The 140,939-nt window shown below is 40.3% G+C and overlaps 11 protein-coding genes and 2 long non-coding RNA genes across 20 annotated transcripts in view; 10 read left to right on the top strand and 3 right to left on the bottom strand.

Annotated features, from left to right (window-relative positions):
• Window positions 1-18,559, top strand: part of tbc1d22b (TBC1 domain family, member 22B) — a 29,426-nt gene extending 10,867 nt beyond the window's left edge. For all 3 annotated transcript variants that reach the window (XM_085144663.1, XM_085144662.1, XM_085144661.1), the window contains 10 exons: window positions 1,547-1,714; window positions 4,078-4,148; window positions 4,416-4,544; window positions 4,634-4,699; window positions 6,837-6,951; window positions 7,119-7,225; window positions 7,298-7,373; window positions 7,471-7,598; window positions 9,432-9,527; window positions 16,311-18,559. In XM_085144663.1, the coding sequence (XP_085000789.1) occupies window positions 1,547-1,714; window positions 4,078-4,148; window positions 4,416-4,544; window positions 4,634-4,699; window positions 6,837-6,951; window positions 7,119-7,225; window positions 7,298-7,373; window positions 7,471-7,598; window positions 9,432-9,527; window positions 16,311-16,439 (1,085 nt within the window). In that variant the 3' untranslated portion in view covers window positions 16,440-18,559. The remainder of the gene's footprint in view (window positions 1-1,546; window positions 1,715-4,077; window positions 4,149-4,415; window positions 4,545-4,633; window positions 4,700-6,836; window positions 6,952-7,118; window positions 7,226-7,297; window positions 7,374-7,470; window positions 7,599-9,431; window positions 9,528-16,310) is intronic.
• LOC146494835 (uncharacterized) lies at window positions 4,416-14,141 on the bottom strand. Its single transcript, XR_014871396.1, has 2 exons — window positions 13,217-14,141; window positions 4,416-13,129 (listed from the first exon to the last, which is right to left on the bottom strand). It is a non-coding gene; the product is annotated as an uncharacterized LOC146494835 (long non-coding RNA).
• A 1,857-nt stretch (window positions 18,560-20,416) lies between the features above and the next one.
• LOC146494833 (uncharacterized) lies at window positions 20,417-24,538 on the top strand. 2 transcript variants are annotated; one of them, XM_085144665.1, is made up of 2 exons: window positions 20,417-20,502; window positions 21,098-24,538. In XM_085144665.1, exon 2 carries the CDS (start codon window positions 21,123-21,125, stop codon window positions 22,677-22,679), a length of 1,557 nt encoding a protein of 518 aa, XP_085000791.1. In that variant the 5' UTR covers window positions 20,417-20,502; window positions 21,098-21,122; the 3' UTR covers window positions 22,680-24,538. The 2 variants fall into 2 exon arrangements, with proteins under 2 accessions (XP_085000791.1, XP_085000790.1); XM_085144664.1 differs by lacking the exon at window positions 20,417-20,502 and adding an exon at window positions 20,511-20,675 and having other exon boundaries at window positions 21,098-24,537.
• Window positions 24,539-25,516: 978 nt separating this feature from the next.
• snrpg (small nuclear ribonucleoprotein polypeptide G) lies at window positions 25,517-28,484 on the top strand. The gene is made up of 4 exons (XM_085144675.1): window positions 25,517-25,653; window positions 25,827-25,849; window positions 26,524-26,648; window positions 28,238-28,484. Exons 1-4 carry the CDS (start codon window positions 25,622-25,624, stop codon window positions 28,286-28,288), a joined length of 231 nt encoding a protein of 76 aa, XP_085000801.1. The 5' UTR covers window positions 25,517-25,621; the 3' UTR covers window positions 28,289-28,484.
• A 1,511-nt stretch (window positions 28,485-29,995) lies between these two features.
• On the top strand, window positions 29,996-33,716 carry plpbp (pyridoxal phosphate binding protein). Its single transcript, XM_085144670.1, has 8 exons — window positions 29,996-30,160; window positions 30,733-30,840; window positions 30,940-30,975; window positions 31,056-31,131; window positions 31,619-31,759; window positions 31,840-31,982; window positions 32,103-32,201; window positions 32,582-33,716. The coding sequence occupies exons 1-8, from the start codon at window positions 30,071-30,073 to the stop codon at window positions 32,759-32,761; spliced, it is 873 nt and encodes a 290-aa protein (XP_085000796.1). The 5' UTR covers window positions 29,996-30,070; the 3' UTR covers window positions 32,762-33,716.
• Window positions 33,717-33,784: 68 nt separating this feature from the next.
• On the bottom strand, window positions 33,785-39,811 carry tmed4 (transmembrane p24 trafficking protein 4). The gene is made up of 5 exons (XM_085144672.1): window positions 39,614-39,811; window positions 37,890-37,990; window positions 36,918-37,043; window positions 35,359-35,505; window positions 33,785-35,250 (listed from the first exon to the last, which is right to left on the bottom strand). Exons 1-5 carry the CDS (start codon window positions 39,774-39,776, stop codon window positions 35,101-35,103), a joined length of 687 nt encoding a protein of 228 aa, XP_085000798.1. The 5' UTR covers window positions 39,777-39,811; the 3' UTR covers window positions 33,785-35,100.
• Window positions 39,812-43,506: 3,695 nt separating this feature from the next.
• On the top strand, window positions 43,507-59,877 carry ikbkg (inhibitor of nuclear factor kappa B kinase regulatory subunit gamma). Of its 4 annotated transcripts, XM_085144656.1 has the most exons (17): window positions 43,507-43,626; window positions 43,834-43,880; window positions 44,428-44,568; window positions 48,700-48,974; window positions 49,428-49,502; window positions 49,619-49,720; window positions 50,155-50,340; window positions 51,207-51,268; window positions 51,497-51,544; window positions 52,133-52,235; window positions 52,351-52,466; window positions 52,579-52,731; window positions 53,290-53,362; window positions 53,478-53,612; window positions 54,790-54,926; window positions 55,099-55,175; window positions 58,630-59,877. In XM_085144656.1, the coding sequence occupies exons 3-17, from the start codon at window positions 44,430-44,432 to the stop codon at window positions 58,812-58,814; spliced, it is 1,866 nt and encodes a 621-aa protein (XP_085000782.1). In that variant the 5' UTR covers window positions 43,507-43,626; window positions 43,834-43,880; window positions 44,428-44,429; the 3' UTR covers window positions 58,815-59,877. The 4 variants fall into 4 exon arrangements, with proteins under 4 accessions (XP_085000782.1, XP_085000785.1, XP_085000784.1 ...); XM_085144659.1 differs by lacking the exon at window positions 49,619-49,720 and having other exon boundaries at window positions 43,525-43,880; XM_085144658.1 differs by lacking the exon at window positions 51,497-51,544 and having other exon boundaries at window positions 43,525-43,880.
• A 7,308-nt stretch (window positions 59,878-67,185) lies between these two features.
• On the top strand, window positions 67,186-72,058 carry sephs3 (selenophosphate synthetase 3). Its single transcript, XM_085144669.1, has 8 exons — window positions 67,186-67,590; window positions 68,276-68,379; window positions 68,838-68,945; window positions 69,115-69,269; window positions 69,739-69,829; window positions 70,396-70,495; window positions 70,668-70,880; window positions 70,972-72,058. Exons 1-8 carry the CDS (start codon window positions 67,314-67,316, stop codon window positions 71,220-71,222), a joined length of 1,299 nt encoding a protein of 432 aa, XP_085000795.1. The 5' UTR covers window positions 67,186-67,313; the 3' UTR covers window positions 71,223-72,058.
• Window positions 72,059-73,450: 1,392 nt separating this feature from the next.
• On the top strand, window positions 73,451-105,468 carry ap4b1 (adaptor related protein complex 4 subunit beta 1). The gene is given in 19 exon segments (XM_085144676.1): window positions 73,451-73,883; window positions 74,065-74,182; window positions 78,276-78,500; window positions 78,580-78,710; window positions 78,867-79,014; window positions 80,320-80,605; window positions 90,479-90,577; window positions 92,223-92,334; window positions 93,078-93,100; window positions 93,103-93,163; window positions 93,297-93,400; window positions 95,908-95,940; window positions 95,942-96,016; window positions 96,018-96,056; window positions 96,058-96,121; window positions 96,253-96,305; window positions 96,308-96,569; window positions 103,127-103,279; window positions 104,487-105,468. Coding segments are annotated over 18 exon segments (2,481 nt in total). The 5' UTR covers window positions 73,451-73,883; window positions 74,065-74,069; the 3' UTR covers window positions 104,987-105,468.
• Window positions 105,469-105,558: 90 nt separating this feature from the next.
• LOC146494826 (alpha-1,3-mannosyl-glycoprotein 4-beta-N-acetylglucosaminyltransferase C-like) lies at window positions 105,559-110,774 on the top strand. Of its 2 annotated transcripts, none has more exons than XM_085144667.1 (5): window positions 105,559-105,748; window positions 107,768-107,866; window positions 108,098-108,248; window positions 109,197-109,451; window positions 109,554-110,774. In XM_085144667.1, the coding sequence occupies exons 1-5, from the start codon at window positions 105,668-105,670 to the stop codon at window positions 110,447-110,449; spliced, it is 1,482 nt and encodes a 493-aa protein (XP_085000793.1). In that variant the 5' UTR covers window positions 105,559-105,667; the 3' UTR covers window positions 110,450-110,774. The 2 variants fall into 2 exon arrangements, with proteins under 2 accessions (XP_085000793.1, XP_085000794.1); XM_085144668.1 differs by having other exon boundaries at window positions 105,577-105,860.
• Window positions 110,775-113,248: 2,474 nt separating this feature from the next.
• Window positions 113,249-118,957, bottom strand: cfap126 (cilia and flagella associated protein 126). Its single transcript, XM_085144674.1, has 5 exons — window positions 118,659-118,957; window positions 118,510-118,572; window positions 118,320-118,394; window positions 118,020-118,220; window positions 113,249-117,916 (listed from the first exon to the last, which is right to left on the bottom strand). Exons 1-5 carry the CDS (start codon window positions 118,683-118,685, stop codon window positions 117,899-117,901), a joined length of 384 nt encoding a protein of 127 aa, XP_085000800.1. The 5' UTR covers window positions 118,686-118,957; the 3' UTR covers window positions 113,249-117,898.
• A 198-nt stretch (window positions 118,958-119,155) lies between these two features.
• ccnq (cyclin Q) lies at window positions 119,156-129,229 on the top strand. The gene is given in 7 exon segments (XM_085144671.1): window positions 119,156-119,300; window positions 119,415-119,549; window positions 121,587-121,770; window positions 122,867-123,003; window positions 123,263-123,340; window positions 123,343-123,482; window positions 126,729-129,229. Coding segments are annotated over 7 exon segments (768 nt in total). The 5' UTR covers window positions 119,156-119,296; the 3' UTR covers window positions 126,819-129,229.
• A 6,425-nt stretch (window positions 129,230-135,654) lies between these two features.
• LOC146494823 (uncharacterized) lies at window positions 135,655-137,445 on the top strand. Its single transcript, XR_014871394.1, has 2 exons — window positions 135,655-136,326; window positions 137,168-137,445. It is a non-coding gene; the product is annotated as an uncharacterized LOC146494823 (long non-coding RNA).
• The last annotated feature ends 3,494 nt before the right edge of the window (window positions 137,446-140,939 follow it).

Genomic DNA, 140,939 nt, shown 5'->3' with positions numbered 1-140,939 from the left:
AGGGGGAAGAGAACTGAAATAGCTGAAAGAACTGATGGGCTGCACCAAGGACCCGTTTTTGATAAACAAGGATTATTTTGAACTGTGAGTCTGAGCTAATAGACTAAAGACTAAAAATATGGATTGGAAAATAAGCATAAGAAATCCCCTTTCATAAGTTCATAAGTTATGAAATTGAATAAGAAAAGTTTATTTTTCTTTTTGAAGTTCTGCACATGAATAAAGAGAACTCCCGTCTGCAAATGTCTTATATGTGACAGGATGAAAGATCAATGCCAGATGTAATTGTAGGACTGTGTGAATAATGAAAAATTATACATGGAAAACAGGTTTCATTAATCCTTAATTAACTTTACCCTCAGCTTTATGAGTAGGATCACTGTTTCAAATCTAGTGGCTTTTCGTATGATGAATAGTCAGCTGAATCTTTATTCAGAAGTCACCTAGTTTCTGAATATTCACATTGTTGACTGGTCTCCCACTAGCCTTTCTTAGACTACGTCTACACTGGCCCGGATAGATTTGAAAAAGGCGTTTTGGTCTGAAAACGCTCCGCGTCCACACTAGCTTTTTCAGTCGTTTTCACAGAGTTGTGCGTCCACATTGAAACGGCCAAAAACGCTTACATTCCAGTCCTGCGCATGCGCAAAAGTGAGTGAGAATTAAAGAATTTGAAGAAAAGCTATCTGGAGCATGTACAAACTGATATTAATCTTTTTTAGGGCTGTCAAAATTGAGAGCAATCAAAACAACTGCTATATAATGCACTCCCCTATCTTTGTTAAATTGGTCACATGACTGCATCACATGACTAAAATGCGTCATTGTTTTAGAAAGCCTGCGTTTTCGAGTGTCCACACTGCGACGGGGCAGCTCCATTTTGAAATGTATGCGTTTTCAAGGGCGTTTTCAAAACGCTGCGTTTTTCCTTGGGGAAAGCCTTGTCTCAGTGTGGACGGGAGGCCAAAATGGAGAGAAAACAATGCGTTTTCAAACGAAAACCCATTAGTGTGGATGTAGCCTTAGCCAGTAGTCAACACTTCAGCTAATTTAATCCTATTAAACTGCCTTTATGTGTTTACAAAGTCACAGTCTTGGTGACTTACAACACTGACTGTCTTCCACCTACAATCCAGTTTTGAGATCCCTTCCCAGGCACCTTAGCCCCCACTCACATCAGGTGAGGTCACATAATAGGGTGAGGCAAGGTTTCCCAATGGTTTCACCCAAAACCTCTGCTGGTAATGACCTGTGCCTTTTTTGGTGAGGCACAGGATCAATAGTAGGTCAACAACTCCCACCAAGGAATAAATACCTGACCACAGAAATAAATATGGCAACAAAGTAAGAAAATAATTGCATAGCTTAAGGAGATTGTTGTAAAGTAATATGCATCTCTTTAGCTTTACTTGTTTAATTTAAGATTAATTGCATTTGGAAAATATTTGAACCTTTTTATTGTTCCTTTAATATCGTGGCTCTTGCTTGTTTTCATTCTCCATTGTAAAGTTGCCTCTTGTTTTTAATCCGTGTGCTCCTTATGCAGTTCGCTCCACACTGCAGAAGCAGCAGTCTCTCCCAGTTCGTCCCATCATCCCATTGGTGGCTCGCATCTCGGACCAGAATGCATCAGGGGCACCACCTATGACAGTGCGGGAGAAAAGCCGGCTGGACAAATTCAGGCAGCTACTGGCTAGTCCCAACACTGACCTAGGTACAGCAAGAGAAGCAGCCTTTCCCTTATATTGGGATGTGCTAAAGGACTGTGATCGTTGCAGGAAGCCCGTGCCTTTTGTTGAATCAGAAGATAGCTACCTAATAATTTACAGTACCATACATCAGCAAGGAAACCGATTATTGACATGCAAGTATAATGTGCAGGCATCCTGAAAAGAAAATATTTTTTTTATGTATAAAACTGATTCTAAGATTATTTCAATACAACAATATGAACAAAAAATGTGACGTATTACACTGTGGTTTTTTTTTTTTACAAAAACTGAGCCAAAAAGCAGACGCAGTGTGTGGAAAAACTAAGTACAGCCCATGATTTAGTAGCTTGTAGAAGTACTTTTAGCAGCAATCAATCAGTAATCAACCAGCTATATCTGACACTTCTCATATTGCTGACTGAGCAATTTTGGCCCACTCTTCTTTACAACAAGGTTGAGGTCTGGACTTTGAAAAAGGAAATGATCAGCGTGTTGCAATGGCCCGTTTAGCCATTATGTTGTAAATTAACTGGTCAGGGAAGTTTCAGTTTCAACTGAACCTTGGGGTGAATTTGCTGAGATTGGCAGTTGTCTTGAATGTTTTCCACTTGCGAGTGATCATTCTTGCTGTAGAATGATGGACTTGGATAGTTTGGAAATGGCCTTATAACCCTTCCCAGACTGATAAACAGCAGCAATTGCACCTCTAAGATCAGTGCTGATGTCTTTTCTGTGTGATATGGTGTTAACTCCAAACAAGCAAACTGCCAAAACTTCTGCTTTTATAGAGGTGCTCACACTTGCTGAAAATCAATAAATTAGGATAATTTGATTTGATTAATTTGACATTTTTGTGGTCTAATTGAGAGGTCTGTGAAGGTTCTCAGTCATCCAGGTCATCGGAGTCTAAGTATCTTGGAAAGAAGGGTGTCTGGACTTCATGGATGAGGTTCCTTCTCATCCGAGAAGCTTCTTCAGTTCTAAGCGCAATTGGTGGAGAGTTCTGGATTTTACACCCGTTTTCACACCTTGGCTCATGTGATTATGTAGAGGATCAATAGGGGGTCCATGACCCTCTCGGGGACACTCCCATAGGGCTTAAAATCTGGGACTGTCCACCGTTTGACCTTAGAACTGAAGAAGCTTCTCAAATGAGAGGTGAAATGTCTTCAAGCAACTTAAAGAAGTCCAGACGCTTTTCTTTCCAAGCTCCGTAGACTCTACTTACAAGAGTCTATGTAAGCCTTTATATATTTCTATATGTTTTTGGTAGAGCAGAGAAATTTCTTTCATTACCCATACAAGATCCAAAATTTACAAATTTACAAATTAACTATAATCCTCAATGCAGCTCAAAGGAAAGGTCAGCGATCTCTTAAATGTAATGCAAATAAACATTGCTCATGAAGACATCTATGTAACAACTTAAATGATAAGCAATTCAAATTCAGCTTTTAAAAAGTAATTGCTGGATGTTGATTTTGTAAACACTGAGGACATAGAGAGGACATTGTTCAACTTGTAATTTTGTTAACTATCACTAGATGAAAACAACCAGGCTCTGGGTATTTACACACAGTGTGAGCTCCAGTTGATTCACCCATGTGCAAATAAAATGGAAACTCTGGCTGCACAGTAAGCCTGATTTTAACTCAAATGTGTAGTGTGAATTAACATGTCATACATATTTAATAAAATTGGCACAGTATCTCACCAGCTTTTAAGAGGAACTGCTGGCGTGTTGTAACTGTTGCACTTTAGGCTGTAGCTAGGAACATTGTAAGACTGGTCCTCAAAGATTTCTGAAATGAAATATCTGTGAGCTAGATCGCACTTTGAAAGAACTGCACTTCACAATGCCTCTCGTGTGCTGAGACTTTCTTCTAAAAGACTTTGGTTGTGTTTGTGCTTTAGAAGTTAGATTTTTCTGTAGACATGTATTTTTCAGGTTGTAGCCATTTTCTTTTAATGTCTTTTCTGTCATCAGTGCTCAACATGATAATGATTTCACTTATTGTACTGGAATGTCAAGCTAAATAATAGACTGCGAAACTTTATGAGCTTGTCACCAGAAAGAAATGGATCCAGAATATGTGGTACGGGTTTGTCTGAAAGAACCCACACAGCCTTCAGTTTAATAAACCTGTTAACACAAGTAATGAAGGACTTGATGAGATTTTTTCACCAAAAGAACTCTCTTTTGTAAAGCTGAACATCACATTTTTTCTATTAAACTGATTTTACAGCTTTATTTTTCTATTGCATGGGTGACTCGTCACTAGTTGTGTAGGTTGTGCTGATCTCTGCTCTGGTTTCTATATAGCATTGACAGTGCTTGTTTCTATCTTGCTCTGTGCTGTTACAGAAGAACTCCGCAAGCACAGCTGGTCAGGCATACCAAGAGAAGTCCGGCCAATCACATGGAGACTTCTTTCTGTAAGGCTGTGACCTTCAGTTTTGCAAAAGCACATTTTTCTCAGCATTTAATAATCCAAAGCATTCTGTCTCAATAGCTCAATTTTTTTTATTATTTTTGTTTGATTCGTAAAAATTTTCAGATAATGCTAAAAGCTTTATCTTTACAGCCGAACATATCTCAAGTCTTATCTAATGGTCAGCCTGTTCTGTTCCTCTGAAATTGTTCAGCTAATCAAAAAAGGGTTGTTTTTTTCTGTATCTTAACCTTTCTAATGGCTCGTTCAGGGCTACCTGCCAGCCAACAAGGAACGCAGAGAGCTGGTGTTGAAAAGGAAGCGAGAGGAATATTTCAGGTTCATAGAGCAGTATTACCACTCCAGAACAGACGAGCACTATAAAGACACATACAGACAGGTGATGCTGCAGCTGAAATACAAAAAAGAGATGTAGTTTATGTATGTAAAAGATCCATGACCTAACATGTCAACATTTGTTCCTGTCAGATCCACATTGACATTCCAAGAACAAATCCTCTGATTCCCTTGTTTCAGCAGCCTGCAGTACAAGAGGTAAGATTACTGAAAAGCAGCTCCAATATCTCAGTTGTTTCTCCAAAGTACACGTGTCTCGTTTTCTATGTTCATGATGAGGGTCGGAATACCGACATTATTTTAATGTTTGGTTGGTTCGTTTCTCCAGTTTAAAGTGAACCAGGGACTTGTTTTTGTTTTGGAGATAGTGGCTCTAGCTAATTCTTGGTTCAGTTCAGCGTTTCCACTATTACAAAATGTTTAAGCGGTACATCACAACAGATTGTCCTATGTTGAGATTATATTAATAGCTAAGCCCCTAGTATGAGTTACTGCTTTTATAAGACATGTAATGTGAGGCTTTGCTTTGTCGCTGGCATCATTGTAAGTTCTGGATTTTTTGTTTTCTTTCAATTTTATCCTCCCACTGATTTCATTTGTGTCCCCTCAAAGTTGACATTAGTTTGTCAGAAACCCACCTACTCTCGCCAGTGGTTAACTCGCCTTTCATTGTCATGGCAGATATTGAATTTTATTGGCATTATGGTCTCTGGTCACCATATAGCTACTGATCTCTTCCTGTATGTACACCACTTAAGAATAACGATATGTTACACATTCCACTTTGAATTCCTTATGAATATGTTATTAAAAATGTTTAAAGTCTTGCTCTTATGAAGAAACAGGCAGGGTCTCCTGGCTGGCTGCACAGGGACTATGTATACTATAAAAGATTTTTTATTATTATTATTTTTTTATTCTATTAGTGCAGATCAGCAGGGAACATAGCAACTGGTCAGTCTTTTTTACAAAGCCAGATTCTGCATGGAGAAAAATGTTTTCTGGAGGAAGATAAATCCATGAAGGGAACTCACCTTTTGAGAAGTCATATTTTACTTTACTGAAAAACTAATTTGGGATAATGAAGTTTTTCATTGTCTTTATTTGTGTGTGCTGATATACAGCATATCATCTTAATTTGCTCAAAAAGTTAACATTCCAGCTTTGTTCTGTGGCTGGACTCATTGTGAAAAGCATTGACAACACTGTAAGTGATACAGGGTTGTATAGTGTGGTGAATGTGCCTGTCATTGAGGAAGAAGCTTCATCAGATTTGTACACTCCAGAGGAAGTTAGCTGTTAAAAAGGAAATGCACTGAGCCCAGCCTGTTCCTCAAAGGAAGTGATTTTCAGTGGCTTTGCAAAACAACCAAGATATTACACATGACAATAATTATTTCTGAATATTCAGCACAAACATGTATTTACATTAATGGTAAAATGTACAGCCTCTGTCAACTCTTAAGGATTTACATATGTTCGTGTTCCTTTTAAATACCTCCAAACTTGACATCCGAGAAAGAATCTAAGTCTCACCCAGCACTCAACCGTTACTGATCCCGATCTCAACATAATGTTACAGCCTACTGATATCCAGAGCCTTCATCTACACTAAATGCCATGCCACAAAGAAGCTCCTTTGGTAAGCCTTGCCAGAGTAATGGCTGATACTTTCCCCAAGGTCTTCATAATCCTCCACCAAGGATGTGTTGGTTAGGTCTCAAGTCCAAGATAGCAGAACAAATCCCGAGGGAAGCCTTCCTGTCCTTCCTTTTCCTTACTTGGTTTGCCAGAACCTGAACTCTTTGAGACCAGTTGACAACCTCCTCTGTAAACTCCCTGAGCTCTTCAGTTTTTTGTTCTTACAGCTGCTCAAATCTCATGACAACACCTGTCAAATAAAAATATTTTGCTTTTCTTTATGTTTGTGATACTGTTCATATTGTACATTGAAATGCTGTCACATAATATTGTGAAATTAGGGTTAGAAAATAAGTCTTTCTTGGGGTACTTTTGACCACCAGTGTACATGTAATTTATCAGTAGTTAATGTGCTGTAGGATAGTCTTATTACTTAACACAGTTAGTTTCAAGAATATTGCCCACACTACCCAGGTATAAGCATTAGACATACCAGTCATGTTGTGGCACCTCAGTTAATGTACACAACAGTTTCAACAGTCTGTAAAACACACTTCAAAGCATTCATGCTATTTTTTACAGACGCTTATATGTGTCTACAGACATAAGACCGAAAATGTGGACAGGAATCAAAAGAAAAAAAGACTTCCACGCTGGAGCTGAACATTAGCAGTAATTCTCCTTGTTTCCTCAGATTTTTGAGCGAATTCTCTTTATCTGGGCCATCCGTCACCCAGCCAGCGGTTACGTTCAAGGAATCAACGATCTGGTCACACCTTTTTTTGTTGTCTTCCTGTCAGAGTTTGTCAGTAAGTTACACGTTGAATCGGGGGGGAAAACATTTGGTTTGTTCTTTTTCTAGTTCGGTTATATATTGAATGTCGACAATTTTAAATTTCTTCATCAAAGCTCAGCTCACATCAGAGAAGACTTGATATGAGTCATCAGTCTCAGTCAGTGTTGTTTGTTTTTGCAGCGGAGGATATGGAGAACTTTGACGTAGCAGCACTACCTCTGGAAACTCAGAGAAATATTGAAGCTGACAGTTTCTGGTGCATGAGCAAGCTGCTGGATGGAATACAGGTCGGGACACAATCTCAATCAGTGCTAATTTAAAATTAGTAAACAACTTTATTGAAATTTATTTCTTTTCAGGACAACTACACCTTTGCTCAGCCTGGAATCCAGAACAAAGTGAAAGCTTTAGAGGAGCTGGTCAGCAGGATAGATGGTACGTGGACAAGCTTATGCTTAGGGAAACCTGTTTCCACAAGCTAACAGCAGGAGACCCAGTTTTAACAGGTGTGTGTATCTGTGTCTGTTGCCAGAGGACATTCACAATCATTTCAAGAGGTATGAAGTGGAGTACCTGCAGTTTGCTTTCCGGTGGATGAACAATCTTCTGATGAGGGAGTTGCCACTCCGCTGCACTATCCGTCTCTGGGACACCTACCAGGTAAGGCAGGGTGTCCACCATTATCTGAGCTTTTATGAGCAATGAACACAAGTCACAGCTGTCTCAGACAATTTGCTGCTGTTTCAGTCAGTGCGTCTGCATCTGTAGTGCAGCTTATTTTATGCTCTGTGGGTCAAGATGAAGAAATTTCATGAAATCTTGTGATGTGCATCTGATCTCTGATGGCCCCATTATACTTACCACACTGGTCACTTTGCGTGTCACTGGTGACATCATCACATGGCTGTATCCCTTTATGCTGACCGTTACAGCACAGGTACTCGCTGCAGTATTCTCCTGAATGATAAGTGTCACAACTCAAACAAATCCTGCACATCAGTGCTGGTGTAGAAGTTGTCAAAATGGGACACAAATAAATTGCTTTGAAAAGTTTTTTTTTTTTACACAAAGTCATATTTTCAAACTGTTGCATCATCTCCTCTGTATAATCTATAAATCTCTGAGCATCTGTGTCATTATAATCACAGTAACAATCGACACAATCCTCCTGTCTTCATTTAGCACGCCAGGTTACAAAAATCTTGAGTGCATGAACAACAGAAATGACAGATTCCAATTTGCCTGGCATGAGACAGTGGGCATAATGGGGCCCTGATAGACTGTAAAACTATTCAAGCTCATTAGTCCAACATGTGTGGCATTATACATCTTATAATTACAAAATGGGTATAGGACTGTTACAAAAGAAAATACCTGAAAGGTGATTTTACACATTCACATTTTTTACCAGATTAGATGCCACATACTAAATTGTTATAGCCACTACCAGTTTTATTAATGTACCAGTTTTGGCTTTTAATGAAAAGTTTTGATGGTGAGGTTAATTTTGCACACTGCACTCCCCTCCAGAAGTGAGCAGCAGGTCAGCATGGATCACATGAACATTAATTGAGGATGCAGAGAGTTACAAGGACTTGTGTGGTTCCAGGCACCTTTATTGTTCCATTGGTGATAAACAGTACACCGATGACAACAATGGAAATCTGTTATCCTACAAAGTAGTTAATGCACTTATGACTGGTGGAGAATAGTTCAAATAAAGTAATCCAGTGCAACAGCAGTACAAACTGCAGTGTGACATAAAGGATGGACAGGATACTCTCTTTTGGAAATCATGTTAGAAAACTGGACATGATAGCCAAGGGGTGGATGTGACTAAGAATCCAAGAGACACTGCACACTCAAAATGAATCACCAAAGTAGTCATACATCAAAGCATTCTTATATTTTACACCAAATGATGGTTTAATAAATTAACCTCATGACATCTTAAACAAGACTTGAAACAAGCGATAGAGCTTGTAAGTTTCCTTCCTCCTCCTCATCCCCAACCGGTCACAGCAGATGGATGCCCCTCCATGAGACTGGTTCTTCCTGTTAGCTGGGAGTTTTTCCTTCACACAGGAGGTTTTCTGATTGATAGGGGTTTCCCTGTATTATTGTAGGGTCTATACCTTACAATATTAAGTGAATTGAGGTGACTGTTTTGGTGATTTGAGGCTATACATATAAAACTGAATTGAATAAACCCATCAGAAAAGTGTTCATTGAGGTCGAAGATAAAGTGAAAAGTAACATTTTTTCCCTCACAGAATTCTGTACAAGGACTCTTCTTTTGGCAGTCAAAGGAGTTGCCTCTTTCTGAACATTAGAAAGAATGCCGTTTTCAATCACTCACAATAATTGAACCTTTGTGTATGTCAGTGGTTGCAATATTTGGCCTGTTACACAGTATTTGTAAGTCATTAGACAAATCTTTTCTTGATTGAAGCTGATTTGTATAATTGGCTACCATTATTCTGTTTTCCACAGGCTGAAGCAGAGGGTTTTTCCCACTTCCACTTGTACGTCTGTGCGGCTTTCCTCATTAAGTGGCGCAAAGAAATCCTGTCCATGGTTGACTTTCAGGTACATTTGTCTATGTCATCCAGTCACGGCAGAGAAACTAATATGACCCATTTAAGGCAGACTGGCGGAGAAGGGCGGAGTCTTCTGAGTTAAAATTAATCAACTTTACTTTGTAAACGTTTAAATCACATCATTTGTAGTTCTCCTTCAATTTTGATGCTGGTCTAACCTGTTTTCGATCAATCATAAGATAGCCACTTCCTGCATCATATCCTGCTTTTATGTGTATTTTACTCTTAATGGTACCATCATTTATTACTAAATAAATCTGCTGCAATTGGTAAGACTTGAAACTAGTGACTAAGATGATGAACTAGAGCACAGGTGTCAAACTCCAGGCCTCGAGTATCCTGCAGGATTTAGATGTGTCCTTGATCCAACACAGCTGATTTAAATGGCTAAATGACTTCCTCAACATGTCTTGAAGTTCTCCAGAAGCCTGGTAATGAACTAATCATTTCATTCAGGTGTGATGACCCACGGTGATATCTAAAACCTGCAGGACACCGGCCCTCGAGGCCTGGAGTTCGACACCCCTGAACTAGAGCAAGGGGGCAGTAGGTTTAAATACTGTAATTTGACTTCCTTTTCTTTCATCCTTCTAAACATCAACATGTCAGTGTAATCATTTATTTACAGAGCCCCGCAGCGGACATGGGAGAAAAAAAAAATTAAGACGGACTTTTGCGAGATCTCGCAAAACGAACTTGGGCTCGCAAAAGTTTTAGCCGCATTCTTCGGAGGCCGCCGACTCGAAGCCGACCGGGAGGTCGAGCCACGATGTGCCGGGAAAGCGGTGTTCCTCCCGGCTGTAGTAGGTCTCGACCTCCCGTTAGCTTTGAGATAGTGGGTGTCAGATCTCCGAAAACGTCGGAGCACTTTTGCAAATATATGATGTCTTGTAAACCGAGCAGGTATCTGACGTTTACACAACTACATTCACGCCTCAAAATATCTTAAAAGTGTATTTTGTGACCCAGAAAGAGTAATATTACAACTAAGTAGCTGCCGCCATTAAAATTTGAAATTGGCAAATATTTAAGGAAGGTTGGCAGCCTTAATGCAAAATCCAAGAGATTAGAGGAAGAAAATATAATCTCTCAAATCACACAGTTATCTAATAAACAAATTGACACTTTAACTGAAGAGGATAAATTGAACCTTGCTAAATTACAAGATAAATTAGATTGTTTATACACAGACAAAGCAAAAGGAGCTTTTATCAGATCAAGATCTAAATGGCTTGAAGAAGGTGAGCATAATTCCATTTATTTCTTCAGTTTAGAAAAGAAACACTCAAGCATAAATAATATTAGCAAATTAATGATAAATGGGGTTATAACAGAGGATTACAGATTAATCTCTAAACATTGTAGTCATTTCTATAAGGAACTTTATAGCTCTACATTTTCTCAGGAAGCTGCAAATCATCTCTTAGAATCGCTGAATGTTAAATCTATCAGCCAAGAAGATTCTATATTATGTGATCAACCCATCTCATTAGAAGAAGTCAAAGATGCAATTGGCCTATTAAAAAATAATAAATCTCCAGGTACGGATGGTCTTACTGCTGAATTATATAAAACTTTTTCTGAAGAGTTGTCTCCCTTTCTTCTTGAGGTATTTGCAGAAAGCATAGGAAACCAACAGCTTCCCACTACGATGAATCAAGGTTTGACTACGTTGATTCCGAAGCCTAATAAGGACCTATTAATGATTGATAATTGGAGACCAATTAGCTTGCTAAATAATGATTATAAAGTATTTGCTCTAATTATAGCTAACAGACTTAAGATGGTTCTTGACTCTGTTATTGATGAAACACAATCTGGCTTTATGCCCAAAAGACACATAACTAACAATATCAGATTGGTTTTAGATATTCTGGATTATTCTGACCTCATAAATTGCAATGGTTTCATATTATTTTTAGACTTCTACAAGGCCTTCGATACGGTGGAGCATGAATTTATATTTCAAGCTCTGGATAAGTATGGTTTTGGCTCTTACAGCGATTAAAACATTATACCATAACAGTAACAGCAGTATTAAATTAACAAACGGTACTTCACCCAGATTTAACATACAAAGAGGGATAAGACAAGGCTGTCCCATTTCTCCATACTTGTTTTTGTTAATTGCCCAACTATTGTCTAACCATATGAAATCAAGCAATGTAAAAGGTATATCGTTAATTGGCAAAGATTTACTCATAACACAGTTAGCGGATGACACTACATTATTCCTAAAAGATGAAGATCAAATCTCTATTGCTATTGAAACAATCTCCATATTTTCCAAAGCTTCTGGATTGTACTTCAATATTCCTAAATGTGAACTTATGGCAATAAAAGAATGTTCGAAAACAGCTTTGTGTAACATTCCAATAAAACAAGAAGTTCGTTATTTAGGTATCATAATAACCAAAAATCAGGAAAGTAGAATCACTCAAAATTTCTATCCTATTCTAGAGAAACTCAAACACAGATTTAATCAGTGGCTCTTAAGAGATTTGTCGTTAAAAGGCAAAGTATTAATAACTAAAGCCGAAGGCATCTCTCGTCTTACATACGCTGCATTGGCATTGCACCTTGATAAAAAACTCATAAAAGAGATTGATAAGTTACTTTTCAACTTTATCTGGAAAAATAGGACACACTACATTAAAAAAAACAGTTCTTATGAACTCCTATGTCAATGGAGGACTTAATGTGTTAGATTTTAACACTTTAAATAACACATTCAAAATAAATTGGTTAAAGAATCTAATTACTAATCCTACTTCCATTTGGAATACTATACCTGTGTTCATGTTTTCTAAGTTAGGTGGCACTGAATTTTTCCTTACTTGTAATTTTGATATTGATAAAATCCCTTTAAAAATCTCTGCTTTTCATTGTCAAGCTTTTTTAGCATGGACTCTTATTTACAAGCATAACTTTAGTCCACACAGTTATTATATCTGGAATAACAAGGATGTTTTATTTAAAAGAAAATCTCTCTTCTTAGATAGTTGGTTTAGGAATAACATTGTTTTAGTCAACCAATTATTTGATTCAAATGGTAGGCTTTTCTCCTATGAAGAATTTTGTTTAGATTTCAATTTAGCTATAAATCGTCATGATTATACAAAAGTATTTGGATCAATACCATCAGGGGTTTGTATGCTGTTTAAGAATCAACCTAATATCACTTCATTCCACAGGCCGTTGGCATCTCCCATACAAACTTTTGTTGGCAAGATTTGCTTTTCTAAGCAATCTAAAAACAACAATAAATCGATCAGAGCTTTATTTCAGAGTATCATAACCACGCTACCATATGTCATTTTTTTCTGGAACCGGCTGTCAGATAGTATTATGTGGAACGAAGTTTGGAGACTCCCTAATCATGTTAGGGGGACTTTATCCAGATGGATTTAGTGGCAGAAACACACACGAGCACAGGATAGTAGTGATGCAGATTTATATACAATGATGGGGGAATATTTACAAGGGAAGGGGCTATATACAGTGACAGGTAAAAATGTGCACAGAGAGCAGCGCTGAAAGGATGAGACGGAGCCGAGGTATGCGGGCGGACCGATGACGCACTGGAATTACCTGAAAACGAGGGACAAACAAAGTTACAGAGTACATCGATAGCCGAGAGTTAAACTAAAAGTGGATGGGGAGAGTTGGAGAGCTTACTTGCAACACAGAAATACAGCTGTAGTGGTGGTCACAGCCTGGTACGAAGTAACTCTCCGTCACGGATCCAAAGAAGCCAATACACAGAAAACTAGGCAGGTGAGCAGGCAGCGAGACAGGCTAGAACAAAGGAGAAGCAGGCAGGTGATGGATCCTAAAAACATGCAGCTCAGTCGCGTGGAATCAACAGATTCAGCTTGCACCAACACGTTACCACTTATGAAAACGACAATACTCCAAAACCAGACGTCCGAGACTCAGCTCCATAAAAGCGCTCACTGATGACGTCCGATGCGCCGGAATGCCATCAAGCCCCGCCCCGCCTACTTGTGCCAAGAAGGGAAACAAAACCCAAGAACAACAATACACCTACCCACCACCTCCTAACAAATCAGTTTTTAATTACCAACAAAATTAAAGATATTTCTTATAAATTAATACACAGAATTTATCCTTCTAAAGATTATCTTCAAAGCAAATTCAAATTAGACATTGATACAAGCTGTAGCTTTTGTAAAACTTCCAAGGAATCTACTATACATCTTTTTTGGTTTTGTAACCTTGTACAAGATTTTTGGCAGAATTTATGTGTTTTTATTTCAGAAAATATATTTAAAGGATTTGTACTGTTTTGGAAATATGTTTTGTTTGGTCTGCACAAAAACCAAAAACAATTCAACTTTGATAACAGATATATGATTAACTTGTTAATTTTAATGGCTAAATTTTATATTCATAAGTCCAAATGTTTAGGAAGACATCCCTCTTTTTATTTATTCTCCTTTGAACTTGTACAGTATCTTAACTCAATTGAGAACTCCACTATCCAAAAGCTATAAAAACTATTGGTTTTTGTGAATAAATCAAGATCTTTCAATCACGTTATTCTTTGGCTTGATCAGTTACTTTCCCCCTAGCATATTTACAGTGGGGCAAAAAAGTATTTAGTCAGCCACCGATTGTGCAAGTTCCCCCACTTAAAATGATGACAGAGGTCAGTAATTTGCACCAGAGGTACACTTCAACTGTGAGAGACAGAATGTGAAAAAAAAATCCATGAATTCACATGGTAGGATTTGTAAAGAATTTATTCGTAAATCAGGGTGGAAAATAAGTATTTGGTCACCTCAAACAAGGAAAATCCCTGGCTCTCACAGACCTGTAACGTCTTCTGTAAGAAGCTTTTCTGTCCCCCACTCGTTACCTGTATGAATGGCACCTGTTTGACCTCATCATCTGTATAAAAGACACCTGTCCACAGCCTCAACCAGTCAGACTCCAAACTCCGCCATGGCCAAGACCAAAGAGCTTTCGAAGGACACCAGGAAAAGAATTGTAGACCTGCACCAGACTGGGAAGAGTGAATCTACAATAGGCAAGCAGCTTGGTGTGAAAAAAATCAACTGTGGGAGCAATCATCAGAAAATGGAAGACATACAAGACCACTGATAATCTCCCTCGATCTGGGGCTCCACGCAAGATCTCATCCCGTGGGGTCAAAATGATCATGAGAACGGTGAGCAAAGATCCCAGAACCACACGGGGGGACCTGGTGAATGACCTGCAGAGAGCTGGGACCAAAGTAACAAAGGTCACCATCAGTAACACACTACAACGGCAGGGAATCAAATCCCGCAGTGCCAGACGTGTTCTGCTGCTGAAGCCAGTGCATGTCCAGGCCCGTCTGAAGTTTGCCAGAGAGCACATGGATGATACAGCAGAGGATTGAGAGAATGTCATGTGGTCAGATGAAACCAAAGTAGAACTTTTTGGTATAAACTCAACTCGTCGTGTTTGGAGGAAGAAGAATACTGAGTTGCATCCCAAGAACACCATACCTACTGTGAAGCATGGGGGTGGAAACATCATGCTATGGGGCTGTTTTTCTGCCAAGGGGACAGGACGACTGATCCGTGTTAAGGACAGAATGAATGGGGCCAAGTATCGTGAGATTTTGAGCCAAAACCTCCTTCCATCAGTGAGAACTTTGAAGATGAAACGAGGCTGGGTCTTCCAACATGACAATGATCCAAAACACACCGCCCGGGCAACAAAGGAGTGGCTCCGTAAGAAGCATTTGAAAGTCCTGGAGTGGCCTAGCCAGTCTCCAGACCTCAACCCCATAGAAAATCTGTGGCGGGAGTTGAAAGTCCGTGTTGCTCGGCGACAGCCCCAAAACATCACTGCTCTTGAGAAGATCTGCATGGAGGAACGGGCCAAAATACCAGCTACTGTGTGTGCAAACCTGCTAAAGACCTATAGTAAACGTTTGACCTCTGTTATTGCCAACAAAGGTTATGTTACAAAGTATTGAGTTGTATTTTTGTTATTGACCAAATACTTATTTTCCACCCTGATTTACGAATAAATTCTTTACAAATCCTACCATGTGAATTCATGGATTTTTTTTTCACATTCTGTCTCTCACAGTTGAAGTGTACCTCTGGTGCAAATTACTGACCTCTGTCATCATTTTAAGTGGGGGAACTTGCACAATCGGTGGCTGACTAAATACTTTTTTGCCCCACTGTATATTGTTGTTTCTGAATACTGTTCTTGTATTTGTTTATCTATGCATACAATTCTTTTGTAAGTACAACACCATTATTGTGGTGCTGTTTAATTCCATTTTGTATAGTACTGATGTTTAAATAAAAGTTTGAAAAAAAAAGAAAAAAAAAGTAGCTGCCGCCATTGTTGGAATTCAACTTTTGAAGTTTTGCGAGATCCTGAGTTTGTTTTGCGAGATCTCGCAAAAGTTTTGCGAGTTCCCGAGTTTGTTTTGCGAGATCTTGCAAAATTTTTGCGAGATCCCGAGTTGGTTTTGCGAGATCTCGCAAAAGTTTTGTGAGATCTCGCAAAAGTCCGTCTTAATTTTTTTTTCTCCCATGTCCCCTGCGGGGCTCCGTATTTATTTGATCACCAGAAAATAAGAGTGTTGTTTGTAGTTTTGTAGTAGGTTTACCAACCAAGTATGCATGTACATCTGCTAAGTTTTATATGCTAACCCATATGTTACGTTTGACAATGAAAGGCTTTGTATCTCCAACTTTCAAAACACTGAGTATCTTAAGGACTCTCTCTTGCTCTTTAGGGTCTCCTCATGCTACTGCAGAACCTTCCTACAATCCACTGGGGGAATGAAGAAGTCGGTCTCCTCCTGGCTGAAGCTTACAGGCTCAAATACATGTTTGCAGATGCTCCCAGCCACTACAAGAGATAAGCCCAATGCTTCCGCACCAGGGAAAATGCTGCATTTTGACTTTTAAAAATCAGTTTAAACCTTGAGTGGGCAACTTCGGTGTCTGAGATGCACATCAGGTGCTGTCTCTGAGGTAACGTAAAAGAGACTGACGGGATGTTATGTCAGTGATATCAACTGTGAAAATGAAGTCCAGTGAATATTAAGTTAATTTGGGGGCTTACATTGCACACAACTCAGTGAATATGGGACTATTTTGCAGGCAGCGTTGCACTGCAACGGTGGACTGTGACAGTATAAATAACAACTCGACTATGCCACTCTGGTTTACTTATACTGTTTTTGGTCATCTCTTATGTTCACTGTAAGCGTGAAAGAAGACACTGTAATATAGTGGGATGATGAATGTTTGTGAGATCATCCTTTTAGTGAGAAATGGTATCTAAAGATTATATTTTTTGCATTTTTTGTTTTACAAGGGACAATATTGGGTATAAAGCAGGCAACTGGAATACAAAGCTTAGTTTTACATTGTCTGGCTGGCAGTCCCCTTTCTTTGTTAAATAGAGGCTTTTTGGTTTAACCAAAATCGCTCTGTACAATCAGCATCTTTAAAGCCGCGACTGATATTCTGGGTTGTAATTAGTAAGTATTACCTAAGAGTAGCAAATAGAAGGTATTGTATTTAATTTTTTAGGTTGTGTTTGGGGTGTAAAGCAAAAAGACTGATTTGGTGTCAATATCACTTTTAATTTCTAAATCACTGTGAAGAACGGAGGTATAGTTTGGAAATAACAACAACTGTAAAGTTAGAGTTTTATTTAAAAATCTAAACTTAGCACTGTTCAGATCTTTCCTGAACCTGAACTGTGCTAAATTAATTCAGTAGCTACTTAAAATTGTTTAAAATTGTAGTGAAGTTTATACAATTGTAATCCAGCTTTTGATGAAGATTGCAGATTGACACACTGCATCAACACTCAAAAGTCAGCCAGCTGTCAGTTTTGGCCTGAGGTTTTACCCGGGCCAAAACTGGAGGTTTTACCCGAAGTGTTTCAAGAGATACCTGTCAGTGTAAAATCTGTGCATAATTACAAGTGATTAAAAACATTCAATAACATCAGTTATACAGAATATTTACAATCAGTATGTTTTAATTGGAGGAAATGCCTGTGTTGGTATTGAAAGTCATTATGCTATCTGAATGCAGCTCCACATCCCTGACAATACCCTATAGAGCATTGGTACGGTACACATGCAGTGTAATGCTTTCCTGACATGCTCCATGAAACTATTTGTGCAACAGTGTTTTTTTCTTTCTTTTTTTTTTTTTTAAATCTGATTGTGTGCGTTACAACTCATCTACCTTCATTGCCAGTGATAATAATAGTGCAACATATGTTTGAAAGGTATGACAACACTCTTATACTTTGTGCATCTAATAGAAAGAAAATCAATCTAAGTTGGGTCATCTGCTTCACTCTTTAACCTGATTCATTCTGGACCAAAGTTTCTGTTGGAAAGTTGTGACGCCCAGCTGATGGCTGCCACCGTCATCACCATAGATCACAGCAGACTGAATGGAGCAACATTGTTCATGAGTCTTAATCCATTTCAACTATAACTGGAGTTCTGAGCTACTTAATGGCATTTTATTCAGTGAAGTGCTACTGAAGACATGATGGTGAAATAGATTCTCCTTTATTTATGAAGGAACACCAGTCTTGTCCACTATTTATCAGTCATCAGATTTCCATAATCAATCTTCATCTACCACCTTGAATGTTTTTTGGAGTGTTACAGTATGCGTGTAGCCTTAAAGTCACTTTCATTCATTCAGGCGAGCCACATGATTGTCATTACTGTGACTCCATGCTGGGGTTTTTTGTTTGTTTGTTTTAATTTAAAGGTCATTCTGTTCAAAAAATGTGATGTTAATAGCTAAAGACTTAACAAAATGTTTTTTTTTCCAAGCAGCTGCAACAACAAATCCAATCTTTATTGGAACAGTACAGCTTGTTTTACAGAGTGCTTCACTAGTCAATGCTGGCTTCAGCCTTAAATGAAGACTTGTTAAATTATTACAGTCTCAGCTGTATATTCACCTTTTCTGATTATATTAAACAAACAAGATGTGTGTACATGGATTGGGTTGATATATTATTTTATAGCACCATTTAAAGCATGCAGTTCCAACATCCTTCACATTTATGATGAAATCTATGTGAGGAAAAAATTATACAAGCACATATAGTGATGTGAAAAGGTATTTGCTGTCTTTCAGGTTTGTTTGTTTGTTTGTTTGTTTGTTTGTTTGTTTGTTTGTTTTGGGGGGGGGGGCATTCAAAGTGGTTTTTGCTACAGCAGGTCATTCACCCAATCACACACACATTCATATAAACTTAACAAAAACTTTTATATGAATGTAGTAAAAACCACTTTGACATAAAAATATTACATCATTTCATAAGAAGAACATCATCCCAGCCATCATCAACTCAACTGTAATTGATGGAACTATGAATTCTGCTCTCTACACGAAAGAATGAATTTCTCACCGTCTGTTCATGCCCTGAAGCTCAAGCACACTTAATAATTCAGACAAAAATTCAAAATGCACCAGCAAGTTCACCTGTGAATGACTAAAAAATGTTTTTTGAGTGGCCTAATCAAAGTCCAGACTTAAACCTGATTGAGATGCTTTGGTGTCACTTTAAACAGGTGGCTTCTGCTCAAAAACCTTTGTGTGTGGCTGAATTGAAATGCTTATGCAAAGAAGAGTGGGACAAAATTCTTCCACAGCGATGTGAGCCACTGTTCTTGATTGTCGCTATTCCTGCCAGGGGTCGCATGTAATTACTATTTTAAATTAAGTTTGGATAGCTTTGTTCCCTTAATAAATGAAATCATCATTTAAAAACTGCATTTTATACTTACTTGGGTTGTTTCTCTAGTTTTAAATTTTTTCTTGAGTATTTCTGTGTGACAATAATTTATTTCAGCCATTCATTTTCTTCTTTTTTTCCAAGTCAGGGAAGGGGGAGGGTCACCAGGCAAAAGGTGGAGTAATCCTCCACGAGTTGCCAGTATATCACAGGACTAAAACACACAAACAGTCAGTCATAGCATTTATACAGCGCTTTTTGAGACTCTCAAAGCATTTTACAATTCCACTATTCATTCACTCTCACATTCACACACTGGTGCAGGCCAGCTACAGTTGTAGCCACAGCTGCCCTGGGGCAGACTGACAGAAGCGAGGCTGCCATATCGCGCCATCGGCCCCTCTGGCCAACACCAGTATGCAGTAGGTGAAGTGTCTTGCCCAAGGACACAACGACCAGGACAGACAGAGCTGGGGATGGAACTGGCAACCGGCAACCTTCCAAGATGAGCTTCCCAACCCCTTGAACCACGCCTATGGCCAATTAACCTAACCCATCCATATGTTTGGACTGTGGGAGAAAGCCAGAGTATACAGGGATCACCCACGCAAGCAGGGGAAAAACATGGAAACTTCACATAGAAAGGCCTCAGCCTGGTTTCAAACCCAGGACCACCACGCTACCTCAATCATTTCTACTCAACATCGCAAGGCATTGAAGATATCTCCACCAGCAACATTAAAGTGACATACACAAAAGAATCGATTTTATGATCCAATAAGAATAACTAAATAATAAGTAATTTACTTTAAGTACTCTAATTATAAACTCCTAAAAAATATTTACAACTTTTTCTTACGTTACCAGTTTCCTACATTATAATCTATTCTTTCTGATGAAATATGATTTCTTTGGGCTTTCCCTGCTTTGTTCTAGTTCCCATCTGTAACATGGTCGATATGAATCTGGAAACACCCTTGTTGAAAGGGGCAGAGAACATTTTTGATTTTATGTCTTTTTAATAGTTAATTAGGGGTCAGCAACTGCTGGAATTAATTTAAAAAATTTTAATAAATTGTTTTGGTTTGAACGTCATTTTAATTGTAACTAGCAAGGCTGTAAATGGGCTAGATAAGAGAGAGGAGAAGCATCATACCTACAGTCACTGTGCATACCTGAGAACTCAAGCTGCAAAGTGGGTAAGTGACGTGCCGGAAGTGACCCGGACCCAGTGCTAAGAAAACTTCGCTTTCAGTTTAGCAGTCATGCCAGTGTGGTTTCTGTTAAAGAATCCCATTAATAATGCAACGCACTGTCTGAATCGATTCACTCGTCAATACAGCCGCTGCACTGCTCCTGTCTGAGTGCCAAGGTAAGCTAGTTAACAAGCGCAAGTGTGCATTTCTGACGTGTTGGCGAGGCTAGCAGCGAGCTAACCTTAGCAAACACAAAGCTAGCCCGTGGTCGCAGCTGTGTTGTTGTAAGGGTACCGTTGTAGAGGCTCAGACTTATCACTAAACTGATACCTATCGTCTCAGTCTGTGTTGTCCAAATAGAATAGAAGAATAAAACTTAGCGACCAGTAATTCAGAATGTCAACAAAAAAGAGGAACAAGTTAAAAAGAAGGCACGTTTCCCCTCATCCTATCAGAGCTTGGCTTGGCTAGCTGTTGACTGTAGGCGTGGTGCCATTTAGCTTACAACCAAAACACTTCTCAGTACCTTAGCCTTTTAGATCTTGTGTCTGAGTGAATTAAAGGCTAGCTGCTCAAACCTCTTGTGTCTCCATTAAAGCCAGGAGAAAGCTTGGTGAAGGAGGATGGATGGAGTCAGCTGGAGTACTACAAGGTCCCAGGAGTCATTTGGTCGCTCCAGCTCAGCCACAGACACTCTGTCAAGGCTTGCCACCTTTATCGCTAGGGCAGAGACAAAACCGCACACACAAACCCAGAGGCAGCGTCTGCCTCAGCAGCCCACCTATCTGTGTCAAGAATGTGGTAGCGCCTTTCCTTATGCCACAGATCTGTTACAACACCAGGAGTCTGAACACACACTGCCCAAGCCTCACCGGTGTCCCTCGTGTGGCCAGGAGTTCTCCCTGAGGTCATCCTTACAGCTACATAAGTGCGAGTCCACACGCTGCGAGCTTTGTCATGGGATGTCATTGTTTGGTTCCCCCTGCTCTACGTGCGCGACTCACACTTCTGATCCTGGCAGGCCCCTGGACAAGCCACTTCACCGCCAGCCTCATCACATGGACCGCAGCCCATATGCGTGTGCCCCGTGTGGGAGAGGTTTCAGCCAGAAGCAGGCTCTGCTGCAGCACCAACAGGCCGGCTGCAATGAGCTGCCGTCCCTGTCCGATATAGCTGATGCCAGCAGACTCCCTGACGACTCTTCACCTGTTTCTGAGGGGGATTCCACTCGCTCTGATTCTTCAGATACTCCAGGGCCTAGTGGCCGAGCTATCAACACGTGCCAACTCTGCTCAAGAGTCTTCCGCTCAGAAGCTGCACTGCAACGCCATGAACAGGCCAGCCATGCAGAGGAGCAAAATGCCACTGATGGGGAGGTGAGGAAAGGAAAGAGTGCTAAGGTGAATGAAGAGCCAAGCAAGAGTTCAAAATCTCAAAAGAAGCTGCTGAGCTGTCGCTCCTGTGACATGGTTTTCAGGAGCACCTCTAAACTGTACGTGCACAGAAAAGAAAAGCACAGTAGAGAGAAGAATGTCAGGAGAGAGCCGAGGCCAGTCGTCATCAAGCGGAGGAAAGCAGGCACGTATCCCTGTCAGGTCTGCGGAAAAGTCTTTGTCCACCATTTATCACTTAGGGCACACTACAGACAGCATACAGCCTTGAGCTTGGTGGCTATCAAAAACAAAAGCAAGACTGTAGGATGTACCACCAAAGACTCCTCCAAACTATCAGAAAACAGACCAAATAAAGCCAAAACCAGCCTCGCTGAGATTAAGACAGTCAGGGCTGGCCCAGGGAGACCCAGGAAAGTCATTCGACGGTTGACCAAGAAAGGTGTTTCAGGGAGATGCACAGAAGTGCCTGAAGCTCAGGAGGAGGTGGAGAGAGATTTCCCGTGCCCCTCCTGTGCAGAGGTTTTCTCTCTGCAGCAGCAGCTGAAGGAACACATGGAGCTCCACCAAACCTCCATGAAGAGGAGACAGTGCAGTGTGTGCACCACCGAGATGGACACGTGCAAATGGCCAGGCTCCAGGAGGCAGAGGCTGTATCACTGCGTGCCCTGCCAGCAGGGGTTCTCTGCGCTTGACTCTTTCCTAGAACACTGTCAGGAGCACCTGCGAGTCAGGGTGGAGGAGGACAGCTTGACAGAGGGCTACACGCATCAAGCCAACAAAGCCTGACGTGTCAGTGTGAATGTCATCAGCAACCCGCCTTTTTGCCTTGAAGGGTTAGACAGAGGGGAGTGATGAAATCTCTGTGAAATTCTTGTTGAGTCACGAGTTCACTGATTGAGCATTCAGAATATATTGCTTTTGTACCCCAAGCTCGGGCTTTGTTATCCAAACCATATCAACAGTTAAAAAGAATGTCTTATTGAGCTTTTATTTAGCCCTTTACCATGAATTTTATTTTCTCGTGCAAGACTCATTGAAAAGCACAATGTGGATATCAGTTTGTCTAAGATCCATCACAGCAGCTTTTAAAGGGAGGTTTAATCAGTGTTTGTACATCTGAGAACATGACATCTTCTCAGATGCGTCTTGCAGAGCAACGGTGCATTAATAAGTTGCATTGTAGTGAAATACAACAAAGAAGAATTACACAGAATATGTGTTTATGTTGTTTAGCAGCAGCAGCCTTTAAGATGAGTCTCAGCTTTATTACAGCAAGACTGATGATATGAAATTGAACATAAAGCTAACATTTTCACTGTGAAGGACTGTTGTTGTCTGCAAATTTTCACTCTATAATGCATTGAAAACTGTAGAAGCCAGAACAGTTTGATTTTGATTCGTTTGATCCATTCAAAGTATCCAAACCTTTAAACCCAGGAGTCCCTCTTTCAGACCAGTTGTTGTCTGTGTATCCACTTTTATACCACAGAGTGGTATAAAAACTTCCACAAATTGTTGTATTAGGGAGGCCATAAAAAGAGCATAAACCTCTGCCAGTCAAACTTGTGGAGTCACCCACTGTGGCGATCCCTTGTGAGAAGGGAGCAGCTGAAAATGGCTGTTAATAATAACATCAGTTGTGTAAAGGTTCCTGGACCTTGGATAAACTTCCCAGCGCTTAGAGTTTGAACTGTTCATTTCTAATCAACCCCATTTTCCAAAAACAGGTTGGGATTTGCTCGGATGCTCAAAGTGGAGCTAAGCTCATCTTTGCCTCAGGGTTTTGTTTTTTGTTCTTTTGAGAAATGAGGCCATCTGCTCAACTGTGGTACATTCTGGCCAGAACACTGCCTGACACATTGTTTGCTACTTGTCTAGTTTTTGTTATGTTTTCTGCTGTATTTTCTTACAAATTTGGCAATAATTATTCATCAATTGTGGTGTCTGAACTTGTCGTGTTGTCAGTCTTGTGTCCCGAATGTGAGTGTTAGCAGCACTACTTGGAGCACTGGGTGGAGGTTCATTTCTTTGCTCGAGAGATAAAATGCAGCCCCAGGGTCTAAATGAGATTGTAGTGTGTAACACTGTTTGTTTACATGCTGTTTCCTAATATTTTATCATGGAAGAGAGATCGCAGTAATCTATATAGTGAGCAAACTTGGCTTTCATGGATAACTCTACCCGAAACAATGCCTTTCATAATGGCCCTGCTTTTTAGCTTGCATGAGCTCGGGTCGTATTTCCTAACTATGCAAACAGATGGACTGACGGCAGCCCTTCAGTGTGTCTACGATGCTCAATAAGTGCGCTTTGGTGAATAAACTTAAATCAACATGATTTTTTTTTTCTAAAGTATTTTCAACTACTGTTTTCAAAATGCGACTGTGAACATGTAGAAGATACGTTTCTAGGTTTTGAAGTTTCTACTTTTCTGAGGTCTTTTGTAAGTTGGTGTGTATGGCTCTTTGCAGATGACATAAATAAAATTTAACAGTTGTCAGATGTTTTCTTTGCATCATTTCTGCTGTTCTAATTCTGTGAATTTTCAAACTGACTGCATGCCACAGCAGACTGATAGTAATTAATGGATGACAGTTGAAATTAGCAAGGGGAAATTGCAAAAATTATACCATAATTTGATTTTATTCAAAGTGGTTTAAAGTTATTTCATTTCTACTCAAATATATACATTTATTTTTGATGATTTTAGATAGTTTCTAGGTTCAGATAATATAAATCATTATTGAAATTGCAGGTCGCAGCTAAAAGCTCTTCCATTTGTATTCTGAACATAGTCAACGGTGTAACAACTAATGGCCATGAAGCTTACACATTACTCTTAAAGCAGGAACAGTAAAACAATGTTATAAAATGCAATAATGTACATTGGAATTCATTATTAAAAAAAATAATTACACTAATATGATTTTCCTCAAATTATTAAATGTATTTGTCAACAAATAATGGTTGTCATTGGGCCCACTTGGTCTTATAGCAAAACACCCCCCAAAAAACTGAACATACACTGGATTTTCCTCACCCAACCATAAACGGGGTTTACAAAGAATTGTCTAAAAAAGAGAAAACACCCAGTAAGTGAACAAAATTTCTCTGGGTGAAAATGCTTTGGCCTAGTGCTTCGTCAGGCCAGATGGTAACAATAATTCAAGTTACCACTGGTTACAACCAAGGTATGCAGAACAGCATCTCTGAATGCACAACATGGACAATGAAGCAGATGTGCTGCAGCACCATCAGAACTCAACGGGTGGCACTTCTGTGAGCTAAGAACAGGAAACTGACACTATGAATCAACCAGGCTCACTAAAAGTGGACATTACAGGGTTAGAAAAATGTTACCTGGATTGATGAGTTTTGATCCCAGGATGGGATGGCAGGGTTAGAATTTTGCCTAAACATCAAAGTATGAATCTGTCCTGCCTTTTATCAACAGGAAAAGCTGTTTCCGGTGGTGATGTGAGGGATATACTGTGATAATTGCATTTAAATAAATGATTTGAATATTTCTTCCACTACTATATGCATTCAAAGCTGGCCGGCTCTCCCTCCTCCTGTCCTCATGGCGGCGCTGTGAGGAAAACGCAAAAGGTCCACTATGAGATTTCACCAATGAAGTTCCGGTTGTCGGCGCACGCTTTCTTTCCGCGGTTTGGTGAAACGAAAAGATTGCGAACGAGTGCTTCGGCGTTCAGAAAATACAGATAAAAATGAGTAAAGCACACCCACCCGAGCTGAAGAAGTAAGTCAATGATCTTTGATAAATAAACGCGCACTGGTTATTTTGTACGTGCTTCTTGTTTCCTGTATAGCAGATCTGTTACATTGTTTGTAATAGCCACAAGCTAACATTAGCTAACATGCCTGTGAAGAAACTGTGACCATGTAACCGATGCTGATGGGTTTCTTTTCCAGGTTCATGGACAAGAAGCTTTCATGTGAGTATGACTCCAAGCACAGATTCAAATGCAGCCGGAATGTTAAAAGTGAATCTGTTCCTGTCTTTCGTTGTTTTTGAGCAACAGCATGAATTATCAAAGCAAAGTTATTGAATAATTTCAGTAATTATGTTTTCAGCTGGTACACTTTACAAAGCCTTCTTCGATGACCTCTGCTCACTGTTTGTTCAGGATCTCATAACAAAGAGCAGACATGTAGTGCAGGCAATACACATAGGGGGAAATGTATTTTAATACGCGCAGCGTGTTGTGTTGCTGGGAAGTACTGCTAGAAATGCGATGGTTAGGACAAATGTTGATATATTGTATAACTTGCACAGGTCTTATAACCCCTACTGTCTTTCATTGACACTATACTATAATTGTGAGATGTCTTTATGGTCTTTAAAAGTTGGAAAATAAGCTTGTTGTAACCCTCGGAATAATAAGTTGATTCCTCACACTGGGTAAGTCAAGTACCTTTCATAGATGTGGACTCAAAAGTTAGGTTATGTGATAGCATAAATATGGATGTCTTACTTTGCTGTATGTAAATATTCGTGGTAGTATGTGGACAATCTAAACTTTGAGTTTAAAGATGGATCAGTCTCAGAAATAAATAAACTGAGCAGTTTGTAAAATTCCTCATAGTGATTTATTTTTTCTCCTTTCAGTGAAGCTGAATGGAGGCAGACATGTGCAAGGCATCCTGCGGGGGTTTGACCCTTTTATGAACCTGGTGGTGGATGACTGTCTGGAGATGGGCCCCGGAGGACAGCAGAACACAATTGGCATGGTGGTCAGTACCTTTGTCTTTCTTAATTTTCTGTATTGTCACCAAAGGCCATGAACCCATTCCTTCTGTTCATTCTTTAGTTTGTGCATCCAACCAAAGAAAAGTTGTGCGCTTAAGATAAGCACAGCATTGTTATCTTCAAGCAGTCTGCTCTCCTCTCAATTACAGCTTGTTTATTTACGAGAGAGTTCTGGTTATAATGGTGTCAGACTTCATATTTGCCACGGTCTGAACATGCTGCAAAGCACTCCCATTAAGACCCCGATCTTTCTTGATAGCTTTAGCTGTAGTATATTAACAAGATTGCCAATATTCATTTGCACGTGAACCCTTTGCATTTTGGCACACTCTGTTTCAGCAGCAGTACAAATTGAAATCTGCACGATATCATTACAAAATAAAATAAATATTTTGTGCCTGATTAAAGCCCTGTTTTTCCATCATGTTAGTCATTTCCATCCACCGCTTGCTCTTCCTGTCATATGGAGTGCAAAGAGACTTGGTGGAGTCATTTGTATACATTTTGGTTGCATATCATGTGCTACTAGTATTTCGTCCTTTGTAACCTGGTTGTACTTGACAGTTTGGTTTTAGCTCAGCTGGTGGAACAAGTTTTAGGGCCTTATTTCACAGACATTTAGCACGTCCCTGATAACATTAACCATGACCTGAACAACTTCAGATTGTTATGCTTGTTTTATTCTTGAGTGGGAGTAGCATGAACGCAGTTCCTGGGCAATCACAGACTGCCTACAGAGGGTGTTTGTTGTTGATGGAGTGTCACAAATATGTATTACAACCTGTGCGTGGGCCACACTTGCATGTGCTGTCGTTGTTCCATCAGCCAGCCTTGGATAAGTATAAAGTTCTCAATACAACGAGATGAAGTGAACAGTGTTTTCAAAAACAACAAAAAGTGTCCACTGCAGTCACTGTCTGTACTTTTCTTTTCATGTTTGTGTCATACCCTTTCCTGCCGAACTCCACAATCGCGCCCTCCCCGTTTCTGGCCCACTTGTCAACCTGTGAGCATTTGAACAACACATATGTCTTCCACATCCAGTGACATGCTGTTGGGACTGTTTGGTGGACTGCACGATAGCACACTTGTGGAATTGTGTTCACATACCATACATTATTAGTTATACCTGCATCTGCTGCTGTTTGCCCCAGGAAATCATTTTCATTCATTTCAAAACCATCCTAACTCGGTTTGAAGCAGGAATTATACCGTCAGCAAGTCCGCTAGGGTACACTCAGGTCCCACTGATATAAATTTCATCATGAGATGGTTAGGGCAGTTTGTGCCTGCCTGCTTTTTGTGACTGTGTGGACTCTGTGTCTGTGGATGATTTACTTTACACTAAGTACACATTCTCCCCAGGCAATGAACTACAAACAACAGGAATGAGTGCTCAGCTGTTCAGTATAATTTAGGCTTTAAAATGTCAAGAAAAGCTGTTTGCTTTACCTTCTATGAATAAGATACTAAATTCTGTTTAGATTTGGAGAGCTCAGTGCTTTATTTAAAACCTTTAGGAGATTTGCCATGATGGCAGTGTGTTTACTCTGTGTGGTGTTGTTTCTCACAGGTCATCAGGGGAAACAGCATCATCATGCTGGAGGCCTTGGAGAGAGTATGAGAGCGGAGGAGGCACCTGAAGAAAATAATCCCTACTTTTTGTTTTGTTTTGGGTTTTTTTTTACATTGTTGTCCCTTTCTGGCTCCTCAGTAAGGAGACAAAGCATTTGTATTTGAATTGTGAGATGATAGATACAGTCTTTTTGTTTGGACTTTTGAAATGTGTGATCTTGTGAATAAATCAGTTTTCTTTGTAATTGGTTTTCTGCATTCAGTTTATATCACATTACCACAATACAACAAGTTATTGTTCTGTTACTGTCAACATGTTACTATAGCAACAGGCAGAGGAAGCTGCACACTAAATATGATGATAAGAGTCCAGCTGGACCGATATAAAATACTGTGCAACCCCCTTATTTCTTCATATTTTCCCCACTAAGAGACAGATTTTCTTGGAAATTTTAAGTAATTCTCTGGGCCTTCGGAAGCTAAAAGTTTTTCTTTGGAGATTGGCTGCTGCTGAGCTCATTTATACCTGCCTATTTTCAAAAGGAGAAAACCAAATACATGTTGAATTTAGGTATGCACTTAGTCACTGACTTTTACAAAAAAGTAATTTCTTCCTGCTGCTTCAGAATCTACAAAGATAGCAGCCTGACAGATGTAAAAGAGTGTGTGTGTGTGTGTGTGTGGGGGGGGGGGGGGGGGGGGGGGGTTCACCAATGATGTGATGCCCAAAGAGCTATTAACTGAATATTTGAGCCAAGATTGTGTCAAGTGTGTGCTTTACATTTTTTGGGAAAAACAAACAAGTGAAGGATTAAAGGAGTGGCCGGCCTAAAGCACTACAGCAGCCAAACAGTATCTGAATGTCATGTCCTTAAGAAATAAAAGAAGAATCCAGCAGAGATCTGGCACAGGCCCTTTACTGACCCATCTACTGTTCACCAAAGACTCGTCAGAAATGGTCTGAGTGGAAGAGTGGCTGTCAACAAGTCATCCTTAAGGAAGACAAACAGGCAGAAAAGGCTGAGGTATGCGTGTTCACATAATTTCCTTAGGGATTATTAAAGGATTCTGATTTGACATTAGAAGTGGCTTGAAAATCAGTGGCAACAGGCCATGTGAAGTGAGTGAAATTTGATCAGTCAGTCATGGTTTGGTGTCCCCAGAGCTCAGCCAACATTAGTGAAGCAGTGTGGGATCACGTTGACAGAGAATGGGACAAAAAGCAGCCAACGTTGTCTTTAAGAGAACTACTAAAGACTACATAAATAAATGACTAAACCTGTCTTATCCTAATGCAATTCTTATATTTAGAAAAAGAACTAAGTGATCACAAATATATAAAGTGTGTGTATTGTTTTAGATATGTTTTAATGCAGGATATGATCGAAATAAAGGTTTTACTGCCAACAGGTTGTATCTACATACACAAAAACAACAATGTCATTCCTTTTCAGTAGCAAGTCTCCCAGACTGCAGCAGCCAACAAATGCCTCTGGATACTGTTGTCCTTTATATGTCAGCAGCACATAAAATCTGCATCTAGAAAAACCTGGTAAAGACAGTTTTGCTGACCTTATTCCTAAATATGACTTCAAAAAGTTTTTTTCTTCTGGCCTGAAGCCGGAGAGGAATTGTCACTCAGGTTTCAGTTCCGGTGCGTTTGAGTGCTGTGTGCATGTGTAATCATAATGCGCAAATGCTGACGGCGGGTCGACAGGGGGCGCACTCCGGACGACTGACTTCCCGTTCAGCTGGACTTTTATTTTGAAAGCCGAGTGTCGTCAGTGCGGACGCGTTTCTTTACGTTCTGTGTCATAGCTGTTTTAACGGAATGTGGAAAGTAGCGATGTCGGAGGAAGTTGCCAAGGCTTTGCAGTCGGTAGTGGAACGAGTGAACCAGGCGGCGGCCCGGCGGCCTAAGGTAACTGCAGGCCGGAATGCTCCGCTCGGTAGCGCCGCTGCCTTCGCTCCTCTCTTGGGGCCCTGAGAAAAACGTGCTGCGGCAGCACGAATCGTTATGTAAGGCTGCCAAACACTTCAACCTTTGAATGGGAGACAGTCGGGCTTGCGGCAGCACTTTCATAACACCCCATGCATGCAGCGTGACAGTGCGTGCGGGGAGCATGGTACACGCACTCTGGCTGTGTTTGCGTGTTAGTGGGTACAGATGATGTCTGTCAGTTGCTCTATGGGAAACGTCCACGAGTGTAGATGTCCTTTTCAACAAGTGCCACTCCATTCAAATAGAATCAAGGTTGATGTAGGTCACAGCTGTGGGAACATGCTGTGAGCTGGTTTATCTAAATGATGAGGAGCAGCTGAACGATCTGTAGCAGGATGTGAATGCAGCCGGAAGCATCGTTGTTTTGGATGATGCTGACAGGGCTGACTCACTCCTCTGCAAAAGACCTCTGCTTGCATGCTGCATCACACGCTCCTCTGCTGATGCTCACTGATACAGATGAAAAATGAGCTTTTGTTGTCCTTCCTCAGACACTACCAGCTGTATCACCCCGCCTTGTAGCTGTCAGCAAGACAAAACCCCCAGAGATGGTTGTGGAGGCCTACAAGCAAGGGCAGCGGAACTTTGGGGAAAATTATGTGAGTGTGGAACACTGCCAGCGTCTCTGCATGACCTGTGAGGAGAATGAAGGTGGACAGTAATACAGATGATTGACGTTGCCCTTCATTTCTCCCTAGGTTAATGAACTTGTTGACAAAGCTTCAGATCCTCTGGTAGGTTCACATATTTTAGAAGATTGGATTGCTCCTCCCCCACCGCAGACCTTGACCGTGTTTCTTTTCCCTTCATCCAGATTTTAGAATTGTGTCCAGAAATCAAGTGGCATTTTATCGGCCATCTACAGAAGAATAACGTCAACAAACTTTTGGGTGAGTGACCATCAGCTCTCTTGTAGAGGTCACAGACCTGCGAAACGCTCAGAGTGCTTTGTGGTTATTCTAAGGTTTTATGTAAACCTAAAAAGAACCCTAAAAACATCTTGTCGTTAGCAGGTCTGAAAATTGTGTAGATAGAACCTCAGATGAACAACAACACGTCATATTACACTGTGTCATTATCTGTTTTAACAAAACAGTGTTTGAAAAAAGTACACTCTTACTGCTACCATAGTAATTAAAGAGAGAACAGTCAGGTACTTCTAATCGTTACAAGAGCGACTATAAAGGCAGACATTTTGTCAGTGTGATCATTTGGACCATTCGGGTGTGTGTTAACACAGGGAAGACAATCAGCAGTGATCTTTGAGAAGCAGTGTGGGAAGGGCCATGATGCTTGTTGGGTGTACTTTCTCTTTACCATGACTGTACCAAATTAAAGCTATAGCAGCATGATACCCTTTTATCCTCATTTTTGCAGGAGTCCAGAATCTCTTCCTTGTGGAGACAATAGACTCTGCAAAACTGGCTGACAGGGTCAACAGCTCGTGGCAGCGCATCAGAGGAGCCAGCACACAGAGGTTAAAGGTCATGGTTCAGGTCAACACCAGCGGAGAACAGAGTGAGTGCTTCTTGGGTGTGACAATCTGATCACTAACACTGCTGCTGTTACGTGAACAATGCGTCAAATGTTTGTCTTAGGCAAACATGGCTTGCCACCAGAGGACACGGTCAACACGGTGAAGCACATAGTGACACAGTGTCCCGCCCTGCACTTCTTAGGACTCATGACCATTGGGCGCTACGGCTATGACCTCACTCTGGGGCCCAACCCAGACTTCCAGGTACGAAACAATTACAGAACGGCTACATTTACCTGTGGTCATTTTTGTGTGGACCAAGAAAAATGAAAAACATTATTAATATTAGTGTCAGTCTGTAATCCTAACAATACACCTGCACAGATGCTGCTGAGTCGGAGACAGGAGGTGTGTGACAGTCTGAAGCTGCCTACGGAGGATGTAGAGCTGAGTATGGGTATGTCCACCGATTTTGAACATGCGGTGAGTGTCCCTCCTGTATGGAAGCTGGTAACAGCAATTTAAAAAACTTTGAGTGTCCAAATTCTGAAATCAAATTTCTTTTGCTTCAGAGCATGCACTTTGATTAAAGTCAATGATCCTCTGTAGGTCATGAATGTCTGTGTCAAACCCCACATCAGCACATACATTGCATTTCCTAAAAGTTGAACTTTGAAAAAATGTCAACATTGTACCAGCACTGCAGAAAAGATCAGTGGAGTCTTCGTGAAAATCTGACTGTCTGCACAATCATTTGTCCTTGGAGACTCCTCAGCATTGTTGCTGATATTTGATCTGAATCTGCACATCCCATTTTCTTCCTTTTTAACTGTTGTTTTTGTTTTCTTTGCTTCCATGTAAAGATTGAGGTGGGTTCCACCAATGTGCGAGTGGGTAGCATCATATTCGGCAACAGGGAGTATCCCAACAGTGCACTGAACACTCCTAATCCCAGTCCAGTTCCCAGTCCCGAGAAAACATCTAAGATGGTGTCAGAAGATGCCGCCAAGAAGATGCAGCACCTCACCGTGTCTGAACGCTAAGAAAGAGCCTCTCTTTCTTTGAAATACCTTTAATTAAAAAAGCAAAACAAAAAACAAAAGAGCTCTGCTCTTCACATGCAGAACGAACAGAGCGGTGAAGCAGATCTTTTCCACACAGCCTTGTGGAGCTAGGATTGAGGAATCCTGCATTAATTGTAAATTGTATTTGCCTAATCCTAACTTTTTGTGTGCCCTTGTTGCAGTTTAAGCATTAAAGTGGCATTTGGCACAGAGCTAGAAAACCTTTTTAACGTTGTTTAACAAGTGTTATGAACTTTTAGTGCCCTGACTTGCTCCTCATGGAAAACCTTTTAGTCAAGATAACTGGATACAAGACAAACTACTGAAAACACAACGACTTCAGTGTTTTTGCGTGAGGTTTCTTTGGATTCTTGTGATGGTGTGTGATATTTTCTACTTTTCCACTCAAACACATGACGGTGCTGAAATGTGTCTCCCACAGATCAGGACCTCTACACAGCACAGTGTACCACTTTTGTTGAACATATGAAACAAAGACCTGATTTAACAAATAAATCATTTATCCCTTTATAATGACACATTGTATTGTGTGTTTGATATTGTTCTGTTTGGTGTGCCAAAGGTGACAAAACTCTATTCTTGATATTAATAAACCTGAGCGTAAACCGAGGAAGTGTTTCTGTGTAGCAGTCTCGTGTCCGTGCTGTGGTGCTTTGTTGGAGGTGAGTGTGAGGGTTAACCTATGCAAAGGTTTTCACACTGCAGCTCTGATGGTGTAGCAGTGGTTTATTTACCGGTATCACAAGATCTGTGTGTCTTTTTTTTTTTCTGTCAACATGGGGAGAAAAAAAGGTCAGTTTGTGATTTAATGTGTGGTTACTGTCCTACCGAGGCATTTCAGCATTGTTTGGTTTGGAATCTGGCTCACAGGGAAGCCGAAGCCAAGCAATAAATTTTATTGTTGAAACGATGATCCATTTGCTGTGTATTCCTTCTCCTTAGGACAAAGTGGCGCAAATAACAACAACAACAAAAAAAGAGTTCAGCCAAAGTTTTTTTTTAATTATTTTTTTATTAAGCATGTGAAACAGGCACCCAGACCACAGTAAAAAAAAAACAGAATATTTCCAGAGTGGCAATTTAACATTTCTGAAAAGGCTTCAGTGCATATGATGTCTATGGATCTGAAATTGGATCTAAACTCTACATTTAAGAAATGATCAGAAATCTTAAAATGCTGTCCTGCTAATGTTTGACAGTCAACTTGGCTCTAGCCCAGCAAAAAAAAAAAAAAAAAAAAGTCACAATTGTTCAATAAATAAGTTTTCTTGAAACACAATCTAGTGTCAGGAATGATAAGTGTAGAGGCTCTTGTAGTATTAAATCCTTGTAAAAGGCATTAGAAAAGGGCAGCTAGTATCTATACACACATTCCTGTTGTTAATATCATAAACTGGCTCTACAGATAGATCTGGTATACTACAAACAATACATAGTCTGTAGAAAGATGGATGGTAACACTTTAACATTTCATTTCACACAAACAAGCAGCATATAAAAGATTTATAATATAACTGTAAGCCTATCTCGACGAGTGGTTTAATATTGGTATAGCTTCTGTAAAGCACCTGAAACAATATCAAAGCTGTAGCTCTAAAATATTCAATAGGTTAAATAAATATTAATATTATATATAGCTAAATATAGCTATAGAAACTCACAATGCATTGAATAAATCAACCTAATGTATATCACAGAATCATGATGTCATTGCTATTGTGGGCAAAGTATCGTGAGTTAATCATTGAATACCTGTATGTGCATATTTAACACAGTTCTGGAATAATTATAAACTATTTATTATGCTGCTTATAAAATCTAACTGGGACTCAAGCACTGAAATGGGCGCAAAAGGAACCAAAGGCATTATAGTATATGCAGAAATGTATGTACCTGATGAGTACAGCTGAAATCCTATGGTTAAAAGTTACAAAACCTGTGTGAAACTATGTGTAACACTAACAATGACCAAAATTAAATACTTGTAACAACTTCAGCATTCTCATTTTTCTTCATATACAATCACAAAAATGCTTTTTCCTGCACTTTAAGATAGAAAGGTGACACGTCCAGTGTTGTCAGGATTACACAACAAACCGTTTTGAGTTACTGTGGAAAAACTAAAAGGAAAGGAAAAAGCCACATTACCCGGGACACAAAATTGTATCTGCAGATTTGCGCGTACCATTTATGGCTAATATTAGGACCAAGTGTCTCCTCCTACACCTTTTTATTTGGGTGAGCAAAGTCTGTCTGCTCGTGTCATTTCACACTCACTGATTCTGTTCACACTCACGTTACACCAGTTTCTTGGCCTCAAAGAAGCTCTTCAAGTGCTTCATCTGCCAAATACCAGTGACGATGAGGATAACCGTCTGAGCAATGGACCACCAGAGAACACGCTGGTTGGTGCTCTCACTCGTCATGCGAAAGCGCTCCTCACGATACTGCAGAAGACAACCAGCATATTCAAGTCACTGCAGTGGCTTCAACTCCAATACTTCTGACATGAAACAGAACTGTTTTGTTTTTTTTTGTTTTTTTTTTTAACTCACCCTCTGGTAGTTTTGCTCCTTCTGGATCTGTTCGACTTGGTCCAGCAGCTGTCGGACTCGTAGCTGCAGCTCGGTGAGTTTGTCCTTAGCTGCAATTTCAGGATAGTTGTTGGTATGTTCTCCCACTTGAATGTCCAGATGCACTCTCTGCAGTAACAGACACTTCAGATTTACATGCTTTTCAGTCAAATTCAGATCAAGAACTTCCTTAGAATAAGCTAAATTGATGTACTAACTAAAACCTTAAGTTTTATTTGGGAAATGGTGACTACAGCTGCACACTGTCCTTATGAAATAATTTTTTTTAGACCTTAAAATTTCACTCCTGTCTGGAAGCAAAAAGTAGCAGGTTCTCCTTCCACAGAAGAAGAACGATGACATCAGTGGGATTCTTTGGTGCTAATGTATCCTTGATTATGATGTTTTCACTCAAAGCATAGTTGAAATGCTAGCACCAAGGTCCCAAGAATATTGATCTGTACTGGTTTAAGAACCTCAGCTAATCTGGTGGAAAAACCTTCCAAGAGGCTCGAACAAAAGAATCAGAATGGGCTTAGGTCATTTCCAGCATAGCTCAACACACCCATATTTATTGGTATTATTTTACAGCACATACATTATGTTCTCTGGATACTGGCATATTGTTTGCTACTTCAGTCTGAGGTGAAGTGCAGACTAGTGCCAGACCAGACAAAGTTAAGAGGCTTTTTTATATATAAAGATTAAAACAAACAAACAATATCAGTGAAAACTATTTTTAAGCTCACTGATGTGCCCAAAAAATATATTAACATAAGTCTAAGATGTATGATAATAAATAGGTAATGCAAAAATACAAAAAGAGACAATACTTTTAATTTATCTAAGGTAGCACTGTGTTTCTAGTGACTTGACTCTACATTTTCGCTGCTGATCAAACAGCATTAAGGTAGGCTGCCACTGTTGTTGTTGTTTCGTTGCGTCTAGGGTTAACTCACCTTCAATCTCAGACTACTGAGAAATTTAAGTTTTTAGACACAAGTAAATGTGTTATCTAACACTGGTGTGAAGGTCAAATACTTCATAAAGGGTGACAGAGTTTTCATTTAAGAAATCTGGTCAACTTTGTATTACAAGGATTATTTATCTGTTATAAACTTACCCTTATGTAGCTAGGGTTTTATCATTACTTTAAAAACCTAATTCATCAACTATTTTTTTTAAATCACTTAATTTAATAATTTAATAATTTAAATTTAATTATCTGCAGGTATTCAGCTCCTTTTTTAACTACTTTTAGCTAGCAATTTCAAACTTACCAACTGAAATTGGTCAAATATAAACAATCTCTACCCATTATAACCATTTATACACTAAACTTGACTAACATCACACTTCTTTTTTTAATGATTTATCAACTACTTTTAGGTCGTTTATTTTTTAAACCACTCATTTAATGTACAGTTTAAACACTTATACACTGCTTAACATTACTCAGTTATTGTTAAACAAATGATAATTATTTTAAATTGAAAGCAGTCTGGCAGTTCAAAAAGTCAGAGGTGCACTTCTGTACATACCAGTTTTCCACCTGCAAACAGAGCCATCTTGGTAGAGTTTGAATGCAAACAGATCTGATGTTCTCCAGGTGTATGGGAAGTAAATGTGAACCGTCCATCCGATCCATACTGACGCGAAAGGATGATCTGTGGAATGTGTAAGCAGCAAATGCTTAGATTTAACTTATATGTTCCATGTGTATTAGAAAACTATGGAGCTAAATTGGTATCAAAAGGGTTGCAAAAGTGTATGTTATAACCAAGAAGGGTAAACTAAGATTTACAAATGTGTGTTTGTACTCACAACTGTAGGCTCCAATCCATACAGGTGTACAAAGCTTTTTGAATGAAGGTAAAACTCTTTTGCAAATGCAAATATCCAAACCTGAATAAATACTATAATAATATAATATATAATAAAAATAAATATAATAATATATGAAGGTTAATATATGGTTCAAATATGCTGCTGCTTCCTGGTGGATGCTCTTCCGCTACAAAAACAGCCAATCAGTATGCCTCTGCGGATTGGAGAACAGCACGATAAGCCATCCCTCTGGCTCATCCTCTTAAGTTAGTACAAGATAACTATTCTGCTGTATAATCGAAATATAGATATAATTCAGGTAATGTGGGATAACTACATCTGAATCACCTTACCAGTCTCAGAACACAGCACAATAGCATTCATCTTAGCTTAATGACTAACAAACATATGTAAGGTTTATGAAAGCAAAAATGATCAATTTAGATAGCTGAAATTAAAAATCTGTGTGTCAATGATTAGCGTTTATTCAAGTTTTCATATGTGTATTTTGTAAAATTGTCTTTTGTGTTTTCAAATTGCTTTGGATTTAGATTTGAGCACACATTTTTGACTACTCAAAAATACAAATTGTACCATTTTGCAAATCTCAGTTTACACTTGTGGAACATAGAGCATTCATTTGAGAATAATTTCACTTCATGGAAAATTACCTCTCATGTATTTACCTTTGTGTCTGGATCCTTGATCTCCACATGCATCCCAAGACCAGGGGTGGATGGAAGGAAGGAGCCGGTTTGTTTGTCCCACAGTTGAGTCCTGTACTTTCCTTTTAAATAAAAAAAACAAAACAAAACAAACAAACATACCATCAATGGATCATGTAATCATTCACTTCTGCACTGCTAACACAGCCAGTAAAGTGTGTTTATATTAAACATACTGTTGGAAATACTATCATAACACTGAACAAGGGTATTTACGCAAGATGTACAGGGTCAGGACATAAAAACACATTGAATGGTAAAGCATAAAAAGCAAAATGTAAGTAAGTAAACACAGTTTATTTTAATTTTTTTATTTCAAATATTTGATGCATTAAAGTGTAAATATACAACAGTTCTCAGTGGATCTGTACTTTTAACAGCCTTTAACATTTATGTATGTTTGGGTATAAAGGCAGATTTCACTTTTGGAAATGCTGGAATTCAGTTTTCTGACGTTCTAAAAAGCATTCATAAAAATAGCGGAGTCAGCTTAAGATCTTAAAAATGCAGCTCTACATCCTGACAATATGCATATTTCTGTTCATGTCAGGCAAAAAATTGTTTTTAAACACAAAATTTACAAGCTAGTAAATGTAGCTAAAGTCAAAACACCACTGCTGCAGTTAGTAAAATCACTGCTGGCAGAGCGTTGAGAGCAAGACCAAAATATTAAACTGTAAGGGCCAAAACACTCAGTAGAGTTAATGGAGTGTAGCATCATAGAGTCACCTTTTTTTCCTTTTTGTTTTTTTTTTTTTTTTACACCTAATTAAAGCAGCATTAAAAAAAAAACTCATTTCTGAGATCAATTTAAGAATGTTTTAGCATTCTGAGTGCAGCTGAACCCTTACACACATCCTAAAAATGCATAAATACATAAAATGCAAACATGTGACACATATAAAAGCCCTGTAAGGTAAGTACAATTTTGTGGATACTGTTCCTAAAATTGGTTTAAAAAAAACAAAACACTGTCATATATTAGGTGCATCACCATCATGCTCAGAAATCTGCTCAGATTTCTAGTAACATGAATATTGTTACCCAGTGTGAAAAAGAAATTGAGTTTGGACAATTTTTAAATAAAAAAGTCTTGGTGAAAGCGTGTCATTTAAATCTATTACACCATAAAACTACAGTAAAGATCCATATGCTTAAAATGTACCGAATCAAGTGTACTGTGAAGGTTACTTGCCACAAATAGATCTGCGGGGAGCAGTGCCAATGCATTCATCCGAGTGACGGTAAAGCTAAACCTTCTAGATGTGGACAAATTATGAATTCAAGGCTGGCACAAATATTTACAATACTATTTCGGCAATACTTGACACTAATATGGGTTGTTTATATATATATTTATATTATTTATACGTATGTTAACCCGTCCAGTTTTACCACGTACAACTCCAACTATGCTAGCTTCAGGTGTAAAATACTGTTTAGCTAACTAAGATTAGAAACTCACGTTAATATATTTTTTAAGTATAAAGAGACAAACCGATTGCCTCTTTAGTAGGCCAAAACTTGACAGTTTGCTGCTTAAACACTTTTAACCGGTGTGAACACCGTGAAGAAGTCTTCGTGTGGTCCCCGTTGTCATTTCCAACGCAGCATCTCTTCTGCAGCCAGCTGTTAGTGTGTACTGTTAGTTAGCTAGGTTATGCTAACAAGCGAATAGTCCTTACCAATAACCATGGTCTCATCCGGAATTTCTTCAATGAAACATTTTTTCTCCGTCTCCCCTATGTGAAAATAAAGGCTGTCACTTGGATAAATCCAAGCTAGTAATAAAATAACTCCAGCAGCCGGGAAAGACAGCATCTTGTGGCCTCTTTCACTTGGGCGCATCAGCACAGGAAGTTGTAAAGCCTCTGCGGCTACCTGACGTTTCTCTCTCGGTGAAAAAAGGAAGGGGATTTCCTAGTGTAAGGAGGTGCCCTGAGTTTAACCTCTCAGGCACGACTTTCTTCCACGCTCGTCCACGATTCACCCCGTGAATAAGTTTTATATTTTAGTGCACAGACCTTTTTAATAAATTCAATAAATAGATCTAAAAATCTAATCCTAAATCCTAACAGAAACCCACTGTATTATGAAAAAGAAAAACATATTAGTAGTGACCGAAGCCTCATCTTGGAATTGTTGGATTATTCAGATGCAGTTGAAACCAGTTTTTTAGTAAAAGGACTAGATGTTACAATGCCTGATAATGCATTGCTTTAAATGGAGAAAATCTTGAGGGATGGCTGTTATGAGGAAAGGCAGCCCAGAAATTTTACCAGCGGGACACGTCGTTGTGTGCCTCAACTTTCGGTTTTTTTAGATGAGAATACTCTTATAAAGGTGTTTGACTTTACTGAGAAGGCTCGTCTAGCTCAGCACAAGAAGTCTAAGACCAGGCAACAAAGGAAGTTTGACTTACTTGTTGTACGTCGGAAACCACCGCAAAATACGGAGAGTGTCCTCAGTGGTCAAAAGAGACAAGGATGCGACACGGAGGATGTGGACAAGTGGGTGAAGAATTTGTCTGGCAGACAGCTCACCCAAACAGAGAAAAACATCCTTGCTAAAGGGTTGAATTTTGCTGTCACACCGAGACAAATCCCGCTAGTGGAGCTGATCACAGCCACAGAAACAGCAATTCGTAACAACAATATTGCAGAAGTGGAAGCAGAGCAACTACGGACGAAAGTTTCGGCCTGTCTCAGCAATGCAAAGCCCCCAGCATCCAACATCACCATGGAGGAGAGGAAGGCACTCACATCACTTAGTGATGACAACAACATTATCATCCTTCCGGCAGACAAGGGTAGGTGCACAGTATTGCTAAACCAGAAAGACTATCATGAGAAGATTTTGTCACTACTCAGTGATGAAAATACTTATGAGCCCCTGAAACGAGACCCAGAAAGTGGCTACAGGAAGAGGGTGATAGACTGTCTGAAGCAGTTAGAACAAGACAAGGCTATTGACCGGACCTCATACCACAGGCTATACCCAGGGGAATCTACACCAAGTCTCTATGGTTTACCAAAAATACATAAACAGGGTGCACCTTTAAGACCGATTGTCTGCATGATCAATTCTGTCACCTATAACATCTCCAAGTTTCTAGCTTTGATCCTCAACCCACTGGTGGGCAGCTCTGAACACCACATCCAGAACACCCTGGATTTTGTTGAGAAGGTGAGAGATGTCATTATGGAGGCAGATGAAACCATGGTCTCGTACGACGTTACATCTCTCTTCACTTGCATCCCAGTCACGGAAGCGTTGGAGGTAGTCCGTAAGAGATTACAGGATGACACCAACCTCAGCAACAGGACCACTCTCAGCATCGACCAAGTGTGTTTGCTTTTGGAACTGTGTCTTCATTCCACCTACTTCACATACAAGGGTCAGTTCTACAGGCAGAAACATGGGTGTGTCATGGGCTCCCCAGTTTCACCCATCGTGGCCAATTTGTACATGGAAGAAGTGGAAAAGAGGGCTTTGCTATCCTACCCTGGAACACCACCAAGCCATTGGTTCAGATATGTGGATGACACCTGGGTGAAAATCAAATCTCAGGACGCACTACATTTCACGGATCACATTAATTCGGTGGACCGACACATCAAATTCACCAGGGAGGATATGAAAAGTGGCAGGTTAGCCTTCTTAGACTGTGAGATTTTCATCAGTAATGGGGGACATCTAAAAGCTGACGTGTACCGTAAACCTACACATACGGATCAGTATCTAAGGTTTGACTCTCATCATCCACTGGAGCACAAACTGGGTGTCATCAGGACGCTACAACACAGAGCGAACACCATCCCCACTGACACAGCAGCCAGGGAGGCAGAAGAACAGCACATCAAAAAGGCCCTGAGTAAATGTGGTTATCCCAGCTGGACTTTTGTCAAAGCTGGAAAGGCACCTAAAGAAAGCTCCAGCCGATCCAGGAGAGAAGGACAACCGCTGCCCAAGCGAAAACCTGTAGTGATCCCATATGTGTCAGGAGTATCTGAACAGTTGAGACGCATTTTTTCGAAACACCGGGTCTCTGTGGCTTTTAAACCCCAAAACACGCTGCGCCAAAAATTGGTCCACCCCAAGGATCGGGTCCCCCGACACAAACAGAGTAACATAGTGTATGCTGTCAAGTGCCAGGAGGATTGCCAGGATTTATACATCGGGGAAACCAAACAACCTCTGGCGAAGCGGATGGCACAACATAGAAGAGCTACCTCGTCAGGCCAGGACTCTGCAGTCTATTTACACCTACAGGCTAGTGGACACTCTTTCAAGGATGAGGATGTACACATCCTGGACAGGGAAGAACGCTGGTTTGAGCGTGGAGTCAAGGAGGCCATTTACGTGAAAAGGGAAAGACCATCTCTGAATCGAGGAGGGGGCCTAAGGGTACATCTTTCGCCATCTTACAATGCTGTGATTGCAGCCATTCCCCAACTCTCTGTGAATGGTACTCATGACCGTTGATCAGTGGTCTTTGATCAGTGGGTTTTGGTCAGTGGTTGTTGATCAATGGTCTTGAGAATTTGCATAATTATCATTAAGGAACTGACCTCACAGCCCATTGTTCCTTCAGTGGGCTGGTTTCAGTCATTATGCAAATGTACTGTTTATAAGATTGGGGAATCCTGCAGTCAGCTGAGACTGAAGAAGTCACTTGGATGAGTGACGAAACATTTCTCCCAGAATACGCTACGTCCAGATGAACAGAATCAACTTTTGGAGAGTCACTGGTTTATGTTAAATTGTTATTTCTCTTCTTCTTTCTTCTGTTTAGTATTTTGTTTTAGGCCTTTTTACTGACTTGATACAAGTGAGTTCTGTTTCCTTTTTATAGTCCCTCATGGTGACAACGTCGTATGTTTTAGAAAGATATTAATAGTTTGATTATAACAAATTTCAGTATATACCCAAAATATCTAACCAGCTAGTCACCGAAGTATTGTCCACTAGTACTAATGGTATCAATATTGAAAGTTAATATTTGTATATATGCCACTGTTATGTCACTTAGCTGTGTATCTGTGTAATTTAGGCATGAAATCAGCAAAGTCTGTAAAACTGGTCATTTAAGCTATGAGCATGTTAGCTCTTTTAAAGCTTTAAGCCAGTGAGTGATAGTGATTGCAGGCTGGTGCCACAACAGTACAGTACATTTAACACTTGAGTTGGTTGATTTTATTGGTCTGAGACTTAGGTGGTGCAGAGCAGCACCTCATTGCGAGACTGACACAGAAAACTGCGTGACTGACCTGACACATTCAATTTTAGCATGCAAGCCAATAAATCAATTATAAAAAGGATAATGAATTACTCTAAATTACTCCATGTCATGATGGTTCCTGTCAGATAAAATGCTGACATTTTGTAAAATAAACCACATTTTTGTTTTAGTTAACAGCCCAGTTTATGTTAATGTTTTAGATATAATGGGCAATCCGTTTCAGTTAAAATGGGTCACCATTTGAATTGCGTTTCAGAAGATATTCTATTAATTCTAATAAATAATGGGATGTGAAACGTTTCAAACTAGCAAGACTTAGGGGTTAGCCTGAGAGACTCAACTCAGGGTGAAATTTTCTCTCTCATTTCCTGCGCTAACAACACCCGCTTCAGCTTTAACAGATAGCTCAGCCCATGTCAAACACGTTCAGTCCGTTGGAATAATATTACAAACCAGGTACAATATCTTTCTGAAGACAGACAGCTCGTTAATGTATTTTTAGTTTAATGTCAGTCAACACGTGCCTAAGTTTACTTTGTTGTCTTTTTGGTTTGTTATCCTAGCTAGCTCATTAGCTAAGTCGCTAGCTGTTTAGCGCCAGCTCCCTGACGCTGGTTTAATTGCGTTAAATACCCTTACTAACAGTTTGTATGTGACTGACAGCTGTGTTGTCTGATACTCTACGCGACTGGAGTGAAAAAGAAGATTGGGTAAGTGAAGTTTCACATAGTAATGCTGCTACATTACCTGCCAGATGGGCTTAGAATTAGTACGGGAGTCATGTTTGACCCTGTTTGTTTAGTTGGGGAGAAAATAAGATGTTTATAACGTTACCTATAACACAGCTGGGGCGATCTGGTGGTTTTGGCTAAAATTGACGACTGGCGTTTATACTTTAATTAATCTACATTTGTGTCGAGTCCATTGCCTCGGTAATGCGGATGACGTAATGTTTTCCTCCATTCCTGTACGTGAGCTCAAAAATCACTTACATTTTATCTTTGACTCGTGAAGTCTATCATCAGGTCAGATACCCATTTCACACACAAGCTGGACTTGGATTTAGACGTTGTATTAAAGTGAAAATGAAAGTTTACAGCCTGGGCCGCCTAAAGGGCGCTGAGGCCTGGTCTGCCATGTGTCATGTGATGAAGAATGCCGGGGAGGTCATCGGCATATTGATGTTCAACATTAATAACGGTTTAGTTAAACAAGAAATGTGTGTATATGTGATGTAATGTTGATGTGTTTCTGCAGTGATGGTGCAGCCACAACCCGATGGCCCCATGCAGTGGGAGATGTCCGGAGAAGAGAGTGGAGGGACCCTCAGGGTCCCACCAGAGCTTGCAGCCAATGAAGTGGTGACCAGATTGTTGAGTGACAACCAGCAGCTTAGAGGTAAGCATGTTCAGGCGAAAAAAAGGTCTCTTAAAAGAATATCGCTGCACTGAGTGATGAGCTCAAACAGCAGAAGCAGAAGCAGAAAGAAGAAGAAAGAAAGAAAGAAAGAAAGAAAGAAAGAAAGAAAGAAAGAAGCAAATCTTGTCCTTTAAAAGCCATTTTAGAAGCATATTTGCGTGGTTCATTATTTTAAAGCATTTATCTACATTAACTCTTGAATTCAGTGGTCACTGGGATATACAAACTGTATGCAGAGATAACAAATACTTTCAAAGGTTACAGACTTTGCTCCAGGATGAAGTTTTAAAAAGCTTTTTCCCCCTAGAAGTTCTGTTTCTATCAGCATCTTTGCTCTTAAAGTGTCACATCTCATTCTTACAATGTCTCTGGTGTTAGTCACATTTATATGGTAAGGTGAAGACCCTACAGCATAATAGAGGGAAAACCCCAAAGAGCAGACAATCCCCTATGAGCAAGTATCTGATGATGTTGGTGAGGCAGAACTATCATTTAACAGGAAAAGACGTCCGATTTGTACATTTGTAAAAACCTCAATCTATTTTCAGATTTCCTAGTGTAATGAAATCTACAGATGTGTACGGAGATATTAATGGCTGAAAAATAGAAAGTTCATGAGTTATACAGATATACTTGTGCCGCTGTAGATGTAAATATCTGTGGGAACGCTTGTCTCTAACTACAGGTCATTTACACACTTGTATACTCAATTCCAGGTCTCAGTTTGCAAGCACATGTTACTTAAGATACAAATTCCTTTATTCACATTTACAAATTAGTAAGCATTTATGGAGACCTAATGATGCATGCAATGAAGTTGAACAATTCTTCACACCTGTGCAAGTGTTTTGACTACAACAGATGCCTCACAAAGCAGCAGGATCCCCCTTTACCTACACCACAAATACAGACAGAAAAACATAAGCTAGATCAGCAGAAACATGGAGGCGTTGATTCAATGAGAGCATCCTCCTGCTCTCTTGATATTTTACATGGATCTTTGTTTAAAAATGTCTTTCAGTCTATTGGTCACTGTGCTTACAATTATCAATACCTCACTGATTTCCGGTCAGGTCCCTGAAGAAGAATTGTAAGAATGCTGTTATTCACCCACTGTTTAAAAAAACCCTAAGCTTGACGCTACAGACCAATTTCAAAATTACCGTTCATTGCTAAGATTTTAGAAAAGGTTGTGGCTAAGCAGCTTATAGCTGTTTTAGATTAATAGAGCATTCTGGATAAATTCCAATCTGGCTTTCGTATATCTCACTCTACTGAAACTACACTTCTTAGTGTCTCCAAAGACATTTTGATGAGATGTGATGCAGGAGAATGCTCCGTTTTGTTGATGTTGGACCTGACCTCCGCCTTTGATACTGTGGACCATCATATTCTGCTAGATAGGCTGAGACACTGGGTGGGTATATCAGGGGCTGCTTTGGACAGGTTTGAATCTTATTTGCATGAACGATCCTTTTCTGTGGCTACCTCTAAGTACAGTTCCTCTTCTACTTTTCTTACCTATGGTGTGCCACAAGGTTCTGTTTTGGGGCCTTTATTGTTTTTGTTGTATTTACTTCCTCTTCAGCACTTATTGAGCACTTTTAAGGACATTTCGTTTCACTGCTATGCAGATGATATTGAGTTATATATCTCCTTTAAGCCCCAAGATGTTTCCAAGCTACAGATTTTGCATAGGTGCATAGACTCCATTAGAGGTTGGATGGCTGGAAACTTTTTTCAACTAAATGAGGAGAAGACTGAAGTCCTTGTTTATGCTCCTAAAAAATTTGTTCCTAGTGTTATGGAAAACTTGGGTCCACTTGCTACATTTGCCAAACCGTCTATCAGGAACCTTGGTGTTACTATTGACTCAGCTCTGACTTTGGATGCCCATGTAAAATCTGGTCCGCTCCTGTTTTTATCACTTGAGAAACATTGCTAAGCTGAGTCCCATTGTATCGCGCTCCGAATTAGAAATGGTCATTCATGCATTTGTTTCATCTCGTCTGGATTATTGTAATTCTTTGTTTACTTGTTTATGTAAAGCCTCTTTGGAGCATCTGCAAGTTGTTCAGAACGCTGCTGCAAAGCTTCTGACCAAGTCCTCCAAGTACTCCCATACCACACCCCTGCTGATTCAGCTGCACTGGCTCCCTCTTAAATTCAGAATCCACTTTAAGGTTTTGACCTTGACTTTCAGGGCTCTGCATGGACAAGCACCAACATATATATAAGTGAACTTTTACATCCATACATTCCCAGCAGGTCCCTGAGGTCATGTGATCAGGGCTTGCTGGTTGTCCAACATACGAGGCTGAAAACAAAAGGCGACAGAGCTTTTGTAACTGTGGCCCCCAGACTGTGGAACTCTCTCCCTTTGAGCCTGAGATCTGTGGACTCAGTGGTCGCTTTTAAAAAAACAGCTAAAAACTCATCTTTTTAAATCTGCTTTTGGTTGATTTTTATTTTTATGTTTTAGCTTATGTGAAGCACTTTGAGATTTTTATCTTGAAAGGTGCTATATAAGTAAAATTTTACTTTACTTTACTTTACACACCTTGTGAGTCACAGCACTTTAACTGTGTCCAGTATGTAGTATGGTATGCTCGGTATGCTTTCTCTCTCAAGATAAGTGCACAAAAAATACTTTATTAATGTAAGTAATGTGGTGTGTTTACTGAGTACACATTACTGTTTCAAAGGAACATTTAAACAAAGTATTTTCAGTCATTCACTGTTGAGTTTATAGAGTGTAAAGAGGAAGATTTCTATATTCAGTTATACAGCAAACTCTATCTGAAGTTAACTAGCATTAGTTGGCGTTAACCTTTATATGCTGCAGCTCATGTAAATTAATTCAACTGAGAAATGTTTTTACTGCTAATAAAGTTGAACATTTATTTTGTCAACATTTGTATAATGGTAAACATGACTAATAGACACAGTAGCGCAACAGGAAGGCGAAGAAAGAGTCAGCAAACTGAGTCTGTGTCATTATTTAAACTCTATGCTCATGTTGACATCAGCTACTGTTGTTAGTCAGTTAGGAAAGGTGTCACAAAAATGAAAGTCATATCTGAGTGCATTTCCAAGAACTGAGCAAGAGTTTGTAAAAGTATAATTCGATTTTATGTGTCACTGGAACAGTGTTTCAGTTAAGCAAATTATATTTATTAACATTAATTCAAGGAAACCATCAGCAAACTAATTCAGTTACTCAGTAATATCATTAACACGCAGTCGTGTGAAAAGCATAATTTTCACACACCTTTATACAGAAAGTACACCCTTACAGCAGGTGTGACCATTTCAAAAAAAAAATTAAGGTTGCTAGTTTTCAGGTGCATGTTAACACAGGAGTGGATGTCCTATCAAATTTACCCCAAGGTCAGTGCATGCAATGCAAAGGGAGATTACAAAAACCCTGAAGGCTACTTCTCAGACTCCACCGGCTTCAATTAGCATGTTTAAATTCATGGATTGACAATTAGAAAAGGACTAAAGGAGTATGGCTGTACTGGAATGGTTCCCAGGAGAAAACTTCCTCTCGCTAAAAAAAAGATGGGAGCATAGCTTAGCTTTGCAAAGTTGCCTCTGAACAAATCACAGGAACTCTGAAACAATGTCTTTGGATAGATGAGAGCAAAGTGGAGATTGTATTTGGTTATAATGCACAGTGGCACATTTGGTGAAAGTATTATAGAGTCAAAGCTGAGGCTCTCTATCTGACAGCTAAAGCTTAGCGTAAAGTGGGGTCATGCAACAATGGGACAGTGATCTCAACCACATCACCAAATCTACACTAAAAAACCCCAGAAGAAGCAAAGTGTTGCAGTGGCCCAAATTCCAGACATCAGCCTGCCTGAAATGACAAGTGTACAACTAAGTGAAGTGGAGCAAAGAGGAATCAGTGAAATATCCTCCACAATCGTGTGAGAGACTGATAGTCAGGTACAGGTATTTCTGCAAGCTACTGAATCACAGTTTCACAGATTTGTCTTTTACAGGACTTTGCAGAGCCTGTGAAATGATTATTTTTCACATGACTGTATTTAGTATATATTAGTCTCCCCCATCTCCTTTTACCACCTCATTCTGTTCCCACAGAGGCCCTGCGGCGGAGCAACCTGGCCTTGCGTCAGCGCTGTGAGGAGATGGAGGGATGGCAACGAAGGACAAAAGAGGAACGAGAGTTTCTCAGCTGTCGCTTCCAAGAAGCAAGGTCCCTGGTGGAGAGGCTGGCCCAGGAGAACCACTCCTTACAGAGCATGGTGAACGGACCTGGCTCCTCCAACACATCGTCTAATCACTGCTGCAGCTCCAGCCAGACTGAAAACCCGCAGCTACGGCCAGCCAGGAATGGACCAGTGGACGGACCACAGGTTGGCTAGCTGGAAATTGATAATTATTAGTCATGTTTCCATTTACCTACTTTCAAATTTACAAAGGCAAGCAGACATGCACCAAATCTGTGTGTCCTGTAGATGTATATAAGGCAATCCTTACTCACACGGGTCTTTGTGTGGCCCCTCAGTACAGAAACAAACTGTTTTAGCTCATCCCCCCCCCTTTAAGCTAGCTTTCTTTTGATTGGCTGTTCCTCAGTAACGAAATGCTTGGGTAATAGGTGGGTGGGTTTTTTTGTATAATAGCCAGAGATGACCATATTAGGGATATCTGCTCATATGACAACATACAGAGCAAAGATTTTAAAAAAGGTCTGAAACAGGTCTTCTTCTTTTTTTAATTTTTTAATCCTGTTTAATATGAGCCTCCATATATATCATGGGAAAGGTGAGAAATGGACTTTTAATCTTTTCCATTATGTCTCTCAGACTCTAGATCAGCGAGAAAAGAAGAGAGTCGAAGATACAGAGCAATGCACACAGACATCACCGCCTCGCAGCCTGGTAAGATGTTTGTGTGTGTGTTTGTGGCTCATGTTCATGTGCTGTCATGGTCAGTCAAACTCTGTTTTTTTTTTCTGCTCATATTTTTCAGCTAATCAGTGTGTCTGTGTGTCTAGGATAACACAAGTGTGCATAGCTCATTGAGTTACGCACAATCCTCTCCCCCCATATCATTTTCAGATGAACTGGGAGATATAATGGGCAATGACAATAGCCAGGTGAGCCCGGTCACTCCCATCCTAATTCTACCAGTCAGATCTCTAACGCTGCACCTGCAGGTCTCACACTTCCAGTTTGAGCTTTCCTCACCTAATCTACAAACAATGGCTGAGGTCAAAAATTGTAACTAATAGAAAATGTGACTAAAATGACATTGGCAGCAACTGAAGTGTGTTGGACTGTGTTTTACATTCAGCAGCATAAATTTTGAGGTCAAACGTGGTTTTTTTTTGACAAAACTCAAATAAAATTTTGAAAACACAGTTTATCCCAATCACAACCTCTCATTTTCTCCTTATCCACATGGTGTTGGATGTTTCGGTGTAGTTTCAGTGCTGAAGCCCACAACGAACACGATCCATTTTTCTCATTCTTCTCTGTATGTTCATATATTTAATCCATCTCTATGCCACTTCCATGTTTTTCTCTGGAGCCTGTGGAAGGTGCAAACGAGTTCCTGCAGCTGCTGAAGAGCCACAAAGAGAAACTGGAGGAAGGGATGCGAGAGCTGAGAAGGAAAAATGAGGAGCTAGAGAAGCAGAGGGACGAGGGAGAGAAAGAGAAGGAGCGAATGCTTCACTGCATAGACCAGCTCCGGGGTAAACTGGCCCAGGCACAGGTAACGTTGATATCCAGGCACATAAAAGTCTTTCAGATGAGTCACTATGGTAAGGTAGCAATGTAGATGATCCTGGAAGGTGTAAAGGGAACATTTACTAGCAAAACAATGTGTGAATGTTCTGTTTTTGTCGCATAACTTTCCAGATTTGTATAGCATGAACTGCCACTTGGCCTTGAACGTAACACCCAGATGCTACTGTAGATAATATAGCAGTTAGCTGGCATGTTAAGGTAAAAGTTAATATGAAATCACAAATACAATAATAAGTAAAATCGGTAAAAATATTAATTAATAATATAAATATCAAATATTAGCAATGATTTATCGGTAATGTTACTATACCGTGTAGCTAAATGTGCTGAACTCTAACATTTCGCTCACGGATGCTGCTGCATGTAATCATATTTGAAATATGATTGAGGTGTTTCAGGTTTTGGATTGGTAGTCAGACAAATCAGATTCATGGTAAATAAAAACTAATCACATCAAAAATAATAAAATAATTTTGAGTAGCCTTCCTAAACAACACTGTTTAGGTTACGTTGAAGATTCTGGTCTCAGTTCCACCTGGTGGCTTTCAGCCTCCTTGTGTGTTGTTCTTTGCATAAATGTTAAATAGCAATTAGCACTACAGTTAATAATAACATTTGAAAACATGAATAAAGAAGATTTAAAAAATGATAAATTGTTATCAGAAGAAATCTCCTCACAAAGTAATGGCTTGTTTTCCTCTGTTGCATTTTGCGTGTCACTGGTAGATGTGACCTTTCACTGCTTGCAAATGACAAAAGAGATGACGTGATGATAAACACAATCTGTTTTGTCATCTGTGATGTGGAAAAACTTGTATGACTGTTTTACAGACGAACAATGTTACTGAGGAGGTTGTCCAGCAGCGCTCTGAGGCACAGCACTCGTCCGACTGGTATGAAGCATTTTCACTTAAGCGCACTGTTGGAAACTAACAGCACTAACTTTACTTTCTGCTAAACCTTTAACACAGTTCTGTTTAATGATACAGAATATCTGCAGAGAATTGCTCTCTTTTGGAAAATGACACCAGCATGCTTTTTGATTGCTTAAAACAACAAAAGCCTCACGTTTGAGATGCTGTCTTCCTTCTCCTTCCTCTCTTTCTGTTCCCTTTTCCCAGCTCTAGCCTGGCTAAGCTCACAGAGCAACTTCAGGCCACACAGGGCAGGTGAGCCCGCAGTTCTGTGTGGCTTTGTCTTTCTCACTGTTTGCACGTCTGCTTCCTGCTCTGCTGTCTTCTCCATCACTGCAGGAGGTCTACCTGCGTGTCTCTTATTCTGAAAAAAGCCTGTTTTCTTTGTTTGTTTGTTTTAGGAAATGTATTTGTATTTATTTCATTTATTTTATTAGAGCTGCCAAACTTCAGCTCACAGACCAATAACACAATAATGTTGTAACACAACAGCAATGATTTGTCCAGTGTCATCTAGTATTTTATCTCATTCATGATTTCCAAAAGTTATTAAAAGACATCCTATAAATGTTTAATCCAGTAATGTACAAGTACAATATTCAGATTTTCTAACTACTTTAAATTAATTTATTTTTATGTCAAATTAACTGGTCTTTCAAATTGTGCTTTTATAGAAAAGATTAGCTCTTTGAGTCTAATATATAATGATATGCAGTATATTGTATATACATGCTGTCTGTTTGTATTAGACAGTAATTTAAAAAGGGCATTCCTATATTTATTTATTTATTTTTCAATATTTGTCACGGTCACTGCCTGTTACAAGTGATTTTTATTTTGTAGGTATCGGGAGCTGGAGGAGAAGCTTGATTACCTGCAGAAGAGCTCAGCTCAGAGGGACAGAACTGAAGCTCTGCTCAAACAGAAGGACAAGGACTGTGCCCAGGTATCACATGTGACTAGCTGTCATTTTTACTCTGACAGCATAAAAAAATCTTCTACCTCCTATACTTTTAATTCTAGCAAGCGGAGTGCAAAAAAGCTTGTTTGTGTTTTTGTAGCTTGCCAAGGACTGCGAGGCCCTGAAAGCTCAGGCAACTTCCCTGCTAGGAGAACTACAGGAAAGACAGAGCTGGTTGGACAAAAGTGAGCATGAACGCGTACTCCTGGAAGACAAGTAAGTTGTTACATCACCTGCAATAGATCTATACATAGAATTATGTCTTAGTTCACCCTTTAGGTGTGCTCATGTGTTTTTTGTTGGGTTTTTTTTTTTTGCTTGTGTGCAGATTAAGCAGTAAAATAAAGGCCCTGCAGGTGGCAGAGCGGGAGCTTGAACAGCAGAAGAAACAGCATCATGTAGCCATGGACAAGCTGCTGCTGCAAACCCAGAGCCTGGAGCAGGCCTTGAAGTCAGAGAGACATGTTGTCACTGAGGAGAAGTGAGTCCAAGACGCGTACAGATAGAAGAAGCCAACATGATTCATATGTTTCTGCACTGTTGTGCTATTTAGAAAGATTTATTTGAGTGGTGGAACATGCATTAAAAAAATGTAGAAGCTTTTAACTGCTCCCTTATTTAACAAGGGGCCACCAGAGTGAACGGATATGTATGTTTGATTTGGCACAGTTCTTACATCGGATGCCCTTCCTGACACAAGCCTCCCATTTTATCCGAGCTTAGGACTTAAGGGTATACTAGCTTGTGATGACCCTGAATAATTACTTTACTATTTAATCTTTTGTGCAAAAAAGTGGTTCTATATTACATTATTGATGCATTACACTGGTAATTATACACAATGATAACCTAATGGGTTTTAACCCAAATTGTGGTCAAAGTCATATTTGTGATTGTATGGGCAATACCTGTGAACTGTGATAGATCACTAGCCAGACAAACTGATTGGTAATAGCTCTGTGTTGTTAACAGCCTCTTTGGTCATTCCTCCTTTTGGTTTATTGAACGTTTACCAATATATTGCACTTTATTTCCTCAGGAAAAAACTGACACAGCTACAGCATGCATACACATGTCTCTTTAGAGACTATGATTCTAAACTGAAGAATGAGGTAAAAATAAAAACCCAACCAAACAAACATTAAATTAAAAAAGGTTTTACACTCATTAGTTTTGGAATACCTTGGGGGTCAAGTCCAAACATGAATCTGTGTGTATGCATTCCAGGGTGGAGATCTGTGCAGCCGACTGGAGGAGGCTGAGCGAGCGCTGGCCCTGAAGCAGGACCTGATTGATAAACTGAAGGAAGAGGTGGAGCAACAGAAAGGCTCCCTGGAAACAATTCCTGTCCTTACTGCACAGGTATTCCTTCTTAGCTGTTGAGCTGATGTACTTCCTGACTTATAAAGTGGTCACTTGACAGGTCTGGTAGATGACAGTGACTATGGACACATATTGACAGTTGAAGTAAACAGCGGACTGACAGTCTACAGATGAACAGCGGCCAATGTAGCTAAGTTTATGCATAGAACTCAATTTGCAGTCTACTGACATCTAGTGGTGTGATTTTTTTTACACTGTAACTTTAAATAAATAAAAAATGATTGCATTACTTTTTGAAATTTTCTATAAATGGGGAGATATTAGAGATATGATTTCTTTAGTCCACAATAGTGGTATAGTGAATCTCATTGTCACGACCCAAGTGTGATGTAATCAATGTGGAGCAAAAATGCTCAAATGCTAATCGCAGCATCTTGAATCTGACACAAAGACTGTTTGAGAACCACCGGTGCAACTTAGCTCTTGTCTAGAAATTCCGTCCATAAAAATTATGAATATAAATGGTGTTGAGGACAGTCCTGGTGGAGACCAACTCTGCTGGGATTGTGTTCAGCTCATTGCCTGAAATGTGGATGAAACTCTCACTGCGGGTGCACAGGGACCAAATGACCTTCTTCCGTATCTTTCAATGGAAAAATGCCCTCTCCACATGCACTAAGTACATGTAGAATAAATGCACACTTGAATATCTGTGAGAGGGTAAGGGGCTCGTTCAGCATTCCACAACCAGAACTAAAACCACATTGTTCCCTCTGAATCCTAAATTCAACTAATGGATGGACTTTCCTAACCCCTACATAGACCTGGTATAGACATTTCCAGGAATGCTGTGTAGTGTAACACATAGGTTCGATAGGCCTGGCCACCAGATGCTCTCCCCTGAGTGCCCTCCACACTATCCCAGCCAAGGTGAACTGGTCCCTCAGATTCTTTCCTCTCATAGGAGTCCTTTGAATCACTCTGGAAAATCTAAAGTGCTAATAATTGTTTCAAACCACCACAAACTAAGGTGACTTCAGCAGCTGGCCTGGAAAGAGTAGCGAGAACCTCAGTATTCTTATAATGATGACAGCACATATTTGAACTTCAGTCTGTATCAGCCACGCCGACATTTTAACATGTATGTAATGCCAGTTTATTGAAATGAACCCAAATTACTGCATGAAAAATGACCTCACATGTCTCTCTCACCCAGGCTGAGATCTACAAGGCAGATTTTCTTGCTGAGCGAGAAGCCAGAGAGAAGTTAAACCAGAAAAAGGAGGAGCTGCAGGAGCAGCTGAATCAGGCCTTGGCTGAGAATGAGAGGCTTAAACAGGAAGCTACCGCACGGTAAAAACCAAAAAAAAACAAAAACCAAGACATTGCAAATTATAATAATTATTTGTGCCATCAGTTTGGGTATGTGGATGTGTTTATGCTTCATCATGTGTGTTTCATCTGCATGTACAGTTAATAAGATGAGATTTAACATAGAACTTTTCAATGCTCCCTTCTGTTTCAGTGCACGTATGGAACAAATGAAGATGAGACACCTGGATGACTTCTCTGCACGGCCCACACTCATCCCCCCCCCACAAGGTACAGAATCATGATAGTTTTATTTTCATGAAGCTCTACTTTCACTACTGAAATAGAGAAAATTTCATGCTGTGTGTTTTTTGGAATTTATTTTCTTTTTTAATTTATTCACATATAGTGCTGCAATTAAAAACTATTAATTTGTTAAAGTTTTTAACAATTATTTTATTCATTAGTAGATTCAATGTTTTGTTCATAAGATTCAAAGAAATAGTAACGCTCTTTGGAAGTGCCGGTATCTTATGACAATGTCTGTTGAATGTCTAATTGTGCTTGACCACAGTCAGTTTCCTTTTATGCAGTCACTAAAGAGCATGTGCTATTGGTTTGAAATCAGGTCACTGACTTGACCATTGAAGAATATATCCCATTTCTTTGCCTTCAGAAACGTTCAGGTTGCTTTTCCAGTATGGTTTGGGTCATTCTCCATTTGTACATTGAAACGTTATCTGATCAGTTTTGTTGCATTAGGCTGAATTAAAGCAGAGTGTAAATTATTATACACTTTAGAACTCATTTTGCTGGCCATGAAATGCTTGTCAGTCAATTGTCCAACTAATTTTGAGCCTCTTAAAATGGAGGATTATGTAAAAAAATGTTTGTAAATCCTAAACATGTATTGTAATACTTTTTTTTAGGTCTGCACTTCAATTGCATCTTGATTATTTGATTTAAATCCACTGTGGTGGTGTACAGAGGATAAATGGCTAAAAATGTGTCATTGTCCAAAACCATTTGGATCTAACAACGTATATGTTGTAAATAAATGCAACAGTGAAAAAGGAAAATACTTTTCAAATTAGCGATCCTACTTTTTTGCCTCAATATTAGCACAGGTATTTGTGGATGTTATTCTTACAGTGTACTTTTAATAGAAATTATAATAATAATAACTTTATTTATAAAGCGTTTCAAACAAAGTGCCATACATCTATTTGAAACTAAAAAGATAAATAAAAGTGATACATAGTAGGGCTGCACAATTTTGCATAAAATGAGAATCACAATTTTTTTGCTTAGAATTGAGATCACGATTCTCTCACGATTTTCTTTTCCAATATAAATATTTATTGTACTTATTAACTGCACATCAACTTCGTAGCAGTTGAGACTGAACATAAAAACAACAAATAAACATAAAAACAATAAATGTCTCACATTTTGTCGTTGCCACAAAATGTTGTACTGCTTGTAATTCCGTCTCCACCGTTGCTCGACACTGCGTGTATAGAGCAGGTAGTGCAACATTTTTAAAATAGTTGCGGGACGGCACTGTGTAGCGTTTATCTAGGATGTTGATCATTTTCCTAAGTCCCTCGTTTTGAACAGTGTTGATGGGAGCCATATCTTTGGTCAGGTGATAAGTGATAGCCTTCGTAATTTCTTTGTGCCTGCTGGAGTTCGACGGGTATGGGGAGGCACTGTATAAGGTTCCCGATATTGATGTTTGGGTGGTTGACCGGGACAGATTCTCTCCTGTCACTTTCTTGGCCTTTACAGCTTCGTCATCTCTCACGTGCTCTCCGTTGTTTTTTCCCTGCCAGCTGACTTCTGTATCACGTGGTATAAGCCTCCGCCCTTGTCATTTGTTGAGCAGGAAGAGTGAGCGCTTGTTTTCATGCAGCTTATGTCCCGGATCAAAATGCGGTACAATCGTCATCTTTTTTTTTTTTTTTTAAATCGTTGTCATTTCGAAATAAGATCGCACATAAGTATGAATTGAGATCGCGATTTTCTAACGATTAATTGTGCAGCCCTAATACATAGCAATACAAGTAAAAAACATAATACAAGTTAAAAACAGTAAGAATTTAAAAACTATTTTTGCTATTAACTGTTTTGCTTTTCTTAGGCTACGTCCACACTGGCCCGGATAGATTTGAAAACGGCGTTTTCATCTGAAAGTGCTCTGCGTCCACACTAGCGTTTTCAGTCATTTTCACAGAGTTGTGCGTCCACATTGAAGCGGCCGAAAACGCTTACAGTCCAGTACTGCGCATGCGTGAAATGCAAGAGGATTTGGCCTGCCTCATTTCTGTCTGCCGTTTATTTAGTTTCCGGCTCTTTGAAACGTCGCAGCAAAATGTCAAGGAGAAGCACCAAGTTTTTTTAAATGGACTAACAATGAGGTGGAGTTGTGCTGTGAGTAACACAAAAGTACAAAGTTGCAAAAGCGAGTGAGAATTAAAGAATTTGAAGAAAACCTATCTGGAGCATGTACAAACTGATCTTCATCTTTTTTAGGGCTGTCAAAATTGAGAGCAAACAAAACAACTGCTGTATAATGCCCTCCGCTATCTTTGTTTAATTGGTCACATGACTGCATCATATGACTAACATGTGTCATTGTTTTTAAAAGTCTCCGTTTTTGCTGTCCACACTGCGACGCGAAAGCACCATCTTTAAATGTATGCGTTTTCGAGAGCGTTTTGAAAACACTGTTTTCCTTCGGGGAAAATGCCGTCTCAGTGTGGACGGGAGGCCAAAACGGAGAGAAAACGATGCATTTTCGTTTGAAAACGATTCATGGATCCATCCATAAGTGTGGATGTAGCCTTAATTCAAAATCGTGTGAAAGTCTTTACTGCATACTGCTACTGGCTGAGTACCTGCTTGCATGTGTCAACTTGATTAATGGAGCTGATTACAACTGGCTATATTACTGTCAGTGCAAAAGCCTCTTCCCAACAAGTATTGATTTAATCAGTCAGAACATAATGAGAGAGGGAGAGAGATGACATGGAAAGCATTGTACTAACTTGACAGCTGTTTGCGGTTTACTCACAGGTATAGAAAAGGTGATGAAGCAGCAAGTGCAAAATACCGCTCAGCTCTTGTTGTTAAATTCCTTCATGTTATGGTAGCCTTCCTTCTGGACACTGGTGCACTGCTGCTGACACGTGGAGTACTTACCAGGGCGATCGTGGCTCAAGAGTTGGCAGTTCGTCTTGTAATCGGAAGGTTGCCGGTCAAGCCCTGGCTCGGACAGTCTCGGTCGTTGTGTCCTTGGGCAAGACACTTTACCCTACCGCCTACTGGTGATGGCCAGAGGGGCTGATGGCACGATATGGTAGCCTCGCTTCTGTCAGTCTGCCCCAGGGCAGCTGTGGCTACAACTGTAGCTTGCCTCCACCAGTGTGTGAATGTGAGAGTGAATGAATAGTGGAATTGTAAAGCGCTTTGAGGGCCCCGAAAAGTGCTGTATAAATGCAATCCATTATTATTATTATTATTATTATTATTATTATTATTATTATTATTATTATTATTACCAAAGAAACAACAGAACTATACTGAATTAAAATCGTCCTGTTGATAACAATAGACAGTCTAGTTTTTCAAGTCAAGATCAGTGTATACGTACTTGAGTAAATCTACCTTTTACCACCACCATATACTGAGGAAATGTAAAACGTGGTTTCTCTTTTAAAGGTTTTCTTTCTCTCGGCCTTAGGTGTGTTCCCCCCTTTCAACACGGTGCCCCCTGCTCCCTCATTCCGTACTCCGGGATTGGGACCAGTCGGTGATCAAGGTCCAGTCGGAACTGAGGAGCTGCCGGATTTATGTTGTCCTAAGTGCCAGTACCTGGCTCCAGATATGGACACACTGCAGATACATGTAATGGACTGTATACAGTAACATAAGCATTGCCCTGCACACCATGACAACAACATACATAGATATGCAGTATGTATAGTCTGTTTAGATTCAGTGTGTCTTCTCCCATTTCTGGGTGCCCGCTGGAAAAACATGTTTGAATAGTTGCACCTTACTCTCGCTTTCTCTCTCAAACAAACACACATCCACAAACCTGAACACAAATTCTGGATCTTTCTGTTGAACAGTTCAGTATGCTGGAATCGAGACAGTTCATGCCAAGGCAATCAATCAATCAAATGATGACAGTTTGAACAAGTGAAAGAAAAGCAAGAAAATCAGCATGATATTTCCCTGTAGCTCTAGTGTGGATCCAGTCTCTGCTGTAGTTTTTCCCTTTCCACAATCATTATAATCATTTCTGTTCTTATGTTTCCCCTCTTACCTTTTCCTATGCTTACTTTCCTCTGAGACAGCACTTGGATGCACATTTTCATCAGTATTTTTTAGATTCAGTGATTAGATTCACATGATCCTGTATCCCCCATTTCCTTGCTTCTTTGCTTTAATGCTGTAGTGATGACAGAGGAGCACACTACATGCTGTGAAGTAAATGTGTATACTTGTAATTGCATCAGTCCAAAAGATCAGTAATTATTAGACCTAAGGTGATGATAAGTTTAGAAGAAAAAAAAGAAGTGACAATCCAGAGAAGAAAACACACGATCATGTGAATAACATATTGAGCTTAAAAAAAAAGTCAGATATGTTATGGTTGTAAACGTAGCTGTCTGCATTACCTCAGAACATGTATTATGATGTATTAGAGATGGATTTACTCTTGTTGGAGGAAAAAAAGTAACCATTCTCTGTGTTCTGTGCCTGTGTACATGACTGACTGCACCTCATGCTAAACCCAGTCCTTAACCCAACAGCCCTTTTGTGACCCATCTTCTGTCTTAGCTTTACTTGTTGCACCTATTTATCTATCTGAATGTAAGATTTCTTCACAGTTTGTGTGGATTTTAACTAAGTATAGAAACATTTGTGGAAAAAATACATCAAACTGTTGGAGATTTACAAAATAAATCAGTTATGCATTTGACTTTATATGTTTTTATATAGATATGGAATTGATGTTTCGTTTAGAAACACTGCTCCAGAGTGGGGTTCAAACATGTATGTCATGTGACATAAGTAAGGGTTTTGGTGCGTTTCAACTCAGTTTTGACAGGTGGCTCACCTGCTGTTTCAAGGCAGGTCAGGCGCAAGGATTCCGATTTTTTTAAGGGTGTTTTCCCAGGCTGTTGGCAAGGCTAGCTAAAAATAAAGCTCACTGAGCCCCAAAACAGCTAAACACTTGTCACAATAAACATATCGGTCCATTCTCAATATATTTTATTTTATAGCTGGCTTTATTGTGTGTTTCATAACAATCACTAAGCAACTGAAACCGCTTCAAGAAGGTCAACAGAGAGAAAATGGTATTGTTGAAAATTTTCTGAAGGACACTACCGTCAGCGAACACTCAATGTGGGAACAGCCTCGGTGTTTTTTCTTCCTTGTTTGTACGGGTATTTCCCCAAAACACGTGCTGATCGAAGTTATTGATAGTCTGGTGTAATAATTGGCCTTAATTGTAATTGTGCAGAGTTTGTGTATTTATTTTTTATTTTTTTCACAAAACAGCATTATGAGATGTCACTGTGGAAACCGCTCTGATTGTTTCTTAACCTCGACACAATTTCGGCATAGTCACACCATTGCTTCACACGTTAGACTCACCTTGCCTTTGTTTTGCGTCATCGTAAATGCTTTCTCGCAACTATGAAGAAACCGTTTACAACACGTGTCAAAGTCAAGGCCCGCGGGCCACAGGCGTACATTTATATCCGGCCCGCGAGATCATTTTATTTAGATATACTATTATTGTTATGCATGGCCCGGCGATATGAGGCGCTAATAATATACAAACTACAGATCCCATAATGCAGCGCTACAGCCTCCTTGCTGAAGGCTAGGCTAACTGGGAACATTCCCCTGTCAAGTCAAACTTCTGTTATTGCGAAGCTAGCCGCTCACAATGGTGGAGAGAAAAGTTGATTCTGAAAGCAGAGCCTTTCAGCGCCAGTGGGTGACTGAATATGTGTTTACAGACATTGCTGGTAAACCCGTGTGTCTTATTAGTGGAGCTAATGTGGCTGTAGTTAAGGAATTTAATACGGTAAAAAAAAAAAAATTTCCTGGCCAAAATATATTTCAAATATATGGTAAATATATGTTGTATTTGTGATGCTAAAAGAAATATATTTTTGAAATTCAAAATATATATTTTTTCAAACTGAAATACATTTCAAAAGATATGTTAGGGTGAAGAAAATACATTTCCAACCTTACGGTAGAATGTATATCAAAGTATCTTTTATTTAAAATGTATTTAGTGCAATAATGATAATAATAATGATAATAATAAAAGTAACAATATGTCTTATGTACATCTGCAAAAAACAGTTGGATTCAAACAAAACAGTCAAAGGTTTAGCAAGAATTAGGTTGTTTGTTCATTTGCTTACAGTATTTCACATTACACAATATCTCACTATGTGCCGTTAACTTGACTTTGAAATTATCTTACAGTGATACAGTAAACAAGATACAACAACTGCTATGTTCACTTTAATTTTTGACAATATATACAATATAGTAATTAATGAACACACTCCACTTTTTTTGGAAATAGGCTCATTCTCCATCTCCCTCAGAGTTAAAAATGCAGCGTCTTCTTTCTAAATCCGTAATAGGGCTCTGGAGCGTGATCTTACCGGATGGGGCGTAGCCAGGATTTTTGGTCGAGGCGCCATATCAGCAGGCCAAACAAATGCTTGCTGTGTGGTCGGTTGTGATGTTAGATTGCACAACCGGCAAGGAAATAAGCTTGAAAATGGGCTCTCTTTTCATTTTTTCTTCACCTGGAAGCATCATGAGGGAGCTTATGTATCGGATGTTACCAAAAGAAGGCGTCTAGCCTGCATAGCAGCTGTGAGACGAGCTGATATCCAGTTCTCTACCATCCCCAGTGTGGTATCGCAAGAAATTAGTTGGTTATTTAAATATATGAGTATGCATAATAGTTATTATTCATAAATACCTACATCCTAAGTTCCTGTTATTCATCTGAAAGAAACAGAATGAGTGTGTTGTTACAATGGTAATGCCAGGAGAGGCACTATTGGTTCTGTGTTACATTAATGTTGTAAGGAAGTGGAAGAAGAGTGTGTCCTGTAGGAGGCAGTAGAAAAAGGATGCTGTTGTTCTGTACATGCCCTGAAAGAAAGGTTCAGTAAACCAGTTGCAACGATACTTCATTGTAAGTCTCAGTTATTGTATTTTTATTTTTTGAAGATGCAACACCCAGCTATCTGTTGGTGTGCTACAGTATTTTCATTCTGGTAAGTTCTAAATAAGTTCATATTACTCTTTATAGCCTATTAGTTTTATTTTCAATGCGCTCTGAGGTCATAGCAAATTAGAACAAACATCATAATGAGTGATTTTGCAGAACTACCTTCTATTTATAGAGTTGCTAATTATTTGGCATTATTGCAGGCAAACCAGCCTATGAAATGGATGAAACAAATCCTAACTGGTTTCCAACACATGGGGCACTACGAAATCTTTGCTTCAAACTACATGCTGCATACCACCATGCCAATCAGATTACATCTTCCATGTGTGGGTGAAAAGGTGACCCTCCTGGATAAGATGGCAAAGGTTTGCTGCGTTTTGGTGAACATGTGCACCTGGGTGGTAGTAAAACTAGGGAAAAATGCTCTTGTTAAATACTCTTAAAAGTCTTGTGCTGTATAGTGATACGTTTTAAAAAGAGACAGTAAATTACAGAATGCTAGTAGTGGGTGATATTATTTAAATGCTGTCATGATTTTATGTGAACATTTTGTCATTTGTAAACTATAAACGACATGGATACTACATTGTAACTGATGTGATGTTTTACAAAGTGGTTGTAATTTTTAAAAAAAGGTAAACATTTATTTGTTCCTTTATTCAACTTTTGAACAGTGTTACTTAGTAAGTACATATTCAGTAAATGCAAATTATTTATATAGCCCCCTAAATGCAACATTATGGGTTATTCAGAACAGATATGTTCTGAATAACCCATGTTCTGAATAATCTGCTATGTCCACACGTACCCGGGTATTTTTGAAAACGCAGATTTTTCTATGCGTTTGCACCTTTCGTCCACACGTAAACGGCGTTTTCGGTCACTGAAAACGGAGTTTTCTAAAAACTCCGGCCAGGGTGGATATTTTCTAAAACTCTGTTTTTGCATTTACGTGTGGACGAGAAAAACGGAGAAAACGCAGAAAACGCACCGTCAAAGGTGTGCGCCTTTTTTGACATCACAATGTGCGCCACGTTATTGTTTCGGTGAAATGAATTTCTACAATACTGTTACTGTTAATTGTACTCTCTGCAGTGTTTAAATGCTTAGATATACACACACAGTTACTGTCCCTCCACACATATGACTCGGTTCTGCTTCTATGCCCTAGCTTTGTTTACTTTTTCCCACCGAGGCTTCTAGACTTCTGATTGGCCAACATTTCTGCACGGTTAGGAATATATCGCCACCTGTTGCTTTGGCATGTTCCTAGCAGCGTTTTCCTTCATTTCTGCCTTTACGTGTGGACGGGATTATTTTTTAAAACGAAAACGGAAAATCTCCGTTTTCAAAAATACCCGTGTACGTGTGGACATAGCAGTAACAGACATGAAACTGCCCTGGGAGAAACTTGTTGGACTTACAACAGATGGAGCGCCGGTGTTGTGCGGTGAAAAAAGCAGACTAGTCAGTAGGATGCAATCAAAGATGCAGGAGGAGAACTGTACCGGTGAGTTAACAGCATATCACTGTATCATAGGAAAGGCTGTGTGGTAAAGTTCTAAAAATGGAGCATGTAATGATCACCGTAACACAAACCATAAATTTTATCTGAGCTAAAAGTTTAAATCACCGTCAATTTCAGTCTTTTATGTGGGAAATAGATTCAGAGTTTGCCGACATTACTTATCATACAGAGGTCCGTTGGCTGAGTTGGGATAAAAATTCTCAATAGAGTTTTTGAGCTCAGCAAGGAAATCTGTCAGTTCATGGACATGGCATGTATGATGTGGTGAAGGCATTTCAAGTGAAGCTGTCACAAATGCACCAGTGCAACCTGCCTCACTTTCCCTGTTGCCAAGTAATGCTGAACCAAGTCAGTGGACTTTGCTGAACTGCACCTGTGCAGATTCAGATGGAGCTGCAGTGTAATGATACACTCAAGGGAAAGTACGACACTGAATGGCCCGCACAGTTTATTAGTTCCATTCCTGAAGCAATGCCCCAGCTCCGTCTACATGTGGCTCGAACCTTGTGTATGCTTTCATTTATTTTTTCTGGGGGTTTTGGCAGCATGTTCATATTTCTAACTTGCATAATTTTGACAGGATATATTTTTATGAAGAGCAAAATATTTAAAGTTAAAGTTTATTTTTTTTAAGTTTATTTAATCTGTAATAATATTCCTGTCTGTTTTTATTCATATTTATGTTTAAAAAACATTGTTTTAGTGTGTTCAATAAATGTTTATCTTGTTTGGCCCACGACCTAAAGTGTGCCCTGTGAAATTGAGTTTGACACCCTTGGTTTACGATCATTTTGTCACTATGCCAAAACCTTGGCATAGTGACAATATATTTTTCGCAGTTACAATTTCACTGTCACCGAGCAGTTCAATTTCTAAATTAATACATCCAAATTGCACCATTTAAAAAAAGTGTACCCGGCAGCAAGAGCAGAGAATAATATTCTAATCACTCTGTGGTCCTATTGACTATGTGCACGTTAGCATATGCTACTTCCGGTGCGGAAACTCCTGTGGGCAGCTTTGTTTCCGGTGTCCTATTCGCGCCCTGTTTACGGTCCAAAACAAGTTAAGCAAATAAATAAATAAAGCGGCGATTTACATTTCTATAGATGTCTCGGGCATTTACCCAATATATCTGTAAATGATGTTCATCGACTTGTCGATATTTTTCCCCCACGCCTCAGGGGAAAAGAGAAAATGGATTCAAATGTTATATTTCTCAGCTGTCCCTCGTTTATCGCGGGTGTTATGTTCTAAAAATAACCAGCGATAGGTGAAATCAAGTAGCCAATTTTATTTTTTGACGGTGCAAAACGTTTCGTGTACATCGTGGACATACAGCACTGCACTTCAGAGTCACACTGCTAGCGATAGATGCAGCGATTCTGTACTGTACAGGAGAGACGGAGGAGATCGTCTGCAGCGATCAGGACGCACGATGTAAAAAAGCATGCAAACTTGCACTAAAAAATCTGCGAAACAGCAGGTGAAAGGTGAACCGCGTTATAGCGAAGGACCGCTGTAATTTTGAAGGTAAGTCACAACATACCCTTCGTAAATACTAATGTATAGAAACCGTTACCAGCAATCATTAATTTTTTTGTGTGGCTTTTTTTCACGGTTTGTTAACATGCTGTGTAGGTGTGTACTTGACTAGCTGATATGGACATAACAGGGAAAACATCTGGTTTGACTACTGTTCACCTGTAGTTTGAATGCTGAACATTTGCCTGTTTAAATCATAAGACCAGTCACTATACAGAGATGTGCTTCTGAATGTGGACAATGTGTCTTCTGCTGCAGTGATGCAGTTCTGCTTGTGTTTAATGATGTAAACAACTGATCGATCTAAACTCTTTAAACGTCAAAATTGATCATTAGATTTTTATGACACAACAGTGCTGAGTGTTCCCACCTTCTCCTCTTTGTAACTTAACGCGATCGTTCCGTTTTCGAGTTTTGGACATCAATTTTGGAGTATATCTTCGCAGTAGCGATTGACCGCAAAGTAAAGCTACCGGAAATGTACAACCCCACATCCGGTCTCAAACCAGGAAGTTAGCATTTTCTCGTGCACAGGGTCAATTGCTTGACTGCGGTCCTTGTAAATACGATAAAGAACAATTTTTCAAATATACCGACTCCAAATTTACATAAAATTAAACTAGATGGTCTTGACTTGGTTAATGAAAAATGCAATAATCAGTTTTTGAGGAGGTATTTGGTTAACACCTTATATCCAGGTAGGACAAAACAGTCACTCATCTTTAAAGATTATAACAAATCTGAGATCTCGTTGATCAGAACCAAATATTTAAAATTTCCAATTCCCCCCAAATTTAAAGAAGTCCATTTTAGAACTACAAAAAATGTTTACCCCTCCAATGAATTTTTGAGAGACAGGTTTAAATTTGTGTTAGACAATTGTTATATTTGTAAAACAACTTCGGAAACAACAGAGCACATGTTCTATGGGTGTGTGACAATCCAGGATTTATGGAAATCTCTCCATGTCCTAATATTGTCCCAGTATGGAAATATTGATTTTTGGTCTTTTCAAAATACTCAAATTGGAGTAATCCTTAAGGATAAAAGTAGTGAGTTTTTAGTTAACAATCTCATTATTATAACAAAGTATTATATTCATAAATGCCGATATGCTAAATCCCCCCCTTCATGGCCTGCTCTTAAAAACGAACTCTCCCTGTTCCGTAAATCTCTTAAGCTCATAAATAAGCCCCAAGCAATCAAATTGCATAGATTTTTAGAAGAGTTTGATTTTTCTTAGCCCCTTATTTAAGTTATGTGTCTTGTTTATGGAACCTCACTTTTAGAGATTTTATGATCCCCCTTGTCCCCTTTATTTCTGTTCCTTGTTTTTCATTCTTTTTTATTGTTATTTATTTATTTTTGTAGTGGTTATTCATCTTTTTATATTATTATTACTATGTAGATGTGTGCGTATGCATGTGTATATGCACATATATATATACATGTATATGTATGTATGTATGTATATATGTATGTTCACTTTCAGTTATTGTCGATTTCATTGTGGTGTACCAACTGCACTGTGGCAGTGATGTGTATTCTTCTGATTGGGAGAAAAGAAAAAGGAGGTATGATTCTGTTCTGAATTATTCAATATGTCGCTTGTCTCTTTGAGATTGTCATTGTTATTGTTATAAATAAAGTTCATGTAAAAAAAATTTTTAAAAAAATTGCTTGACTGCGAAACACAGGGAGAAGCCGGAAGTATAGTCATCACCTACAAAATAAAGCGTTTCCTCTAGATCTCATTCAATTTGTTGCTTCCCACCCCTTTTTTTCTGGTATAGTAGTAACAATAAATCAAATCCCCAAGTTATGCGACAAATGTAGTATTTGGAATTTTTAAAAACATTTTGAATGCTGTTAGACCTGCTGAATCGCAAACGATTTTATGGTGAAAATAACGCCAGGAAGTTCCATTTATGCCGTTTAACTTTTCCAATGTCTTCCGTTTCACGTACCACTCGCCAGACACACGCTCCATTCATCCGTGCGCCTGTGTTCACCGGTGTTATACTACGCAGCTGGTATTGTGTGGGAGAAGAGGGCCACGAGTATGTCAGGCTCAACTTCCCCGCCTCCCACAGTGGAGGCTGTGGGCACTGAGGGATGTTTTCCCCCAGGATACAAACCGTTCAAACCCGAGGAGCACGGACTGGAGCGCGGGTTCCGCCTCACAAGCTTTTCGGAACTGAAGGGATGAGGCTGCAAAGTCCCGCAGGAGGCTCTGCTCAAACTCCTGGCGGGACTGGAGCCGGACCGGGCCGACGGGACAGGGAGGGCCGGAGACCAAGCTTCGGAGTTCGGCCAACAGCTACCTGGCCCACGACTAGGTAAAGGACAAATTCGAAGTTAGTAGAGCTAGCCATTATACTCTAAAACCCAAGTTAACGTCAGTTAGCTAATGCAACTGTTGCTAACCTAGCTAGCTTGTGTTTATTAATGGCAGCTTATTTGACAGAAAGCAATGGGCGGAAAACACTTTAAGATTCAAATACACACACACACACACACACACACTATATTGATAGCTAAAGCTACCCATATAGTGCTTAGCTTTAGCTTGAATAGTGCTTTAGCTTAGCTAAATAATTAATAATTAATACATGTAATAGTTAACTAACCAGGCAAGTATAGGACACATGTTTTGCGAGTTATCAAATTACCACACGGTAAGTATGAGTCAGCAGAAATGTCTCGGATGCTCTGAGTGCGAAGTTCGTGTAGATAGTCCAATGTTCCTGTTGTAACTGACTTGCACACTTTCTAACTCCGTGTAACAGCAATATACGAAGTTACACTGAGTAACCCCAAAGATTAAAACAAATTCATGTAAAGTTCAGACAGTGTCAGGCAATTCCGTGTAACAGTCCCGTAATAACTAGACTACTAAATTTGTTTAACTGCAGTTAAATACGGACTACCAAAAGTAAAAAGTAGTAGTAACACAAAATAAGTCAACATTTGTTGGCTGTGCTGCGTGCTTGTCTTGTCCTCATCCTTGTGGTGTGTTTACAGGCATAGGGATGGACTCCGCTGTCATTCCTCTGAGACATGGAGGACTGTCACTTGTCCAGACCACAGATTTCTTTTACCCTCTGGTGGAAGATCCATACATGATGGTGAGTTTACTAGCATGCATTTCCCTCCACTAAGCATTACTACACAGTACATGGGCAAGGGGGGAAAGCTATGCAAACAACGTAACAGGATAACTTGCTGATAATTAGGCATCTTTGTTTAAAGTGACATCTTTTTTTTTTCTTTTTTACAGTATTATAGCAGTATAATAGCAGATTTTAGCCCATAAAACCAAAACATCAAATGCACATATTAAATTATTACTTATTTTGTCCAAAACAGTACTGCAGACTATAATATCAAGATTTTTTTTAAAAAAAAACACATCACAGGCAATTAGACTGTGATACTATGATAAAGCTTCCAGCTCCTTCTGTTCATTAGTTATGCCATTGGCAGTTTTTGGTGAAGATTTCTGTCTTTGAGTGCCACCTATCTATGGGAGCTTTGTAAAGCTAACAGTCACATGACTGTTACTCTCTCTCCGTTTGTCTTACAGGGCAGGATAGCATGCGCTAATGTCCTCAGCGACCTCTATGCCATGGGCATCACAGAGTGTGACAACATGCTGATGCTGCTGAGTGTCAGCCAGAAGATGAATGAAAAGGTAGGATTTTGTGTGCTGTGTTGAGTCAGTCTCTGATGTGATTATGAAGTGGGGGTTGTCAACAGATTTGTGTCCTTGTAATTTTCATAAACAAATGAACATTGATTAAAGCTAGCATAAGCGCTTCGTTGATAGTTTATGGTCATGTGTTTATGCATGTGTGAAACAGGACCGTGAGCGGGTGATGCCGCTGATGATTCGAGGCTTTCGTGACGCAGCAGAAGAGGGAGGAACTTCAGTGACAGGTGGACAGACTGTGATAAATCCCTGGATCATTGTGGGAGGAGTAGCATCGGTCGTCTGCCAGCCTAATGAGTTCATTATGTGAGTACCTGAAACATATATCAATATCAGACTTTTCTTGAGAGTCTTATATCTACATTTAGTTCAACTCCTGACATAGCTAAGCCAGGTCTCTACTTAGTTCTAGATAGGGTGGCCTTCAACTCAGTGGTACTTCAGTGTAAAACAAGGACTACTGTAGTCCAAGTAGTCCAACAAGAGTGAGGGTGTTCACTCAAATACTGGTTGTGTTTGAGTAGCTGTGAAACATGGGGGATTACACAAGTCAACTCTGTGTTGTGGGACGCTCTGCATTCTTATCTCTTACAGCTGCAATATTCTGGGTGTGACTAACTTTTATTGCTGATCAGCAATAAAATTCTGATGAACAATAAAAGTTCTGCCAAGACAAAGAAACAGAGGTTTTATGAATAACGCATTATGAAAAGTTGTGACTCACAAAATTCAAAGATTTGCATGTTTTACGTTTACGTTTTGTTTTATTTTCCAGGCCTGATGGGGCTGTACCAGGTGACGTTTTGGTGCTGACCAAACCTCTGGGCACTCGGGTGGCTGTAAATGCTTATCTGTGGATCGATCAGGTTAGCCATTCAACTGTGTTCACAGAAATATTAAGTGTAATGTTGCCACAGGAAACCAATTGAGAGTTTCCTTGGCTGTGTGTTTGGGATCATTGTCTTGCTGAAACATCACCCTCGTTTCATCCTCATCATCCTGGTAGATGGCAGCAGACTTTTATCATGAATGTCTCAGTACATTTTTCCATTCGTCCTTCCTTCAGTGTTATATGTAGTGTGCTAGTGCCGTATGCTGAAAACAGCCCCACACCATGATATTAACTGGCACTTGGTTGACAATATCTGGTGAGAATTGCATGCCGACACATTTGGAAAAATGTTTACAAGAAAGACAATATGTATTGGTTACTTACTGGTCACATGAGATAAAATTGCTCCAGTTCTTTGATGAAACGCCCAAGACTGCTGACAGGGTTTGTGTCCGTGTAACAAAAAAATGTTTTGTTTGCTAACAGTTCTCCTTCCTGAAAAGGTTCACAGCTGCCATGTGTGGGTTATTGTGCATGTAGAAATGTATAAAAGCACTGCTTTGAAGATTAATTTTCTTGTTGCTGTTTTTGTTTTACCAGCCTGAAAAGTGGAACAAGATCAAGCTGGTTGTCACCAAAGAGGAAGTTATAGAGGCCTATCAGGAAGCTATGTTTTCCATGGCAACCCTTAACCGCACTGGTACACTACTTTGATTAAGATCTGCAGTCATTAGTGATCATGCAAATGTATTATTAGTTAACTATTTAACTAAATTTCAGTTAGCAGACTTTATATCAGCTGTTATTGATTAATTTATTTTCCCTTTTCTTTCTTGTGGTTCTACTCTGGCTCATTCACATTTTGCCTCCAGCGGCGGGTCTAATGCACAAGTACCAGGCCCACGCTGCCACAGACGTGACTGGTTTCGGCTTGTTGGGTCACGCCAACAACCTGGCAAGACAGCAGCAAAACGAGGTGGCCTTTGTTATCCATAACCTTCCAATCATAGCCAAGATGGCTGCCATCAGTAAAGCCTGCGGAAACCTGTTTAACCTGCTTCAGGGCACTTCAGCTGAGACTTCCGGTACGACCAGTGACATTAAACGTGGTTAAATTTGAATAAATGCAGTATTTAAAGCTAGGAACTCACATCCCTTCTCCCCCCTCTTCTCCAGGTGGGCTACTGGTGTGTCTGCCCAGAGAGCAGGCAGCCAAGTTCTGCTCAGAGATGAAAAACCTCAGCTCCGGAGCAGGGGGTCAGGGGGCGGTGGGTGGAGCGTGGATTATTGGTATTGTGGAGAAAGGCGACCGCCATGCTCGCATCATTGACAAACCCCGCATTATCGAGGTTCCACCCCGAGGAAGCCAGGCAGCAAATCAGGAAAACAGCTCCACCAGCCCTGACCCAAGCCCCAATGTGTCATAGACACTGTCACCCTCTGACACTGTTCTGGTGTGTGTGTGCAAGAGAGAATGAGTGTGTCTATGTGTGTATTAATTGTTGTTCATCCCATCTACCTTTTCTGTCAAAAAGTTGACAGTGCACAGACCAAAACCCAGTGTCATGTGATCCACTGAGAGAGGAAATGGACCACAGGCTGCATACATGTCCAGCTTTAGAAGGAGCTGCTAAAACATGGTGTACTTCTCATGTTTCATGTTGTAACTTCAGGGCACAATGCTGTACTGCCTCTCTCAGCATTATTTTTCCCTGTTGCCTTTCATATAGAAAACTTGTTTTATATGATTTATCAAAATCATAAAAAGCTTCTGGAAAATGAGTTTCAGTTCTATAAAAAAGAAAAATACTGAATCATACTTGCCCAAAGTAGCAAATAATGAGAACTGTGTGTGTGTGTGTGTTATGGTTGGATTAGGGTGATTTATTTTAGGATGTATGGCTAACATTAAATGTGTTAATTTGGTGACGGTTTACTGTGGAAAAGAAATAATGTATCACTCCTACAACCTGGCTCTGCCCACGCCATCCAGAGGAAGGTTTGAGCAGCTTCCTTTGGGACCTGTTGGGCCGTGTTCAGATTGTCCACCTGGGTCAACAGTCGACTGACCGCCCAAGCACAAAGTCCGCCCTTCCTTGTTAATGAAGCTCTGCCTTTCAAACCCCAACCAGCAGGGCCGGGCAGAGTGGATGTTTGTCTCTGGATCAGGGTTTGGACTTTCAGTGCTGGAGGTCTAGTGCTGTCTGTTTGTAGATTTCTTGCTTTTCACAATCAAATAAACCCATCATCAATTTAGACCAAAGTGCTGTTTGGGTCTTATGCAACTGTAGTGTGAAGGCACATTTTTATTTTTACACCAAGAAATCTTCACTGAAAAGTGCTAAGAATAACATTGAAGGGGTTTGGAGCAGTCTGAAGCCTGATCTTTTGCCTCACAGGGATTAGTACATACAATGAGTTCATTATTTGAACCTTTGGTCATACAAGCATACACCAGTCGTGTCAGGACTGTACTGCCGTGTTGTTAGTATCAGTCATCCTGCTTGCTAGTATATTTGTAATATTAAGCTGCTCAGACAGCTCCTCCATCACTGGTGTTGACTTGGACATTCAGACAACGTCCAAGTTTACAAATGTTAATCTCACATCATATTCATTTCTAGATTAATAGCTACTCCAGCATTTTGACATTGAGACCGTTGACCCGTTTTACTTTGTGGGACTGACACACATCCATCACTACGCATGTGCCTCATTTAGCATGATCTTGTTCTGGAAGACAAAAAAAAAACATCCACTGAGACCTACCTACCTGGAGTAAATAGAGTAGTATTGATCTACTGGGTGGATGAATATATGCAAATGCACTGCTAACAGTTTTTCAGTTAAATTCTGGATTTTGTCATCTTCAAATGGCTGCATGCGCAGAAAGTTATAGCGGCATACGGCCTGATTTACACTGGGTTACCAGAGTGATCTGTGTAAAGATAGCTGATCCATGCATGTTTGCATGTAAACCTGATGCTGTCTGAGGGATTTCCATTGAAATCAGTGAGTCCCTCCCTGGACAATACAAGAATAAGTTCACAGGAGTAGGTTGAATTTTGGTTATTTTTAAATCACCTTATTTGTGCCACCATTTCCTGCATAAACATCAGTGCAGGATAAAACCAGACGTAATGTTCTGGACCGAAGAGACGCATTACAAGTTTTCTGTAATTTCAACCAAATCAATTTAAAGCAAAATGTAACAATATTGAGTCAAAATCGTATTGTTTTCCCTATTTTTTCCATAACCAACTTTGAGCATCAGCATCATGGGATATATCAGTTTCAATAGGAAAACTACAATTTAATGTTTAATGTAAAGGAACTGAACTCTTGCTGCTACTCTTCTAGCTTCTGACTTTCCACATTTGCATATGGACCAACATTCATGGTCCATATGCAAAAAAAATATTTTCTTTTGATTATAGCAGTCTTGTCATGATTATTTGAGTTTATTCTTATGTTATACAAAGTCTGATTATCAGCCAAGAGTAGAAAAGGACTGTATGGTCCCAGACTATGGAACGCCAGGACTGCCATAATGAATTAATTAAATACACCATTAAATAATTAATTAAATGTGGCAATAATTAATTAAATATGTCAATTAATTAAATGTGGCAATAATTAATTAATTACATGTGTCATAAATATTTATGTAATTAATTATTTCCGATTTTAATTAATTATTGCCACATTTAATTAATTATTTAATGGTGTATTTAATTAATTCATTATGGCAGTCCTGGCGTTCCATATACACACGACTAACAACCACTGGCAGATGGAGTAAATAGAGTAAAGTGCAACATTTTCCACCGAAATATAAACAAAGTATCACTGTCAGATGGAGTAAATGGAGTAAAGTGCAACATTTTCCACCGAAATATAAACAAAGTATCAGATAGGGTGTATTGCCTTTGTCGTGCTATACTCACGCCAGCCAGCAGAGAGCAGCGTGGGATTAAAACGAGAAAAACAACACTGAAGAAGAAATGCGGATGTGTAGAGGGAATAATTATTCTAGTCATTTTTGTTGTGTTGTTACGGATGAACTTCGTCCTTCAAAGTGCTAAACGGTAACGCTTTTAAAATGAACAAGTTCGTGTGTTACTGGGTTGCTGTGTCATATAAAAGCTTTGCGTTTTATCTCACCGGCTGAACGCTGGGTCACCGGCTGTGTTATCAAAACACCAGCCAGAGGTGCAGTTGGACCTGCTTGTTACTGACAAGCAGAATGATGTTTTTTGTGTCTCTTAGCCACCATGCCTTATCTGGGCGGGGAGGAGACGGTGAGGGAGCTGAGGAGAGCTCTGTCCAACCCCAACGTCCAGTCAGACCCGTTGCGGTACAGGAACACCATCCTCAAAGTGATCAGGTACTCATCTCATCCCTCTGCTCAGCCCCCAGGCGCTGCGGTTTGCCTGCAAGGTCGCATTCATCTGTCAAACGGGGCCGGGCACACATTTGCTTTTGGGAACCTGCTTACCACCCCAACCCATCCCCCATGCAATTTAAGTTAAATGTCACTGAAAAAGCAGGTGTTAGCTAGCAGCTAACTGGAAATATGAAAGAGTGACATCATTTTTCTGGGAAATTACAATACAGCTTTGTTGGTTCTGAAGATGACTGCTATTGTTGTAGATTTACGTGGATATGTGTGCACAAGGAAATCAGCTTCATTGTAAATGTGCTGGATTCCATGTTTATGAGAAATACGAGTTTGGCAGTCTTTTATTAGACATTGACTTCTATTCAGTATTCTATTCAGAAGTTATTTATTAAAATCAGAGGTAATGCTGTGTGCTTAGCTGATGGAGAGCAGGTTGCAATGGTTATGGTTAAGGATGATGGTTTAAGAACTTGACTGATGCAGAACAAGAACAGAAATCTGCAAAAGCAGCAAGGACTTTTTACCAAGCTGTACACAACCAGGAGCTTTGTCGATATTCTCACAAAATTGCAAAAAACACTTAGTCATTTCATGATGAGGATTTTAAGAGTGTTTGTTGTCCACAAGGCAGCCCAGTTACTCATCTTTGAAACTTTCCACACATGAGGAGAAATGCTCAGAAGAAGCTATGTGAACAAACATTCTCAGTAATGATGTTTAACAAATTGAGATACAGTCCCTGCACACTTGTCTCAGTACATTCTTCCAACTGCTGACAACGAGTCATAAGCATCTAACTGTGAATAAGAAGAAAATGAGATAATCACAGTGAAAATGGTTGCAAATTGTTGTCAGCATTGTTAACATTTTTGCTTATTTATTGTGGAAGCTCAGATTGATGAAATTCATTTTACGCCCAATTGAACAGTCCCACATGTGGCTCGATTCACTATGATTCATTTTTGTGTGTTTTTAAAGTCTCGCTCTTTGCTGTGTCTTTGAAGGAAAGAGAGCTGAAGTGTTGAAACAACATTAAAAAACAGCAAGCTACTTAATTCAACATCCCTTGTGTTAACAGATGCGTTAAAACTGTAATCACTTTGTGAAACACTGGTGTAGACTACATATCATAAACAATCTGGAAAATTAGGCAACATTAAACAAACACATAAAACTAAAAGTATGGATTCTAGTTATTCAAATACAATTTAAGGATCATGAAAAATACACGAGAAACATCAAAATGGAAGGCTGTCAGGAGATGGACCCAGGAAAACAGGGCTCTTTTGTACATTGGCTTCATTGTTAAGACCCCAAAGTTCCATTCGTCTTTTATATAAATAAAATTGGAAAGGAAAGTGAACATATAAGCATTATACAGCCCCTAGGTACCAATCGTACCCCTCAGTAGTAACACTCTGTTGTTTTGACTAATACTCCCCTTTGTTTCAATGGCTTAAGACCAACCAGGACCAGTGACATAGCACTAACATCACTGCTGACTGGGGGTTTATCATGCTGTTTTCACTACGAAGCAGTAGATCATTTCAAGGAAAGACGTAAGCTGAAGGTTTAAAGTGGACTTATTCTGTTCCAATAATGAATGTTGATATTATACACTGGGCAAAATTAAAAAGAAAATTAGGTCACTATATGAAGATATACAGTACTGTGCAAAGGCTTGAGCCACCACTCATTTCTTTATATTTTGCTTTCAGGCACCCAGACTTTCTTGTATGTTTTTTAAACAATATTTCACAAGGCTTTCTGACTTGTTTCTTTAGACCTCAACTCTTTACTCATTTCCAGTCCAGTCCGTGTACCTCACTGTTTTCAGAGGGATGTTTGTTGTTTGTTTTATATTATATATATTTCTTATCACTAACTTATGAAGGAAGCATTAAAGCATAAAAAGATGCCTAACTGAAGGGATAAATCATTGTGTCTACACATAACAGACAACTTAGTAGCAAAGACCTAGTTTGTGCTTTGTATTCTTTGTATTCTTTAGGCTCTTTTTTACTAGAAGCCTGTTGCAAAAATACATAATTTGTTCCAATTTGTTTGTTAAATTTACAGAAATGCCAACAGTAATAGAGTTTGAAAGACATGAAATAGTATTTTTGCTCTAATGAGGTTAAAACTATTAGCCCAAGCCTATTCAAATGGCGGCCCGCGGGCCAAATGCGGCCCAGAAGCAACCTGCGAGTGGCCCTGCCTGTGGTCCTGGCAGAAACACAGAGAAAATGCAAAAAAATAATTAATTAATTAATTTTTTTAAAAATTTAAAAATTCCTACAGCGTAGTGTAGACTGTGAATGCAACACTCCTAGTAGCCTAGCAATATTTAACCCACAATGCACCGTGATGTAAACATATTAAACAATCATCGTAATATATGATGCGACAACAGCATGTCTTTCTCTCTCCAAAAGCGCAAAATTGACAATGAAAACTCGGTTTAACCCTGCCTGGACTGACAAATACTTATTCATTTTACCGAGTTTAATAATATTACAACCGGAGTTGTACTACCATGGTGAGGGTCCTGTACAGCCCAAGAGACAGCTGCAGCATCTTCCCTTCGTGTTTGTTTCTTGGCGAAGAAGAAAAGGCCTTTCACAGATTCTGAAACGGTGAAATACTGCATGCTGGCCGTGGTGGATGCGGTGAAAAGTGATGAAAAAATTAAAGTAAGTGTGACATCTGCTATTAAAAACGTACCCCTGTAGGACAGTTCAAATATTAGTAGAGTTGAAGTTCTGGCGTCAGACGAGTTTGAAATGCTGTTAGATGACCTGAAGAAAACTGATGTAATGTCTATAGCAGGAGATCACAGCTCACGGCTTACTACCGTTAGAGGGACACACAGCTGGCGAAATAATGTTTGAGAAGATTTAAGCTCTTTTTGAGGAAAATGGTCTGGATATGTGTGTCTGTATACTTGTGACGGATGGGGCTCCATCCATGGCAGGAAAAGTGAGTGGTCAGCGAAATATTTATTTTAATTTGAAAGGGAATTATCAAAATGTTTTTTGTTATTATTATTATTATTTCAAATGTGCAAAAAATAGTTTAGTTATAGCTCCCTTTTTTTTAAATGGACCTTTTGGTGTGCATTTGTGAGAGGTCACCAGATTTACAGGGGAAAAGGAATAAAAAAATTACTTGTTTTTCAATACAGTTGTGTGGGTTTGAAATTGATCGTGATCTGCTGCTTACTGGCTTCAAAAAAAAAATCTGGCCCAGATAAATTCCTCGGTTTGAAAATCTGGCCCAACTAACTTCGTAGTTGAATAGCCATGTATTAGCCTAAAGCTATCTCAAAGTGGTGTGCAGGCTGTCCCTAAAGAAACCGAGGACAAAAGCAGAAGTGGCAGGCTTAAGAAATACTGTCTACCGCAGTTGAATGGTATCTGAAAACATGGTGGAGGCTCTGTCGTGGTTTGGGGTTGCATTTCAGCCAGTGTGTTGGGGAGCATGCCAGAACTGATGGAATTATGAAGACAGAAAAGTACTGTCAGATTTAATCTACTGTGCAATACCATCTGGAAAGCATCTGATTGGCAGTGGATTTGTTTGTCAGCACGGCAAAGATTCCAAACAGAGTACCAATGCAGTAAAAACAAACCTATAGAGAAAAACACACAATGGAGCACTTGCTTCCCTAGAGCCCAGACGTGAATATTATTGAAGCAGTGGGGGATCATCTTGATAGAGAGCAGAACAAAAGACAACCAGCTTCCAAAGGAGAGCTTTGGATCTCTTTCAAGAAGCCTGCAGAAATATTCTTCTCTGCACTCACATGTTTTTCAAATATCTGGGCACTGACAAAGTTCTGTTAGTAAGAAGAATATGTTAATGAAATGTTTGTTAAATGTGATGTTAAAAGGTTTTCCTGTGTCCTATCATTTCCTCTTGTTCCATGTGTCTCTTTCTTTGTTGTCTTTCCCCATTTTTCATTTTCCTTTAATCTTTCTTTCTCCATTTCAACTCTGACTGTCCCCTCCTTATTCATTCCCGCTTTTGTCTTTCTTCTTGTTTATCTGTCCCCCTTCTACTCCCCCTTCCATTTCAGGACCATGTCACAAGGGGTAGATGTGTCTGGCCTGTTCAGTGAGATGGTGAAAGCCTGTGCCACAGTAGATGTAGTCCAGAAGAAATTGGTTTATGTCTTCCTGTGTTCCTACGCCACTTTAAACCCGGAGTTGTCCCTGCTGGTCATCAACACTCTGAGGAAGGACTGCCAGGATCCAAACCCAATGGTTCGCAGTCTAGCCCTCAGGAACATGACCAACCTCAGGTGAACTGCTGTATACAGGTACCTCAGTGTAAGCTGCCACATCCACTCATGACTGGTTTTGAATGTGTCTGTGTGCCAGGTTACCCAGCCTGGTGGAGTATGTGGAGCAGCCTCTAACAGCAGGACTGAGAGACAGAGCAGCCTGCGTACGACGTGTGGCTGTACTCGGCTGGGCCAAATTGCACAACCTCCAACCTAGCTCTGAGATAGGTGGGGATTTTTTTTATCCCGTTAACACAGTTCTCTTCTTCTCTTGCAAGAAAGAAGAAAGTCAATCCCATCACTATTGATGTATCAGCAGGTGTGTTTCGCTTGCTGATACATCAGCGTCATGTACAGAAACCTCTTGTTTGTGATTCTTTCCAGATGCAGCAGTGGTGAATGAACTTTACAGCCTCCTGAGGGACCCGGACCCCGTGGTGATGGTGAATTGCCTCCGAGCTTTGGAGGAGATCCTGAAGGAGGAGGGTGGTGTCGCTATTAACAAACCCATTACCCACCACCTGCTCAACAGGTTGGTCCACAGTTAAAACATCAGATGAAATGTGGATACATGAAATCTGTCAAAATAAGGATGCTCTGGCATGCAGTCTATTTTACTGTTAGTGCTGAACTGCATTAGGTCTTTGATTAATTTCAATGTGATGTTTTTAGGGGAGTACCCTACTGTTTTACCTTTAGGCAAAGTAGGTAGCTGAAGTGGTGGATGGTGACACATCTAGAAAACTGTGAAATTTCACCAGAAGAAAAAGAATCCCATCACAGGAAGAAGTTTAAAAAAAAAAGGGGGGGGGGGGTAAAGAAAAGGAGAGGGTTGAAGAAAGCCATTAATTTGTTTCTAATGTTTTTACATTCTCCTCTTCATCTACTCAGTTAATGGAAAAAAGGCATTCTGTCTTCTTACTGGAATTGAATTCATTTTTCGTCTAACGAGAGCCTTAATCTGCAGGACTGTCTGTGTGTGTGGCTATCATCCAGCCTTCTACAGATAGCTAATCATATCAGCAGAGCCAAATAGCTTCCTGTTAGACTTCTGTCTAAACCAGCATTATAGACAGGAAGAGCAGATGTGCACATAAATATATTTCCCTGCATGTTTAACTATTGTAGCATAGCATAACGCTGGCAACGTCCAGGTGACTTTCCTCAGCCGTATGTGCTATTTTATGTTTTATTCATTTTTGTCAGTGACAGCAAATTTCCACTACTGGCACTGATGAGATGTAAGAACTTGCCCAGGAACTGACCCTAAATAATCACGCTTATAAAATCACATTTTATTCCATCACCTAACATCAAGATTATATTTTGTCCTAACATAGAAACTGTATTTGAAACTGATTTCTCAGTGGCAAAATGAGTTGGTAAACTATGATGAATGCACATCACATTATCAGTTTCAAACTGATCCTGTGTTTTGGCTGAAAGGTAATACTCATGTTTGAGCTGAGCAGCTGTGGCTCACATATTACAGTCTGTCTGTCCTTCCTGTTTTTGTTTTGTTTTTTTCCCTTTCCTTTATGGTGTTATGTGGATAAAGGCAGTATGTGTAGTTTGTAGTTTATGTAAGTTTAGCTACTTGTTTTGTTACGCTTAGTGCAGACCTTCCCAAAGTGTGGGGGGTGCAGAGCCATTGCAGGGGGGGCGCGGTGTGAAAAGGGAAAAAAACAAACAAGACTTGGCGCAAACATTTTTATATAAAACAAAGGGGGGCCCAGCAAAAAAAGTTTGGGAACCACTGGCTTAGTGGATTTGTACAGTGCTATGTTCAAAATAAATAAAGACACAGTTAGAAAAAAAAGTCTGTCTTTCCTCCTAGGCTTAAGGAGTGTGACATTTGGGGTCAGTGTGAGGTGCTGAGAGTTCTTCAGCGCTACAGGCCCCAGTCAGAAGACGAGCTCTTTGACATCCTGTCCCTGCTGGACTCGTTCCTTGTAAGCCCCCACCCCCCTGTCATGGCTGCCACCCTTAGCCTCTTCCTGAGCGTCTCCTCCAACCTGCCCGCCATCAGTCTGGCAGCCCTGGAACGAGTCAGTGGACCCCTGCTTGCAGCCTGTGGGAGTGGGTCCAGAGAGATGAGGTTTGCTGCCGTCTGCCACATACAGGTCAGTGCAACTAATTTAAACATGTGAGTGGACTGTGCAGCCAGAACTTGCTTCAATAACAGCTTCATTTTCTCCGCTAGCCTCATGAGGTTGTCATTTCAGAATGACAACCAGCCCTCACAGGAGGCTGGAGGTGTGCTTTTGGCAGTATTGGGAAGAAAATGTATTTTGTAACATATTCCGTTACATTACTCGATGAGAGTAACGTATTCTGAATACTTTGGATTACTTAATATATTATCATGCTTTTACAACTACATGAATGTACTATTGCTGTGTGATTTATTACTTTTACTGGAGGTTATTCACCATACCAATGCCAACTAGATTTTTAAATCTTAATATAAAATGAGTAACAGTAGGATGGACATTAGGTAAGGTTGCACTTTTTGCAGCGATGTTGTATAGAAAACTATTCCACGTGAATATAAAACAGATCCGAACCGTAAAGGCATAAAACTGTAAAGAGACCTCTGGCTAATACGTTGAGTTCTGTGTCGGGCTCGTAGCCGAAAACTAGCTTTGCCGTCTGTGTCAACTTTGTGTGTGTGTGTGTATATATATGTGTATATATATATATATATATATATATATATATATATATATACACAGTGGGGCAAAAAAGTATTTAGTCAGCCACCGATTGTGCAAGTTCCCCCACTTGAAATGATGACAGAGGTCAGTAATTTGCACCAGAGGTACACTTCAACTGTGAGAGACAGAATGTGAAAAAAAAATCCATGAATTCACATGGTAGGATTTGTAAAGAATTTATTCGTAAATCAGGGTGGAAAATAAGTATTTGGTCAATAACAAAAATACAACTCAATACTTTGTAACATAACCTTTGTTGGCAATAACAGAGGTCAAACGTTTACTATAGGTCTTTACCAGGTTTGCACACACAGTAGCTGGTATTTTGGCCCATTCCTCCATGCAGATCTTCTCAAGAGCAGTGATGTTTTGGGGCTGTCGCCGAGCAACACGGACTTTCAACTCCCGCCACAGATTTTCTATGGGGTTGAGGTCTGGAGACTGGCTAGGCCACTCCAGGACTTTCAAATGCTTCTTACGGAGCCACTCCTTTGTTGCCCGGGCGGTGTGTTTTGGATCATTGTCATGTTGGAAGACCCAGCCTCGTTTCATCTTCAATTGTTCTCACTGATGGAAGGAGGTTTTGGCTCAAAATCTCACGATACTTGGCCCCATTCATTCTGTCCTTAACACGGATCAGTCGTCCTGTCCCCTTGGCAGAAAAACAGCCCCATAGCATGATGTTTCCACCCCCATGCTTCACAGTAGGTATGGTGTTCTTGGGATGCAACTCAGTATTCTTCTTCCTCCAAACACGACGAGTTGAGTTTATACCAAAAAGTTCTACTTTGGTTTCATCTGACCACATGACATTCTCCCAATCCTCTGCTGTATCATCCATGTGCTCTCTGGCAAACTTCAGACGGGCCTGGACATGCACTGGCTTCAGCAGCGGAACACGTCTGGCACTGCGGGATTTGATTCCCTGCCGTTGTAGTGTGTTACTGATGGTGACCTTTGTTACTTTGGTCCCAGCTCTCTGCAGGTCATTCACCAGGTCCCCCCGTGTGGTTCTGGGATCTTTGCTCACCGTTCTCATGATCATTTTGACCCCACGGGATGAGATCTTGTGTGGAGCCCCAGATCGAGGGAGATTATCAGTGGTCTTGTATGTCTTCCATTTTCTGATGATTGCTCCCACAGTTGATTTTTTCACACCAAGCTGCTTGCCTATTGTAGATTCACTCTTCCCAGTCTGGTGCAGGTCTACAATTCTTTTCCTGGTGTCCTTCGAAAGCTCTTTGGTCTTGGCCATGGCGGAGTTTGAAGTCTGACTGGTTGAGGCTGTGGACAGGTGTCTTTTATACAGATGATGAGGTCAAACAGGTGCCATTCATACAGGTAACGAGTGGGGGACAGAAAAGCTTCTTACAGAAGACGTTACAGGTCTGTGAGAGCCAGGGATTTTCCTTGTTTGAGGTGACCAAATACTTATTTTCCACCCTGATTTACGAATAAATTCTTTACAAATCCTACCATGTGAATTCATGGATTTTTTTTTTCACATTCTGTCTCTCACAGTTGAAGTGTACCTCTGGTGCAAATTACTGACCTCTGTCATCATTTTAAGTGGGGGAACTTGCACAATCGGTGGCTGACTAAATACTTTTTTGCCCCACTGTATATATATATATAAAAACACCCAGCACGCCCCTGCGGGCGGTTTATCCTTCAAGCTCGGATCCTCTACCAGAGGCCTGGGAGCTTGAGGGTCCTGCGCAGTATCTTAGCTGTTCCCAGGACTGCGCTCTTCTGGACAGAGATCTCCGATGTTATTCCCGGGATCTGCTGGAGCCACTCGCCTAGCTTGGGAGTCACCGCACCTAGTGCTCCGATTACCACGGGGACCACCGATACCTTCACCCTCCACATCCTCTCGAGCTCTTCTCTGAGCCCTTGGTATTTCTCCAGCTTCTCGTGTTCCTTCTTCCTGATATTGCTGTCATTCGGAACCGCTACATCGATCACTACGGCCGTCTTCTTCTGTTTGTCTACTACCACTATGTCCGGTTGATTAGCCACCACCATTTTGTCCGTCTGTATCTGGAAGTCCCACAGGATCTTAGCTCGGTCATTCTCCACCACCCTTGGGGGCATATCCCATTTTGACCTCGGGACTTCCAGGTTATACTCGGCACAGATGTTCCTGTACACTATGCCGGCCACTTGGTTATGGCGTTCCATGTATGCCTTGCCTGCTAGCATCTTGCACCCTGCTGTTATGTGCTGGATTGTCTCTGGGGCATCTTTACACAGCCTGCACCTGGGGTCTTGCCTGGTGTGATAGACCCCAGCCTCTATGGATCTTGTACTCAGAGCTTGTTCTTGTGCTGCCATGAGTAGTGCCTCTGTGCTATCTTTCAGTCCAGCTTTGTCCAGCCACTGGTAGGATTTCTGGATATCAGCCACCTCCTCTATCTGCCGGTGGTACATACCGTGCAGGGGCCTGTCCTTCCATGATGGTTCCTCGTCTCCCTCCTCTTTCTTGGGTTTCTGCTGCCTGAGGTATTCACTGAGCACGCTGTCAGTTGGGGCCATCTTCGTTATGTATTCTTGGATGTTCGTTGTCTCATCCTGGACTGTGGTGCTGACACTCACCAGTCCCCGGCCCCCTTCCTTCCGCTTAGCGTACAGCCTCAGGGTGCTGGACTTGGGGTGAAACCCTCCATGCATGGTAAGGAGCTTTCTTGTCTTTATGTCAGTGGCTTCTATCTCCTCCTTTGGCCAGCCTATTACCCCAGCATGGTACCTGATCACGGGCAGGGCGTACGTGTTGATGGCCCGGATCTTGTTCTTACCGTTCAACTGACTCCTCAGGACTTGCCTGACCCTCTGCAGGTACTTGGTGGTTGCAGCTTTCCTAGCGGCCTCTTCATGGTTCCCATTCGCCTGCGGGATCCCCAGGTACTTGTAACTGTCCTCTATGTCTGCAATGTTGCCTTCTGGTAGTTCAATCCCCTCAGTTCTGACTACCTTCCCTCTCTTTGTTACCATCCGACTACACTTCTCCAGCCCGAACGACATTCCAATGTCATTGCTGTATAGCCTGGTAGTGTGGATCAGTGAATCGATGTCTCGTTCACTCTTGGCATACAGCTTGATGTCATCCATGTACAGGAGGTGGCTGACAACTGCTCCGTTCCGTAGCCGGTATCCGTAGCCGGTATCCGTAGCCGGTATCCGTAGCCGGTATCCGTAGCCGGTATCCGTAGCCGGTATCCGTAGCCGGTATCCGTAGCCGGTCTTGTTAATGATCTCACTGAGGGGGTTCAGGCCTATGCAGAACAGCAGTGGGGACAGAGCATCTCCTTGGTAGATCCCGCACTTGATGGTGACTTGTGCTATGGGCTTGGAGTTGGCCTCTAGTGTTGTACGCCACATCCCCATTGAGTTCCTGATGAAGGCTCTTAGGGTCCCATTGATCTTGTACAATTCTAGGCATTCTAGTATCCAGCTGTGGGGCATTGAGTCATAGGCCTTCTTGTAATCAATCTAGGCAGTGCACAGGTTGGTTAGTCTGGTCTTGCAGTCTCGGCTGACTGTTCTGTCTACCAGTAGCTGGTGTTTTGCACCTCTGGTATTCTTGCCAATTCCTTTCTGTGCCCCGCTCATGTATTGACCCATGTGCCTGTTCATCTTAGCCGATATGATGCCTGACAGGAGCTTCCATGTAGTACTGAGGCAGGTTATTGGTCGGTAGTTGGAGGGGACTGGTCCCTTCTTGGGGTCCTTGGGGATCAGGACCGTCCGACCTTCGGTTAGCCATTCCGGGTGTCCCTCGTTAACTAGCAGCTGGTTCATTTGTGCTGCCAGACGCTCGTGGAGTGCAGTCAGCTTCTTTAGCCAGTAGGCGTGAACCATGTCGGGCCCTGGTGCTGTCCAACTCTTCATACTGGAGACCCTTTCTTGGATATGCCCTCAGATTCACTAGCCACTGAGCATTGCCGTTATGGGTTGCGTCCTTCTCCCATATGCTCTTCCAGTATTGCTCCGTCTCCAGCCTTGGTGGTGCTGTTCTCTTATTATTGTTCCCTTGCCACTGAGAGTACACCTTTGCTGGTTCTGTGGAGAGGTTTATTCTCCTGCCTTCTATTTCTCTGGTGTACCTCCTCAAGCGGCTGGCCGAGGCTGTGAGTCTTTGCTTGGCAGTTTCCAAGGCCTCAGGTATGGACAGCTTGCTGTATTTCTTATGCACCTTCTTTGTCGCACCTTTCTGCAACTCCATTAGTTGGCTAACCTCCCTCCGTGCTACTTTGATCTTGCCCTCTAGCCTCCTTCTCCATGGACGGTACTGCCCCTTGTGGCTGTTCAACTTGTAGCCAAGCATCTCACTGATCACTGCTGCCGTATTGTAGATCAGCTTGTTAGTGTCGGTAATCGTGGCTGTAGGTATCGTCCGTAGTGCTGCATTAACATCATCTAGCAGACCTTCTGAGGGTACTTCACCTAATCTTGGTAACCGGCAACGGGGGGTCCAGGTTTCAAGCTTGGCCATGATCCTATCTTTCAGGTCAGTTCCTCTCGCACTCAACGATCCTTCTCCTGTCACACTTGGGGCTATGTACCCAATCTCGGGTGGGGGTGATGATATCTCCCCCCGACCTGGCGTCCTGACTCCTCCTTGCCGTAGCATTTATGTTGTACCTCGTCAATCTCTAGCTGTGAGAGCAGTCTCTTCTTTCGAATGTTGGAACACTGAGCTACTAGTTGTTTCGCCGTCATTGTGGATGTTGGGTATCGAAGAATCCATAGGTCCCTCATCCTATTCATGTAGCCCCTTCCGCCGGGGTTACTTGCGTAGTAGCATTCCAACAACGCCCTGTTTTCGTCTCTTGCCCACCGATGCCTTCTTGTTCCAGTAGCCCACTTCTCGTCAGGGTGCCCTGGTTCCTCAACACCTGACGCGGACCTTGTTGATCCGGGCGACGTCCGAGCCGGCATGCCTTCATATTTATCTGTCTCGCTCATGTCTGCGGTAGGCTCGCTTAGCATAGGGGGTCTAGCCTTAGGACCCTTACTGGATACAGACGCCCCAGGCAGGAATCGAACTTGCGATCCTCTGCTCCAAAGGCAGGACGCCAGGTCAGGGGGGAGATATCATCACCCCCACCCGAGATTGGGTACATAGCCCCAAGTGCGACAGGAGAAGGATCGTTGAGTGCGAGAGGAACTGACCTGAAAGATAGGATCATGGCCAAGCTTGAAACCTGGACCCCCTGTAGCCGGTTACCAAGATTACGTGAAGTACTCTCAGAAGGTCTGCTAGATGATGTTAATGCAGCACTACGGACGATACCTACAGCCACGATTACCGACACTAACAAGCTGATCTACAATATGGCAGCAGTGATCAGTGAGATGCTTGGCTACAAGTTGAACAGCCACAAGGGGCAGTACCCTCCATGGAGAAGGAGGCTAGAGGGCAAGATCAAAGTAGCACGGAGGGAGGTTAGCCAACTAACGGAGTTGCAGAAAGGTGCGACAAAGAAGGTGCATAAGAAATACAGCAAGCTGTCCATACCTGAGGCCTTGGAAACTGCCAAGCAAAGACTCACAGCCTTGGACAGCCGCTTGAGGAGGTACACCAGAGAGATAGAAGGCAGGAGAATAAACCAACTGTTCTCCACAGAACCAGCAAAGGTTTACTCTCAGTGGCAAGGGAACAATAATAAGAGAACAGCACCACCAAGGCTGGAGACGGAGCAATACTGGAAGAGCATATGGGAGAAGGACACAACCCATAACGGCAATGCTCAGTGGCTAGTGGATCTGAGGGCAGACCATAGCGACCTCCCTGAACAGGGTCCAGTAACCATCACAGTGGCAGATATCCAAGAAAGGGTCTCCAGTATGAAGAGTTGGACAGCACCAGGGCCCGACATGGTTCACGCCTACTGGCTGAAGAAGCTGACTGCACTCCACGAGCGTCTGGCAGCACAAATGAACCAGCTGCTAGTTAACGAGGGACACCCGGAATGGCTAACCCAAGGTCGGACGGTCCTGATCCCCAAGGACCCCAAGAAGGGACCAGTCCCCTCCAACTACCGACCAATAACCTGCCTCAGTACTACATGGAAGCTCCTGTCAGGCATCATATCGGCTAAGATGAACAGGCACATGGGTCAATACATGAGCGGGACACAGAAAGGAATTGGCAAGAATACCAGAGGCGCAAAACACCAGCTACTGGTAGACAGAACAGTCAGCCGAGACTGCAAGACCAGACTAACCAACCTGTGCACTGCCTGGATTGATTACAAGAAGGCCTATGACTCAATGCCCCACAGCTGGATACTAGAATGCCTAGAATTGTACAAGATCAATGGGACCCTAAGAGCCTTCATCAGGAACTCAATGGGGATGTGGCGTACAACACTAGAGGCCAACTCCAAGCCCATAGCACAAGTCACCATCAAGTGCGGGATCTACCAGGGAGATGCTCTGTCCCCACTGCTGTTCTGCATAGGCCTGAACCCCCTCAGTGAGATCATTAACAAGACTGGCTACGGATACCGACTACGGAACGGAGCAGTTGTCAGCCACCTCCTGTACATGGATGACATCAAGCTGTATGCCAAGAGTGAACGAGACATCGATTCACTGATCCACACTACCAGGCTATACAGCAATGACATTGGAATGTCGTTCGGGCTGGAGAAAGTGTAGTCGGATGGTACAAAGAGAGGGAAGGTAGTCAGAACTGAGGGGATTGAACTACCAGAAGGCAACATTGCAGACATAGAGGACAGTTACAAGTACCTGGGGATCCCGCAGGCGAATGGGAACCATGAAGAGGCCGCTAGGAAAGCTGCAACCACCAAGTACCTGCAGAGGGTCAGGCAAGTCCTGAGGAGTCAGTTGAACGGTAAGAACAAGATCCGGGCCATCAACACGTACGCCCTGCCCGTGATCAGGTACCCTGCTGGGGTAATAGGCTGGCCAAAGGAGGAGATAGAAGCCACTGACATAAAGACAAGAAAGCTCCTTACCATGCATGGAGGGTTTCACCCCAAGTCCAGCACCCTGAGGCTGTACGCTAAGCGGAAGGAAGGGGGTCGGGGACTGGTGAGTGTCAGCACCACAGTCCAGGATGAGACAACGAACATCCAAGAATACATCACGAAGATGGCCCCAACTGACAGCGTGCTCAGTGAATACCTCAGGCAGCAGAAACCTAAGAAAGAGGAGGGAGACGAGGAACCATCATGGAAGGACAGGCCCCTGCACGGTATGTACCACCGGCAGATAGAGGAGGTGGCTGATATCCAGAAATCCTACCAGTGGCTGGACAAAGCTGGACTGAAAGATAGCACAGAGGCACTAATCATGGCAGCACAAGAACAAGCTCTGAGTACAAGATCCATAGAGGCTGGGGTCTATCACACCAGGCAAGACCCCAGGTGCAGGCTGTGTAAAGATGCCCCAGAGACAATCCAGCACATAACAGCAGGGTGCAAGATGCTAGCAGGCAAGGCATACATGGAACGCCATAACCAAGTGGCCGGCATAGTGTACAGGAACATCTGTGCCGAGTATAACCTGGAAGTCCCGAGGTCAAAATGGGATATGCCCCCAAGGGTGGTGGAGAATGACCGAGCTAAGATCCTGTGGGACTTCCAGATACAGACGGACAAAATGGTGGTGGCTAATCAACCGGACATAGTGGTAGTAGACAAACAGAAGAAGACGGCCGTAGTGATCGATGTAGCGGTTCCGAATGACAGCAATATCAGGAAGAAAGGAACACGAGAAGCTGGAGAAATACCAAGGGCTCAGAGAAGAGCTCGAGAGGATGTGGGAGGGTGAAGGTATCGGTGGTCCCCGTGGTAATCGGAGCACTAGGTGCGGTGACTCCCAAGCTAGGCGAGTGGCTCCAGCAGATCCCGGGAATAACATCGGAGATCTCTGTCCAGAAGAGTGCAGTCCTGGGAACAGCTAAGATACTGCGCAGGACCCTCAAGCTCCCAGGCCTCTGGTAGAGGACCCGAGCTTGAAGGATAAACTGCCCGCAGGGGCGTGCTGGGTGTTATATACACACACACACACACACACACACACACACACACACACACACACACACACACACACACACACACATACATGCATGCTTCCATCTCCCGTTTCTGGTCGGTGACATCTCTTACTTTTCAACTCTCCTTTTTCTCCCTCCCTGGCACTCACAGACACATAACAGGTATGACAGTCAATTCTCCCTGCAGCACGGACTACACTGCCCATGAGGCTACATTCTTTAGGGCTATGCCTGTAACACTCTACCTCTTGCCTTCTTATTAAATCATTTTTGTGAATATTTTTTTTAAATATTTCTTCACGCCATTATGCGGGCCGCAAATAGAGGTGACATGGGCTGCGAGATTGAGACAGAGACATGACAGCCTCTTAATGCATGTTTTGTTTGGGTTTCCACCGGCATGGACACCAAAAATATAGAGTTCATAGCCTTATGAAACAGGAAAATACCGCCGTGCAATCCATTATTTTCAACAAAGTAACTGTATTCTGAATACCACCTTTTAAAATGGTAACTGTAAAGGAATACAGTTACTCATATTTTGTATTTTAAATACGTAATGGCGGTACATGTATTCGTTACTCCCCAACACTGGCTTTTGGTCATGCTGGAAAACAAACAGTGCCCTGCTGGTTAAAGTGTTTCCCTCAACATTGTCACTAGAAACCCTGCTAGCTCCATAGTGGGAACCACACATTCAAATAAGTTCACCTTATCACAAAGAGACTTGTCATCAGACCAGAGACCAGAATGACCCTATTCACATTGGTACAAATATGTTGTAAATTGGCACTGCATAAATATAACAGAATTAAATTCAATAATGTAAGATATTATTCCTTATTCCAGAAGGCAGTCAGAAGCTGCTTGGAAAATTATTAAAAATTATTAGGTAAATTGCAAGTAGTGGCTACTTTGAGGAAACCTCCTAGGACCTGGTGTCCACATATGTGGACATCACATTTTGGGTTGTCTAGACCAAAATACTAAACTTTCGGTATTAAGTTAAAGTGTAAGAAATTGTACAAATTAATATGACATCTGACTGGATAACTCTGTCTTTGTGGAAAAGCTTAATCACTTACTGAATCATTGGCATGTGGACGTGTGTCTTTTTTAGTCCCCAGAGGGAGCAGCAACAGTTCAGATTCACTGCATCTGATTCATTTTTTCATTACTTTTACGTTCAGATGGATTCATGTGTACATGTCATGCTGAGAAAAAAAGATATGTCTGTCTGCTTGCAGTTGTTGCTGCGCTCTGTCCCTGGCCTGCTGGGGCCGCACTACAAGCGTTTCTTCTGTGGCTATGCTGAGCCTGCCTACATCAAAGAAAGGAAGATGCAGGTGATGCCAGTTTTGCTTATCCTTTGAATTTTTCATCTTCAGTTTTTGTGTTTATATGATGATATGCTTTTTGAAACAAGAAAACTTTAGCTATAATAATCCAAAGTCCTAATACTTATTTTGTAAAACTAACCATAAACATAGAACATACTTTTGTGTTGGTGGACCAACTTCTTGCTTTTTACAAAGGAAAGGAAACTTTATGTCTTAGAAAACATGAGATTAAATTAAATGCAGACTCCAGACATTACAGATGCTGCAGAACACTGAAAGTTAACCCTGAGGTTGCCTCAGTAAGTCCTGCTTTGAATAGATTCTCTCAGTTTCACTTAGTGGTCAACTCATCTTGCAGCATGATGGCAGACGTTCACTCCACTCCACTATTTCCATTATCCATTCATTCCATCCAATTTGTTGTGCACAGAGTCAGATTGCAGCTGGCTCTAAACAGGGTAGTTAGAATTTCCTTTACACAGGATCATTTTCCATCCTGGGTGGCTGTAGCTCAGGAGGTAAAGTGGGGCATCTATTAATCAGAAAGATGGGAGGTTTGATCCCTGGCAGCTCCAGCTCTTACCCAAACGTCCCTGGGTGAGATCCTAAACCCCAAGTTTTGATGCATCCATCGGTAAAATGCACTTTTGATAGCAAACAGTGTTTGTGTGAATGAGGCAAGTTACATAAATTGGCTATATAAGAGCCACTTACCATCTCTTCCTGGGAGATCCTGACAAGTGAGATGCTGAGTCTCTACATGTTCTGCATCTTATCCCAGTTGGTTAGCCTGAAAAAACTCCAATTGAAGGCAACCCAGGATGCTCAAAAGCCTCAACGGACTCTTTCAGAGCACCCCCATCTACAAGCTCCCCTCTAGTTTTCTGCTTATCTCAGTTCCTCAGGCAGCTACAAACCTAATGAGGAACAACTGTATTTGAAGTTTCCTATTCAACTCAACATTTTTATCACTAATTAGTGCTCATATTCATAGGTGAGATTTTCAATGTAGACGTGGTTGAGAGGTTTACCTTCTGGGTCATTTGCCTCCTCAGTACCGTTATACAATGCTCACCTTGGTCGACGGTACAATGCTTAATCTGTCCATCTCCATTTTACCCAAACTGTGAGCTAACTCCAACCCCGACAAAGTAATTAAACCTTTTGTAACAGATAGCTGGAGGGGTGGAGTTTGATCCCAACTGGTTCCACGCTGCCAAGTTTAACAAGCACCTGAAACCCCCTTAGCATGAATTCTTTGTACAGATGTGGAAACATCTTTCAGGTGCTTTGATAAGTTTGTATTTCCTCCTTTTGGTCAGGATGCTCCATGACACTGCTTTCATGTATATACTTTGGCATAGACAGTAAATAAAAGATGGCCATAGCCACTTTGATGTTAGCCTTTAGTTTTTGGGACTGCATTTTGAAGCTTCATAGTGACCCCATTAATGGAGGTAAAACCTAACAGGACAGTCCATGCCATACTCCTAACTTTGGACATGTTAATATCCAAAGGATTAGCTTAATCTTGGAGCAAGCCCCAAGAGTTGGATTTTTAGCTTTTCACAAGTCCACAGTTAGTACCGAGTGTTAGCAGCTGGAGGCGATCCTTTGACAGTACTATAGCTTCAGCTGCTGTGTGTTGCAGGTGCTGGTAGAGCTGGTGAATGACGAGAACGTAGCAATGATACTGGATGAGCTGAAAGGATACTGCACTGATGTCAACACTGACACTGCCCAGGCTGCAATCTCAGCAATAGGTAAACATGTTCACACATGCTGCTGGTGTGCCAGTATTATGTAATTTGACACTCAGGCTCTGTTGTGTGTACTGTTGTAGTTTTTTTTTTCTTCAGGTAGAGACTGCTGTATTAATGAGGGTGTAGTGATTAGGAGCACTAGATTGTAAATAATGTGGATTTAGTAACACATCCTGATATTCAAATGTTTTGTCTTACTCTGTTCATACTGTATTAAATGAAGGCTGGTTTATATTTATTCATGTTCATTCATGTACTTCATGTTTTTGCTGTGTTCCCGAACCTGTGTGTGTGAAGTATATGTTGAAATTGAAACAATTGAATAGAAAACATTTTATCTCGCTATAAGCACCAAAGTTTGGGACCAAGGACCATTCCAGCTCTGTGGTTCCATCTACCCAGACCCTATTGTGTTATGAACTACAAATTAAAGGATTTTTTTCTCTAAATGTAACTGCTTTTCATTTCAAATTTAAATTGCTGATGTTAATGTTAATCTTACACACCAGTAGGACACACTCTTTTCCAAATGGAAGTTTCTACATTCATTTGTTTTCAGCCTTCCTGAAATGCAAAATGTTAACCCATTTGTCTGACAATAAGTAAATAATGATAAGCAAAAAAACAACACATCCTTTTATTAAGGATAAGAATACATAGCGTGCTGCATTTTCTGTGTAGAACATGCTCAATGTGTTTGATCAGTCACTCTAACGCCCTGTGTTTGCCTTTATTGTATGCAGGTCGTATTGGACGCAGCTACAGCTGACAGATGTCTACCAAATCCTCACTGGGCTGCTTGGACTCAAACAGGATCATATCACTTCTGGTAAAAACATCAGTTCCACAACCTCCCACATACAGTACAGTATACACACAACACAGCTTCATGCTGTCAGAGCTGGTTTTTTTACTCTTTCACCACACTTTTTGTCTCTCTACTCTCCTGCTGCCCTTCTCAGCGGTGGTGCAGACAATGCGTGACCTGGTCTGGGTGTGTCCCCAGTGTAGCGACACTGTGTGCCTTGCACTGGAAGGCTGCGAGGAAACACTGCAGGATATCCAGGTTAGATCCTGCCATACCTATATACTGAGTGCAAGAAAAAACAATATCATGCCATAAATGAGTATGTGCTGTAGATGTCCTGTTTTGAAAATAAAAATTGGCAAAAGTATTATCAGAAATATACTTAACAGAAACTTTTTTTATTCTATACAGGGCATTATCATGGTATTTTATTTTATATGCTGAAATTTAATTTACTTCATAATTTGCAAGGTTATTTCCGTCTGTTGTAACGATATATTTCAGTTATGGTCAAGTTGGTGAACATAATTCCAAGCATCCATTAATAATTTATTTCATTTTCTGTTTCCTCTTATATAGGGTATAGAGCACTGTGCAAAGTTCATGAGCCACTCTTAGTCCCTTCATATTTTGGTAGAAAACAGCGAACTAGCTTCAGCGCTTTATTGAAACGTGCAAACAAACACAGAAATATAGTAAATAAGGTAAAAACGGGGTTTGTACAATTCTAAGGAGCCTGAAAGTCAATATTTCGTGTAATCAGCTTTATTCTTCAACATGAGTCTTCAGGAATAGTTCTCCAGGCTTCTTTAAGAACATTTAAAGCTCTTCTTTGATGTTGGCTGTTCTCTACTTCAGTAATGTTAAGGTCTGGGCTCTGGGGAGACCCAGACGTGTTTTTCTATTCAGGTATGTTTTTTGCTGCACTGGCATTGTGTTTGGGATCACTGTCGTGCCGAAAAATGAATCTGTTGCCAATCAGATGCTATTACACGATGGCTCTAAATCTGACGGTAATGTTCTGTCTTCATAAGTCCATCGGTTCTGACAAGATTTCCAACATCATTGGCTCAAATGTAGTCACAAACCTCCATTGTGCTTTACAGCTGTAGATCTCTCACTGTTGTATCTCTCTCCTAATCTCTCTGCGCATTTGAAAATGATTTCAATCATATATTTCAATTTCAACTTGTTGCCGTGTGTGAGTTTTTCCTTTTGGGGTCACAAGTGCGTTGGTTTAGAATGCGAAAGCACGTGTTTTGGTGCACAGTTGTGGGGCGTGACTCATGGGGTGCGTATTAGGCAACAATGGTGTTGCACCCACTGTTCACCTCACATATTGTTTGATTAGCAGGAAAGGTAGGGTGAGCATAAGGTGAAACTTTCAGTTGACGGCAGTTTGATACCCAATTTGTTGCTGCAAGTTTGGTGCTAATAATTGGTGCAACAGTTTGTATTTGTTTGTGGAGTCCTGTGCATTTGGGTCTTTTGGATCCCATGTACTGACTTGTGGTTTGGACAGTGTAATGGTTAAATAAGTAGAACAAACAGCTCAGAAGTGCATTTTATTTGTTCTTTTATACTGATGCGCGTGCTTCAGTACCCCCGTTTAGGCCGGCCCACAGCCCGTGGTTATGGAGCATACCACATAAGACCTATTCGCCACTGATTGTCAGTCTCGTTATTGTGCAGTTTGTTCTTCAGCCTTTCTTCCTCTTTACTTCCTTATAAAGGACTTTCTGAATGACGTCAAACAATTAATGGATCAATCAAAAGCCCAGATGCATCTCTCAGGTCCTATGTCTGGTCAGATCTGCTGCACTTCTACATATGTCTTGACATTCAGATACTGTTCATCTGTCGTAGCTAGTTTTTAGGCCAACAACTTCTTTGTTTCATATAATTTTATGCTAATCAAGCTATCTTATCTTTAACACCAATTTATGAGCATAGTTTAAAGTGAAGAAATGGGAACAAATTACGTGATTTTCTGGTCAGTGATGCCTCCAAAGTATTGAATTGAATGCCAGGTTTCTTTTCATGATAAGTTCCCCCATAAAGTAGATATACTCCTAATGACTTATCCTATTGTTATTCTGCAACCTATGGTTTCTCTGGTAGTTGTATATGATTCACAGTTAAAACTAATCCTTGTTAGCAGGGCACTAAGTTCATTTGTCTTGAAACACAAGCTAATTTTACCTCTCCTTCCCCTGAAAACCTGCTTTTCTTTCAATTACTGTCCATGTGCTTAATGCCAGAACCATGGTAGCTGAGATAATCAGATTGAAAATATATGCTCTCACTGCGCTCGCTTTCGGCTGCTCTCTTATGTCACACTGATGTATAGAAAAAAATCCTTTGAAACTTTGTTTTAGACCGCTGAAATACAAGGGGTGGCAAATGAAGTGAGATAGTCGCCATAGGTTGACTTAGCATAAACTGCCAAGTTTATAATGGCAAACTTGGCATTATTCTACAGCAGCCCAGTACAATAACTTTTTCTGTTAGTTTCCCCCCATTATAATGACCCTTTGTACGCATTCGTTTGGAGTTGGGGGTGTAATACATGCATGAAGTAGAAATTGCAGATATATTTCAAAACTGTACTTTGGAGTAGAACTGACTTTTGAGAGATTAAAAACAAGCTTGGCACTGGGTCAATTATACTACCATAGCATTTCTTGGTAAGTATATTGGACGACAGTGAACCCACTTCTGTTGACTAGATTTAGATCTAAATATTCCACTGCCTCCTTCACTAGGGCAGGCAGGCTTTGCTCTGGTTGCTCTGGGTGTGTATGGGGAGCGAAGATTTCCAGTGCACCTACACTTTGGAAGTGCTCATCGAGCAGAGTGAGAAGCGAGGCTTCTGCTGGGAATCAAGATGGAGCTGCTGACAGCCACCATGAGGACTTTTCCTGTGTCGGCCTGCTGAGACACAAGACATGCTGGGAAGACTGCTGCACTACTGCATAGGTTTTGTGGTTTATGTGTGTGCACATATGTTTATACAGACATGTGTATACAGACATCAAAAATGATCTATGTTATATGATCTCATAATAAAATAGATAATTTTGATGCCCTTGTGTTTTCCAGAATGAGAGGGACAGACATGTGCGTGCGTGATCAGGCTCTTCTCTACTATCGCCTGCTTTCATTGTGGGACTAGAAAAGACACGCGAGGTCCTTAAAGGTCGGATGGTCAGAATCCGTCTCTGGGTGTATCTGATTGGCGTTCCCGCCAAGCCTGTCAGCCAGTGGGCACGCTGCTTTAACACGTTGAGCTCTGAGCCAGGGTGCCAGTAGAGGGCCAAGTCAAACAGCAGGGGAAGGCCCCGAACACGTGACCTATAGCACCAAGCCAAAATGCCGACCTCTCAGCCCACACTGAGCTGTAGTCACATTGAGGAGGTTCATTCAGGTGAGTCATGACACTGAAACCTTCTGCTATTGAAAATCTGATTGGCTGAATTTTGAAGGCTTGCCACTGACTAAATAGTCAGTGGCAAGCCTTGGCTGTGCTTTGTGCACAGCACAAATTGTTTTTCACATTTAACAAAATGCCTCGTTCTAAAATAAAAATCCAATGGAGGTCTTAAAAACAAACTATTAAAATTACTTCCTTTTAATGGTTCATGCTAATTCACCATCAGGAAGACTCGCTGACAGAGACCAGCATATATTTAAACCAAAAGAATTTGCTTATACAAATTCGTTCTGTCAAATATTCCTTCAGTTTGAGTTTCCGGTGTCACCTCTTGCATAGAAAATAGGATTTAAAAATGCTAACGACTTATAATGGAAGTTGGGTTTCTTTTATGAACTTTTTCTGAGGCATAATAATGATCTGAAATGTTTTAATTGTCTTACATTTTCTTTCTTTTACACTTAATGGATCGTCTACATTTTTAAATTCAGTTCTGTTTGTTGGTGTTTGTGTGGCTGTGTGCCTGCTTCTAGATCTACATAGTAAAAGGACACGATTACTTCACTCAGGGAAGCAGTGAGGGTTTGTAGAAGATGCAAAGGCTTCCGTGTACACAACATAAATCGTTGTAGCAAACCTGACTTGCTTCCTAGCAGATATTTCCAAATCATCTTGTCACTGTTGGACATTTGGGACAACCCTCAAATAAACAAGGCTAAGCTCTGTAAAACTTAACATTTTAGTCCTGAAGAATTACCATCATTAGGTCCTTAAGATTCATCCACCAGGACTGTGGATATTTTAAATCGGTATAAAGATTTGTTCCTATCCAGCTGACAGGTATTCCATTCACAGAAGCACACTGCTAGTGTCTGGACTCTGCAGGGTGGGGTTACAAAAACAAAGTAGATGTGAATTGTTTGCTTGTGTTATCTTTGCGGAGCAACAAGAACTCCCTTTTGAGGGTAAAAGGAGTCGTATCAACCTTTCAGCATGCCCACTACCTGAAGTTGATGTTGGAGGAAAGCCAATAAAGCAGAGCATACACTGTTCGGATATTCTATACTTTTAAATTAGTCGCCTGTGACACTTTTTAGCAACAGGATGAGTTTCTGCCTAATTAAATGTTTGAAATGAGTCGGGGGCTAATACTTTGTCCATATGAGTGATGGTGTAGTTCTTGAAGGTTGGTTGGTTTCTGGCTTGTCAGGAATGTTGTTCTGGATGATGTCTTTCAAACTCCCATATGTTTGTTTTACTGTGGGGCAGTGTTTTTACATGTTGTGGCTAAAACATTCTTCTCCCCACTGCTGGAAAATAAATCTTACTTTTACAGAAGCCTTGGATTCTGTATGGCCACCTGCAGATTCTCAACCACACAACTTTCCATTTACGATTCTTCACTCTACTTTCTTTTAAATTGTTCTAATTAAAATTTTCTCTCTAAACAAATCTTGACAGGATTTTCCACGCCTGTGCTTAGTGTGATTTATGTGGGTTTAAATGTTTTACTGTCAAAGTTTAGGACGTTTCCTCCTTATGCTGTTCCACGGCATTTAATATGTAAAAATGTGAGGGCAGAGGTGAGGAACAGTTTGAAGCCATCTATGTATGTCATAGTGGGGAAGAGGTGCACTAAACCCAATAGAAGAATATTCTCTCACTAACAAGGGAAACATTCAAAGACCACGACAAAGCTTGTGTGAGCCCAATCAACCACAATCAAAGCACACATATATCCGTCTAAGTTCACATTTTGATCACAGGAAAGTCGAGCTCATAGCCATAGTCACTGGGGTGGGAGTATATGCTTTACTTATTGCATGAGTAAGGTTAGTGACTCTGTATGATCATTAAGCTCTTTCATTCAGAGGGTTTAACTTAGTTTTATATCTAGATGCACCACACACACACGCGTTGCTATTGTTTGGTAAATTTTGCTGTGCAGGCTAACTTTGAGGTGAAATTCTTGGGTGTTTGTTGGCTTTAGCCTACTTCACTTTATGGCTAACTGTATAGTGTTGGCATCTCCTGTCTTTATATTTTTCTTCTTTTTTTTTTTTTAAAATGTTATTTCATTTATTTTTTTCCTGAATGAAGTGTGCTTTTCAAAGCAAAGTCCACAACAATCTCAATGACAAAAGCATCATAAAAAGAATTTTACGACACCAGCAGCAGTGTTGGATTTATATTGAAGAGTGGCAGGGTATACATTAAAAGATGTATGTGATGTACTAAAGGTTTAAAAAAAAAAAATAGAGAGAGGCTTTATCTAGTAACTGTGACTTAATGTCTCAATAATAAATAATGAAATAGCATCACTGGCTGGACAAAGTGACTAGGCATGAACTCATTTACCAACTTGTCCCTTAACCATATGGATTAATTTATTTCCTGTTATTATACAGTCAACCATAATGCTTTATTTTAGACATTGCGGGTGTTAACTTTGCTTAACACACTACTCCCGGGTTTGGTTTTGTTGGTAGCAGTAGTTTACATTCCTTATATCAATCCATATGTTTTTGTTTTTAAAGCAAATACTACTAACCATCAGGTCATTTGGAATTTTTCTTCTGTTCACTAGGCAAATGTCAGCTAAATTATGTTCTTTATGTTACTTTGGTTATACTTACACACTTTGTTCCATTATATTCAGGTCCTTTATATCTAAACCAGGGCTGTATCCTAATTCAGGGTCTGCAGCCTTAAAGTACGCAGTCTTAACAGTCCACAAGGGCCGTCGTGTACTCAAGACCGCTAAGGCCGGAAGTGAGAGGCTGTGAAATGGGACGGTCTAGCACTAGTCGCGCTGCCCAGTGTGCCTTAGCAACCATGACACTAACAGCTGGAAACGTTCATACAGCATTGTTTGACAGAAATGAAGGACAAAATCTTTTTGTGTCATTTGTTTGTTTGTTTCTACCTCGAGCTTTGATTTGATAAGTATCTGAGGCCTGAGACCACGGGACTGTGACATCATGATTATTGGGCTTCACTTGTGTACTGAACAGTCATTTAAGATTAGCTAGTAAATCACAATTAGCTAATGTTGTTCATGAGACTAAAGTTCATCTCACTTGGTAATGTAAATATAATATGGCCAATATAAAGTTATAATTTCAATCATTATTAGTTATTACAGCAGTGAATGAAACTCTGTTCAATACTGAGCTTCAGTAAAGATTCAAGCTGCATTTATTTATATTATTTATATTTCCTGTCACCTTAAATCTTCACTCAAAGACAGGTTTCTTTGACACTGTATATATAACTGTTTTATATATATGAGAGACAAATATTGTTCTTTTAATATGTTGGCATTACTAAATTTGTCTCAGTGCTTACTTTAAATATCCATAAAATCATCACATTCTCTGTAAGATTAACATCAACTATTGAACGGCGTATATTTTAAAGTAAAGGCTTTAAAACCAAGTTACTACAAACATCGCTAATGTCACATAACTTTGCCGACATGTGGCCAACAGTAATATTTTAATGTTCTTCGTTATTAAACATTCGCACATAAATAAGTAACATAATATTCAGTACTTACTTTTAAAAGTTTACTCTTCGGGCGCCCCTCTTCCGCCGTTTTTTTCCCAACAAAATTATCCACACCCACCGCCGCGCTATGCATTCTGGGATATGTTGGGCCACGAAGTCTACACTGCCACATCCTTAAAATTCAGTGAAATGAAGGACGCATTTGAGGGCCGCATTTCGAGCAGCCTTTGAATTGGGACAGCCTTTGTCGTGTCGCTGTGACGTAATTGGCCTTAAAATGCGGCCTTTAAGGCTGCAGACCCTGAATTGGGATACAGCCCAGGTGTGTGGGAAGGGCCGCCCTAGTACTTCCTGTTTATGACAGGAGGACATGAGGTCATTGATTGCATCACTGGGTGTAACCAAATGAAGGGCTTTTTATTTTGTATAGTATTATTTATTTTCTTTAAAGTAGCCTTTGAGTTGTATTGTATGCAGTGTTTTACTTCTCAGACCATTTAGCTGAGTAAATGAGTTTGTCAATTTCATGCATGATCATATTCCTGTTCTTTGTTTAGAATTGCATTGTTTGGTCTGACCTATTTTTTTCCAGTGGTAGAGACTAACGAGGTTCAGGTGTGTGTAAAGTCCTGTATAAAGCAAGTGGAATTTTTGCCTACCAGGTTGGTTGGTTGGTTTTATGGTAGAATGGAGATGCCAGAAATAAAGTATTAAATAGAAACTTAAATAGTCTGCTGATGCTGCTTACATTATGCTACCTCACACTGGCTCAAAGCCCACTAGACAAATTAGTACAGTCGCATAAAGTCTTGTGAAAAACTAAGTAGACTCACTAGCTTCTGGAATTGCCTTTTACCAGTAATAACCTTTATAATAATCATTTTCTGTGTTATTTGTATTAGTCTCTCATATTACTTAACCATGTTGCATCAGTTCATTGAGCTTTGTGGGCGTTTGTTTATGCATAGCTATCTTATTGCCCCACTGCAGCATTTCCCTTGAGTTGAGAGCTGGACCTATTTCTGCCTGTATTTGTTGACCAAAACAGTACACATTATTTCCCATGACAAATCCTCTTTCTATGCTGGGGTAACTGATCACTTTGAAGTATTTAAACAGTAAGTGCTATACATGAGTGTAAAGCCACACAGATCTCACTTTGGAGATGCTCATAAGTCATGATGCTTATTAGTTGTGGGGTAGGTAGTCTAACATGTCTGTAAGTAGGAAGGACAACAAATAAAACCTAAAAACTGCACTAAATATTAAAGAGTCCATGACACCATCTTTATCTGTTAACTTAATTTACTTTAAACATTCATATTTAACTTTCACAGTTTTTATACTGTCACCAAAAAGTTATGTGTATGCACGTTTCTAATGGAGCACTGCATTGCAGCACAGTGTTGCCATGCGCTCTGCTTGCACTGCCTCACAAAACACAACATGACTAATCTGTCTGCAGGAGGTTATCAAGGTTATTTAACAACACATTGTCATTTGGGTTCAGTTGCTGATATTTTTGCAGTTTTTCTGCTAGAAGGAAATGTCCTCACCTAATGGAAAATTTATGTGTCCTGCATGAAAGGAACGGCAGCAATTTCAAGTCTTGTTCTTAAACCAAAATTGAAAATTATAGTGGTATTACAAAATTGGAGCAGTGTATTAGAGATGTGTTCCATGCTGTAGGTTGCACCTCTTTCCCACATATTTAGTGTAAAACTTTGCTGTGACACTTCAGATTCATGTTTCAATTCCATTTTGTTCCTTTTGCACCAGTTCACAACAATATTAGGTAAAGACCCCACAATATTAGACAGAATGTTCCATCAATCAGATAATACTCATAAGCAACTGTTACGGCCCAAGCAGGGCCTCCTCTTGAAGGTGCCTGTGTGGGCGTGTCCTACAATCTCTTTTGCCTGAGGTGCCACCTTTCTCTTTTACACAGCTGACTCACATCAGTAATTAAAAGTATTTAAGCCCAGATAAAGGTGAGCTCTGGGCCGGAGTGCCATTTGTGTGGTTGCAGCTAGGGAGCTGCTCGGTTGCAGCTAGGGAGCTGCTCTTTTTTTTTTTTTTTTTTCTTTTTTTTTTTTATGCTTGAGTTTTGTTTGTTTCCTTAAATGGTGATAGCGGCTTGTCCGTCTCTTTTGCCTCCTTGTCTCCTTTTTCCGACCCGGACACTTTTTGTTACTTTCCCTCATCGCCTTGACCCTTTTACACTTACAGCACGGGGTCTTCAGCCAAGATCAGTAAGGCTTAGCTACACCCTACAATAATACAACGCATACAGAGAAAACCCTCACCTGTCGTCATTGTTGTATGATGAGCTGCTTTTTTAAAAAAAAACCATTTATTTATTTTTTTAGCTTTGGGGAAAATATTCTGTGGGCTAATGAGACTTGGATGACGTGTTATACCTTTTGTTTTGTTTTTTTTAATGAAGTTATAACTGATGGAACCATGAAGCCCTGAAGTGGTCCAGGAAGCAAGCCAAAAGTCCAGAAATTCGTATATGCACGTAACCCACTTATCCCAAAACCTGCATAACCCAAGTGCACTTGAGCACCTCTGAATGGCTCTAAAAGCCCCTACAAAAAAACACAAACAATGAAGGATTTGGAGAGACCTAGTCAAAGTCTAGATTTTAATCCTATTGAGATGCTTTGGCATAACCTTAAACATGCTGTTCATGCTGGAAAACCCTGCAGGGTGGTGGAATTAAAACAATCCTACAAAACGGAGTGGCCAAAATTCCCCCACAGTGATGTGAATGAGTGATTGCCAATTATTGCAAATGCTTTATTGTGGTACCCTTGGCAGCAAGAACTGCAATCAGTTAGTAGGTTTAGGGGTTGTGTGTGTGTGTGTGTGTGTGTGTGTGTGTGTGTGAGAGAGTCTGAGAATGTTGTGTTACTATAATACTTAAAACCTTCCCACTCCTTTCTCTCAGAAAGCCCTGTTGTTTTTTGTTTGGTTGTTTTTTAACCTCATCCTCCCCTTCTTCCTCTCACTTTGTCTCTGTATGTCCTCTCTAGGATCAGACAATGCCATGCGGTGTTCAGACTCCTCCACTAATGTCCTGGCTTCCAGCATCGCAGCCCCTCTCAGTTTGTCCCTCTCCCCAGCTGTCAGCCCAGAGGACTTTGAGCACCTGTGGCTGCAGCGACAGGCTTTGCATACTGAACGCGGTAATGAAATGGAAGGTTATATTGAAAACTAAAGTCAGAGATTCATAGCTAAAGCTTCCCCTTTATTTGATAGCAAATGTGGTTAAAAGGAGCATGTAGGCCTCCTAAAAATCTTTAACAAGAGTGTGAAATCTCCATCAGTGGAATATACCAATTCCGCCAAAGTAATGTGTATATACTCAATTACAAATCCGATATACTTTAGATTTGATTAGTGTCAAGCTGTGGCAAATTGATGTTTGAAAGGCTCAGAACTGTGTATATATAAAGGTCTGAAACCTACACTGCATGTTAGAATGTGTCAGGATGTATTGTAGCTCAGATAGTTAAGATATTCCCATGAGAACACTGCCCTCAGTTAAAAGGGAAATAAGATAACAAAACTGAAACTTTTGGCTGTAAAAGCACTTAATTATACCTAACTGTACCTAATTATACCGAACAAAAACGTTCTGGTTCATCAGTATGGGTTATCGAATAACATGAAAGATCATAACTCTTTATTGTCATTGCACAGTCATACTTAGCATGATGGTACAATGAAATTGGAAAACTGTCCCACGTCAGCACTAAACACAACAAAACACAACACAATTAACTTTAAAGTGGATAAAAACTGCAAAAAAAGGTGTGAATAATGAGTGCATAGATTCATGATGGAAAATGCTTGTTTTACTCATGTAAGAAGAATGAATTTATTGATACAGCTTTCAAATATGAATGTGGTTTGTTCGTTTTCTGTACATTTAGATGACAATTAGTTTCTTGAGAAAATAGCCAGGATATTTAAACCATTATTGAAAATTATAGTTAAATACTGTTTGTACATTACAGCATGAGCAATGATGAACTTTAATAATAATGGTTATCATTTATTATTATCCATTTACCTTTTTATCATATGGTGATCATCTGCAGTGACCTCACCACAAGTATTGTGTGTGAGAGAAAACCTCCGGCTTCAGATGGCTTTAAATGTCAGAGTCAGACAGCTTCTTTTTTTTTCTTTCTTGACTCTGAGTGAGTAATAAGGTCTCCAGCACATAGATTTAGAAAATAAAATAATTTTAAAATTTATGATTTCTCTTGTTTCATGAACATTTGACATTTAGATGAGATGATGATGCAGGTCTTTTACCCACAGTTTTTACAGTGTTTCTCCACATTTAAAAGCTATCATTGTGACTTCTTGTTTTGTTGTGACAAGGTGCTGAGAAAATAGAGGAGGTTGACTGTGCGTGGATAGAAGAATGTGTCTGGTGTCCAGCAGTACTTCACTGTTCTCCCCAAAGCCTCCAAGCTGCCATGCAGCTGGTCAATATCCAGACGCTGGCGTTCACGCCACAGCATATGCTGCCCTGGAGGGTCTACCTGTACACACACACCCAGCGCTCCCACTCCATGGACGCACCCAACACTACGCTCATACTGGGGGAGCTGCTATGTACTGGAGAAGCCAATCAGAAAGCAGGAGTAAAAAAAGGCACAGCTGACAGTGAAGCTGGAGCAGAGGGTAAAGAAGACCAACTGGTGAGAAAGGAAATGGATGCAACAGCTGACAGGCTGAGGGTGAGCGAAGACGGACAGGAAGAGGAGGAGGGAATAAAAGTGATTCTCAATCAGCAACCAAAAGATAATGATGCTCTGAGACAGTTTCTCACAATCCTTATCACTGTACTGAACACACTGTCCTCAAAGAAAGATTAAAAATAGACTTTTCCCCTTTGATCTACATCTTTCCAAATTCATTTATTTGTCACACCGCCTGGGCCTAACAGCATGTTGAAGGAGTAAACCCATTCAAAACTGGTCCAACTTTATGAAGCATTGTTATTCTAATAAAACAGGAAAGTACAAGCAACGGACAGTTACTACCCCCTTTTTAAGAGAAAACTACCAAAAAGTTGTATGGTAAACTCAGAGGATTTTTTTAAAGCCCAGTTCAGGCTATGTTTGGCCTTATGGCCACTATTGTGGATCAGTCCCAATGCACCAAAAGCAGCTGATAAATACTGTTTACCTACAAACACACACAGTGATGATGTTATCTTACCTACCCACGGTGTGCTGCTTTATTATTGTAGTTTATTTGATGCTAGATTGTGTTTGATATGATTTTTAAAATGTTAGTTGACTGATGAGAAAATGCAAGAGAAATAGAAAATAATTTAAAAATGACCAAGAACTTACACAGGTTTCCTTTATTTTATATCTGTCTTGCTTTTGTGTTAACAATAGTTCGGGGCGTTTGCTTTAATTTCCTGGTGTAGTTCCAAAGAATGTGGCCGCCTTTGTACGTAAGCGGTTGGCTGTTGTCCGACCGTGACGCCACACCTGGCTGGCGTACAGCCTCTGCTACTTGAGGTCGCCTGTTGAGCGTCGGGGACTATGGATGGAAATACACGTGCAGGATGCGGCAGTACTGGTTTATATGCATGGGTTCCAAGGGGTGAATTATTTTTCATTTCCGTGAGTGCCTTTTCTGACTTTCGGTGCGTTGTACTGTAAGTATTACCACGCCGTGACTGCAACTCGTTCACTGACTGTTATCTATCGAGCCGAGGACAACCGGCGGAGGGAGGTGAGTGGAGATACCGGTCAGGCACAAGTTTATTAGCTTTATCGTTTATGTTCCGACTCACAGCAGCTGCTTTTTGTTTTCAGTGACTGGATGGATGGATGCCTGGTTTAGCTCATGTACTGTACCTTCTGCTAACTCTTTATTTGGACTCTTCTCATTTACGTAGCTGTGGGTTCATACATGGCACAAGACTTTTCGGCTGTGTTTGTGTTATGAGCGACGGTTGGAAATAATTGCTAAACCCTATTGATATGGCTTTTTTAAAGCCTGATCGCGCAGAGACGGTAGCAAGAAAAAAATCTTCCGGATTTCTTAACTTGAAATATCTTCTACGGAAGTCACTTGTTTGTAGACACTATCTGAAAACGTCCCATAAGACTGGCTAGTTTTCTTGCGTTACCTTCAAATTATTAGAGCTGTTTAAGTTAAAACACACGGACAGCTCTCTATACTGTGTCATTGTTTGGGTAACTGCGGTTTCGTCGTTCTGTTCGGGAAGCGTTTGTTTCAGCGAGCGTTACATTGCAAAAATCAAAGAGAAGACCGCGTACTAATTATAGATGAGGTGGCCTCGGCTATAATTGGTATCTTCTATGAAGTGACCCTGTACTCGTTGACAAAACAAAGGCATTTTAAAAATCTAAGTAAAGCTTGTCCTCTAGCCTGGCTCTAAGGATTAGTCTGACATGAGACTACACAACGCTTTTCATATCTCCTTACTTGTCCTTACTTCTCAGTGCGTTTAAAAAAAACAAGACTAGGGCAGCCTGGCTATAAACCTCAGGCTTATCATCTACAGTGTTTACTTGCTGCTTCCCTGTAACCTCTCTGCCCTTTCCTCCGTTTAGAACTCGGAAACAATGTAACCAAACAAGAAGAAAAAAGGTTACAGTAACAGTCGACACTGGCAGAAACTCCGTCTGAGGGAGACTGCACTGTAATGGCTGTAGGAAATATTCAGACAAGGGACAAATTAAAGGGGGGAAGCTGAATAAATAATAAACAGTTGCTGCAGATTTTTCTGCTCGAGTAGATTTGGGTAGTTAGGATACAGTACCACAAAGGCTGAGCATGCCACATGAGTTTGTCTCAAACTTTAACAGATTGCTCAGCGGGCTTGTGTTTGAAATGGGGTTTTTGCATTTAAATACATCACTACAAATAAATTGTCTGTAGCTAAAACAATTAGTTATAGTCACATTTCACTGAGTGGGTTGACTGAAAAAATAAAGGGCTTTATGCTGTGGCCTTCAGTCACCGGATCTCAACCCAAATGGGTTTTCTTACAGTGTTTAACAGCTGTTTCCTTCACCATCACCAAAATGCCAAATCAACACTTATCTGCTGGAGGAGTGGTGTTCATCCTTTTGTGCCACATTCTAGTACTAAATACCTGTAGCCAAACTGAACTGTGTTTTTACTGTGATCAAGTAGAACTAGACCACTGACAATTAATATCTTAAAAAACATTAACATTAGAAAGAAAATTTGTCAGGGTCAGTCAGCACTCTGTGTCATCACTGTTTCACATACCCCCCACAGAAAACTTTCACCAAGTTCCAGCACTGGTAAAAGATGAGATGAAATGAGAAATGTACTGAATGGGACAATTTTGTTTCTTGTCCTGAACTGTAAGTGGTTCTCAATGTGCATCTCTATAGAATATGTTAAAGGGCTTTTGCAGCTTAAGGCATAGGGTTATTTACAGCAGAGCAACAGTGTTCAGTAAACTGTATCTGATACATACAAAGTGTATATATGAGACTCTAAGTTACAACAACACACTCAGTTCCGTGTAACCTCTGTCCAAGCCTTCTGAATCATTAACTATTGGCTGAATTATTTACAGTTGTACTGCATCACACACCAGTATAATGGATGGAATATCACGTATGTGTTTGTGATAGGAAATGCGGATTCATTCGAAGAAGAAGAATATTGTTGTGGCAGTGCTGCTTGTCATTGGGGGATTATACTTCATTAACCATTCGGACTTCCTCCTGGCTGTAAGAACACACCTACACATAGAATATTTGAGTTATTTTTCAAACTGTACACCTTACTTACTTGGAGGTAGACTTGTATAAGTCACCATCCCTGTAACTGCACTTGCTCTCATCTTGCTTTGCAAAGTAACAAAGGTAGTGCATTGTCTCACTCATCAACGTGTATATTCTAATCAGACAATAATCATGTTTTTGTCTTTTCAGTTTGTTTTTGTTGTTGTTGTTTTGCAGGTCTTTGCAAGGTCACCTGAAATAGTTCTTAATGAGTTAACATGGCAAGCAGACAGGCCGGTTAGTTTGGAGTCCTGGATTGATCAGGCAGATTATCTGAGTTTCAATGTGTCCTATCAGCTGCTTGCTGGAGTGCTGCCTACTCAACAGAGTGAGTCTCCACACTTTGTTCTCATTATTATAATAAGGCTTCTGCTGCCTTTTCAAACTGTAAAAAAAAAGAAATTGCAAAAAGTCACGTATAGAAATAATGACAGCACTTTCGGTGTTGTCCCTAACTTTATGGAAACTATGGAATGCGTTTTTTCACTGTCACTTGCATATTCCTATTTGTATGAGCAGAGGTGCCTTATTATGTATTCAAAGGAGCTTGCAAAGAAAAGCGTCTGGACTTCTTTAAGTTGCTTGAAGACATTTCACCTCTCATCCGAGAAGCTTCTTCAGTTCTAAGCTCAAATGGTGGAGAGTCCCAGATATAAACGTCTCTGTTCAAAGATCTTTGAACAGAGGCGGTGGTTTACGACACCAACTGTCTGCCATCTATAATCCAGTTTTGAGTTCCCTCCCCAGACGCCTTGATAAGGTGGGGCCAGGTTTCACAATGAGCTCACCTGAAACCCTGGCTGATTGGGACCCACACCCAGTTTCACACCTTGGCTCAGGCGATTAGAGGATCATCAGGGGTCCTTTGTCCCTCTGTGGGGGGATACTCCCACTAGGTTTATATCTGGGACCTCTCCACCATTTGACCTTAGAACTGAAGAAGCTTCTCGGATGAGAGGTGAAATGTCCTTCAAGCAACTCAAAGAAATCCAGACGCTTTTCTTTGCAAGCTCCTTTGACTACGATGACCTGGATGATTGAGAACCTTCACATATTATTTTGGTATTATGTCACGCATTTATTGCTTTTATTTCAATGAATAATTCTCCTTTTTTTTGTTTTACTTTTATTCACTCACAGTCTGAAGGTGTTGCATGCTGAATTTCATGCCACAATATTTAATAATTGTTATCAGAAATATTTTTTTAGCCTCAGCTTTAGATTTGAAATGGCATAAAACCCTTCACTTTTTTTTCCTTTTTCTTTCGGCTTTCAGAGTATTTATCTGTTGGATTATCCTCAGTAAAGAGGAAGAAAGGCAGCTATCTGGTCCCCACATTGAAATCCATCTTCTCCAGTCGTCTCCTGAGGAGCATTCCTCCATGGGTGGTGGTAGTGCTGCTAGCAGATTTTGACGTCAGCTGGAGAGTCGACACTGTGAAGGAGATCAAATCGGCTTTTGCCTCTGAGTTGGAACAAGGCCACCTTTTGGTCATCCATGTTCCCCAGGACTGGTACCCTCCGATTACAGGTGCAGCTCACATGCAATCACCCCTAGTGTACATATTCATTCACATACAGTTTGAATGTTTGTTTTTTTTCCTGTGATACAAATCTGTCTGGTTCTCTGTAGGTCTGAAGAGGAATTTCAACGATGCTCCAGAGAGGGTAACGTTCCGCTCCAAGCAGAACCTGGATTATTCCTTCCTGATCCACTACTGTGCAGGTCTTGGACGGTATTACCTCCAGCTAGAGGATGATGTGTTCTCTGCAAAAAACTTCCTCACAACCATTAAAAAGCGAGTTGAGGAGCAAGAACGGAAAGAAGTTCACCTGGGCACGTTGGAATTCTCTGCCCTCGGCTATATTGGTAAACTCTACAAATCAGCCCATCTTCCTCTTCTGGCTCGCTTCCTCTTCATCTTTTACCAGGAAATGCCCTGTGACTGGCTGATGACTCACTTCCGAGAGGTGATGACTCAAAGGAGACCATCCTTTTCAAAACCATCGCTGTTTCAACATATGGGAACTTTCTCCTCATTTCAAGGCACATACAATAAGCTGAAAGACAAGGATTTTGAGGAGGATGTCTATACCAATCCATCAGCTGAAGTTTACTCTGACATGTCCACCTATCAGAAGCACTTCCCCAAGCTGGCCTGGGATGCTGGCGAAGGATTCTTCTGGGGCCGCACCCCAGAAAAAGGAAATTACCTGACTGTAGTGTTTACTGAACCTACTGTGGTGACAGGGATATTTGTAGAAACAGGGTCAGGAGGCAAAGACATTCTGGAGTCAGGTGAGGTGGAGATGGGTCACAATGTGGTGGCCACAGACAAAGAGAAGAGTTGTACAGAATTTGAGTCAGTGGGAGCATTTGAGAATGGAAAGTTTAAAATGCAGGAGATGGATAAAAAGTACAGCTCAGCCTCTTCGTGTCTGAAGATAAAGGTCACAGCTACTCAGAAGGACTGGTTGATCATTACGAAAATCAGAATCACCACAAAGCTGACTGTACCTCATCAATAGACGTAGATGTTAGTTCTTCCTGGCTGATTTAAAAACAATTTTGATCAAAATCTGACAAACTGAACTTGGGACTTGTGTGCCTTGTTAAAATGTTTTATTTATCAAACATCAACTAAGTGCTCTAAGCAAATTGTCACTTTGAAGCAAGTTTGACCAAACTTTGTGATGACATGTTGTCTCTTCACAGAATCAAAGAGCTATAAGCAGACAACCAACTCCATGTGTTGTATGTATGTATGTATTGTTAATGCATTTGGGTAATTGCATTGTGTGTGAAACTGCACTCATCATTAACTCATTGTTTTAAAATGAAGACGAGAGAAAACCCATGTGCTTATTATGAAACCTATTGATTGTAGGTTGAAACCTACAGTCAATTGTTTGTCTCCCCTCACCAGTATCAGGCCTGGTATGGCCTTTCGCACCAGCAGCCTGATTCAAACCTCAGGCCAGATCTATAAATAGTGTACGTCTGTCACATGTTACAACAACTACACAGAGGAGATAAAAGACGCCGGGTCCCATTTGCAGTCTGATCTTTCTGTCTTTCTTTCTTTTCTTTTTTTTTAATAGGAATTTTTGCTTTCTTAAATACCTCAGCTCCTTTTTCCAATAAGTACATATGTTTTTTATTTAATTCCGGGGGTGCACTATAAAGGGTAATGGGTTAACAAGGTATGTTGAGTTTTCAATATCATAAAAGCAGTAACACTGGGTTCTTTCTGTTTGGCTCACAGGATTAAAAAGTCTGGGTTCAAATGTGCCAACTGAAAGTTTTATTTGGAGTGTACATGTTCTCCTTGTGTCTGTGTAGGTTCTCTTTGGGCACCGTAGCTTCCTCCTACAGTCCAAAGACATGCACGTTAGGTAACTTTGGTTGTAAATTTTCTGCAGGTGTGAATGTGAGCATGAGTCATCGACCATTTTCTGTTGGGCTTGTGATGGACTGGTAACCAGCTCAGGTGACTCTTGGCTTCAGGCTCCCATGCCCAAATCTAAATCTGATAAACAGTTAAGAGGATGGATGGATCCCTTGACTAGATTAAATTTTTATTGCACATCTAACTTGCTTCAGACCAGTTTACACTCTTTTGCATTAAACTGGGCTGATAAAAGCATGCCAAAGTATCCTTGGGTAAGATACTGAATCCTGATGTATTCATCTGATTGTGAGTGTGTGTGAATGTTACATAGAAAGCGCTTGAATACTGATGTATAAATGGGTGAATGAGACATCTTGTATAAAGTGCTCGAGTAGATAAACATAAGAACTAGTCCATTTACCTTTTCTGCATGCAGAGTTAGCCACTGTGGCAACCTGTTGTGAATAACAGAGCAGACAAAGTAGCTCTTTCTCTCTGAGAGAAAGTGTCCATCCATTAGCCACCTGTTTGAACAGCATGTTTTTAACACAGCCCAACAAAGATATGCACTGAAGTCACAAAGGTATGTCTTTCCACTGAACCTGCATTCATTCAGCTAATTAGGACAATCTGTTCCACTTTTAGAATATATAACAGATAATAATCAGTGAGATTAATTTCACTTTAATTTGGCTAAAAACTAAATATATGCATCTACTTCTTTGTAGGGCAGTAATTAAGGTTTATAGTGTAAAAAGTAGATTAAAAATATTCTGTGAGAATGCCCCTCTTGCCTTTTTTTTTTTTTTTTTTTTTTTTTTTTTTTTTTTTGGCACTGCCAATTTTCCTTTCATGGTCACATGCCCTGCTTCTGGATTGAATTATGAAGTATCCAATCAATCCATTTCATGTAATAAATTAACACATACCCCGTCTTCTGGGAGCACCCACAGATTCCAAATTAATACAGTCTGGATTAACAAAGAAAGAGGATAAACACCACAGTATTTGCCAAAAACTCTGACTTCATCCGTTCATGGTTTGATATAGTGGGAGACGAAAATGGGCTGCTTACAATTTCCCAATGTTTAGCTTTATAAAACAGAACCCAGTGTATACAAAGCTTTACAAATGTGACAGACTAAAGCTGCAAAATGCTGCTGAACTTATCACTAACCAACAGCGTGTGTGAGAGAACAATGCATTTTATTCTTCTCCATCATTCAGTAATGCTGGAACTCATTACACTGGTCAGCTGACGGAACAATAAGAGATTCTTGATTGGCAAACTTGACAAAAGAATTTCAGATTAGAGGTAAAAGGCACAGGAGAAGTGAAGGGCTGATATAGTGGGCAGTTTGAGTGCAATCAGTAACATTTGAGGCAACACCAATAACATTTCTTGTATTACCATTTTTTTCCTTTCCATAATTCACATGCTGAAAATGGATTCATTACAACTGGTCAACACTACTATTGTTCAGGTGTATTTATTTTTATAGGTTTCTGTCATTTTCTGATGCACTGAGAAATAAAGGACTGTTCACAGGTCTTGCTGTATGTTTCTCTGTCTCTGCTCGATGGATGCTTGTGATGGCTGGCTGACTGCTTTTGCTGACATATTTCTTGTTTGTCTCCCCTCACCAGTATCAGGCCTGATATGGTTTTTCTCCATAGCAGCCTGATTCAAAGCTGAATTATTTTCAGCTGCAGAGCAATGGCTAGGCAGCCTGTCATTTCCTGTAGCTTGTTCTGTGCTGCCTGTGAGCCTGCCCGGTTCTGGTTGGCAGTTCTGTCACTCCCAGTAGTGGGACCAATTCTGAGAAGCTGGTCGGCTTCAGCTGCAGCAGACTGGGTGGCATCATCCTGCAGTACTTTCAAACCTGGTCTGAAAAGGATTTGAAACAGAAGCTGAAACATTTAAATTCACTATACTTTTTAATGGTACTGCTGTTAAATGATTGAAAACAAAGTGCTTTAAAAATTCTGCATTCTTATAATGTCAGGGCCTGTTCCAGGAAGCAGATTCAAACCTCTGAATTTAACAACAAATTGATCAACTCTGAGTTTCTTGTTCAACCTGATTTATAAAATCACTACTAAAAACATGAAATACAGGGTGGGCCATTTATATGGATACACCGTACACTGCAAAAAACAAATAAGCTAAAGGAATTCAGTTTATAACTGTTTGCTTTTCTTTAAGAACTAGTCCCGGTAGACAACTTGTGCTTTTTAATTCTTCTTCTTTTTACTCCCTCTCAGTACTAATATTGATTTAGAAGTTTTCATAGATTGGCTTAAACACACTAGCAGGGCTGAGGTCATCCACAGAACTGCCTTCATTCTTGGCACAGTGTTCCTACTGTAACTGTTATAGCGCAGCTGTAGTCACCAGATAATGTCAAATGCCAAAAACTGTGTGCCACACACAGAAAACTGTCATAAAGTAAGCACATCTAATCAGTAACCCCAATATAAAGGAATACTTTTTAACATTTTTACATTCTTAACTTGCTGACATTTGCTAATGTCAGTGACCATGAGCCATGGACGGAAGTGTGACTGTAGCATTAAAAGTCTTTACTACCACTTACTATGTGCACAAGAGTAGGAAAGGGGGGGACTAGTCTTAGCTGAACTAAGGTCTGGGCACATGCTCTTTTGACTGATGTTGGATATACTAGTTTAATCAAATTCATCTTGGAGCCAGACCGATATCCCCCTATTACAAATATATTTCAATGAATAGTCCCAATAGGTTGCAAGCAATTAGTCAGCTTTAGTTACTGATGTGCATATCAAATATATAAGGCTGGCCCTTCATTTGCACAATAACTCCAAAGTTAGAAACATCCTGTTTCAAAGAGATGCTGAAAAGATTCATGAAGTTATTACTTCCAGGCTTGACAACTCAAAGTAATTCAGCAGACTGCCATATAGGCTCCCTAAAAAAAAGCTCCCAGTTGATTCAGAAAGCTGCAGCAACAGTTCTGTCAGGGACTGGGATTAAGTAGGATTTCAGGAATGTAAAGTAATTTTACCCTTCCAAAACAAAACTTTTATTCAGTGCCCTACTGGCTTTGAACCAATTGTCATACTTCAGGAAGCAGAGAGCAGAAAGAGGCCCAAAGGATTTTCAGAACTGTGGAAGCGGAATCAGTCTCATTGCTGTCAGGGTATGATGAGGTGGAGGAAGGCCAGATATCAGAGCAAGAAGTTGAAAGCTAAGAGGAAGACATATCAGCTTTTGAAGAGCCTGAGCAGGGACAGTGTGACAGATGTATCATCTGTAATATTAAGAACTGTTTAATGTAGGACTCTGAAGCTTTTAGCCATTATTATATCTAGAAGGGGGAATAAGAACCCTTTCAGTGTCAAAAGTTTGTGGAAACCAAATGTGATGTGCAGACACTTGGAGACAAGATCATCTTAAATAAAAGTGGGTGGTTTATTAGATTGAACTTCCAAGAACAAAAACTGAGCATGAAAATACAAAAGAAACTAAAAACCTTGGATTACACAACCTAAACTGGGAAAATACTCAGAGGTACAAGGGGCTAGATACACTGAGGGAAACTGAACAGATAAAACAAAGGGAGACTGACACAACACATACGCAATATATACACAGGAGGATGAGTAGGGGAGGGCTGGGAAAAACAACAGGGACAAATTAGACACATTGAGACAGAGGAAGCAAAACGGAACATTTAGCACACAAGACAAGGGACTATCAAAATAAAACAGGAAAGATAAGCACACAGGATTAAGACACACAAGCCTGACAAAAGCAACAGAAACATGATAGCCTTAACATGGAAGGTACTAAAGGATGAAACCCAGAGATGAGACAAAGGGAAGAGTAAGTTCACAATTAAGCCTAAAGTTATTTATGACTAAACTGGAGACCTCAAAGCCCACTTCTCCAAATCCAAACAATAATGAATGAAATTATAGATTCAAAGGTTGCTGGTGTCATCAACCCCAAACCATGATATTCAGTTGAATTCTCATGAAACATTCTGGAGCAAAACATTCTTCAGCATATCTGTGGTTACTGAATGGCTCAGATAACCTAGGATCAGAATTTAGTCTTTCCAAGTTACAATAGTTATTATTTAATAGTTAGAAGTTATATTGTCTTGTAACTGATAAACAGGAAAAGAATAAAGCCCTGTGGAAAGTCAGGGCTTTATTCTGCCTCTTAAAGCCACTTAAACATAATGCAACAAGGCTGCCATGGAAAATGATTCCCTTCACAGGCTAGTGTCCTGCATGGAAACTGAGAAACCAAATCCCACAATTTCAAAGCCCCAGCTTACACAATACTTCTTATCCATAATAGCTTTGCCTGTTGTCATTTTTCCCTTTCTCGGGTTCCCCAAAAGCTGATATGTCCTCTGTGTGAACTTTCACCTTCTTGCTCTATTGTCTGGCATGCCTCCACATTATCTGCTGTAGGGCTGCAAGGATTCGTCGCCATAATCGCTGTCGTCGAATATATAAAATTTGTTGACACAGAATTTTATTGTTAACGTTTCATATCCCCATTTGAGAAGCTCATGCACCTTTCAAATGGCTGAAGTCATGATAGAGAGCATCTTTAGCATAGTTATCAACAGCTGGGAACATCATCTCAAAGATAAGAGCAAGCCTCATTCCAGAGCATGTTCACTGCAATCGGAAATTAATGAACTGAACCATCTCTAAACTCGAAAATAAAATCTTTTTAAATTAATTTGAAACTTTATTCGAACTTGTGGACAGAAGCCATTTTAGTTTCCTGTTTGCACATTAATTTTGTTTAAATACTACTTGCACTTAAATTTGTGTTACCTAATATTTTCATTTATTTCATTTTTATTCTGACGGTCTTATGTTAAAAATACATCTGATTTTTTTCGAATTCATATGTTTTCTGGGTCATGAGATAACAGGGTGAAATTCACGGGTAGGGCAGACTTGAGCAGGTGAGGCACTAAAGCCAGAACATGAGGTCTGCCCACAGGAAGCGGACATAAGAGTTGCTGAAATAATAGTTGACTAATCGACTAATAGAAGAAAAATTAGGCAGATTAGTTGACTATCAAGATAATTGTTAGTTGCAGCCCTAATCTGCTGACTGCTCTAAGTATGATTCCAGTTCTAAGGAAAACCCTCGCCTCGCTCACACCATCATCATTATTCTGCGATCAAATAAAACCTGATATCCACTTCAAGGGACAGAAGATAATAAATAAGTAAATGAAAAATGTGAAACAAAAATAATGACGGCAACATGTTTCTTTGAAAAACGGAACCAAAAATTATCTAAAAAAAAAATAATAATAATTCCTCATGGGTGTTAGATTGCCTCTGCCTTTGTCCATCCCAAGTGAGCCCCCAGTCAAGTTTCTAAAAGGTCCTCTCCACCGGGGTCGGCCCTCCAAAGCACTCTCTCTGCCTTACAGCCGGTCCCTATGGCTCATTTGTCTTACCAGGCAGACCTCAGAACTACCCCTTTGTTTTCTGGACTCTTGGGTTCCTATTGTTTTTCTTTGGTCCTCTTCCTATTCTGTTTTTGGTCCAGACGTGACCAGAGAGACCTTTAAATGTCAACGCCCTGAGGCAACCTGAAGCCAGCTAATTTCCCTCCTCTCACCATATGGAAACAAGACAGTAGCTCCGGTTACTTACAACCTATTTGTATATTCCTCCTCTCCAAGAAGATATTATTTTGGAGTGTATAGTTATGGTCTTTCAAAGATAAGCATGGCCTCCCTTTAGCTTTAAAGACATAATCTGAACAGTGTCTTTAGATACAGAAGATATTAGGAGCATCTAGAAAGTTTTTCCATTTGATGACACACTAAATACATTTTTAAGGATATGATGTAACATCTGAACAAAAATCTGACTCAGTCAGATATCCTGTAAAATGTGATTGTTAATGCACCACAAATATGTAAACTTGTGTGTTTTTGAAGGGATGCCAAATGCTATAATTTTTCTGTAAAGCAAATTTACCTTGCCTATGGGCATAAATAAAGTTACCTTGACCTTGACCTTGACTTGTGGAAAGTAATATGTACCTACAATTTTCCAACCATAACAATAACAAGTCTTCACTTCTCTTCACATTTCTTTATATTTTGTTTCCTGGAGCCAGATTTTCTTGCAATTTTTAAAGTGGTCTTGAGAAATAGTGTTCCAGGCTTTCTGAAGATTTTTTAAACTTTTACTTTAGATATTGGTTTCTTTTTCACTCATTTTCCATCCAGTCTTTTTACCTGACTGTTTTCAGAGGAATGTTCTTTTTGTGGTCGTTTGTTAAGCTACTGAACAATGAATATATCATAGAATATCATAGAATCCTATGAAAATTGTCTCTTTCACATGAGTGTAGTTGCTGATGAAAGCATTCACAGCAATATGCTTTCTCTGTACTCATCATAGTGAATCAGTAATGTTTGTACCAAAGCATGTAGTTAAAAATAAAGATAGTCTTCGCTGAAACCTGCTCAGGCAGTCTCAAGATTCAGCTCAAACATTACCGTTTACTTGGAAAGATGAAGCAGTACTCAGCAACTTTTTTTTGGGTAAGTCACATGACTGACAAACACTGTGAAAACAGCACAGAGTTTGTGAAAACATCAGTCTAGATGGAAAAATTGTTAGTATACACTCAACACCACACCAGGCTGTTGTGTTTGTGTGGCTCTAACCTGCTCGCCAGTTTCATTCTGCCTATTTGTGCTTTTGCTGCCTCTGTGTGGCTGAGACATGTCAGCGTTCTTTGGGTACAGTCCCCATGATTTGAGCCTGTTGAGGCCCTCCACAGAGCGGGCGGTAGGGTTGATTCGCTCTCCTGGGATGCGAGCAGGTAGATCCCAGGTGCCTTTAAAGTCAGGCCATGCAAGGCCTCTCTGTAGCAACACACACGCAGTGAGGGAGTGAAGTCATATATTTACAGTGAAAAACGTCACTTCCAGTGAAGAGGGGAAACAAGAAAGATGTGATCTCACCTTCCCCACTCCTGTGAGCAGGTGTCCTCTATCATCAGCAATGAAGGTGGTACGGCCCACCTGTGCACTAGGTCTCTGCAAATACCCACACATAGAGGGAGATAAAATCTTTGTACAAATCTATTTTTGCACGAATTTGTTTGAATCTAACACGAAATGGAAATGATCAAGAGTTGAAAACTTCCTATACCTCTTTGAAGTGCTTAGCCTCACACCAGTTCTGCAGCCTGTGCGGTTTAAAGGCGCTGTCATACTGTGAATAGAAGTTTTAAAACGCATAAACAGAGAAGTAAAATGTGTAATGTTTAGAGTTTTTATTGGCGTTGTTATTTAGATTACCTGGTTTGCCGAATAGCTGGAAGACATTGCTGGATCTGTAAATTACGGTCTCCTAATCTGTTAAATTGTTGACTCGTTGCTTAGCAATGTAGATAAACAGACTTCTCCCTACAACAGCTTATTTGAAAAGAGTTACAAACCTGAAAAACCCCTCATATGAATCAGTTTGTACAGTTTATTTAGTTTTTGTTTGTGTTTTTTTGTTGTTGTTCATACATGGTTTATCAGTACTATCTGATTCCGTGTTTGTAATGATTAATTTACAAGTTGTTTTATTGGCCTAAATGTGATCTGTTCCGCCTTCAGGGGCTTTTATTTTGAAATATCTAAACGGAAGTTATGAGGTAGAAATGATTTCGTATGTCAAAACACATCATGTGCGGATGCTTGCGTTTAATTATGTTATTATTTTCCTGCAGACGGGATTGCACAGAGTGTTGCATAAAGCATATTTCTTTCTTACGCACTTAAATAAATAAAGTTAAGTAAGTTAACCGGAAGTCCAACTATTTTTCTTCCGGGTATTACTAGCGGCAACTGAGAAGACAAATTGATTAAGATATGTAACTAACAAGCAGATCTTGTGTTTGTTTTTCAAAAAGTAGGAATAAATATATCACGTAGAATTTGCACTTTGGATGGGTAAGTTAAAAGTTTACAATGAAACTCACAGCCTTCAATTATCATCTTGTTGACTCTTGCAGACAGTCTGTGCTTTTTTTCTATTGTTGGTTACCCCTGCTTGTACTCCACTAGACATGGAGGGACCATCTGCTTACTCGACCGCATCTCTGCGCGCTGCTGGAAGGAGAGACTCTGGTGGGGATATAGAGGCTGACCCGAGCCGTGACACGAAACACTTTCGCGTTTGTCGTTTCATCATGGAGACAGGTAAACCAGGGGTGGTCTGTGTGTGAGTGTGAGAGAGGGTTTGAAGAGCAAGTTTTCAGGGCTATAAAGTAAACTTATCAAGTCTTACCTGCCAGGAATGAAAAGTAAAGTCTTTGATTTAAAAAAAAAAAGTATAATGAATTCAGATTAATGTATCAGCTGATTTACGTCATCAGTTGTATCAAAAGTAAAAAAAAAAAAAAAAAGTGGGTTGTTGTTCATTTTTATTAATTGGTTTCATGTGTTTGAGATCGCTGTTCTGTTGGAACACTCAGTCATTATCAAAGTTTCAGCTAGCCAGCTAGCCCTTAAGGTGTGCTGAAGTTGAAGAATTTGGAGGTAGTCCTCCTTCTTCATAATGCTGTCTATTTTGTGCAATGTACCTGTACAACTCGTACCACCACAAACGGCCCCAGAGCATGATACTTCCACCACCATGCTTGGCAAGATGGTACAATGTTCTTAGGTTTGAAAGCTCCACCTTTACTCCTCAAAACGATCTCTTGTTATTTTGTCCAAAAAGCTAAATGCCTAAAGTCAAATGCCTAAAGAGGCAACCATGTGAGCAGCATTAAATTTCAGCTGAGCTTGAAAGTTTCATCGTTGGCTTGAGCCTTGTTGGTTCCTGGGTTATTTGCGAACATCATCATCGAACAACATCATCCCCTCTTACCCACTTCATTGTGCTTAGAGTGTTTTGAACATTAGACTCCCATGTTCAAATGCCTGAATTCAGCAATGCATTTACCATGCATTGCTGAATTCAGGCATTTGAACATGGCACAATGTTCACAAAAAATGCTTTTGGTCTCTATAGTTAATCTCTCCCTTCATTACAACTGTACAGGGGTGCTCATCTTGATTCTATTTTAAAATTTTATTGTTATATCTGTATGTGTATTATATCTAATAAATACTATGGTTTGCTAAGAATATACAGCACACCAAAAAACCATAATAATTTTTGTTTTCCTATTTTCTGTTTGAGCTCAGCGCTGCATCTTCCGGTCTAAATATATCCAGTTCTGTCTCAAATAAACAACGAGGCAGCGGGCAAAGTGCTAACACTGTCTATGTTCATCTTTTGTATTTTGTCTAACCCTGGAAAAAAAGAGGTTTTGTTATAGGACAATACTTTGTCTATGTACTTACTCAGTGAAAACATAGATTTTGACTAACCTTTACTGCCCTATGATCTAGATCTAGATGGTTAAAGTATGCATTATTGTATTGTTTTGTTTTTTTTGTTTTTATTTATATCATGGTTTTTTTTCTACCAAGTGGAAATGGGCATCTATAAAAATTAGATATATGGTGCCAGAAATTTAGAAAGACTAATCAGCCTTTTTCCTGAAATGGTCCTCACTTTCTGACACATGTGATCACACCCGTGATTAAGCAGCTCCCATTGACATTTAGTTTTTGACATAAGGCAAGTGATTGCTTATTTTGGTGTAATGATAAATTAAAGAACACATTTTATGCTCGTCTTTATTTTCTTTCAAATACATTGCTCCAGTGGTAGATGTTCATATTGAACATCACCATAGTATCAAAGAATGAGCCAAAATAATTTTGCTCTGCACCCTGTCTGATGACAGTGAGAGATATCGGAGTTCCCTATAATAGTCATCTCCCATTGCTCTGAAGCTTAAAGGGGGAAGACAGTCTATTTCACACAGCGTATGAACGCTGTGCTGAGACCTAGTAAAATCTAAATAAGGACTATTTGAAATTTTAAATCATATAGAGCTTCTTTACGAGAATTCAAGAAAAAAAATATTGAGTTGGAAATGAGCAGGTTCTCTTTAAGAAAGTCAAGGTTTAAGGTTTTTGAAACATGTGTCCAGTATTATGTATTCTTTCCTGGTTTTTGATTTGTTGATTTAATGGGATTTCAAACGAATAGTAATGTGAACTGAAACTGCATTTCAGGATTACAGCGGGTGAAAATAGGTGTGAATCAGTCAGCTAAAGATGATAAAACATTAGTGTGCCCTTAAAGACCTACATCGTACCCCCTCCTCTGTTATTCAGGAGTGAAACTCTGCATGCGCTCGGTGCCCATGGCTACAGCATGTGTGCTCTATCATCGTTTCTTTGAGAGGGTCAGTATCCATGCCTATGAACCCTACCTAGTGGCCATGAGCTGTGTGTACCTGGCTGGTAAAGTGGAGGAGCAGCACATCAGGACCCGTGATATCATCAATGTAAGCCACAGGTAATAATTTATAAGGTGGAGTGTATAATTGACATTTTAACCTCACTGCTGAGAGAAAAACAATTTCTTGCTAACTGAGCCTCTTAGATATTTGACTTTGCTTGAGAACAAAAAGGTTGTGTTTTGTCTTTCTGAACTCTTTTTGTTATGAGAGGGACATTAAAAAGCCCCAAACATTTAATAAATTATTTTTAATGAGTAGTCTGCTTTTCTTGAATAAATGGTTTGGTCTGAAAAACATCACAAGAGTAAAAACAAAATAGCCTTGACCAGGAAGGCTTGTAAAGCCCAAGGTAATATTTTTAGATAAGACTCTGTCCCATCAACAAGTGCAAAACCAGAATATACTCAGTCTCCAGTCATAAACATACATTTAAATAAGACATAAAACAAAGTCCAAAAGCATGTTAATTTTCCGGGATCTGCACTTGGTACCCTGATTTTCTTAAAGTATCTTTGGACAGGCTCTAACCCACTCATGTGTGAGAAAATGCATGGAGAAAACACATTAACTTAAGAGTAGACATATTAAAAAGTGAAAAAAAAATCAACATGAATAATAATAAAAGTATTTCTGTTAAAAATTAAGCCAAGTTAAAAGTTGCCAGTCCCACTCCTCCACCTACTGGCTTGTTCTGAAGCTTTTGATTGTTTCAATATTTGCATTCACTGAAATTTTCCCTGTGCCTTAAAAAAACCCGAACTCCACTCTGCACATGGAACATATGTATTATGTAGTTGGCACTAATTTTTCTGAGGAAATATCATCTACACACACAGCACATATTGCTCTTAAACGGAAGTACATAAGCATGCTATAATGGACATCCTTTTAAAAAAAAAAAAAAAAAAAAAAAAAATGCACAACCCTTCCAGGCTCTTGTCCCAGTGCTTTAAAAAACATGTTGGCGGGCACCAGTTTTAGCTCAGCTGGATGAGCAGGCAACTTTGAATCCTGTTTTATTTTACATTTCACATCACACTTTTATGGAAGTGGATACATTAAATAACAAATTCTTTACCAGGCGAGTTTTAACCATTCAGTTTTTGGAGCTGTCACCTTAAATGCTCTCCTCCCCCTCCTCCACCCTTTCAGGTATTTCAACAGTGGCAGAATTACTCCTTTAGAATGTGACAAGGAGTTCTGGGACCTGAGGGACAGCGTGGTGCAGTGTGAGCTCCTCATCCTCCGACAGCTCAACTTCCAAGTCTCCTTCGAAACACCCTCACAAGGTAGTTTGTGAGGGCACGTGCACGGATCCCTGTTCCCTCCTTATTGGTGCTAAACCTCCTTTTTGGTCTGTGTTACGCTGATTTTCTGATGCAAATGTGCTTTGTGTTTACGATCTCTGTGATCTCTGGGACAAACAAGTGTTTTCTGTGGCTTGAATGCTTTTAGTTTACTTACATGACCCTTGCATTTAATAAAATAGTAAGTGTAGTAGTGCCTGATCTCTGAAGTTTAAATTTGTCTGCTGTCTTTCATCTTCAGTATTTGCTCCACTACACTGCTGTCTGTCACAGTCACTTGTGAACCGCCATGCTTGGTCTCGAACTCCTGTAGCTGAAACTTCTGGGCGCTGCTTAGAGACTGTTACCATGGAGCCATGGTCATCCGCCACAGACCCCAACACATCGCCATAGCAATGCTGTACCTGGCTCTAAACAGCTATGGAGTGGAACTGCCTGCTGGGGAGAGAGAGTGGTGGCAGGTATGTGCTGAATAGTGTTCCTATTCTCTCTGGAGAGAGAGGGCTAATCCAAAGTGCGTGTGTCCGTGCTCAAGTGAGAGAAAGAATCTGTGCACTGTAGGTGGATTTATTACTTCAAGAGGAAAATGTGACATCATCTTATAGGAAGTTAGAGGCTAGCAGGTGTTAGCTGATAAACCCAGAAGATGAAAGTTATTTCCTCCTTCATTTAGCGCTGAAATCAACACAGGAAATTCTGATGATGATGAACTGACATCTCTACTTTTCCATTAAGCTCCAGTTTAAACAGAACAGAAACCCTCCTTCACTTTCCTTCTGTTTTTCCCTCATTTTGAGATGATGATGTTGGATCAGAGTAGCTGCTCACATGGCACTTTAATTTTAGTGAGGGCAGAGGCACAGGCATTTACACTGTGTATCACGAGTGTCAGTTTTATGCCTGGATGCCAACATGAAACTACAGGGAGGCAGATTGAATCTAATATAAATTTAATAATAGAGAAAATTAATTAAAAATTTGAAAAAAAGCTAACAAATTACATCCAATGACAAGCTCAGCATTACGTCCAAGGTCACAGTTCGTCAAAACAACACAAGTTGGTATACCAGTTGCAGTGTCAGATTTTGAAAAAGGTTTTAGTCCCATTTGGTTGGTGCGATTTATCAACTGATGTGTCACCAATGAAAGCAACTGAAATGGCAGATATGTGACAGCAAATGTCAAAGAGTAAGAGATGGAAGCAAGTGGGATATCAGTCAAAGTGTTCCAGTGAAAGCAACTGAAATCTCAGGGAAGAATGTAAACTGTAAATGTGATTAAAGTTTCAGTTAACTTCTAAGCACTAAAAATACTTAAAGTATTTTAGTGTGCAAACCTCTGGTACTCGTTTGTGTGTAGGAAGTGACAGCCGTTAAGTGTCCAGTGTCAACATGTTAGCAGCAACAAGAAACATTTAACTCGATGAATAAGGATGAGTAGCTGAAGTATGGCAATGAAAGCAAGTGAAATATCATGGCTGAAAATACTTGAAGTGACTGTCTGTATGTTTACAATGACCATAGTTATAGATATCAGTTCAATTCCATTTTATTCACATAGTGCCAGATCACAACAACAGCTGTACTCTAAGGTAAAGACCCTACAATAATACAGAGAAAAGTGGAAAGGAAAAACTCCCTTATAAAAGGAAGAAACCTCCAGTAGAACCAGGCTTAGAGAGAGGCAGCATCTGCCATGTGTCTTTAGTTAAAGCCTACTCTTCACTCTTGATGTGTTATTTGAAAGCAGCTGACTGATGAGCTCATATGCAGCCAGTAATGGTAACTGTGTGAAACCACCAACTGGTAAATGGTAAATGGACTAGGTTCTTATAGAGCTCTTTTCTAATCGACCTGAGCACTCAAAGTGCTTTACACAACATAACATTCACCCATCCACAAAAGCACTTTTATCTATGTTTTTTCTATGTAAGTGCTTTATATCTAACATTCACACACATTCAGACTCTGATGGATACATCAGAGAGTAACTTAGGGGTTAGTATCTTGCCCAAGGATATTTGGCATGCAGACTGGAGCAGCCAGGGATCAAACCGCTAACCTTCCGATTAGCAAATGACCTTCTCTGCCTCCTGAGCTTCAGCCACCCCGACACTGCATTTAAAATGTCAGTTAAAGCATCTGTGTTCAGTTAATTGAAGCGTTAGTTTATGTGCTGAAGTTGATAGCAGTCGAAAAGTAAATAGATCTTTTATAGAGCTGCTGTAGCTTCAAAAATTAAGGAATAATCTGCAGTACCAAAGTGGTGTTTACTGCCTCATCCAGGTGGTCAGGGTTGTATGCTGATGTTGCGCCACAGCACTCTTTCACATCCAGAACAGTTTGAGCTTGACTGGAGAAGAAAACCTCACATCAGCCACTTTTTTTTTTTTTTTACATTGAAACCACAAGCCCCAGACAAAGTTACATGATGTCCTACTCCTCTATATCAGAGATAATTTTCTTCTTTTATTGAGTGGTATGGAATGCCTGAGAACATTTCCAAATTCTGAATTAATACGCCACAATTCACAGTTCATTTATTACATGTATTTTTGTCTATATTCTATCATTTTTTAACTTGAAAAATTAAAACCTTTTGAACTTTTGTGATTTATAATGACACAAATGGATAAATACTTATGTATAGCACATTCATAAATGTCTAAACTTCTGACTAAACTCTACTTTATATGTTTATAAGAAACTCGTGGATCGATCACAGTTCTTACAGCATGCTACACAAGTTAAAGATGGAAAAGCCTTTCTGGGCCTGTCAGCCAGCAGATTTCATTGTCTGACTGGCCCAGGTTGCATTTCCAGACATGTGAGAGGTTTGGCCGTTTTATAACATGCGGTCAGGATTCTGTGCCTGCATTCTTGGCAAGTGTTTACCAAGAAGCACAAAACCTTTGCATGCTGAGTTGTTTTTTTGTTTTTTTTAAACTAAATGATAAACAACAACAATAATAATATCCAACTTTATTATTCAAACAACTTGTTAATATCTGGATATTTTCTTGAATTTTCACTTTCCATACGTTTCACTCTAGCATAGTTATGCAGACACCAGAAGAACAAGAATACAAGTACCTTTTGTTTAAAAATTAATGACTTCACTATAATTTTCATAGTTTTCAAAGGCTCAGTTTGCTGAATGAAACCCTTTGTTTGAAACTCCTGTTGTATATTGGTCCACATGAGAGAGACTTGTTTACCTGTCGATAACTCTCTGTTCAGCATGTCCTCATTTCCTCAAGTGTCTGCAGGAGACAATAGCCATGTCAATGAAAAGCTGGTTGACACAAATTGGAATTATTCTTTGAAGGAGCCTGCAGGATGTGGAACGTGAGCTCCTGGCTTAAGTGTGTGAGCTGCATTTAGATTTGTCTATAATGGCACTGTGAGGTGGAGAAACAGTACAGATCTTGCATAGGCACTCCATGATTTTAGTTTTATCATGGTTAGTGTCAAACATACTGTTTGTGCCACTGTGCACTTAAACCAAAGTAACACTAACCTGACCAGATTAGATTTTTTTTCTAAGTTGCAGTATTCAAATGGAAATGGAGCAAACCCAGTTTTTTTCTGTCTTTCTGCTTTGGTCCTCAAGGCAAGAGGACAAAAAAACATGTTTTTTTAAAATGGTGTGTCGACCTTTTGATGTCTGCTGTTTATTGAGGTCTGTGTGTGTGTGTATGTGTGTAGGTGCTGTGTGACGACGTGATGAAAGCAGATATCGATGCTGTGATCGCAGACCTTCTTCAGCTCTACGATATGGAGGCCAAGTGTATCTGAACAACACACCTACAAGACCATCACGTCTCTGTTTTGCCACTTGACTGTGCAGTACAAAGCTGAATGTGTGTTATGGTGCACATTGTAGTGTAAAACTGTACTTATATAGTGCTCTGCTACAACTGAGCACTCAAAGCGCTTGTGTTCAGGTGTGTCTAAGGTAGAAGAGCACTTTGTGTCTTTAACCAGTTATTCTGTGGGTTAACAAAAACATGCCTGCACTACTGATTTCTTCCAGTGTGGGGAGACATTTCTTTCATTTCTGATCTGTTATTTGTCGGCCTTGCACTGCATAATACATCCTGAGCGCTTCAAAAACATGCCGACTCTCAGTACCACCGATCTCTTCATATTCCACACATCACACATTTTTACTACAAATGCTAAATGGTGACTACTCTTAGATCTTTCTGGACTAGGGTAGTACAGCACAGTTTTTTTGTTTGTTTGTTTTTTCTTTGAGATTATAGGCTTGATTAGTACCTTGCAGAATAAACCTGCATATTTTCAAGGACAATGGATGCTACATACTGGATACCATAAATATCTTGTATTTTTACGATGCATAGTATTCACATGCAAATGCATTGGTTGGATGAAGTATTATAGAGGAATATCTGGCAGCAGTGTAATTTCCATTAATCCATTCATTTTATTAACTACTTGTTCAGTTCAGGGTCACAGGAGGCCTGGAGGCTATCCCAGCCACTTTAGGGCGAAAGGCATCATATGCTAAACAACTTGCAAGTCTGTTTCAGGTCTAGCAAATCTTTACATATTCATGCATTTTCTCCATGTATAATAATGTTTACATATTATGATTAGAAACTGTTTGTAATTTAAAGGGGGCTCTTTCTGATAATAATACAAATATTTGGGACTCATTTCCCCTATATTCTGTCAGAAATGCATTGTGTTACAATGGCTTTCCACCAGGAAAGATGTTAAACCAGCAAGTGGAGTCAGGTATAGTGCTATAGAGCAACTAAAATGCTTATTGCAAAATGCACAGACATGAGCAAGCTGAGTAAGTGCAGCTCTGTAGACGGGGAGACGAGGGAGTATATTTCCCACTTCCAGCATGGCGAGAAAGTAACATATCTATATACCAGGGGAGAGCTGACCTCATTCACTTACAGTATGATTATAAGACTGAGCCTTCCATCCATGCCTTCCATCCATGCCATCCATCCAAGTTCATGGATGTCAAATAAATAGATAAAACAGTGTTAAGAGATTTTTAAATGGTTCTTTATTCCCAAGTTTTACGTATATTTTTTCAAGCTCATTTATAGGAAATACTTTGAATGGAAAAGATGTTGTTGAACTTTTAAAGTTTAATCATTTAAAGTTAACATTGTGTCACCCAAAAATGAAAATATGGTGTTGGAAATGAAAATAAGAAGATCTTTTTAAGGAAACTATAAAAAGGAACTAAATTTGTAACCAATTTGTTTGGGAGTGAGAGACAATAAAGGGAAATACTGAGAAACAGACTAAGAAATTTTTGTGTTGTTTTTTGACAAAATAAAAAAAATGAAGATAATGATGTTACAGTGATGTCCATAACAGGTATATTATTCCCTTCTTGGTGCTTTTTATGGTTACATAGCATGTTTCATTTAGTAAGATTCACATTAGCCACAACAATGCAGCTGCTATTTTCCCTGGAACATCACTACATTTTGCAGAGTCTGATGCGTTTTGTGACAAAACAACATAACATACAAAATAACATTTCAGCATAATCTAATATGGCATACATTGGCAATAATTAAATTCATTTGATTAACTTCTACAATGATGAGAAACCTGGCAGAAGTATATATTTTTTAAATCCAGTTCCACTTATTTCTTGTAAGGGCATATGAAATTCCTTTAGTCAAATAATAATAATACTACTGAGCTGGAAATGAGCAGAATAGGTCCAATTTAAGAGCGGCTTTTTGTTTGTTTGTTTGTTTTGTTTTTTTAAATTATCAAGAGTGAGAATGCAGAAGTTAATGGCAAACCTATTACTCATTTTAGGGTTAAGGACTGAAAAATCTCCATCAATACTAAATATAACCATCTCGACTCACAACTGAAATGCTTTGTTTTATCTAAGACTGCTGGGAAGTACTGGAAAAAAAAATTAAAGCAATTTTTGCTCTCTTTAAATCCCTACTGGATTTTAGTGATGTCTTGATTCTTTAGAAGGTTAGATCATGAAGCAGGGATTAAATTTCATTCTGTTTGGTATATAAATAAGTCCTCAATAAGTCTTAAATGTAATTTTTTACATTTCAAAAATGCTTGATTCACTGCATTGTGTCACCAAATGTGACTTGAACAGGTGTTCAGTTGTTTTTATGGCAACAAATACCAGTAAACAAAGTTAATAATAAATAAAAGAAAATATGTCAACACTGTTTGTGAAGTCACTTTTCTTTGGTCCTCGGTCCTCATATTCTTGTCTTTCCTTCACCAACCAACTTTTTTTTAGGCACACTGCTTTTCCCTCTCTGATGCTGGTTCTGCTGTACCTATCTTCCTGTTAAAGTGTAGTTTTACTTACCCAGTATCACCAAGTTCTTGTTCAAAATGCATCACCTAATGATTGGACTTCTCTCTGTTAATATTCGGATGCATTTTATTACTGCAACAAATGACTGCAGGTTGTTATTTAGCAAACTCATATAAAGTTAACCATTAGCGTCAGGGGGCTAATAATTTTCGCGCTGGTAGTTTGGGGGTTTTGTGTAATATTTTGTTTCAGTAAGCAGAGTAAAAATAATCAAAGTATCCAAAATAAAACTACAATGTTTGGGAAAGCTATGTCAAAAATTCCCTGCTCTGTTTAACAGGACTTGGAAAATATTTAACTACCAATAAATTTTCATAGAGGGCTACAAATTCTGTAATCCTCATCTGTACATCTTTAATACCTTTACCTCAAATCAATGGCTAGACAGTTGAAACTTGAATTCAACTTAGTGTTTCAACAGTGATTCCAAACACACACCAAAACTGGTTTTGGACTGGATAAAGCAGGCTAATATTAACTTGCTAGAATGGCCTTCCCAAAGCCCCATTTTCAACCCTACTGAAAAATTGTATCAAATATCCAGCAAATACTAGAGGCTTGTTGATGGCTACCGGAAGCATCTGGTCAATGTGCAACTTCTCAGGGGACATTTGACAATTAGTGAGATATTTTCCTGGGTATATATGTATACTTTTATCCTGTGCGGATTAGAGGAAATCCAAAATAAATGAAAAACTTGTGGATCCTATTCTTACTCAAGGTATTCCTGAATCCATTGTTGAATGTACTGGTTCTTATATAACATGTCTCATTCACCCATGCACTAATATTCATTCACACACTGGTGGAGGCAAGCTACAGTTGTAGCCACAGCTGCCCTGGGGCAGACTGACAGAAGCGAGGCTGCCATTCGGCAGTTGGACTGTAGAACTGCTTTGAAATTCATATGAACTGTTCGCACTAAAGTAAAAAATTAACATCACTTCATCCGGATACCCTCTCGGCGCCAGCTACAAGGCCGGAGCTGAACAAAACACCCTGATAACGACTGTGTTTAGTCTGTTCCTTCCCATTCCATGCAAGGCCACCTGGGTTGGCTGGAAGACTGTTTACTTAGCCTGGCAGGGCGAAGGACACTGTCTCAGCTGAACTCTGCACACGCACACACATACATATACTGATACTGATAAGCACTCACTGACGCATCACCCTCCCTACCCCGAATCCAACGCCACCTCCAACGCTTACCTCCCCTCTGATGTGGACATCGGGTCAGTTGGAGGCGCAGTCGAAAGATTGCAGCGGTCCCAGATCAGATGGTCACACTGGAACTCTTTCCCATGTTGCTTGTCTGTGTTTATTGTGCTATGGTGTGTTGATATCTGTGCATTCCTGTATTATCCTTTTGTGTTACACATTTCGATGTTTTTTTTCCTCACTGGAGTGTCTTGCCCAAGGACACAATGACCAAGACAGACAAAGCTGAGGATCGAACCGGCAACCTTCCTGTTACAAGATGAGCTTCCCAACCCCCTGAACCACGGTCGCCCCAATAGAAAGCACCATAAGAAGATTGTTGTTGTGAACCTACAGTACAGAAAAACACTAAACTGAGATAAATCAATATGGTGAAATGTATGTTTTCTTCCTTCTTGTTTGGCACTGTGCTTGGATGTCTGCCACACTGCTGGTTGTGATCATCTCTTGAAGATATACTGATGATAAGATGAATATGGAATATATCCATCCTTACATTCTGTATGTTGTCATTGCTGCTGTGTGCGAGGAGAAAACTGAAATTGTGGATACTATTAAAGTCTTTTTTTTTCTTCCTTCTGTTCAAAGCTTCTTAGATGTTTTAATCTATTTAGCAGATGAGCACCTTACTTTCCTGAATTTAGCTTGCAAAAAAAAATCAGGTCTGCCTGTACGTGTGTGTTTGTCCAGGTTGAAGATAGTCACATGATCATTTGTGACACATCTGAGTCTCTGCCCCCCCTCCCCTCATCCTCATCCTCTTCGTGCATTCTGCCTCTCTTCACGGGGCAGGATACATTGCATGCATCCCAACAGCATCACGTGTCATGTAGCATTCCTCTTCTTGACACATTTTCTCCCTTCTCATCTGTCACTCTCGTTTATCTCCAGCTTTTTCCCCCCCTTGTGTATGTACTGGGAAAAATCTGTCTGCTTCTCTCCTCAGTTGCTCCTTTCCTGTCTTCCTTGTCTCTGTTTTTCTTCTCTCTCTGTTCCTGTCCATCTCCGTACTTATCCCTCTGCCCAAATCCTCAGCTTTCTTCCACTGCTTTTCTTTTCACCGTCTGTCCTGTGTCCCTGCATCTCCCACATTTTTTCTCTGCTTCTCCTCCCTTCTGCTCTCCTCCTCCCTCTGTCTCCCTAATGTTGTATTAATAATGGAGAAGGTGCACGTTCAGGCAGGCTCCATAAATTAACCATCAGATGGGAAGGAGCAGAGGAGTAGGGAGAAAGGAGAGCAACATAGATGGATGTGAGAGGAGTGGAAGTAAGGTTGGTAGGTGAGGAGAAGAAGGAGGCAAAGACGAAGGTAAAATGATGAGTGGAGGATTGGAGAGTTTATCTTTGTATCACACTTCAGCACTCTCCAGCCTGCTCGGATGGCCTCCCCTCTCCTCTGTTGACTTCTGATCTGCTTACACATCACTTCAGCCTTTACTCTGGGCTTGAGGGCAAGTCAGAAGGTCACACTCACACAACCAGCTGTGTTCATGTGCATCTCCATGTGCACGAGTGTTTATATCAAAATGACAGTTTGGGATGTTGAAGCTGTATCAAGCCTGCAGTCTAGGAGCTGATTGTCCTTGACCTGATAAAAGCCCTGCAGCCTTCAGCTTCAGACCTATTAGAGATCAACCAAGTGCTTCTAAACACACTAAATGCCTAATGCACAGACAATAGATTGAAGAGAGCAAGTTTGTCTGTCAGTGTGTGTGTGTGCGGGTGTGCGCCTGGTCTTAGTATTTAGGGGAGGAGCAAAAAGAGCAGTTTGCATGATTCATCGTTCATGTAAACAGAGAGATAATGAAAAGATGGATCGGTCAGCAGACAGAAAAAGCCATCGTACTGTCAGCTGAAGGTCTGTCAAGGCCTTATGAGACACAGCCTTTCTTACTGGGAATATAATTATAAAGAAACTGTTCAAATGTGAAGCATTTCTTTGTAAAAATAGATGTTATGTAACAAAAACAAAGTGTTCTGAAAAAACATCTTCAGTTATAATTTATTAAGAGTTAAGACTCAAGGCCAAGAGTCTCTAGGCATGCCAGCAGCTTGGAAGCTTTACTTGGATGTAGCCGTGCTTTGAGCAGATATGCTAATATGAAAAACCTGTAAACGCACGCTGGTGATCCAGTTGTCAAGAATAATATTCAAATTTGGTACGAGGTGGGAAAGTATATATTTACAAAAAAAAAGATTTGTATCATCCATCAGATGATATCATATCCTGAGTCGTCTTTTCAGTCTGACTAGAAAATATGTTGTTGTTGTTGTTGTTTTGAATTATTTTTTAATGCAAGAGTTAACTACAATATCTACTGCTGAGATGCTTTTTTTTTCTTCTTTTTTTTTTAAGCAGATGAACATATTTCACTCACTGGATCCCCTCAATTACCTGCCATATCATGACAAATGACAAAGGTTTGTTTAATAGGAGGCGTCATATCAGAATTTTGTGTCTTGTTCCTCGGAGACTTCAGTAGCTCCACTATGTGACTTTGCACTGTCTTTTCTGCAATATATATTTTTACAGCTTCTCAATTTTTTGGAAATTTAATTAAACTCAAATGAAACTTAAATAGAAGCAGGAGCTTGTTTGTTAACTTGTAATCATAAGCATGTCTCCAGCATGTTGATAATTATCAGTAAGGTACAGAATTTGAGAGGATAAAATTTTGACCTGAGGCTGGTGCTAGATTAAAGCAATCAGCAAAGGAATTACAATTCACTACCTGGGACCACATCCACATTTAGGTTTGGCAGTGTTTCGAGTAGATAATGGCAGATGGTGTGTGCATGAATTGAGGCTGCAGTTTGGGGAAGGGCTCAGAGGGGACTGGCGCCGGCTCCCAAGCAGGGCAGATCCTCATGTACTAATGAGAGGTAAATGAATTGAAAAAGGGACGGAGGGAGGGTGGGGCACTAAAACAAGAACAAACAGCTTGTAGTACAGGGGAGTCATATATGGACAGAGCACCCGCTCCTGAAATCCAGATATACTATCTCTCATTCATCATGTGGAATGCAAATCACTCTCAACTGTGATTGAGATAACAACACAAATGTGAACCTCAAATAAAGACGTAAGACTTTACTTGAGTTAAAGATAACAAGACGAAACTATAAAATCAGCACCAAAGCTTTCATCAAGATGTGTGTGCATGCCGTGCTAGTGTGTGTGTGTGTGTGTGTGTGTCTGCATGGACAGTCTGTGGTCCATCTCCCTGCAGTGTAGAGAATATCTATTAATAAATTCATTTGATTCATCTATAAATACATTTCTCCTCTTTCTCCTCACACTAGCGTGCTGTATAATGCTGTACAACAGCTTTGACAATAGCCATGCATGTGGATGGGGGAGGGTGGTGTGGGTCTAGGTGACTGGTGTATGTGTGTGTGTTGGCTGGAGATTACATGAAGTGAACATATGACTCTCTGTTCTTCAATGCCAGGATATGCAAGCTTTCAGCACAGTGGACAGTTCCTGAGCTTTGTGGAGTTGCAGAGAACAGAAGAACAGCCCCCAGCTTCTAAAGTGGGATTAACTCTGGTCCCTCTCACCCAGACACATGAGCTGTGGACCAACTTCCCAATGTGTGGAGGCCACTATCTACAGGGCTTGTATGTGCAGACTCTGAAAAGCATTGTTTTTGCACTTGACTTCATAGAGTTTGCATGAAAAGAACACTTTGTCTCTTCAGTTGATCTCACTCCACATAACAGGGCATCCTTTTCCATTCGTGTCATAAGAATTGCTGCTGCTTCCAGAAATATAAACTCAACTTCTCCTGTGCCCCAGAGGAGATTTCCCAGAACCACACACTGCAAACAGAACAGGAAGGGCTTTAATTAACTGGATACAAATGGTGCTCAAACAAATTGCTTAAGCATGCAAGCACAGTTAAGCACAGCTACTGTCTGCATGTTAGCTTTAAAGTATTAAAGTTTAAAGTTGGAGAGTAGCATAGTATATTTATTAATATCCTGTACTGCAGGGGTGGTACAGGTGGAGGACCTCAGATGGTACTAGGTAGGTCTTATGTGGTTTTCAGCGGTTTGGCCGACTGCCTAACATTTCCTTTACTTTGCAAAGGTGAACTTAAAGATGAATGTGTGAGACATTAGAATAAGACACATTTCTGGCTCTCCCCAGACACCATTTTGTTCCCTCTGCCACCTTACAGGGAATTTTGTATTACAGTACAGCTGTTGTATTGCTACAAAGTAGCCAAATGTTCTAATGCATTTTTATGGAGGCAGTAGGTCTGTCCACAATCAAACATAATTACAACTTGCTGAAAATTTTCTGTGCCATTTTTTCAATCGTTTGGTACTAAACTAAGATTAAAACAGTGACAACAAAGACGCATAGTGTTTGTCTTTTCGTCAGTTTTCAGATTGGCAGTTGTAACAAAGCTCACAACTTTATTTAAATAAATGGCAGAGGTTTAAAGATTTTACACACTTAAGCAAAAAACAAACAAAAAAATCTATCTGACTGTAAACTATACACAATGAAGTTATCCATCATTTCATCACCTGTTCTTTAGTGAAGTCTCGTTTTGGAACTTTAAGTTGAGAATTTAGCTTTTGCCTTCTTGGTGTTTTGAAATTAGAAACAAAGAGCAACTAAGAAACCAAATGACTCTGCATGCTGGTAATAGTAACTTTTCTACAACAAAGCAGGCCTACCTGAAACATTGTGTGGCATTATAGAGAACATAAAGTCATCAGGACACTGTTTACTTAGGGGGCAATACAAGGTCATTAAAATGTGTTGTTTCCTCACAGACTTCCATACAATCAAATGTTGGTTAGTAAGACTGGAACAGAGCTACTACAGTAATATGATAAACAACAAAACAAGTGTTAACGAGACTCTATGCAAGGTAGAGTCTCGTTAACACAGAGTCTCGTGAAACGAGAAAGGTAAGTATACCATTAGTGCTGCCAGGAATTAAGAAGGTAATTACTATCCAGGTGCTGCTAATCGAGCACTCAAGGAGCAAGTGTGAACACCTCTATAAAAGAAGTTGTGGCAGTTTGCTATGGAGGACCACAAGAGCCACGCGCATCGAAATAAAAAATCTTGTGCTTAATTAATGAATTGTAGAATAAAATCTGCATTTGTAAATTCATTTTTGAATTCCAATTTAATAAACTGATTTTTAAAATGCTTTCTAAGTCTTCATTTCAAAAAACATTTTCGAATTGCACTTTAATAAACTTCATTTCAAAAAACATTTTTGAATTGCACTTTAATAAACTTCATTTCAAAAACCTTTTTCGAATTGCACTTTAATAAACTGCATTTCAAAAACCTGTTTCGAATTGCACTTTAATAAACTGCATTTCAAAATCCATTTCCCTTTTCTGTTCGCTCAGGGATTAACAGGTGGATTAGCATTTGGATTAGCAGTTGGATTAGCAGTTGGATTAACAACTTCATTTTAAAAATCCTGCTGCTATTCAAATTAGCCACACCGTGGGGTGTAAGGAGCTCTCTGATTGGTTGGTCAGACACAGGCTGTCTGCCAGCCTGGATTTTTCTAGCTCATAGCTTCGCCCTGCTAAGAAGCGTGTGTGCTTGTACAAAGGCCGTTCGGCCTCGGGATTTACACTCGGCTCGACACGGATATGTGAAGAATGAAGGGACCCTGCAGCGAAACGGAGAGCCCAACCTCAGACTGAGTGCCTGTTTACAAAGTCTGACCACCTGTGAAGGTAACGTGCTAACATGGCTAACGCTAGCATCACCTCACGTAGCCTCGTTATTTTAAGGACATCTTAGCTTATGAAAGTTTTACGTCGCAGCTGTACGAGCTAGCTACGTGTTTTGTAAACTGCTGTGCTCTTCACAAATAAAGCTGGAAGCAGCTCAGACTATTAGAACCAGCACTGAGGCCCGTTACATTTATACAGTGTTAGAGCAACGGCTGCAGCCTACAGCCTTTAAACTAGCGATTAAAATGCTGACAGTAAACTCGTCAGTCCAGATGTTACCACATTACTTTGTGATACTTGTGAGTTAAAACAACTGAGACAGGCTGATTAAAATAACAGCTTTCAGTTCTCTCATTCAGCATATAAAGACTCGAGATCACACTACTGATTTCAGTTCATTTAATATGTGAGTGCACAGATTCATTCTCAACTGGACATAAACGATGATCAAAGGTTTATGTTGTATGTTGTATGATCAAAGGTTGTTGATGAATTCATCAAATCCTAGCCTGTAACACAGTGCGCTGAATCTTAGCTTTGAATGTCCAGTATATTCTAATCAGTGCAATCTAAGCATTCACTGAATCTACAGTATCTACACCTGTGTGGCAAATGTGTGGTAAAGCTACAGATAATGAAATGTAATTATTAATACAATATACATCATGAGAAACGAAAGCTGAAATTGATTCAGTTTAGTACTTTTCTCTGTATGCTCTGTGATTATAAAGGCCTTAAATTCTGTGATATATACTGTAAATGATTTTCACAGAGGTCTTAAAGTACTTAAATCACTGCTGATAGTCTGGTTGTTTATATTTTCACGTTTTTGTGTCTGTAGGGCTGTTTGATGACAATTTGGACTCCTCTGGGAGATGAGGACACACCCACACCTGTTCCATACTGCAGCCATTGATGGTGTTACGGCTCTGAGTCAGCTTTGGGCCATCAGATGCACACACTGGAAAACCAGCACCTGGACTTCATGCAGGAGAGACGGCCTCAGTGATGATGGACTCTGCATCCTCTACTTTACCTCCTAATCTCTTTCTCTTTAACACACAATTAAAATCTTAGTGAGGAAGTCTCTAACTTGTACACATTTGTACTTTTACTTGTTTTATGAGTTATTTTTAAGAAGAGTAAAGTTATTCACAAAGTTTTTATTCTTCTGTATTTATTTTGTATCATGTACCATAGTCATGCTGAACTATACAGACCTGGTGAATTGGATAAAAAAAAAATCATATCAATGAATCATTCAGCTTCAGCAGTATTTCTATTCATCTTATGAATTCCAGTCTAATGTCAATTCACTGTTTGAGTTCAGTCTTTGTCTTACTCCAGAGAATACCACCTGGTTCAATCTTTTCATCTGATTATTGGGAAAACAGTTTTCTTCTGAGAGATGCTGCTAGAGCTGAAATAGAGCCCAAAGAAACAACAAAGTTTAGTCCCTCTGGATTCTCCATGGAAAATTGTTTTATCACTCACTCAGGTGACTTCTCCAGTGTCACGGATGAGTGATGAATGTATCTCCCACTGGAAACCATTGTGTCCAGTTAAAGTCAATCGACTTTTTTAAGGAGAGTTGTTAGATGCTGTGCTCATGAGGACAATGGGTTTTAAACTTGCAGCACAACACAAAGCTGAAATACTGGATCAACGATCAAAACACATTGAGCAGTGGCGTAGAATTTTATAAGAAATTTTGTGATGGTCTTGCTCCAGTCTTGCTTAGGATGATGCGTGATTCTAAAAACGGGCGTACTACCCCAAACTCTGTATGAAGCAAATATTTCGTTAATCTTGAAGAAAGGCAGAGATGACTCCGATCCTGCTAACTTCAGGCCAATTGCGCTTCAAAATTTTGATCGAAAGGTGATAACCAAAATTTTAGCAACTAGACTGAACAAGCACCTGACCTCCATTATTCACCCTGATCAAACAGGATTTATCCCTGGCAGACTTTCTTTCTTCAACGTTAGGCGTCTTCTGAACACCATTTATTCTGACCATGGTAGTTCAGGAGGAGCAGCAATTTTAGCTCTTGATGCACATAAAGCCTTTGATCAGGTTGAGTGGTTTTATATGTTCGAGTCATTACGGAAGTTTGGGTTTGGTGAAATATTTATATCTTGGATAAAATTAGTATACGCAAATCCAATCTGTTCAGTTCTCACAAATGGAGAGAGGTCGGCGCCATTTCCTTTGCAGCGCTCTGTTCAGCAGGGCTGCCCCCTGTCCCCTGCTCTATTTGCTCTGGCATTAGAGCCCCTTGCGATTAAGATAAGAGCACATCCAAAAATACAAGGGCTCTTGGTCGGGGGTGTTGAAACTGTTATTAGTTTGTACGCAGACGACGTACTATTACAGTGGGGCAAAAAAGTATTTAGTCAGCCACCGATTGTGCAAGTTCCCCCACTTAAAATGATGACAGAGGTCAGTAATTTGCACCAGAGGTACACTTCAACTGTGAGAGACAGAATGTGAAAAAAAAAAAAAATCCATGAATTCACATGGTAGGATTTGTAAAGAATTTATTCATAAATCAGGGTGGAAAATAAGTATTTGGTCAATAACAAAAATACAACTCAATACTTTGTAACATAACCTTTGTTGGCAATAACAGAGGTCAAACATTTACTATAGGTCTTTACCAGGTTTGCACACACAGTAGCTGGTATTTTGGCCCATTCCTCCATGCAGATCTTCTCAAGAGCAGTGATGTTTTGGGGCTGTCGCCGAGCAACACGGACTTTCAACTCCCGCCACAGATTTTCTATGGGGTTGAGGTCTGGAGACTGGCTAGGCCACTCCAGGACTTTCAAATGCTTCTTACGGAGCCACTCCTTTGTTGCCCGGGCGGTGTGTTTTGGATCATTGTCATGTTGGAAGACCCAGCCTCGTTTCATCTTCAAAGTTCTCACTGATGGAAGGAGGTTTTGGCTCAAAATCTCACGATACTTGGCCCCATTCATTCTGTCCTTAACACGGATCAGTCGTCCTGTCCCCTTGGCAGAAAAACAGCCCCATAGCATGATGTTTCCACCCCCATGCTTCACAGTAGGTATGGTGTTCTTGGGATGCAACTCAGTATTCTTCTTCCTCCAAACACGACGAGTTGAGTTTATACCAAAAAGTTCTACTTTGGTTTCATCTGACCACATGACATTCTCCCAATCCTCTGCTGTATCATCCATGTGCTCTCTGGCAGACTTCAGACGGGCCTGGACATGCACTGGCTTCAGCAGCGGAACACGTCTGGCACTGCGGGATTTGATTCCCTGCCGTTGTAGTGTGTTACTGATGGTGACCTTTGTTACTTTGGTCCCAGCTCTCTGCAGGTCATTCACCAGGTCCCCCCGTGTGGTTCTGGGATCTTTGCTCACCGTTCTCATGATCATTTTGACCCCACGGGATGAGATCTTGCGTGGAGCCCCAGATCGAGGGAGATTATCAGTGGTCTTGTATGTCTTCCATTTTCTGATGATTGCTCCCACAGTTGATTTTTTCACACCAAGCTGCTTGCCTATTGTAGATTCACTCTTCCCAGTCTGGTGCAGGTCTACAATTCTTTTCCTGGTGTCCTTCGAAAGCTCTTTGGTCTTGGCCATGGCGGAGTTTGGAGCCTGACTGGTTGAGGCTGTGGACAGGTGTCTTTTATACAGATGATGAGGTCAAACAGGTGCCATTCATACAGGTAACGAGTGGGGGACAGAAAAGCTTCTTACAGAAGACGTTACAGGTCTGTGAGAGCCAGGGATTTTCCTTGTTTGAGGTGACCAAATACTTATTTTCCACCCTGATTTACGAATAAATTCTTTACAAATCCTACCATGTGAATTCATGGATTTTTTTTTCACATTCTGTCTCTCACAGTTGAAGTGTACCTCTGGTGCAAATTACTGACCTCTGTCATCATTTTAAGTGGGGGAACTTGCACAATCGGTGGCTGACTAAATACTTTTTTGCCCCACTGTATACCTGCGTAATGCAGAAGAATCTGTACCATCCCTTCTTAATCTGGTCACCTCATTTGGCAAAATTTCAGGATATACAATTAACTGGGTTAAGAGTGAACTTATGCCTTTATCTAAAACCGGTTCGCCGAGTTTTCTTTATAATGTTCCCTTCAAAATAGTTAACGACCGTCTCAGATACCTTGGATTAACTGTTCCTAAAGATCCCAAATTAATTTTTAGCTTGAACTTTGCTGAATTCTTATCAACATTAAAGCATAACATCGAGTCATGGAAAATTCTTCCCCTGTCTATGGTCGGTCGTATAAATTCCATAAAAATGGTCTCTCTTCCTAGATTTCTGTATCTTTGCCAAAATCTTCCTATTTATCTCACTTCCTCTTTCTTTAAGGAGTTGGACTCAGTTATTACTTCTTATATATGGAACAACAAGAATCCTAGGATTTCAAAACTACATCTACAAAAATCCAAATTAGAGGGAGGTCTGAGTTTACCAATATTTAAACATTATTACTGGGCTGCAAATCTAAGAGCCTTGACCTTCTGGCAACAGACATCCTCAGATCTTGGTGATTTCAACATCCCCCTTTGGGTTAAAATGGAGGCTGGCATTGTAAGGGACTCCTCTCT

Source organism: Neolamprologus multifasciatus, chromosome 20 (genome assembly GCF_963576455.1).
Source record: "Neolamprologus multifasciatus chromosome 20, fNeoMul1.2, whole genome shotgun sequence".
NCBI lineage: Eukaryota > Metazoa > Chordata > Actinopteri > Cichliformes > Cichlidae > Neolamprologus > Neolamprologus multifasciatus.
Note: the sequence above shows the minus strand (reverse complement) of the source record. Positions and strands in the feature narration are given on the sequence as shown.

What these genes read in the sequence shown, in the direction of transcription:
- LOC146494833 (XM_085144665.1), top strand. Translation starts at nt 21,123, where the DNA reads ATGGATGGAGTCAGCTGGAGTACTACAAGGTCCCAGGAGTCATTTGGT.
- snrpg (XM_085144675.1), top strand. Translation starts at nt 25,622, where the DNA reads ATGAGTAAAGCACACCCACCCGAGCTGAAGAA. An exon ending in CACCCACCCGAGCTGAAGAA is followed by an intron (nt 25,654 to 25,826) that starts GTAAGTCAATGA and finishes TTTCTTTTCCAG; the next exon opens with GTTCATGGACAAGAAGCTTT. An exon ending in AGAACACAATTGGCATGGTG is followed by an intron (nt 26,649 to 28,237) that starts GTCAGTACCTTT and finishes TGTTTCTCACAG; the next exon opens with GTCATCAGGGGAAACAGCAT.
- plpbp (XM_085144670.1), top strand. Translation starts at nt 30,071, where the DNA reads ATGTGGAAAGTAGCGATGTCGGAGGAAGTTGCCAAGGCTTTGCAGTCG. An exon ending in GGAACTTTGGGGAAAATTAT is followed by an intron (nt 30,841 to 30,939) that starts GTGAGTGTGGAA and finishes ATTTCTCCCTAG; the next exon opens with GTTAATGAACTTGTTGACAA. An exon ending in CAACACCAGCGGAGAACAGA is followed by an intron (nt 31,760 to 31,839) that starts GTGAGTGCTTCT and finishes TGTTTGTCTTAG; the next exon opens with GCAAACATGGCTTGCCACCA.
- tmed4 (XM_085144672.1), bottom strand. Translation starts at nt 39,776, where the DNA reads ATGCGCCCAAGTGAAAGAGGCCACAAGATGCTGTCTTTCCCGGCTGCT. An exon ending in TCAAGGATCCAGACACAAAG is followed by an intron (nt 37,044 to 37,889) that starts GTAAATACATGA and finishes CACATTCCACAG; the next exon opens with ATCATCCTTTCGCGTCAGTA. An exon ending in AGGAGCAAAACTACCAGAGG is followed by an intron (nt 35,251 to 35,358) that starts GTGAGTTAAAAA and finishes TGTCTTCTGCAG; the next exon opens with TATCGTGAGGAGCGCTTTCG.
- ikbkg (XM_085144656.1), top strand. Translation starts at nt 44,430, where the DNA reads ATGGTGCAGCCACAACCCGATGGCCCCATGCAGTGGGAGATGTCCGGA. An exon ending in GCACAGCACTCGTCCGACTG is followed by an intron (nt 51,269 to 51,496) that starts GTATGAAGCATT and finishes CCCTTTTCCCAG; the next exon opens with CTCTAGCCTGGCTAAGCTCA. An exon ending in AGGACAAGGACTGTGCCCAG is followed by an intron (nt 52,236 to 52,350) that starts GTATCACATGTG and finishes GTGTTTTTGTAG; the next exon opens with CTTGCCAAGGACTGCGAGGC.
- LOC146494826 (XM_085144667.1), top strand. Translation starts at nt 105,668, where the DNA reads ATGGATGGAAATACACGTGCAGGATGCGGCAGTACTGGTTTATATGCA. An exon ending in GTGAATTATTTTTCATTTCC is followed by an intron (nt 105,749 to 107,767) that starts GTGAGTGCCTTT and finishes TGTTTGTGATAG; the next exon opens with GAAATGCGGATTCATTCGAA. An exon ending in AGTGCTGCCTACTCAACAGA is followed by an intron (nt 108,249 to 109,196) that starts GTGAGTCTCCAC and finishes TTCGGCTTTCAG; the next exon opens with AGTATTTATCTGTTGGATTA.
- cfap126 (XM_085144674.1), bottom strand. Translation starts at nt 118,685, where the DNA reads ATGTCTTCCAGCTATTCGGCAAACCAG. An exon ending in CCAGCTATTCGGCAAACCAG is followed by an intron (nt 118,573 to 118,658) that starts GTAATCTAAATA and finishes TTCTATTCACAG; the next exon opens with TATGACAGCGCCTTTAAACC. An exon ending in TGCTCACAGGAGTGGGGAAG is followed by an intron (nt 118,221 to 118,319) that starts GTGAGATCACAT and finishes GTGTTGCTACAG; the next exon opens with AGAGGCCTTGCATGGCCTGA.